The 117,508-nt window shown below is 44.0% G+C and overlaps 2 protein-coding genes across 3 annotated transcripts; one reads left to right on the top strand and one right to left on the bottom strand.

Moving 5' to 3' along the window:
- The first annotated feature begins 21,515 nt into the window (after window positions 1-21,515).
- LOC307224680 (pleckstrin homology-like domain family A member 2) lies at window positions 21,516-25,946 on the top strand. Of its 2 annotated transcripts, none has more exons than XM_079991761.1 (2): window positions 21,516-23,352; window positions 25,504-25,946. In XM_079991761.1, the coding sequence occupies exon 1, from the start codon at window positions 22,876-22,878 to the stop codon at window positions 23,311-23,313; it is 438 nt and encodes a 145-aa protein (XP_079847887.1). In that variant the 5' UTR covers window positions 21,516-22,875; the 3' UTR covers window positions 23,314-23,352; window positions 25,504-25,946. The 2 variants fall into 2 exon arrangements, with proteins under 2 accessions (XP_079847887.1, XP_079847886.1); XM_079991760.1 differs by having other exon boundaries at window positions 21,520-23,352; window positions 25,507-25,946.
- A 2,303-nt stretch (window positions 25,947-28,249) lies between these two features.
- SLC67A1 (solute carrier family 67 member 1) lies at window positions 28,250-106,504 on the bottom strand. The gene is made up of 11 exons (XM_079987405.1): window positions 106,377-106,504; window positions 98,497-98,715; window positions 96,996-97,093; window positions 95,686-95,831; window positions 95,115-95,247; window positions 70,985-71,100; window positions 69,325-69,435; window positions 65,569-65,669; window positions 41,138-41,239; window positions 32,716-32,836; window positions 28,250-28,537 (listed from the first exon to the last, which is right to left on the bottom strand). Exons 2-11 carry the CDS (start codon window positions 98,677-98,679, stop codon window positions 28,350-28,352), a joined length of 1,299 nt encoding a protein of 432 aa, XP_079843531.1. The 5' UTR covers window positions 98,680-98,715; window positions 106,377-106,504; the 3' UTR covers window positions 28,250-28,349.
- Window positions 106,505-117,508: the final 11,004 nt, after the last annotated feature.

A 117,508-nucleotide genomic window follows, 5' to 3' on the forward strand; every position in this document is an offset into this window, starting at 1 on the left:
AACTTCCACTGGGGTTTGTTGTATGCTCACATAAACCATGAAGAGTTGTAGAAGTCTTTTATTCAGCAGCAGTTTTGAATTTTTGTCACACCTGACAAGTGCATTTTAATAAATTCTGTGCTAAAATTTTCTCCCACCTTTTTTTAATATTATTACCACAGTCCATTAATCAATGAGAAAAGTAACTGCATTAAAAAATTATCAAATGAAAAGGTTAATGAAAATCTTATGGGTGGGGTACAATTTCTTTTTGTGTGTGTGGCACTTGCCTTATTTATGAGGTGGCCAAGGGGTGTCGCAGAATTCTGGATAAAGGTTTACTGGAAAGAAAAACACACAGTACCATTGTTACCTTGTGATAAATAAGTTCAAAACCCCTGCACTCATTGAAATTCTAAAAAATTATCAAGTGGTTTGAGACTGAGGCAGAAAAGGCCCGTTCTCAGAGGAAGAAATTTCAGTAAGAAATGTTTCCACCACACTAATTTGAATACTATAGCAAATATTTTCTCTTTTGTTTACATTTTTATTTTATTATCTATCTTTCTATCTATCCTCGTATTCCAATGAAACTGGTTACTGCCATGATGTCTTCCAAACAATCCAGTAAGATTGATGAGTTTAAGAGAATATTTATCACTTACCCCCAACATTTTTCAAACTCCCCAAAATAACTTAAAATAATGACATTTCCAAAATATAACATCCTGCTTTCCACAGTGCTTTTAGGGAAGGCTCCATGCTCCCATTTCAGCCTTTACAAATCTCCATGCAGTCCCCTTTTTAAACACCCCAGGCTTAAAAGGGGAGTGTGTTGAGGCTTGCAAAGCCCTAAACAGGGAGTGGGGCTGGGGATGCTCACCCCGTTTGGCTCATATGTCCAGTCCCGATAGGGTTACTTACTACTGCTGTAAACGCATCGAATGTCTAAAACCAGAGATGCCCAGGTCTTTGCACCATCTTTTAGTGCTAAATGGGGTCATCTGATAGCAGTGGCAGGAGGGCAGGTGCTGGCTCCCTCCCCAGTATAATTCAAGTTCACACACCCTACCTTGCAACTCTCTCCAACCTGTCTCCTTCCAATTAAAGGGTGTGGCTTAATTTTTCCTACTGACCCTGTGCTGTAATTATAGACATCTCTGAACCAGTGCAGCGGGAAAAAATGTTCAGGAGGAAAAGTAAACGCCTAAGTTGTTCTCATAGTAGTAAAGGTAAAGGTACCCCTGCCCGTACGGGCCAGTCTTGACAGACTCTGGGGTTGTGCGCCCATCTCACTTAAGAGGCCAGGGGCCAGCGCTGTCCGGAGACACTTCCGGGTCACGTGGCCAGCGTGACATCGCTGCTCTGGCCAGAGCCAGAGCCAGAGCCGCACACGGAAACGCCGTTTACCTTCCCGCTGGTAAGCGGTCCCTATTTATCTACTTGCACCCGGAGGTGCTTTCGAACTGCTAGGTTGGCAGGCGCTGGGACCGAGCAGCGGGAGCGCACCCCGCCGCAGGGATTCGAACCGCCGACCTTTCGATCGGCAAGTCCTAGGCGCTGAGGCTTTAACCCACAGCGCCACCTGCGTCCCTATAGTAGGGATGTTCAAATGGCACCCCCCCCAAACAGATGAATTGGGTGTTGGGATTGTACCAAGTGTTTTTGATGTTGTGTTTACACCAGCTGCACCTCCTTGCAGCAGTGCATCCAACATGAACAGGAAGGAGTGCTATGAGCACGTCTATGCATGTGTGTAGGGTTCTTATGTGCAAAGAGGAACCTTGGTCAACTTGGGTTCCCTTCTGCACACCTTAGGCATACATGGACCCTTCACCATGATACACAACCTGCAGCTCAGTCAAGGGCAACAATGTGGAGTGGGTGGGATTTGCAGTCCCATGGTCCCCTGTACGCACTGAAGGTACACATGAAGGAGGCTCCAGTGACTGGCCACAGTAGCAAAGACCACAAGTGTCCAGAAGTCAAAATACCTCAAGTTCATTGTATGTACTGTGGGGAGGAAGGGGTCCCATTGGATTTGACGTGGCGCTTTCTAAACAAGTCCCCACTGAAACGAACATGGTTCTTTGTGTTCCTTGTTACTGATTTACTACCAGAGACAGGGCCTTCTTGGTGGTGGTGCCTCAGTTGTGGAACACCTACCAGAAAGGCTTGCCTGGCGCCTACCTTACTGTCATGTTGTCAGAAGGCAAAGTCTTTTATTTTTCTGAGCTGTTTAGATTCAACATTAATCCTACTGACTGTTTCATGCTGCTTTTTATGTAGCTTTTAGTATAATATGTTAACTGTTTTTCTTTTCTTTTTGCAAACTACCCTAGGGATATGACTGAAGCTTGATCTGAAATACCTATAACAAAACAGACTGATTCTGATAAACTAATGTTTTAAAATATTTGACCAATGAATGAAATTTGTTGTTTGTTCATTTCTGTTTGCCATAATTAAAAAGCCCACCCTAATTTACATGTTCATATTTTGCATGCATGTAATGTACTTAACATATTTAAGATTAAGCATATTTCAGATTGATTTAAATTATTTCAAATGAGTTAACCTTTATTAAGTTATTACCTGACTTCTTTTGTAATAATGGATTATAAATGGAAATGAATAAATATATGGTGATACCTATGGAACTGCCATTCAGTTAATATTTTTCCATCAATAATGTATTAAATTCCAGCCTCTCTCTTTAATATATTGGAAACCACATTTGTTACCCTGTAGGTAGACCGCCCATAGGAGGAATACTGATTCTCCTCAACTACTCTAGCAACAAAGTTAGTGCACCCCAAATTTTAAGAGGCTATAGCAAAGGTAGTAAAGTGTGGGTGGTTTTAATATAGGGTGGATAATTGCATCAGACAGACACTATTAAAATTAATACATAATATTCAGCACTTATGTCGTGCCTTTCATTTGCAGTGTGTGAACTCCAAATGCTGCTTATAATCCTTAAAGCAGCCAGAATGCAGTCTAAGATTTTGGCCAAAAACCCTTGACAAATCACCATCACCACACTCCTGGCTCCAGCCAGACCTCAAAACATATTGCAAAGTGCACTGCTTTCTTTGTATAGACTGTAAGGCTTGCATTGAAAAGGTGCCACCCATTGCAAGCATCACCACTAATGGGACAAATTAGCCTAAAATAAAGTCTCATTGCTTTCGGTTGGATGCACAGTGGAATCCTATGCATTTTTAGTCAGAAGTCCCATTGTAAGAAAACACTTCCAAACAGGCCAGCCATCTTTTGGCTGGGTGTTGTCATGCAGGAAGGATTTTTGTTTTTTAAGAAAAAATAAGAAAGAAACCAGTGTCTTTTTCTAGACTGGAAGGCCTGCTCCGAGGAGCTTACATGCTCTGGGGAAAAGGAAAGGAAAAAGAGCATTAAGCAGTGTCTTAAATGTGTAAATGTAGTCTGAGACCAAATCCTCAGAAACCTGTCCTCCTCACGTGAGTAATTAAACAAGAAAAGAAACAGATTGCTTTGGCTGATGACTAGAGTGGGACACACAGGTCTGACCTGAAAAACACAAAAGCAGTTGGGAAGCTCAGCCACAATAATTGTGGCCTGACCACTGACTACCTTTCTGGCTTCCCAACATCCATCACTTGACTAGTGTTGCTGCCAGCAGCAAGGGTGTGGGTGTGTGGCAATGTGGTGGCCAGGTTAATGAATGGAGTGACAGCTGAGCCCAGGGTTGCCCAAGTCTGGGAGAGCAGACAGCCTCGCCCATCATTTCCCACAGTTAGTGGAAGAGCTTGCCTTTGCCATTAGGGTGGAGAGAAAGCGAGAAAAAGAGTCACCCGTCTCCTCCTTAACTTCAACCCAGCTCAACCAGTAGGTTGTGTTCTTTGGGAAAGGAGAAGCCTCCAACCCGTTCCAGAGTGCTTTTAAACTGGGTGTCCAATTTCAGAAGCCAGCATGCATTGAGGAGTTGGATTAAGGGCAAAGGTATGCAGACACCTTTAATTGCCAGGAGCTCTTCTCTCATGTGCTGTTGCTGCTGCCCTCTCTTGTCGGACCCGTGCCAATTTCTCTTTGTGAAGATGCTATTGCAAAATTTCAGGATTTATTTATTTTTTAATGAAAGATAAAGAAGAATCTATGTGTGCAACTTGGACAGGCGGAAGGGATGGTAGCCAAAAGCAGCTGTGCATTCCTTCAAATTCAGGGATGGAGAAGCTATGGCCATCAAGATGTTCTTGGTCTCCAGCTTCCACCAGTCCTAGCTGGAGCGGCCAATGGTCAGCGATGTTGTGAGTTATAGCCCAGTAACATCTGCAGGGCCACAGAGTGCCTGTTCCTGCTCCAGTTTCTACTGTAAGAAGGACCATAGCTCAGTGGTAGAGCATCTGCTTTGCATGCAGAAGGTCCCAGTTTTAATCCTCAGCATCTCCAGGTAGGGCTGGGAGATATTCCTGCCTGCAACCCTGGAGAGCTGCTACTAGTCAATGTAGACAATACTGAACTAGACGGACCATTTGACTGACTTGGTATAAGACAACTTGCCATATTCTCAATATATTCCCTAAGGTGCTTCCTGTGGATTAGAGTGTTCAGTGCTGCTGCTGTAGAAAGGGTGAAATGCTTGAGCCCCAAGGGAGCTGGCTAATGCGCCAAGACTTATGCTCCCACACTCTCCAGTTACATACCAGCAAAACTCTTTGGCCTTCTCATCTCAAGCATTACCACTGCTCCCACTCTCCCTGCTCTGAGCTGTGGGCAGAAGGTTCCTCTGCCCCCTCCGGAACCGATTCCACGTGGGCTCCTCCAGATACCCTGTTCATTGAGCATTCATTCTGAGTTGCTTGTAGAAAGTTTATTTGGAGGGCATACGATGCCTGGTCTTTACTGAACATTTATCCTGCTTTGGTCACAGGGAAGTTATATGCCTATGAACATTTGCCCTGGTGTGCTTGCATGATGGTTATGCAACTTTCTGTTACTTATTCATTCATCCTGCACTTTTCAGTATCTTTCCCTGTCCCTTTCCAAAAAGTACGTAATTAAACACACAAGCACAATGTCCAGCATGTGCTTGAATCCCTCCTGCAAAATAGTGAGAGTCTGGAGAGGGGTCTCCCTGTACTGAACTGTGCAAACTCATGTTCCTGTCTTCTTAGAAGTGTCACACACACACAGTTTAGAAGAAGGGACATTTTCAACATTATGTCATATGAATCTAAGTAATCTTATGTAACTGATACTCTTTGCAATAATCAAACACGGTCTGCCTTATGTAACCTGTACTGTCAGCAGCACTCATTTCACAATGACAAACTAATGCTCCCATTCCCTCCTGTGAATACAAAGGCCCTGCCCCTTTCCATCGCTTCTCTTCTTGCATGTGCAACCATGCTCTCCACCCTTGAAAGAGAGGAATGATGAGAAACCCCCCTTTTTAAACCAGTCAGGTGCATCTCTTGATGCTTGTATCCCCACAACGCCACTGGCTGAAGAGAATTCTGGAAACTCTCTTGTGCCTCATGTGCTGCTCAGTGGTCTTTTTCTCCAGCTACGTTGTTAAAGAAAAAACGCTTTATATGCGTTATATCACTGTGACACCAGATGGCACCGTGGAGTCCCACCTTTCGCCAACCGGATTTCCCTTGATGAAGTTTACAACATGTTTAGCTGAATCGTGTTTTTGGTGAGTCTAGATCCAGCCCAGATCTGGTGTTGCTGATTTATTATTCCATTTCTGCCCTGCCTTTCCCTCCAAGGAGTTCAAGGTGGCATACATGATTCTCCTCCTCCAGTGTTTTTATCCTCACAATGACCCTCTGAGGTAGGCTGAGAGGCAGTGACTGGCCCAAGATCACCCAGTGAGTAGGGATTTGAACCCTGGTCTGCTTCATCCAAGGAAAGTGTTGGGCTTCTTACTGCAGATCAAGTCACCATTAAAAGCAAAGCCACAGAGGCCAGTTGAAAAGTTGGCAGCGTTGTTTTGACACACATTGTGTATAGTGCCAACTTTTCTTTTCTTTTCTCTTCTTTTCCTTTGTCCTCTTCTTATGCCTGGCATCTTGAAATGGAGATGTGCATTAGCAAAAGTTTAACCAGCTAAATGTGCCAAACTGCTTTTAAGGGCAGCGCAGCAAGCCTTGCTGGAAAGAAAAGAAAACAACACTAGCTGCAAGTAAAGACTGGAAGGCTCATTGCCATGGACTGGCTGGATGCAGAGGAGTGGGGCCAGCTGGGGAACCACCAGGGGAAGAAGGCTCAGAGCCAGGGGATGGGTGGTGGGATGACAATGAGTGGTCAGAGGGAGAAGAGGGAGCAGACTGGGAGGAGGTATTGGAAGCTGAAGAGCTAACAGGGTTTAGTGAGCAGGAAGAGGCTGTGGCAGAGGGCAGTCCTGAATCAGAGGCAGGAGCAGAGGCTGGAGAAGAGGTGGGCCGAGAGGTAGGAGGCAGGCTGCTGAAGAAACCAGGGAGTCTCCCCCTCCTGCTCAGATCAGCTCCTCTCTCCCCATGTCTCCCAGAACATGCAGAGAAATGAAAAGGGTGGAGCAATGAGAAACAAGATGATGGAGCCTTAGGCTGCTGCGGAAGGAACCACGGGAGAAAGGGACTTAGAGAGTGGTGGGAAGGTGGGGGCCTTCAATCCTCACAACTGCTTCATTGGGGCAAGATCTACTGGGAAAGGTTGCTGTGACCACTAGGACTGAGCTGTTTTTCCCCTTTGACTAAAGAGTTAACTTCACTGACACCGGGTCCTTTATTGTTTTCTTGCTGCCCTCCGCCTGACTCCTGGTCCTCACACTCATGCACATTGAAATATGGCTTCTTCAACGTGGAGTTAGCACCAGCTGTTCTCAGGCTGACAGACACCTGTACAATGGGATTACCAATTGGCCAGAGGAAAAAAGGAAAGGAAAACACAGCCAAGCCTCCTGTGCCCTTAAAATCAGCCTGATATACAAGAATTAGAAGGTGAAGATTTCACAGTGTGACCATCTGTGCATAGTTGTAATTCAAATGGCTCTTCAAAGGCCCGTCTACGGGGGGGGGGGGCAGTTGAAAAGCTGGCAACTGCATGCAATAAGCCTGCCAGGAAAGGGCCTTGTCTCTTTTGGCAGGCCTTTCCCAAGAAAATTAAGGATTTTATTCATAGCTGTGATGGTCTGGACTTGAACATTGCCAAGGATTTGAGCACCGATAAGGAAAGGCACCCTAATGACATGGAAAAAGCTGATGGGGATGGCATGGAATTGTATGACTAACCAGTCCCAGGGAGAGTATTGCAGCAAACTACTGTACAAATTATGTGATTCATTAAGCATACTCTGTTGTGGGTGTGGTATGTCTCCACGGCAACACAATAGTATTCCTTTCTGGGCTTCCCTGTACTCCACCCAAGTCTTCATGCTTTCCCTCTGTGAGTGGGAAATGCATATGGTTGTATAGAGACTGTGTGAGAAAGAGAATGGGAAGATCAGCACGCACCTTGTCATAGCATGGTCCTGAGGGGGAACTTCACTGGTGCAATGTTGGTCTTCTCTTCCACACTGAGGTGTTACACCTCAGCAGTGTTTTAGCAGCAATGGAACTGCTTTCTGCTGCCACTGCTGTAGAAGCAGGGCCACAATGCAGAAATCAGCATTGTATCCATTAAGATAGACGGGATCTAGTCCAGGTGTAGGGCACCATTGGCCCTCCAGATGTTGCCCCAGGAAGCATGGGTGATAGCCAGGAATGGTAAGAGTTGTAATTCAGAACCATCTTGGGGTGGGAGCAATGTTCCCCCACAGCTGAACTAGTCTAAAAGAGGTAAAGACAACATATTTGCATCTTCTCCTAAAAGCCCGTCAAGGAACACAGCAATAAAGAACTTTGCCATGTAGGGGTTATTATTATTATTATTATTATTATTATTATTATTGGCTTGCAATGTTACCAGTGTGTTGCAGAAAAAAACAACAGTGTCTTATAACACTGTAAAGATGCTACAGAACGCTTTGCTCCCTCATTACTTATGTTTCTCAAGATCCATGGTTCTCTCTGTAACAATAGCTAAAGACTGGAGGAGGATCTCTCCATCACAAGATGCAAAGGCTAGAAATTTGGGTGTGAAACCCATATTTAAATCTCCATTTAGCCCTGAAACTCACTCAGTGTTCTTTGGCCAGCTTTCAGACAAACCCAATTTAGAGGGTAGTTCTGGTGACCCACTGGGTGGCCAGGGCTCCTTGGAGGGAGGCCACGCTCACATTTTTTCAGGATGGACATCTGACTTATTCTACCAAACAGCACTTGACTCCCACCTACTCTGATCATGTCCCTGCTGGAGGGAGAAACGCTCTTGCCTCAGCTGCTCCTGTACCAAGAAGGAATGAGTTGTGAGGGGTTGCATCCACACAGCCTAAGATGTTGTGATTTCTTTTTTCTTCCGTTCAACCCTTGGAGATATCAGGGAGATCCTTCTTAAAGCTCTTTCTAATCTCTGAATAAACTTTCATTCTCTTCCTTCCGAGCTTCCCTGCACTTGGGTAAATCAGTTGGTGTAAAGTCAGACAGGGACTTTTAGCACTTCCAAGTCTTTGTCCATTGAGCGTGAATTGTTGAGGCACCTGCCATGGGCAATGGAATAGGTAGCTGAGATTAAAGTACAATCAAAGCAGAGGAAACAATGACTCATAAGAGATAAGACTAGCATACTGGCTTCTTATCTGACTGACTGCAGGTAGATAAGGTGGGAAGTCCCTTCAGCATTCCAAGCCAATTTGCTCAGTCTGACATCACCTGCTTCTTTTAAATGCCTACCTTCCCTCTCACCCATTTTAATTCTCAGTCTTGGTGACTGAATGGAGCTTGGCAGCCCCCCCCTTCCCTCCCCTGAATATCTAATCATACTGCAAATTGATTCATAAAAGGACTTTGGAGTTAAATAAACTACTCTGCGGCCACATGAAGGCGATTTGGGCGTTGACAGATGATAGCTCTCTTGAAGTAGGGAAACCACATCCAGGAAGGGCAAGACTGGCCGTTCAAAGGAACTTATCTTAACTTTCCAAAGGTCTCAGAGTGTATACTCAGGCGGCACACTAAAGCCCGTTGTGTGCACAGGCAGAGCGCCACACCTGTGCGAGGACCATCTGCTGGCAAGTCTTGCCTTTCACCCATTCTGCCCATTTCATTTCAGTGATTTATTGGTGGTTTTACATCACCAAGGTAGCAGTAACATTTTAAAAAACCCACACCATCTGGTGACTCTATGCACATGCAATCATCTGTAATCTCTGGCACTGAACCTATGGCTAATCCCCCTTCTACACCCACCATCTCAAAAATCCAGGAAAATAGCAGGAGACTTTTCATGTAGCTGGGGACTGTAGACACCCACCTCTTCACATGCTGAGAGCCATTACAAGACTATTGTGTGGCTGGTCTAGTCTTTGGACCCGCCAGTTATGAACTGCACACAGATTTTTATTTTTATTTTAAAAAAATAATATTTATTAAGAATTTAAAGATTACAAAAAAATCCACTCTGAATGTTGAAGAACTGATTGTGCACATGTCACAGTGCAAACCTTTTACAGTTAGTTTCTTAAAAGTGGATTCCTTTCTTCCCAGTCCCATATTTCCGAAATGAATTGACACGTTCATGAAAAGAGACATGAAGCCATGCCCTCACTTCTGAGATCTCTGGTTCCAGGTGTCTGGGTAGAGACTCACTGTGGATCATGCTAAGCAACATCCTGCATTGGGTTCACACAGCAGACAACCGGATGCCTCTGGGTAGGCTACAAGCAGGGCATGAGGGAAATAGCCGTCTCCCACTGTTGTTCCACGGCAACAGCATATTCATATGGCTCATATAGCTCATCCTCCATGAATTTGTCTAACATAGAACACTGGAGGAATTAAAGAACCTTTTAATGAGGGTGAAAGAGGAGAGTGCAAAATATGTTCTGAAGCTCAACATCTAAAAAATGAAGATCATGGCCACTGGTCCCATCACCTCCTGGCAAATAGAAGGGGAAGAAATGGAGGCATTTCTTCCCTTGGGCTCCATGATCACTGCAGATGGTGACAGCAGTCACAAAATTAAAAGATGCCTGTTCCTTGGGAGAAAAGCAATGACAAACCTAGACAGCATCTTAAAAAGCAGATACATCACCTTGCAGACAAAGGTCCATATAGTTAAAGCTATACCGTAGTTTTCCCAGTAGTGATGTATGGAAGTGATAGCTGGACCATAAAGAAGGCTGATCACTGAAGAATTGATGCTTTTGAATTATGGTGCTGGAGGAGACTCTTGAGAGTCCCATGGACTTCAAGAAGATCAAACATATCCATTCTTAAAGAAATCAGCCCTGAGTGCTCACTGGAAGGACAAATCCTGAAGTTGAGGCTCCAATACTTTGGCCACCTCATGAGAAGAAAATACTCCCTGGATGTTGGGATGTTGGGAAAGATGGAGGGCACAAGGAGAAGGGGACGACAGAGGACGAGATGGTTGGACAGTGTTCTTGAAGCTACCAGCATGAGTTTGACCAAACTGCGGGAGGCAGTGGAAGACAGGAGTGCCTGGTGTGCTCTGGTCCAGGGAGTCACGAAGAGTTGGACATGACTAAATGACTAAACAACAACAGCAAAAGTACATTGAACCTAGCTGGAAGCTTCTGTATGCTCCACCATTGAGCTATGATCTCCCTACAAAGGAGCAGAAAGAAGCAAAGACACATTATGGCACATGATAATTATGAAGCTACAGTTTTATGATAAGTTGCTGTCAAGGTTCCCTTATATAAGCATCCTTATATAAGCAATATTGATCACAGGCTACGTATTGTGTTGGGCATAACTTTAGTCTGGAAAGGTGCCCCTTAAGCCACATTTGACTATATATTTATAGAGACAAATATATATAACACTAATAACTATTCAATAGTTTGCAATCTCTGAAATCACAACGCAATCAAGGCAAAGTCCCAGGATTGCATCATGTGATAGCTCAGTTCCACTAATCTACCCTTTCATTTTCTTAATAACTCATTACTGATGAGCAATATTTTTCCTATGAAAGCAACTTTTCCGATCAGCTAAAATATGAGTCAAGTTTTCAGTAAGTTGAGTTTCAGCGTGCCTCAGGCAACAATTCATTGAAGTTTTATCTATAAGAAAAATAGTTGATGATAGCCACCATAGAGTGTGCAATCGTCTTCATTTTTTCTTGGGAGTAAGCCCTACTGAACATAGTGGGACTCCCTTCTAAGGCTTTTCATACACCATACCTTTAAAGCAGATTTGAAACACATTCTGCCCCCGCAAATCCTGGGCTTTGTAGTTTACCCCTTGCAGAACGACAATTGCCAGAAACCCTTAACAAACTACCGTGCCCAAAATTATCTGAGGGGAAGAATATGTTTTGAATGTGCTTCAAAGGTATAGTGCATACACAGCCTAAGTAAACATACACAGGATTGGATGGAATGACTGCTCATATGAACCTAAGTACAGTGGTACCTCAGGTTAAGTACTTAATTCATTCCGGAGGTCTGTTCTCAACCTGAAACTGTTCTTAACCTGAAGCACCACTTTAGCTAATTGGGCCTCCTGCTGCTGCCATGCGATTTCTGTTCTCATCCTGAAGCAAAGTTCTTAACCCGAGGTACTATTTCTGGGTTAGCGGAGTCTGTAACCTGAAGTGTCTGTAACTTGAAGCGTATGTAACCCGAGGTACCACTGTAGATAACATTAGCTGCCGCAGGAGGCATGCTTCACTTTTGTACTTTTCACCCACAAGGTTTGAAAAATAAGCTATAGGGTTTGGCCTGTCCTCCATTTCCAGAGCATCACATTTACTGAAGTCACATGATGATATCCCAGAATTCCTCTAGTTTCTTTTCAACCAAAGAACACAAGAGGAGCCCATCTTGTGCAGCATTTTCCTCTCACAGTGGCCAACCAGATGCCTATGGGAAGTTGATGAGCAGAGCATGAGTGAAATAGCTCTCTCCCACTCCTTATTCTCAGTAACTGGAATTCAGAGGCATGCTGGAGGAAGTAGACAGCCATTGTCCATGAATTTGTCTACTCAAAATATACTCTTGCTGATTCTATATAAAGCATCTGCTTAGAGAAGTCATCACCTGCCACTTTTACATTTGAATTTCGTGTCCTTTTTAACAGACACACCGTCTGCCTTTTTACAGCTCTTTTTTCTTTGTCATTAAAACTTTGCTGCGGCCCACATGCATAGCAGAGTGTTGATGAGGCGCATCCCATGCACACCATTGGGAAAGCGCATAATCTCCTGCTCAGGTGATTGTTAATGCCTTTCCGTTTCTTAAATTACTGAGGAGGCATTACATCAGGGCATTTCAAAACCCTCAACGGAAGGAAGCAAAGTCTGTGACATGCCCCAGAGAAGCTTGTTAGCAAGGCGTGTTCAGAGGATCTGAATACCCGATGGAGGAGAAAGATGAAAAGTGCAACTTGACGAGATTGCTCCACCCACCAATATTGAATTAGCAAACACCAAGGGGCCAAACCTGCTGTGCCATGCTTATCTCATCAACTTGAAAGGAAAAGCAGAGGTACCAACATGGAGCACTTGGGACCCGTAAATGCCTTGTGCTGTCAAGCTATTCTACTTGTTCTGTTCTGGTTTGTTTGGTGAAAATAATAAATTACCCAAACATATGCTTACTGGGGCATCTTTCAGGCAGGAGTGAATCCATAAATCATTAGGCACACCAAGTGGATCAGCCGATGCCTGCATTAGAACAATTTATCATATGTGAGAGGGTGTGTGCAATTTTCAGTCACAAGCATGCATACTAATGTATTTACACTATGCGATTCACACAAGCAGATTTTCAGTCTAGAGAAGGCAAGAGAGAAGGAAGGAAAGGATTCCTTCCATGGAGAAATCCCATAGGAACAATTTCTCCCTTGAACTACCTCCCACCCACTCCTCTTCTTGTATACATACTGCTATAGTGTTGAGGCTGCAGCCTTACAAGCAATTATTTCTAAGGAGCACCTAAATCTCTGGTCATAGCTCAGTGTCGCCAAGCATAGGCTTTGCATGAAAATAGTCCCAGGGTCAAACCTTGCCATCTCTAGCTAAGAGAACCAAAAAGCAGTTGGAGGGAAAGGCATCTTCCTGACACCCTCCCCCCAAAAGAGCTGCTGCCAGAGTAGAGTATATATCAGTAACAGCAGGTGGAGCAGGGAAGAGACACCTTCCTGGCATGGGCATTGCTGTGGCTCACCTGCCCCAGCCCTATCCATGAAAGGGGGTCTGGAGGGAGGGAGCCTTAGTATAAAGCAGTTTCCCATCTTCCTCTCCTGAGTGTCTATTGTAAAATAAATAAGCGAATGGCGTGTACACTAGGCATACAAACCAAAGGTGGAAATAGATTAGCTTTGGGCTGTTTTTTTAAAAAATGGATGACTTGTTGATCTGCGTTGATAGAATAACAAAATAATCACCTCATGTGGTTTTAGAATACACTGGCTTCCTTCCTTCCTTCCTTCCTTCCTTCCTTCCTTCCTTCCTTCCTTCTACAGTTTAAATGTTGAATGTATTCGGCAGCAGGTCTTTTTCAACCATTTGCTCGTTGACATCTGAAATGGTGCCCCTGCTCACATGTTGAAGTGCCTTTCAAAAACTGACCATTGAGAGGCTGCTAGCAAGAGATTAACAGCTTCTGACACAGAGTGGGAGTTAAATCAACGATTGCAATGGAATCTTGGTGGCTTCCCTTGTGGCCACAGCACAACTGAAATCTCTATCCTTAATGTTCCACAAACAACAGATATCTTCCCTTGTTGAAATCTGGAAGGGAAGGAAAGTTCCATTCAATGGACATCATCATCATCATCATCATCATTATTATTATTTTCTGCTTGGGTATTTTGCAACATTGAATTGTACCTTCAGTTGCAATGACCTCATTTGTCTATTCCAGTGAATATACAAATCTGGGGCTGAGGTCCAGCCCTCTCCCACTGACAATCACCCAGCTCCAAGGTAGCCTGAAGTAAACACAATACAGTGGTACCTCAGGTTAAGTACTTAATTCGTTCCGGAGGTCTGTTCTTAACCTGAAACTGTTCTTAACCTGAAGCACCACTTTAGCTAATGGGGCCTCCTGCTGCCACCGTGCCACTGCTGCGCGATTTCTGTTCTCATCCTGAATCATTTCTGGGTTAGCGGAGTCTGTAACCTGAAGCGTCTGTAACCTGAAGCGTATGTAACCCGAGGTACCACTATATACTATATCTATACTGCCATAATAACACATCTGTAAGGCCATGATCTTTCACAGCCATGATACTGTAGCGGTTTGCAGCTTGCATGAATGTGATCCTTAACTTGGTAAACTGAAAGTGGTTTTGCTCATTGAATTTTTCCTTCAGTGGGCTTTGCATCAAACACCAGCGTTTCTTTCTTTGCAAGCAATTTGCTCCCCATATGTGGTGCAGGAGGGTTTCACCAGGGAAAACAGTGTCGTGTTTAAAATAAGGAGAAATTATTCTCTAGCTGCCAGTCATATCACTCTTTGGAAAAGTGAACTGTGTGGAATTGTGCCAAGTGCCAATCATGCAAAGCAGTTTGCAGGAAATGCTGTGAGCTGGTCATGCCATCATAATCAGGAGAGTCCACAGAGCAGGAATTGCACGCCAGCTTGCCAGGAATTTGAAGTCAATGCTAAGAATGTACGTAGTGTGAGAGGGTGTCAAGGATACAGCAGAGCTGAAGCTACAAATGTGCAGTGCTCTTCATGCCCCTAACTATCCTATAGTCTTGGAATATAAACACAGTAGGGTAGGAACTTTCTATTGTTGGTTTTTTGGGGGCGGGGGGAGAGAAATGGTTGTAGTTAAAGTATTTGATTCCCCCACCCCACCCCTAGTCTGGCCTGTGACAGTTGCTATCATTATGTAGATCCGAATGTATTTTTTCTTAGACTTGGAACACGCTGGTTGCCTGCATTTGTAAGTAATCCAGTTCCCAAAGCACCAAACCAGGCAAGCTACATAGAAAGGAATGGAAGTTTTTAATGGTAGTGTCAGGTGGTGACAGTAATTGTCACAATCCCTGGACTCTGGCTCCTCCCTTAATTAGGCGGAAGCAGCTCTGCAAATCCACTCTGCCAATGAGCAAAGTATCATATAAATAGCACAGCCTTCCTGAACCTGGTGTCCTCCAAATGCTGTTGAACTACAATTCCCATCATGCCACCATAACCAGAGGAGTCGGCAGAGCAGGATTTTCCTGCAGCTGACACTCTGGTTTCTGTGTAGCCTACTGTATGAAGATAAGAATCACATTTGTTACTCCACCCACATTTGTCTCTAGTCCCATGCACCTCCTACCCTACTCTTCACTATAGTGTAAACCTTTTAGTACAGCAGCCATTATTTTTATTTTTATTAAATTTATTGGCTGCTTTTTTGCCACAGGCAACTTTTGCCACAGGCAACTTAAAAGAACTTACACACAGAAATCCACCAAAAGAGCTGCAAATCCCAGAATGCACTGTCCCAATCCAGCTCCAGGCTGCGACCTTCTGCCTACTTCCCTGGGAGTAAGCCCTACTGATTCTCTGAGGAGACATGTATAGGACTGCACTGTAGTCGTGCACAGTGATGAATGGCCACAGATGGGAATGGATATCCCCACCCACAGCAAAAGGCACAGGCAGCCACTCCAGGGATGCCTAGATGCATGGGCTGCATACTTGGAAGACAGCTTTTACAGATGCCTTTTCTTTGTCTCTTTTCCAGCATGCCTGAGTCTAGGAGGCACATAGTCTGCTCTGTTAACGGAGAAATCTGAGGGCTGCCTTGGACATAAAAACAAGGACACCATTCAGGAATACCAGGGCAAAACAGCAGCCAGTAGGCTTGGTCTTTATTGAAGACTGTCATGACAGGACTTCCACTTGCCACCAGGTGAAACAAGATGGAAGCCCCCAACAAAAGAGAACCCAAAATTTTATTAGCAGCTAATCCCCATGTTACACCCCCCCCCCCAAACTACATGGTTACATCATGAAAGGGGAGGTCTGCTGGCAGTAATCTGAACATCCTGGACCCTGCCCCATGGTTCCCCTTGCCCTCCACCAACCAAGTGTAACAAAAGAGACATTTACATTTCCCAGCCACGTTAACCACACCATTTTGTCTTCATCTGGGTTTGTTATTTCTGGAATGGCTACCTGCCTGGCACTCAGGTATCAGGATGCCAGGAATTATCACTCAGGCAGAGAGGCTGCTGAGTAGCTGAGCTCACATGTCTATATGAATTTCTGAAGGTTTCCCAGTGAGCCAGTACATAGATACATTTGGTATTGTGCAGCAGAGGCCCTTTGAAAAGATCGGAAGAAACTGTGATGAAGTGTTTTGTGGGGACAAGTCACGAAAGTCACAAAAGTGATTGTGCTGATTTTGGTAGTGGGCTGCATGTGCATGATATCTGCTGGAGGGGCAAACCCCCCTCCCCAACCTATACATAAATTCCTGCAACAGCTCTCTGTATGAACACGGGTCACAGACACACATGCCGTCCTGTTTGCTTTTCTGTATTATACCGGCTTGTCTTTCCAAAAGCCACAGTGGAAGTTCTGCTCCCTCCCCCTCCCCTGTCTCCTCCATGATCTGTGTTGCCAGCTATAAAACAATCTCTTTCTCGTGTCTGTGTGCATATCTCTCTCAATGCCACATTCCTGGCCTGGTGAACTGGGCAATAAATACCTCTCTTTCCGCAGTAATGAAAAACCTGCCATTCAGGATTTGTACTCGCACTTTGGACCTTTATTCCTTTGGCTCAGCAGATAATTCTGAATGGTCGGTCCTTTTAGCCTTTCTTTGCTACTGCCATTAAAACATTTAGATTAAATCTACACTTTGAGAGCGAAAGCGAAACAATCCTCAAGTGCCAATTCGCTTTGCACAGTGAAGTCTATGAACACCTACAGGGAGCCACCAAAATGTCACAAAACAGTGGGCAAGATTAAGGCTGGATTCTTTCTCCAAGAAAGGAGGACTGACCCTTGACACTGGATGTAAAGGAAGGAGCTTTGACCAGGGCAGTGATGGGGGGGAACTATTACGAAACTATGAAAGGGACACCTTTCATCTTTCGTCCTACCAACCAGGGAAGAAGCCTGCGTAACTTGGACTCTCTCATACTGCACTTTTGAATACTGCTTGGTCTTAGCAAAAAGGCAAGCTGGTTAATGATAGGAGATGTTGGTTTCTACTGTCCTAACGAAAACTTAAGTGAATTCACTGACAGGGCTGTGGCAAGACAAGGCAATCCCATGAGCTGGCCCCCTCCCACAGAACTCGCAAAGCACCTGCCGCACCCAAGAACTCCCTGCTGCTGTGAAAACAGTGCTTTGCCAGCCATGTACATGCCTTCGACTCTTTCACTGCTGCAATGCAGAAGCCACATTGGCTCTGTCGAATACAATTGGCCTAGTTACCACTTTCCAGCTGTCTAGCTAGCAGGCAATCGTAGGGTAAGGTCAACGAGAAAGCCACCCTTTAAGAACCAGCCTTTCCCTTGCTTCCAGGGGTGGGTTGGGCAGCAGGCAGATTATCCTGCAGTCAACACACCCCTCTGTGATGGGCAGGGGTAGGGTTCCTCCTTTAACTTCCTGACTTGTTCTGCACTTCACTCATTTATTTGACTCCAAAGGGCCAAAATTTATAAAAAGGTGGGTTGACAGCCATTGTGTGTTATTACCAGAATCTCTTATGGAAACCATCTTTTTAAAAAACCCAGAAACCTAAATAACACCTGGCTCTGTAATTGCGAGCTACACTTGCACCAGAGCAGCCAAGAGCAAGCATGATTTGGAAAAAAAAAATCCAAGGTGAAAATTTGCTGTTTTAAATGTAAAATTGATTTTTTTATAATAGAAACCTGTGTTGTCAAGGCATTTAAGAAGCAGGAAAAGGCAAGATTCCTTCAGCAAAAAGCCTTTCACCCTGTCCAGCATGACATTTGCTCATGCAAGACCTCCCTGCCCCCGCCCCCAGACACACCAAAAAAATGAATACAGCTCCAAGATTCATTTGTTTCAAGGTGTTCAGAGATGCTGCCTGAATTCTAATCTTCTCAATTCCCTTCCCTGTTTTTGAAAAACTTACTTTTTTCAGAATTGATGGGCTCCTTTTTCAACTGGGCATGGATTGAGAAACCAGCCAACTGTTAAAATGTAGGCCAATTCAGCTTTCAAAGCTCATCCAGGTGTACAGGATGGAAGCGACTCCTGCTTCTCTGCATGATAGAATGCCCTTGTGTGAGATAGGCTTTCAACACAGGAGATTCGACATACTCGTATACCAGCAGAAAGGTTGTTCATAATGGAGCTTTTGATTATGGAGCTGGTTTCAGGTTCAGTCGCCCAAACTTTAGAACCTAGACAATTTCTGGCACACCAATTATTGCATTTCCCATTCTCAAGACTCCTCCATTTCTCAATAAGCATGTTGTTGCACGCCATCCCAATCTCCAAGCAATGCAAGACTCAAGGGATTCCAGGTAGCGCTTACCCAGGGTTCGTGTTTCCTTTGGAATGAGATATAGCGGAAACGGTTGCATCTTTATGATATATGGTTCAATTACACATATATACCACCTGAGCCTATGATAGAGGGGTTCACAGTGTTAACACTCCAAGAGAGTTTTGCTTCACCCATAGCCACAGCCTTGGATGTGAGCAGAAATCAGGCATGTCTCTCCTCCACAGGCTTCAGCCTGCTTCTTCCTTCAGCTTCTAGCTCATACACATGCAACTCAACTCTGGTCTTTATCTTTTCTAACTACCTACCAGTGAGTTGAGGGAGGGTGGGCTCCCATTTGTCATCTGGCACATAGCCACATCCTTTGTTACCTTAATGACCCATATTTAGAGGGCCATTATCACACCAGAAAGCTAGCCTGGCTATTCCAGGAATTTGAACCATTGCTTAGATTTTAACACTTGCTGTACCCAAGCATTAGAAGGGTATTGGCATACAGCCTTCCCCACCACCAAACTCATAACAATATCCTCAATGCAATGGATAGGGATGGAGGAGACATTTGATTTTGTTTGCATTTAAATGAGAACCTACCTAATTTGCACTTCTCAATCCAATATGTGAACTGAAACACAGGTATTCTTCAAAATCCACACTTCTCTGAATTTTGCAGTGCAGTTCTCCAACCAAAGAGTACGTGCAAAATGCATATTGGGGTAAATGTGCATAAAACGTGTGTATTAGTGAAAATAACATACAGAATGCAAGATATTAGGAGAACTAGCTTGCAATAATTTGTCTATTAGTCAAAACTGCCTACAAATATATGCTTATTACTATAATTTTGCACTAAAAAGCTGACAAACCTTGATGAGGATTTATGTTTAATTTTAAAATGCTGATTGCTGCAGAAATGTGGAGAACTGAATTTAAGACTCGAAAAATGAGAAACTTAGGCTGTGTACACACCATACCTTTAAAGCACATCTAAAACATGTTCATCCCCACTGCAAGGATCCTGGGAATTGTAGTTTGTTAAGGGTGCTGGGAATTGTAGCTATGTGAGGGGTAAACTACAGTTTCAGGATACTTTTTTGTGAGTTTGTGTGCATGCGCATGCTTTAAGTGTATAATGTGTACACAGCCCTAGAGAACCAAAATGACAGATTTGTCCAGTGAGATACTATTAGTTTATCACCCCAGAAATGCTGCTGCCTCTTGCTTCACAGCTGTGGATCCCCAAACAATTCACCAAACCCCTTATGTAGTCTGCTTTTGTTCAGGACCACCCAACAACAACAAACGCTAGCAAGTGTAGGTAGATGTGTAGGCTGACTGGGGGAACAGCACTCACATCATTTGAATGACCAATATGTGCTAGTATGAATTGGGTGCGGCCTTGGAAAGCAGCACAATACCGAAAGTCAAGAATCCCATAGCAAACGTGTGGTTCCCAGGAAATAAAACCCATTATTTCAAACAGGACATCTGGAGCAGGGCGTGTGCAAACATGTGCCTGCCTGCACACCTGACCTTTGCTCAGCCTTGATCTGGGTTTCATTCATGCCTTCTTTCTGTTGCCTTTCCAAGTGCACAAAGTCAATTCAAAGCCTGTCCAAGGGCTTTGACTGCAATGCAGCCCATTTGTACTAAAGGTAGCTGGATAAAAATATAAAAAGGGGAGGGAGGGAAGTGGAAACGTTGATTTAAAAAATAGTGAAACATTTAGGGACTCTCCTCCGGGTGTGGGCACCATTTAGCAAAGTTCATTGCAATTAAATCCTATAGACAATGGAAAGGGAATGCACTTAGCTGTGTGGCTAATTTTTGCAAGATTGTGTGCCTTCCTTCCCCTTGTTCCTCATTGAGGGAGCCAAGGCTCATGTGCGGCTGCTGATGACTAAAAGCTGTACAAGAGGGGCACTGTGTTCTGCTCTCAGGTCAGAAGGTGATGGACACAAGAGTGGGGAACTGGGCCTGGCCAGCAAGCCAGATGCGTATCTTGACCACCACCTCCAGGTCAGGTATGACACGTGGGTGCAGCCACCCACTTTGTCAGTCACCTGACATCACTATGACACCAGCTGACTCAACTTTACCCACATGTGGGCAAAGGCATGGTGCTTTGCGCTAAGAGTTGGTTGAACCAGTAGGAGAACTGGGTGGCTGCCTAGGGTGGCAAACTTCCAGGGTAGCCAACCTGATGCCAAGTTTCTGTGTTCAGGTTTTTATTAAAAGTTTTTCATGACACAATATAGATATAGAAAAATGATGTAAATTAGAAAACAAAAACAGCTACAAAAAGTAAAAATAAGGTATGATGTCCTCTCTTAAAGGTAGTTCTTAACATTCATAGAAGGTAGTAGCCCCTCCCAGCTCTTATCTGGGATCTTTCCTTTCTCCTTTCAGCCTCTCACCCTGGGAGCATGCAAGAAGTTTCTGGACTACAACTCACATCATCCCTGACCATTGGTTGTGCTGGCAGAGGCTCTTGGGGGTTGTAGTCCATTTTTCTGGAGGGCACCATGTTGGTTACCTCTGCTCTCGCCTATTCCTCACCTCTCCTCCCTCCCTCCCTGGCTTGCCTGCACCTCACAGGATGACTGGCCCCAGGAATGCAGCTGTTGCCTAGCCCACTATCTACGCCTGAGTCAGCTGCAGCCTTGGAACGCCTCCCAGATTTCATTCAGCTGCTGGGCTGGGTCTGGCTCATGGAGGAGGGCTAGGCCTCTTTATCTTAAGTGCCGTTCCTTCAGTTTCCTTTGCTTCAGGAAACCTCTAGACTGAGATAGGCCGCCTCATATGTTCACACGCATAGAGCACAAATTATTTATTCTTTTCCACTCTCTATGAGGAATGTTAATTCCTCAAAAGTAGGATTCACATATGTCCTCTTTTTCCAGGACAGGTCCATTTTTATGGGTAGAGTTGTCATAGCAATCCATAGTTAAAAGTTAAAAATTAAAAGCTCTTCAAAATATGATAACTCTACAAAAGTGGCTCCTGCATTTTACAACTGAGCCCTACCATTAGGCAAGGAAACATAGCTGGCTGCTGATGGGGGAAACAGGGGGTCAGAGCTGGCCCAGCCCTTAGGAAGTGTGAGGTTTCTACCTGGTCTGCTCCCTCTGCCAGTGGCAGAGAAGCAAAGCCACAATCAGCACCAATTTTGGGCAAGATACTCCAGGGATTCCATGCGCTTACCTAAGGTTCTGCTTCCTTGGAAAGAGGGACAGCAGAGACTGTGGAGTCTTTATGATATATGGGTTTCTTACACATATCCTCAACCTGATCCTACAAGGGAGGGGCTCATAGCATTCACATCACAGAAGGTCCTGCATCTCCCATAGTCCTAGCCTTGGATTCAAGCAGAAATCAAGCATGGTTCTCATTCACTAGCTTCTGCCTGCTTCCAGCCCAGCTCACACAGCTCTGCATTTTTGTCTTCTTCACTAGCAGTCAGGTGAGGGTGGGTGGGAGCCCACCAACCATTTTCCCTCTGGCACAGAACAACCTCCTTTGTTATACTATGGACCCATACTTTGGTGGTGATAAGGACCATAGATCAGCAATGGAGTCCTCCATTAGATTTTAACCCTTGCTGGATCCAGGACCCCAGCGATTAGAAGAGACTCAGGCAACCTGCAGGCTAACACAAGCTTTCCCCCCAAAAGTCCTTAAACTCAGCAGCCTAATTTAGGTGTGTGTGTAGATCTCCTTGCTGATCTACTGCAAGCCACGCAAGAGACCTCTCAGCAGATCCTGACCCACTGCCAACGGATGGAACAGGAAACCCCCTCGAAAGCTTTAAGGGGGGCGGGGAATAAGAACAGAAGGCAAGTCCAACACGTCAGCAGATAGGAAACGAGCTGCTCTCTAAGGCTAAGGGAAAGCGACCTGGAGGAGGGAAAGGCAGGGAGGATCTGCTTTGACAGCCGCCGGTGCCAGGCGCTTCCCGGCCCCGAGGGTGGGCTGAGGATCAATCCGCTTCCGCCGGGAGGCCGCAGGAAGGGGGGGCGGCGGCGGCTGGTTGTGCGAAGGGCTGAGCGAGCGAGTGGGCGGCAGGAAGAAGCACCCGAGTCATCCCGGGTCTCCTCGCTAGGGCGGAGGTGCGCCGGCAGGGCGGGGCCTGGGGCGGCCCCAAAGCCATAAAGGGCTCAGCCGGTTCTTCGCCCGCGAGAGCGCGCAGCAGCCCAAGCAGGAGCAGCAGCGGCGTTGCGGAGCCGGAGGCCAGCGTCCCCGTCGGAAGACAGGCAGGCAAGCAAGGCGGGCAGGCGGGCGAGCGAGCGTGGCCTTGGCGCTGGTCCCTCGAGGCGATCTCGGTGCGGCGGTTCTGTTGGCGAGCGCGGGCAGCGGCAGCAGCAGCAGCATGAAGGGCCCGGCCGCCGCGTCGCCGTCGGAGGTGATCCGCGAGGGCGAGCTGGAGAAGCGCAGCGACAGCCTCTTCCAGCTGTGGAAGAAGAAGGCGGTGGTGCTGAGCAAGGACAGCCTGAGCCTCTTCTCGCCCGAGGCCGGCAAGGCCCGGGGCGGCGGCGGCGGCGGCGGGAAGGAGCTGCGCTTCGGCTCCATCCAGAAGGTGGACTGCGTGGAGCGGACGGGCAAGTACGTGTACTTCACCATCGTCACGACGGACCGCAAGGAGATCGACTTTCGGTGCCCGGGCGAGAGCTGCTGGAACGCCTCCATCACCATGGCGCTCATCGACTTCCAGAACAAGCGCGCCATCGAGGACTTCAAGAGCCGCCAGGAGGCCGCCGAGCACGCGGCCGCCGCCACCCGGGACAGGCGCCTCGCGCGCGCCCCCTGAGCCCGACACGCGCGCCCCCGAGCGAGAGAGCGACCTAAGGTGAGCGAGTGCTGCTGTCTTGGTCTCGTTTGCCCCCTGACTTCGCCCCCACCCCGCCTCCCCATCTTCACTCATTGATCCTCTGAGTCGATTAATCTGAATCAAAACTCTAAGACCTGTTCTGCTTGATACGGCCTGCTGGGTCACAACCACTCCGTCGATAACCAGCGCAATTTTGGGAAAGTTGTATGCAATTCAGTGGCCTTCCCCTTCTTACCCCGTACAGAATTTATCGTGGGTTGAGAAAGCGATTCGGTGGAATCTGTTGCGCGTAACCTCCCTCTGGGCAGCAGAGCTTGGTTCTAGATGATGATTTTGCAGATTGACTAACAGTAGATTAGCGTCAGTGAACAGTAACACACTTCAGTGGTACCTTGGTTTAAGAACAGCTTAATTTATGAAAAACTTGGATTAAGAATGCTGCAAACCCAGAAGTGGGTGTTTTGGTTTGTGAAGTTTGCCTTGGAAGCAGACCATGTTCCGCTTCCTGTTGAGTGTGTTCCATTTGTAAATTGAGTCCCCCGCTGCTATGGGAAAGCACACCTTGGTTTAAGAACGCTTTGGTTTAAGAACGGACTTCCGGAACGGATTAAGTTCGTAAACCAAGGTACCGCTGAAGTTAACTGGAGCATTTATCTTAAACCGCCTTAATTCCATCAGCTTAAACTGGGGATGAACTAATCATTTTAAATGAGAATACTTGGATGTGCCTTGGTTTCGTCCCAGATTTAGGATTGGCATAATGTGTGCATCTGCCAAGGAAGCAGAACTCTGAAACTACAGTGGGGCCAGCCAGGCAGCCTGCAAACAAACAAACAAACAAACAAATAAATGCTGCATTTTGACTTTTCGTGTAATTCAGCTGGTGCCATTTAAGGAATAGTGAGAGGCTAGGTGGCTCTAGAAGCCTCCCTGGGCTATGCCCTCCTCAAATAATGGCTCTTTCTGGCTTTGTTAAAGGTAATCCAGAATAAATGGCTAAAGTGAGGGTGACACCCGTGTGCATCTGGGGCTCTTCTTAACGAACTCCCAGACAAAGGCTTTTTCTGTGTGACCAATGTGCTGCTTCAGCACACACCCATATTCCAGGCAGGAATTGCCATTTATTTTTGGGGACTTTCATCCGCTTCCAAGTAAAAGGAGAAAAAAGTTAGGATCAGAGTGTTGGGAGAGAGGAGCTGTTCAAACTTTTAGGAGTTCCTGGGATGAGAAACACTATACCCCTCTAGTTGTTGTTAAGACTCCAGCTCCCATCAAATGTAGCCTGCATGGCTAGTGACCAAGGATGAGGGGATTTTTAGTCCAACATAGCTTGGAGGATACCATGTTCCTTGTCCCTGGTTTCATATTACAAGTCATCTGGATGAGAATTGATATTTGCAGGAGGGTTGGGATGTTGTGAGTTTTGCACTAAGAACTCATTGCAGAGAGTCTCTGCAGTAGAGGTTGGGGGGTGTCTATTTGTGCTATTACACAAATTATTATTTGACCCAAATAACTTAACAGGAGGCAATAATTTGCATAGGAGTAGCTATGTTAGTCTGTTGCAGGAAAACCAGCAGAGAGTCTTGTGGCAGCTTAGAGACTAACGTGTTTATTATAGCAAAGCTAATATGCCATAATAACTTTTGCCAGCCTGGTGTTGAACTACAACTCCTTTTGGCCCCAGCTAGCACAGCTTTCCATGCAAAAGATCCCAGATTCAGTTCCCAGCATTTCCCATTGGAATGGGGGGAAAACTCTCTGCCTGAATCCTAGAGAGCTGTTGCCACGCAGAGTGTAGTGGTCTGACTCTTGTCTAAGGCAGCTTCTTATTTTCTCTGTATATTTGGTAGTAGGATGACGACCTCAGTGGGTTCCTGAGGCTGTAATCCTAACTCCATTCCCTTGGGAATAAGCCCCATGGAATTCAGTAGGATTGCCTTCTGAAGAGACAGTGTTTAGGACTGTGCTGTAAGTAAATGTTCAGAACTACTGAAGTCTAGCCTCAGAAAAGGATGACACTATTAGATGCTTCTTTATAGGATCTTTCTGTATCCCTGAGGTTTTAAAAAGGCAGTCTTGCTATTAGTTTTAGCATTATTATTATTTTTGCTACTAGCTTGCTTGTCCTGCTGCATCACTAATAATTTGCTTTTCTTTTGTTTTCAGCAGACTGTACCTCTGGATGACAAAGAAAATCAGTTGTTTTAGACTGAACCCGGGACATTAGGACACCAATGAAGGAAAGCAAAGGAGAATGGAGTGCCCAGCTTCTTCCCAGGTCTGATGAGGTGGCTGAGCAAAGAGGCCAGGCTGTTCTACGAGAGGCATTTGCAGACCAAAGACTTTTTACATTTTCTTTAAAAAGACTCATAGGGCAAAGCATGGCTGTGTGAGCAGGATGCCTAGCTTTGCAAAAAATGCTATTGTTTTTCTATTTATGAAATGCAAAGAATATTCAGCACCTGCTGATGCAAAACCAGTTTAAATTATTTGTAATATCTATATTTGTATTTATTTTGATAAAATATCCTTAAGCACATGTTTGTCTTAAAATTGTTTCTGGCATTTGAATATGTCCATTCCAAATTAAATGCTTTTTTATTACTGTATATCTGAGGTGAAGTCTTTTATTTATCAGCAGATGTGGAAATGAGGTTCTCTGCTTGCAACCTGACAATGGGGTACTACTATGGAAAGCCCTTGTATTAGCAGAATTGCAAATGTGTCTTTAGGAGTCAAAATCTGCAGATATAAAGAGTGGGGGCTCAGCCTTGCCAGGAATAGGATAGGAATGTATGTAGAGTAGCCCCATTGGCCTGTCTTAAAAGCGCAGCAGCCCAACTGAGTCAGACCAGCGGTCAGTTCACTGAATGCTTTCTCAGGATCATAAAAAGAAATCAAAAGGTTATCCAGACCAAGGCTTTACTGCAAGAAAAACCCGTCAGCCTACCTGGTTCACACTATAGCATGCAGAGAACCAGTGTGGTGCCTTAAGGTGGCTGCAGTTCAAGATCTTCTGATGACATAGCTCAGCGAAGCAACATACAGTCGTACCTCAGGTTACATACGCTTCAGGTTACAGACTCTGCTAACCCAGAAATAGTGCTTCAGGTTAAGAACTTTGCTTCTGGATGAGAACAGAAATCATGCTCCGGCGGCGCGGCAGCAGCAGGAGGCCCCATTAGCTAAAGTGGTGCTTCAGGTTAAGAACAGTTTCAGGTTAAGAACGGACCTCCGGAATGAATTAAGTACTTAACCCGAGGTACCACTGTACTGCGGAGGAAGGCAGTACCTCTTCACTGCTATGGAGAACTAGCTTTCTCAGCTCCATCTGAGCAAGTTCCCTTCTGAGCCATCCAAGTTCTACACCAAGAGCATAGACAAGGGCAATGGAGGGGCACCTTGAGCTTGGAGGGCAGAGGCTATTTTCATGTGTGATTTGCTAACCACTAGGATAGAACAGAATGCTCACCAAGCATTTTCAGTGGGGCCCCAATACCTCCCTAAAAGGTGACTCCCCTCCCCACCCCCGCCGCTGCTCGTGGCAGCCCTGGTTGGCTGCTGCAATGTGTTTCAGACCAGTCTCCTGCATGACACCAGCACTGTTGCTGAGAGGAAGAATTTGAAACTTAAGACATCAGAACAGCGACAGATCAGGGCTGTGGGGAGCAGGTGTTGAAGGAGCACTACATGTTTATTTAGCCATGCAAAATGCCACTTTTTGTACTTGTGGAATATGTCCCACTGTTTCAGCTCACCACGAAACTACACTGACACTGCCTTAGGATTACTGAAGTTACGGTATGCATAGATCTTTGGACACCTACTTACCAGAAGTTTGAAACCTGCCTTCCCCAACCCGGTGCCCTCCTGATGTTTTGGACTACAAGCCCAACGCCTGCACACACAGGCTGAGCCCAAAACATGGCTTTGAAAGCACTTTTGGCTATGCAGAGCAGTTTAACCACTTTCCAGCTGTGTAGCTCGCCAGCTTGGTAAGTGTGAGGTTAACTGAGGCGGCTGCATGATACCTCTGCTGACTTGAGGGAAGTCATGCTCTGTTTGAGAGGATATAGCTTTTCAAGCATTGCTGTCTGTCAGATCTGTAGGCTCAGAAAGGAGTGACTGCCAACTCTGGTCTCTGCCCAGAAGCAGACTCTTCCATCTCTCACGCTCCTTCTGTCTACTTGTTCCAAATGATACAGCCACCCACTCTGGTAAGGAGTGACAATGCCACAGGGCAGAATCAAGGCAACTAATAGAACCTAGCATTTATATAGATCATGTGAGTGTTCAAAGTGCCATGAATGCACAATTTTTTAATCCTTAAAGACAATCTCATAAAGCAGCTCAGTATTCTCTTCATATTACAATGGGTGGGGATTAGTCCAAGAGTGGCTGGCTTATTTAGCTACAGGGGTGCAGCAATAAAACTGCTAGCACAGTTGCAAAGCTAAGTAGGGTTTGGTTTAATTTCAAATTGGATGTTGAGATTCCTTCATTACCTGATGATTCTTGGGGGTCCCTTCCAACTCTACAATTCTAGGAATTGGCAGTGAGCTTCTGGCTGGGGTGAGATGTGGACAAGGGGCTTCATGGATCCTATTCTTAGAGACAAAATTGACATGACACGTGTGACTTGAAATTGTTAGTTTTCTTTTTTCTGTTTTCCCCACCTTGTATTCCAAACTAGGCCTCTTTTTTTACAATAGAAATTCTGTTGAGGCTCTGGCAGAAATACATGTTGCTATCTAAAGAAAGAACATTCCATCTGCAGAGCCTTCAGAGACCCCCAGTGTGATTGCAGTCAAAGGTGCGGAATGCTTTGATAGAGCTTTTAGGCTTTGATAACAGTTCCAACATCAACAGTTACCCAACCATATCTACAGTACATTGCAGTGCATTAAGGGAACTGGTTTAAATTAGTTTATTTCCTGTCAGATAGGGCAATTAAAAGTCCTAAAATAGAGTTATAGCACATCTTCTCATCAGCACACCATCTAAAGACTTAATTACTGTACTTTCCCTTCATTGTGAGGGATCCTCTTCCTCAAGATGTAGAAAAACAGAGGTATATTAACCAGCAGCTGTAAATAACCAAAGGATGAGACCCCAAATCGTCTGTACAAAAATCCTCCTATAGTTGGGCCTATTGTCCTTGTCAATGGTTGAACTGAGGAACTAATTCCCAGCATGGCACCTAGGGAAGAAAAAGTAAAGAAAATTAATTCTGCAGATCAAAATTAATGTCAGTATCTACTCCAACACCACTGTATTAGACCAATGTGTCTTTAGCATTTCTGCAATCAGGGATTTCATATGCCAGTCCTAAACACAGTAATGTGGCAGACCATAAATCTGATTTCACACAATTCACACAACTCTGCAATTGAAATAAGGAACGAAGAGAAGTCCATTTCCAAACATGGAACTTGGTACCTCACCAGCATTACAAGGGATGGGTGTGATGAAGCACTAGTAAATCCCACTGGCCCAGTTTGCATGTCACACTAAGCTAAACCATGGCCAGGGGCGCCAACTATAGGGGGCAGAAGGGGCTTCAGCCCCCTCAATATTTTTGGGTAGGAGGCTGAGCCCTTCCAATATTGAGGCCCCCATCCCCTACTGCCCGCTGATGTCATGCATATGATGTCATACATGTCATGTGACACCGCACCCCTTCAATGTGGGGGGCAAGTCAGTGCCTTTGACCATGGCTTAGCATAAACGTGTGAGTGTGCCAGTTCCCAAGGAGATTGTGACCCTTTTGCTCCTTCCTGCATGTTTCATTGGCAGACTGGGCTGAGCTAAGCCATGGTTTGGCTAAACATGTCTTCTGAACTGTGGCTTGTGGTTTAGTTGTCTCCAGGCTAACCATGAGCTGCAACCAAAGTCTGTACTTGGTTTACAGCTTGCGGTTCATCTGGAGAGTGCAACACCACCAAATTGGGACAAGGCACTAAGTCAAACCAATGCTTAGGTCAGCACGGTGCAGCAGTAAAATGAGGAGCAAAGTAGCCACTATCACCTTCCCAGGAGATCACGCTAAGCCACAGTTTGGTTTAGCATGATGCACAAAAGCAGGCCACCAGTATCAATAGGAAATGTAAGCAAATGTTTAATTCTGTTGCACAGAATTGCATGATGAGCTACACTGGCTGAAATCCCCTTTTCTACACAGCTACTAAAGGAGCCCTGCCCTCTTTTTGGACCTGGTAATCCTACCATGGGTGCTAGCAAGTGACCTTAGCTTGGAACTTTGCCGACCTATTCCCTAACACCCAAACAGCTTGTTCTGGATGCTGAAGGGAAGGGCAGAGTGGCATCCGGCCCAAAGAGAAACCCAGAAGACTGTAGACTGATGGAGGCAGCTGGCACTGCAGCAGAGAGCAGAAAGGGTAGGGCAGGCGAAACAGCAACCCAAGAAGAGTGGACTCTATAGAAGGCTGACATGCTGACAGAATCTGACGAGTGGATGGCTGGAGAAGAGGCCGTTCGAGCAAGCATTGAGCTTCACCTGACTGGAGCACACTGCGTGGTGATTGGCACAGGGTGGCCAGGTGATAAAAAAGGGCAAGGCTGTTGCACCTTGACTGTTTGTGTAGAAGAGGGGATTTTAGCAGGTGCAGTTTGCATGGCAACCAAAGGTGCAGAAATTCTATAGGACCTTGATTTATGTTCCTTAAGGTGTCTAGCAATTCTCCTCACTGGAAAACCTCAGTTTGTTTGACAAGAAAAGCCATGAATGAAATAATTGCAACTGGTGAAGAAACTGTCAAAAAGATCGAGGTTTTTTTAAAAAAATAATAAAATAATTTAAAAGCCACAAATGAAAACATTTCAACTGGCAATGCATGATTGTAAAGCAGGGAGGTGTATTTAAATGAATCGATGGGTGGGTCAGGTAACGTGCAGTTCCACCCACAGCCAGAAATGGGTGTTGAAGCACTTTTAATAGCTGTGCTGCTTTGGGAGTCACCCACACTGCATTAATTGCCAGAAACGGCTTTAATAAGAGCAGTCGAAAGACTTTGCGAAATTTTCTCCAGTGATACATGCTGTCCCTAATGTCCCACTTTGAAGCCCAGCCCCTCTGCACCTCACAGCACTAGCAACTTATTTTCCTCAGCTGAAAGCATATGGTTTTCCGACTGGGATATGCAAGCTGTAGTCTTAAGCTCATGATTGCTACACACTTCAGTACAAACCCAAAACATCCCTTGTTAAATATAGCACAGATTCTAGACATGTCTCTGCCGGTAACCCAGCCCTGATCTACTATGTGCTACTATTATTCTAGTACACACATCTACTTGAATGGAAATACAAAACCGCCACCCCTTATATGCAGCTCCCCCCCCCTTCTCTCTCTCATATTCTCTGGGTCCCAGTCCACTGTTCCCCATACATTTTGCTCCTAGGCTATATTACCAGTATTTTGCTGCTCCCAAGCAGACACTGGCAAATTCTTCTGAACTGTGACCTAATAATCTATGCAAATTAGGTTTGGGATTAGGCCACTGAGGGAGCATTCATATGTGACTGAGGCTACCCCTCTGGGCTCAGGAAGCAAGCAGAACAGGCTCCATTTCCCTTATAACAGCTCTTTTGAGAAGATGCCTGAACCCGTGCCAGCTGCTGCCTTTAAACCTTCCCTCTCAGCTTCTTCATTTCAGAAGCGTAGGATTGCTTCCAGGGTTGACGATATCCACAGCTCATGCTGATCTAGCAACCACAAACGTCACTTTAGTCATGTTTTAATGACACAAAGAGCTGGTGTGGCGGGTTCAAATCCCCACTCAGCCACGAAGCTCGCTAGGCGACCTTGGGCCAGCCCCTGCATTGTTGTGAGGATAAGGTGGTGAGGGGGGGCAGAACCCCACATGCCACACTGCCCATTTATAGGTGGGCTATAAATGCAATAGTAAACAAAGAAATAATAAACTAAACATATGATTCACAAGAAGTGTTCTCAGAATAATCATGGGAAGTGTTCTTAGAATAATCATGGGAAGTGTTCTCAGAATAATCATGGCAGAGTGCATGTGTTATAAGGTTGGAGACATTCCACATTGGCACCAACATTCCACATGGAATAAAATGCCATTGTATCCTTACTACAATCCTGTGAGGTTAGGATGGGCTGAGGGAGATGATTGGCCCAACACCGTCCAGCGAACTTTATAACTAAGTGGGAATTTGAACTTGGCTCTTCCCAATCCGAGTCTGAACACAGGCTGTAAGTGACTTGAGAGGGCCTTTGCTTGCCATTGCACATACATATTCCTTTGATCCTGCTATAATCCGGGATCAATCATAGAATCATAGCATTGTAGAGTTGGAAGCAACCATGAGAGTCATCTGGCCCAACTGCCTGCAATGCAGGAATCTTTTGCTCAATGTGGGGCTTAAACCCACGAACCTGAGATTAAGAGTCTAATGTTTACCAACTGAGCTATCCCAGAAGTCTGTATAAAAACCTGGAAAACCTTTTTCCCCCAGAGCTGAAAGTTAGGTGATTGGCAGGCCCCATTTTCAAACCACCTTCAACTCTCTGGAAAAATAACAACACTATGGCTTGTCTTCTGCTTAGGTAAAGTGATTGTTCCGAGGAGACACTGTGAAGCACCAGGGTACAGCTTGCATATCGCCATCATGGAATTCTTCAGAAGAGTGAAGAATTATGAAGACTCCCATTCATCACTTGTGGTGGCCCTCAAGCAAGCGCCTTGAGAGTGCATGGGCGCCACAGCCAGGCTCCATTCTTGCAGTGACAGTACATGAGCATGGATGCCTCTATAGGTGGGGTTGCTTTAATCAGGCGTACTGCAGTGGTGGACATGCACATAGCCCCGTTGTGGAGGCACCAGTTCACAAACATTGCACCTATGCATGAGCGCTGCTAGGCTGCAAGCCAAGAGGTGGTCCCAAGGAGGCCACATGACACCTAGGTCCTACCTCCAAGCAGAGGGACACTGCACAGGTCTTTCTCAAGGACATTAATCCCAGGAAGCCCTGCAAGATTCTGTCTCTTTCTTCTGCAACCTGCTCATTAAGTCAATATGGGTCACCAGCTTCCTTGCAGGCACCCTTGCAGCTTCCAGCCCTACTGATCCTAACTAGTCTTCGCCGGCTTGGCAAATAAGCAAATTCCACTGAAGGCTACCCTTTGTTTAAAAAAAAAAAAATACATGTGAGATGTGCAGAGACTTTGGAACTGGGCATTCTTCCTGCTGGGCTCTCTGGCAGAGCACAAGACACACATCTGGCAGTGCACAGCATTTTCAGAGAAGTGAACCGGAATCATGCGCCACATCCAGCTGGTTTCATCAAGAAAGAGGGAGAAGGAAATCCATCCGGAGGAGGAGCAGGTCTTACCAGTGTCAGAAGCAGGGACAGACTTGGTCAGGATGATGTCCGAAATGACGGCTATAGTACCAAAGGAGAATATCATGGGGGGCACAATGAGGCAATAATGGAAAATGTTGGTCATCAGGGCCTGGGAGATGGGACAAAGCAGGAAAGCCTGTTAGAATGCCAGCTTTAGAATACAACAAAGGCAGCAGGGTGTGTGTGTGTGTGTGTGTGTGTGTGTGTCAGCATCCAGGAAGACTTGGATAGCCAAACCTTGCCAATACAGAGGAGCAGCTCTGCTCTACACCAGTCATGTTTGGCTGACAAAAAGTGACAGGTTTTTGTTTTTTGTTTTTTAAAGAGCTGAAAGTCAATTGATTGAAGGATGGAACCTTATTAAATAAAAGACAGCCACTAGGTTCCTTAGATCTGAAACAGGCAGCTACTGACTTGATTCTGTAGTTTAGTAGCCATTTTTTGGTAAGGTAGCTTATTGTTAGGTGTTAATAAAATGAACCTATATGTTCTGATTAGTGCCAGTGTCACAACCAAACATCTGAAGGCATTTGGATTTCAGAAAGGAGAGAGGCCACCTGACTTTAAAAAAAGTATTTGTCACAAGTTCACTTAATGAGCCAGCAAAGAAATTCTTTTATCTCCCATCTTAAGCTTTGGTGCGTCATACAGTGATTTCTTACAGAGAAACCTTCGGAAGACACTGCAAAGCAATTTGAAAGGAGAGAGGAACTTCTGTCTGTATCTTTAAGTATTGGAGGGCAGTGGGAAAGTGGTGTGCATGTGTGAGCACTGAACAAGTGGCCGGCTTCACACTGGGTAGTTTCTCTCATAGGTGCAGGCTGCAGATGTCAGCAGGAATGACCATCTACTCAGCAATGGTATCTTTGCAAAGCAATAGGATCCTGCAACACCCACCTGCCAGCTCCTCCATCACCTCCCAGTGCTTAAAGATACTGGCATGAAGTTCCCTTCTCAATCACCACTTAGTGGTTGCTAAAGGTTTCATCCAGTGAACCACCTCAAGAGCTACAGCTGTTTTTAAGATTCTTCCATGATGTGATGTGCAGTTGCAGTGCAGTTTCCCCCAATGGTATACACATGCAAAAGCACAAAAAACAACCACACTCCAAAAGCGGGTTCCCAAGGCTTCAATTGGTTTTTAAACAATGTTGTGGGGAAGAAATATGCCAGCCATGTGTCACATCTAGCTCAGCCTTCGCAGGGGCAATTTAAACAGCAGAGAGAGCTGTAATGTGGTCTCATTCAAGTGCTCATTACTAACCCAAGACTGCCTGCACAATATTTACCAGCAATGTATTAGCACAGATAATTAAAGCCAAACCGTGCTTGTCAAAACAAACGAGCAGCAGTGCATTACAGAGTGCAGAACTGGTGTGTGTGCGCGACCTGTCTGGCCTGCTCACTTGCTAATGAATCAATTGAACGTTTGTCAGCCAGAATGTCTCTCAAGTATAAATGCAAATCAGTGTGCCTAAGAAGTGAATGTAATTATTTTCTTATCGTGCAGCTGCTCAAAGATCCTTCCAGATCTTTATCACCAAAACAAATGCACTGAAGACATGCTTAGGCAGAGACTAAGCACTCATAACCCACCTCCAGAACTGCAGGGACCATCACTCTGTATACTTTGCCTTCCAAAGGTCTCAGATTCAACCCCTGGTTATTAGTACTGGGTTGAAGGCGATTGGATAGACCTCTTATTCCTGAGACACTGGGGAGCTGCTCTGTTCAGGAGATCCATCACTGGACTAGAACAGGCTTCCTCAACCTTGGCCCTCCAGATATTTTTGGCCTACAACTCCCATGATCCCTAGCTAGCAGGACCAGTGGTCAGGGATGATGGGAATTGTAGTCTCAAAACATCTGGAGGGCTGAGGTTGAGGAAGCCTGGGTTAGAAGGACAAATTGCCTGACCATACATTTAAAGCACTCCCCTAAAGAATCTTGGGAAATAAGATGCTGGGAAGTATAACTCTTGTGAAGAGTAAACTACAGTTTCCAGGATTCTTTCAGGTATGAGTATCCTGTACATGTGCTTTAAATGTATGGTGTGGTAGCCAATTGACCTACCTTATTGGTGGTGTGTTTGTTAGGGACTACCCAGCAGGGCCTTTTTCAGAGGTGGCCCCCTGGTGGTAGAATGCCTCCCTAGTGAAGCGTGCCTGTCTCCATCGTTATTAAGTTTCAAGAGGATTTTGAAAACATTCACTTTTATCCAGGCACTTGGTGGCTGAAGAGTACTGTCCCTGGCAACTCCAAGATAATTGGGTGGAACTGCTTTTAGAATATTTTTTTACTGCAATTGTTTTTAGAATCTTTTCTTTCAGATTGTGCGTCTGTGTGCTGCCCTGGTGTCCTTGGGGAGGAAGGGCAGGATATAAATTTGATAAATAAAACCAATAAGTGATAATAAGGCGGCTTCTTACATTCTTTGTTTGGTAGTCAACTTTCGATCTCTCAGGGAGTCTGGAAAGATATAGGTGTGTTTGCCCACACCCAGCTTTTCAAGTAGCTTTGGGAACAACCCTTTAAATCTATACAGTATCTCCTTTCAAAGTGTAGGTGGGTTAGTAGGAGTTTTTACTGTTAGACGCCTTATGCGCAGTAACACACCACTTGCCTTTTCACTTTTTAATATCCAGTGGGGGAGAGGGGGAGGAGCCCCCAAATACTACTGTCACTTCCTGCAGATATTTTGACAAGGTATTGACCATGAGTGGGTGGCCACAACAATTTAGAACCATAGCCATGATAAACTGAAAAAAGAGCACAGGTAAAAGATGTGGTGCCAAAGGCTGAGGAGGACCCTCAAATGGTGGCTCTCAAAGCTCAGGGTTCAAGCTTCACCTGCCCACCTGACCTGATCTGCTGCTGCATCTACCATTTGCCTGTGGCCAGAAGACTTTGTAAATCAATAGGAATTTTTTTTGTAAGCAAAACAAAACTGCTTGCTGCCTTCTTCATTGCAATTGCCCTCACAGCACCTTGAGATCTTGAGATGGGGGGAAATTGCAAGAAGTCCCAAACTGCTTCAAACAAGATTTCTGTGTGACACCTGAGGACAAAAGGCATGCGTAGTGTATCATATCTGAACAGTGCATGGTGGCTCCTTTAACATTTTGACACGGCAGTGAAAACGTTGCCCGGGAGAAATTGAGTCTGACTACAAATATTTTACAGAGATAAGCAGCCCATGAAGTTTAAGGATGACACTTGAGGTTTGCATTTCATATCAAACCTTATACCGTCTCCCTAAACAGATCTGAGGGGGACATTCATTAAGGATATTTAGGTGCAAGATTAAAACTCAAGTCTTTTAAATGATTCTTTAGCTCTTTTTATTGGTTTTTATTGCTGCTTCATTGACTATTGCTGAAATATTTTGGAAGGCTTAATAAAAAGTATTAATAAGGGAAAAGCAATTACTGATGGTGAAATTTAAATTTTTAATTGGGCTGTTCATATATTTGGTCAAATATTTGTCCATCTAGGCCAGCACTGTCTACTCTGACTGGCAGGGTCTCTCCAGGGTCTCAGTCAGAAGTCTTTCCTATTATCTGCAACTCATTCTCTTTACTGGAGATTCCAGGGGTTGAACCTCAGACTTTCTGCATGAACTATGTGGCCTTCCCCAAACCATAGATTCTTCCTAAGGAAGCCATTGGATCTGGGGTGGTTTGGAAGGCAATGAGGCTGAACTCTGGCTGATTTGGAGCACCCTGTTCATTACTGCTCTCTATTTCCCATTATTTTTTCCTTCATCTGCTACCCTAAACCTTTGCTGGGATTCTTTTTAGTGCAGCTGGCCTCTCTGTTAATTTCAGCTCTACATATTTTGGAGGCCACTGAAAGGAAGTGATTAGCTTGGGTGGGGGTTGTAACTGGAGATCTTTGTTAAATGTCCTCCTCATAAAAGAGCTGCAGAGCTCATAAAATTGTTTTTATGTCAGCAGATATATAAACTGCACGCTTAGTTCAGACAGGGATATTCCTGAAGCTCTGGCCAAGTTGCGTCAAGATCGCTTTTTCCCCATGAAGAAACCCAGCACATAAACCACCCCCAGAGATGGGATATTTTCTTGGCAGGTCCTTGATTATAAAGCTTTTTTCCCTTGCAAACAGCGCTGCAGCTGTAGTTTCCTATCAATAGTTGTCATTTCTGGGCCCTTTAAGGCCTCTGTGGCAGTGAGGAGAGCCTTGTGGAAAAAATGATTGTAATCTCTGAACCAAGTTGATAGCAGAGATCCTAGGTGCTGCTGGCAGAAACCGGTTTGGGCTCGGTTTGGGTGCTCCACCATGGAGGTAACATGCTGTGATTAGCATGACCAGTTGAAAAAAAAGGAGAGAGGTCCTGCCCCTTTAAAAGTTGTGCCGAAGGTGTAATTTCAGCAGGTATCACTTGCATGGCAACTGTTAAAAGCGCAGGAGCCCCATCCTCTTTTGCAGCCCAACTCTGTTTCCAAGTTGCGCAGCATGCAAATAGATTGCTGCAATAGCCAAATCGGGTAAGTAAGGGTTAACATCTACTGCCTACCTGCAGTCATGGAACCAAAAAAAAGCATGTTCCTGTTTCCAGTCACTGACCAGAGCAAGGTGGTGGCCTCATGACTTTTCAAACACATGGTTAGTGGTAATATTCAAACCATGATCTGAAGCAGAGTTTGCAACCATAGTTGCCAGGGTAACCAGGGCCGGATTTAGGTTTGATGAGGCCCTAAGCTACTGAAGCTAATGGGGCCCTTTATATGTCCAGCTGTCCTTTGTCAACAAAAAATTGTCGCTCTTTTTTGTGTTGAATGCCCCAATAGAGAATGAGGAGATAGTAGAAATTATAAAACAGATGAAAAAAGGGAAGGCACCAGGACCAGATGGATTTATAGCAACTTATTACAAAGAAATGAGGGACTCCTTGACGGTACCACTTAAAGAAGTTATGAATAATATTTTGAAACAACAGGACATACCAGAAACATGGAAAGAAGCCTTTATAACACTCATACCAAAACAAGACTCTGATCTCACACAAGTGAAGAACTATAGACCGATATCTCTGCTAAACACAGATTATAAGATTTTTTCGGGTATTTTGGCAACAAGATTTAAGAAGATATTGCAACAACATATTCATAAAGATCAAGCAGGTTTCCTTCCTGGCAGACATATGAAGGACAATGTAAGAAATATAATAAATATTCTGGAATATTTGACTGCCAGTAATGAGAGACAAGCTGTTTTAATGTTTGTGGATGCAGAGAAAGCGTTTGATAATGTTTCATGGGAATTCATGTTGAAAAATTTGGAAATGATGGAAGTGGGAGAAGACTTTTATAATGGTATAAAGGCAATATATTCAGAACAGAGAGTTAAATTGATAGTAAATAATGTAATCACAGAGGATGTGAATATAAAGAAAGGTACAAGACAGGGATGCCCTCTCTCACCACTGTTATTCATTACGGTTCTGGAGGTCCTGCTTAGCTCTATTAGGCAAAATGAACTAATAAAGGGGGTAACAGTAGGTCAAAACCAATATAAAGTTAAAGCCTTTGCCGATGATCTGGTAATTACGGTGGAAGATCTGACAAGTAGTCTAAAAGAAGTTATAAAAGAAATTGATCAATTTGGAAGAGTGGCCGGATTTGTATTAAATAAGAGGAAAACTAAACTTATGGTGAAGAATTTGGACCAAAGTGTGATAGAAGAAGTGCAAAGAGAAACAGAGATGGAAGTGGCAAAGAAGGTAAAATATTTAGGAATATGGTTAACCCAAAAAAATTTGACTTATTTCAAAACAATTATGTGACAACTTGGAACACTATTAAGAGAGACCTCGAAGTGTGGAGTAGGATGAAACTATCTTTTTGGGGCAGAATCTCTTCAATCAAGATGAGCGTGCTTCCAAAGATGTTGGTCTTATTTCAAATGATTCCAATAATTAAGGGGACAAAGATCTTCAGAGAGTGGCAAATAATGGTTTCAAAATATATCTGGCAGGGCAAAAAGCCACAAATACAATTTAAGTTACTAACTGATGCGAAAGAAAGAGGTGGCTTCGCCCTGCCGGACCTGAAACTTTATTATGAAGCATCTTGTCTCTGTTGGATAAAGGATTGGATAACACTAAAAGACAATAAGTTATTGGATTTGGAAGGGTTTGACAACAGGTTTGGTTGGCACGCCTACTTATGGTCGGGAAAGAAGAAAGCTCATAAAAGTTTTGCCAACCATATTTTCAGAGGTGCCCTAATAGAAATATGGGATAGGTACCAAAATATTTTGGAACCAAATGTACCTCATTGGTTATCCCCACTGGAGGTCATGAGTGTCAAAAAGACAAACATGAGAGAGGATTGGATGACTTATGGAGACATTGTAATTAAAGAAGGGGGGAAATGGAAATTGAAGCCATATGAACAAGTCAAAAAATATGTATATGATTGGTTGCACTACTTCCAAACAAATGAAATGTTTAAAAAGGATTGCAAAGAGAGGAAATATATTGAAGGAGAGTCTAGATTTCAGAAAGAGATAATAAATAATGATTATAAGGTATTGTCAAAAATGTACAAAATGCTATTGGAATGGCAAACAAAGGACGAAGAAGTTAAATCGGTTATGATACATTGGGCCAGGGACTTTGGTTACAATATACAGTTAGCAGATTGGGAGAAGGTATGGAAGGAAAATATGAAATTCACTGCATGCATGACGATAAAGGAAAACATTATGAAAATGGTATACAGATGGTATATCACTCCCGTTAAATTAGCAAAAATGTATAAGACATGTAACAAATGTTGGAAATGTAAGGAAAGGGAAGGGACATTTTATCATATGTGGTGGGAGTGTAAGAAAGTAAAAGGCTTCTGGGAAATGATATATAATGAGTTGAAAAAGATGTTTAAATATACGTTTGTGAAGAAACCAGAAGCCTTTCTGTTAGGAATTACAGGAAGAGAAATTAATAGAAGTGATTATAAACTTTTTCAATATGCAGTGACTGCGGCAAGAATTTTAATGGCTCAAAAATGGAAACAAGAAGAATTACCAACATTGGAAGAATGGAGACGGAAACTGATGGATTTTGCTGAATTAGATAAACTGACAGGAAAAATTAGATATCAGAAAGATCACAAGTTCACACAGGACTGGAGAAAGTTTACGATTTATCTGGAAAATATTTGTGATGAACAGACAACGCTAGTTGGATTTAAAGAGGCTTTGCGAGGAGAAAGGGTATTGTAAGAGGGAAAAGAGCTGTAAAGATTTACTAACTGGCAATACAATTATAAAGGAAATGTGAACTAAATTTAAAATTATGAGGATTGTGGAGGGAGCGGGGGGAAGTCCAAAAGAATTTTGTATTATAGTGGATACGAATGTGTTATTTAAATTTGTAAAAGAAAATTTTCTTAAAAAATTAATAAAAAAAAGAAAAGAATATATGCTATATGGTAATTTATGGACCTAATAGGTATCTAAAGCCATTTGCACATAACAAAATATGTATTTTATCAAAGTAATTGTTGAACTGAAATACAATTAAGGAGAAGTATATTAAGAGTGAAATACAATTAAGGAGAAGTATATTAATAGTGAAATACAATTAAGAAGAAGTATATTAATAGTGAAATAATTATTAAGCTCTAACTGTATGTAGGTTTTATTTTATTTGTTTCTTATCTTATATTTTGGAAATGTACATCCAGGTTTTTTTTGCCTTTACATTTTTTGGGGGCCCCCAAGAGAGTGGGGCCCTAAGCTATAGCTTGTTTACCTTATACGTAAATCCGGCACTGAGGGTAACCATAATTTTCTGCCACTATTACACCTGGAAATGAAGGGGGAATCTGAAAGGGGAGCTCTTGACTCTGCAGTACATTCCCATCTTCCAAGTGATGGTTTGGAGGATCAACCACATTGAATCTAGTGTGGTTAGATGTATTTTTTGTCCTTCTGGACAATGTAACGCAAACAGCAGAAGTTTGATTACACCTTTTTTTAAAAAAAAAATGTTGGTTTTTATATTTTCTCTCAACCCAGGAGATTCTGGCAAGATTTGGGAAAATCCATTCCAAGCAAAGCATCCTTTAACTTGCAAATATTTTTAAAATTCCAGGAGGAAGTAAAGGCTTAAATCATCCCCCCCTTGTTTGTCCTAGTTGGACCATGATAGGAAGCAGACTGTTGATCTGGAAGCCTGGTAGAGCTTTTGGTCATAACACAAACACACATGGGAGAAAACTGAAAAATGTGTGAATGGACCACCACTAATATAACACAACAGACAAAACTCCCAGATTATGTCAAACACAATACTTTTCATATGTTCACTTGCATAGCATCAAGTGTAGAGTATTCAAAAGCACAGCCTTATCAGGTAATGTATGTGTGTCTGGTACCTTACCATACCAACACCCACTCCACAGAAGACAAGGACGCACAACATGAGCAGAGTCCACTCTGAATAACGACTTGTCAATCTCCCAATTACTAGGCCCTGGACAACCTATGGAAAGAGAGGGCAGAGACATAGACAATGTCAAATTCTCAGATGCTTCTAGCCCAGAGTGAATGTTTGTTTTTGTACACTAACAAGGCCCAGAAACTCAGTGTTGTATCTGTGAGTGTCATCTGTCAGAACAGACTGCTGGACTAGCTGGGGCATTGGCTTGAGGCATCAGGCTTGATCTTCTTAAGTTCATGTGCATGTCTGTGGGCACATGAAACAAGTCTACGCTGCAGATCAACGTGTATGGCCCTGAACACTGCCTGGATAGAGACCACCTGGGATCACTTTGAAGGAAGAGCAAGCTTGCAAACGTAGGAAAAGAGGAAATGAGACGGTGCAACCTAATCCTGAAAATAGTTCTTAAATGCACAGATCTCCTGGGAGGTTCTTCCTCTAGGTGTGCCATTTCACTATATGAGTAATTATAGGGTTTGGGGTTTAATTATATTCCCCCCACCCTGCCCTAAGGGATGGCTCCCAAGTTCCCTAGACATACTTTCTAATAAACTCAGTTCCACGTTGACACTATGCCAATTCAGAGGGGAGAAGTTCTTGTTAATCAAGCCTTATAGCTGGGGCCATGGGAAACTTTCTGGTTTGTGCGGCCACTTGAGCTTTATTGCAGTTGGTACATGGACCTGAGTTGTATGAGTGTCACAGGTCCCCGGAACTCTTTAGTAAGCTCACTCGTGACTGGTGGGAGACGCAGCTCCCATCTTGTCTGCCCGCATCATTCCATGAGTATTCATATTTTTGTCAAATTTCATTAGTTTTCATTAGTTTTGAAATGAAAAATAAATCCTTGCAGGTTGTGCACTCATCTACTACAAAACATCCAGGCTTATCCAATTGATCCTCTTTTAAAACAACCACCACCACATCAAAACTACAGCAAAACTGTAGCAAACCACAGCAGGCCTAGCCACATATGTCGATGCCTCGATATTGAATAATTCTTTGTTGTTGAAAGTGTAACAGCAGGGATCATTCAGTTTGTAACAGAAAGGGTTGATTTTAGTTCCAGTGTCAGTGAACTACCCAAGGGAGGTGGTGATGGTGTTGCTAAGCAATCATTTAGATTGGCATGATCTTCATTGAGGTAACATGTGTGCTAATTGGCTGCGGAGTTCTGAGGGAGCTTTTCTCTGCATGCTTTAGATGGATACTTAACTCTGTTCTTATCAAGGCTTAACCTAAAAGACAAAACCTCACTGTTCTTTTATCCTCAAATTATATATTGTTTTTGTTCAGTTTGGTTAGTAAACTGTTATCGGTACAGTGGTACCTCTGGTTACGAATGGGATCTGTTCCAGAGGCCCAGCTGTATCCTGAAAAATTCGTAACCGGAGGACCGCTTCTGTGCACAGCGCCGCAAAGCGCTTCAGCGCACGCTTGAGCGGCAAACCCACTTCTGCGTTCACAACCCGAAGATTACGTTACCTGAAGATAACATAACCTGAGGGTCCACTGTATTTCTCTTCTCTCTAGCTTCCATCTGTGGTTACCTTGATGCATATATGTGTACATAAATTGTCAGTGGGCTGTGCATTCTTCCTTCTCCTTCCTTTGGTAAGCAAAAGGAAGAACAGGAACAACAACAAAAGAAATGCTCAGTGATGTTCTGTAATTGTATCACGGTTGTATCATAATTACAGACAAGCTGCACAGCTATAGCAAATCAATTCCTCTCCTTCACCAGTCATAACAAGATACTGCACTGAAAAGGAGGGTGCAGAAGTCAAAGGCCTGGAAACGATGCCTTATGAGGAACGACTAAGGGAGCTGGGCATGTTTAGCCTGGAGAAGAGGAGGTTAAGGGGTGATATGATATGATATGATAGCCATGTTCAAATATATAAAAGGATGTCACATAGAGGAGGGAGAAAGGTTGTTTTCTGCTGCTCCAGAGAAGCGGACACGGAGCAATGGTTCCAAACTACAAGAAAGAAGATTCCACCTAAACATTAGGAAGAACTTCCTGACAGTAAGAGCTGTTCGACAGTGGAATTTGCTGCCAAGGAGTGTGGTGGAGTCTCCTTCTTTGGAGGTCTTTAAGCAGAGGCTTGACAACCATATGTCAGGAGTGCTCTGATGGTGTTTCCTGCTTGGCAGGGGGTTGGACTCGATGGCCCTTGTGGTCTCTTCCAACTCTATGATTCTATGATTCTAAGTATCAGTAATAAGAGCTCATGTACAGCTGAACGGCTGAGCAGGAAAGGACTATCCCCAAGAGCAATTCAAACTGCCTGAGGCTGTGCCCCTATGCAAGGAAGAGGAGGAAAGTGCACTAAATGGTCATGTCATGCGCTGAAAATTTTCCTACACAGAGGTAATCTGCTCAATACAAGCTTGCAGAGACAGGAACACTTGTGGGACACTTCAAACAACATTCTTGATCCAACAAAGATATTATCTCCAAGTCCAAAAAAAAAGAGAGAAAATAGTTGATGTGGGAAACAGCCATGGGGCTCTGCTCTGGAGAAATGGGTAGCAAATAAGGAAAATGGAGCGCTGGGCCAGGGACATCATTTCCTAATCATTGCCCAGTCAGGGTGGCTATGGTTATGGGTGGATCAGCTTCAGGCAGTGTGATAGGGGAGAAGAGGCTGTGAAGCAGATATGAGAGCACAGATGATGAAGACCTGTCCTTTTTTTGCTAGTTCTGACCTCAGATCAGGACTGAAGCTCCTGATGAGAGTTAGCTGTGGCAGGGGGGCTTATGGCAGAGTCCAGAGTACATACATGTCCAGAGTGCATACATGGGTATGTCAAATGAGAGTCGTCATAGCGATCCATAGTTAAAAGTAGAGGTCAGCACATGTGTCCTCTTTTGTGCTCCTTAAAATACGGCAACCCTATGTGACCTAACTTATTCCAGAGAAGAATCAAGGTTTCCATTGCTGCACTTCACTTAATTGCATCACAGCTATGATGCATATGTCTGACACATTATAACGGGGGTGGGGGAAGAATGACCTATTAGTGTGTCAGTGCTTAAGTGTCAGTACCACACATGCCTGCCTTTATGACTGTAGCAATGCTCATGGTAAGAGGAAAGTGGGAAAATTCCAAGAAAATTCCAAGAACCTTTTATTTGGGCAGGGTTCTTGTGCCTTTAACAACTGCTCGACAGGCAAGAGATTCAGCAGGTGAAGACATTTACCGTAAACGTCTAATAAGCATATAGCCTACTTTGCTACCACATGGTCCTAAAAGCGGTTTACAAAACTGTAAAATAAATCATAAATACACCCAAACTGAACACATAAAATTCAGTTCCTCGTTGGTGTATCTCATACCAGCAATATACTTGATCCATTGAATTCTGCTTGGTACACCTCTGTTAAAGCCATAGAATCCTGGCCAAAATTAGGTAGCAACACATCTACCACCGACCACGAACAGTCACAGTCTCCTCTTCAGGAAGACAAATGGTGAACTTCCTCGCCCTCCTGTCTAGCCTTCACGTGTGAAAAGGAACTCATTAATCGAAAGGATTGAGCAAACTCCCATTTTCACAACAGCCCAAAGGGAAGTGGGTGCTGAACTCTTAAACAGATTACAGGTTCTTATTCACATCGCTTGACAGTAGCTGGGAAAAGGAAGGGAAAGAGGTGAGAGTGTTACAGAGGACTGCAGAATAATTGCCATGTTAACACCCAAGCTTTGGCCTTTAGCCATTTTAGCTTTAATTCTATGGCATTATATAGGGTGATACAGAATAATGGCCTTTCAGAATCAGGCTGTTCATGTTCTCATGCAACCTCAGGCTTCAAGCCATCATTAGCACAACATTACAAGTAATTTGTGGCTCCTTTCCATGGAGGGTAGATGAGAAGCATCACAGCTTCATGCTATCAAACACCTCCTTAAAAGTGAACCGTCACTAGAATTTTGCACGTTTCCACACCAGAAGGCGAGACCTCAAAGCACTGCTGTGAAGGCCAGCTCCCACTGAAATGAATGAACAAGTCACATGAATCATACCTGCTCATCCGCCAGGTATTGCATGAAGGGGTGGAGGTTACGCCAGGCTCCAAGTGTTTTATGAGCTCGGTGTCACTGACTCAGCAATGGTACATTTCACAGACAGAGGATTAGATATTCTGTGTTACCCAGTCTTTCCTCTGTGATCTGTACGAGGAAGACAACAGTGGAGTCTTTTCGGACTTCAGTGAACCTATCTTTGGGTTAAATGCAGTACGTTTCTGAGCACAATTCAAAGTGTTGGTGCTGACCTTTAAAACCCTAAATGGCCTTGGCGTCTCCACCCCCATCCTTCAGCCCAGACACTGAGGTCCAGCGCTGAGGGCCTTCTGGCGATTCCCTCGCTGTGAAGCCAAGTTACAGGGAACCAGGCAGAGGGGCTTCTCGGTAGTGGTGCCCTCCCTGTGGAACGCCCTTCCATCAGGTGTCAAGGAAATAAACAACTATCGGACTTTTAGAAGACATGTGAAGGCAGCCCTGTTTAGAGAAGTTTTTAATGACTGATGTTTTAATGTATTTTTAATATTTTGTTGGAAGCTGCCAAGAGTGGCTGGGGTATATTATTATTATTATTATTATTATTATTATTATTATTATTATTATTATTATTCCCTGAGCCATAGCTCAATGGTGCAACATCTGCTTTACATCCAGAAGGTACAAGGTGAAATCCCCAGTGTTACTAGACTGCAAACGTCTCCTGTCTGAAACCCTGGAGAGCTGCTGCCAGCAAGTTTAGACAGTGCTGAGCTAGCTGGACCAATGGTCTGATTCAGTAATAAGGCAGCTTTGGGTGTTTATATGGATCATTCCTTTCCTCTCCAGTGCCCCTTTACCCTTTGAAAAGTCTCTCCGGAGGATCATAGAAATATAGAGTTGGAAGGGACCCCAAGGGTCAAGTCCAAGCCAGGATCTGGGGGACCTACCAAACATTGTGGGCTGTATCATATGAGGCCACAGGGGGACACGGGAGGAATTAACCAAACTCAGATAGAAGAAATCTATGCTCTACTGATGCAAGATTCCTCTACCCTGTTTTGGGCAATTCCTTCCACCCATTGCACCCTCATATGACAAAGCTCACAATGTTTGGTAGGGTCCCCAGACTCTCTGGAGAGACTTTTAGGGGGCAGGGGTACATGGGGCTGCAGGGGAAAGGAAAAGAAGGGGAAGATTCATTGTGAGAGCTTGCCTTCTGCTCATACAACCCAAAAGGCTCCCTGGGGACTTAACTGTTGAGATTTTCTGCTAGTGAGCTTTAGCTATTTCCTATTGAGAGATGATGTTGGGAGTTTTCTGTTAGTAATCTTTTGATTTCCTGTTTCATATGGCCCCTTCTTGTTCATTACACTTTGGGGATTGATGTTCTGGAAAAGTAGTATAGAAATGTAACTGGCAAGAAATAACCCTGCAGAAAATAAAAAACCAAAGGCTGCATTCTGATGCATTGACAGAGGAGTGGGTTCAGGTAATGTGGCTCTCTAGGGTGACTTGTTTCCTCCTGCCTTCCCTACTTAAATATCATGCATGCATCCTCTGAACTAAATGCTGAATGCCTCTTCCTCTATGCTTCTGATGGCTTGCCTGTCCAATTTGTGAAACCATCATGCATATTTACTTGATCAAACTTTTATTTAGACCTTAATATAGGGGGAAAGGACCTTAGTGTTGTTGTTTTACAGTAGAAAAATTGTTCTAAGAATGGGGAGGCAATTTTATAATTGACACAAGGACCACCAACTCAGTGGGTTTCCCTCAAGCTCAATGCAGGAGAGAGGACTGTACTTCTGCTCCAAACTTGCCGAGCACTCTTCCATTTGCAGACTTGCTATGAAAATTATGAAAATCTGGATGCGTCCAAAAAGACCTTGCCAAATTGAAAACAGGATCTCACCGGTTTATTGTAAGAGATATTGGCACCTTATGCAGTAATTCATTTTGTTTCTAAGTTGTAAATATCAGCAATAATGAGAGAATATACAAAAGATCTCCTGAGTGGGAAGAGAAAAAAGAAGAAAACTGGGGAATGAAAAATATTGTACCACAAGGGGAGGAAGTATGAAAATTGTGCAGACTCTGGGTGTTCAGAGGAGACTGCGAGCAGTGCTGTGGGGCAGCTACTGCCTATGGGACACCTTAAGGATGGGCAACTTGTGGCCCTCCTAGTGTTGTTGGATTCCAACTCCCAGGAAGCATGGCTAATAGTAAAGGATGATGGGAGTTGTAGTCCAAGGCACCTGGAGAGCATGAGTTTGCAGAAGGCTGGTAAAGATATACATGCTCACTTATTGGGCCCTGTCTTCATTTCTGTCCAAATAAATTTTGCAGAGAAATCTCTGAAGGAGACATTCATGCAAACATTCTCACACTTGTACTTTGCCACCTAAGTAGTGTGTGAACACTGTATCCCAAACAGTATCTTTTCCCATAGTTCTCAACTTTTCCAGGCTCTGGCAAGAGCTGTCATTAACCTCACCTGCTACATGGGACCCACTTTTCACTATTTAGAGTGGATTGTACCAATGAACTTGTCCTGTCCGCACAAGGGCTTCCGCTTACGTGATGGAACATCCCCACCCTCTCTTCTCCCTGTGCCCCTAAATCTGTTTAAGGGTTTTCGCCAATCCTCTGGAGCAAATTTGGACAAGGAGTGTGGAGTGTGTGAGTAAAGGAGAGAGAGAAGGTATGTCACACAAGTAGAAGTTTTTGCAGGAATAGAAAAACTTTGTTGGATACAGCCCAACATAGGCTTTTTCCTCCTTGTATTTATATGTTTGCATGCCCCTCAACAAATCTAATAAAAAACAAGATATAGAACCACAACATCCAAAGCTACAGGAATGCAACAGAAATAAATCTGCACCCCTAACATTCTTTTTCTCTTTCTCTCTCCCTTCAGACCCCCTTTTTCTGCTTAACTATGGATACCATACGTCCATAATTCTCTGAACATATTGCAGCCTCAAAATGGCTTTGCCCCCTCCAAAGAGCTCAACAACGCTCAACAGCTTTTCTGTCTGAATTTTCACTGCTTGAAATATGACAACCCTAGTTTAACCCTCTTTTGCCACCTTTTTTGCTTTTTGTCAAAAGCATAGCTTGTGGGGTCTCAACCTACCAAACGAAGATCAGTAGCATATATGCTGTGTGACTTCTTGACACTCAGCTGAAACTGGTGAAGTGCAACATTAGCTTTGTGAGTGAAATCCACCTGCTTTCCAGGCAAATCCCTTCCTGCAGCTTTGCCTATGCCCACAAGAGTTTCAGGATGGGCAATTGATACAGACAGAGGCTACAGGCAGATACAGAAAGAACTCCACAGGGAAGGGCCCTGAGTGACTCAGCAACAGAGCAGACACTTTACATGCAAATGTTCCCAGGCTCAACTCCCAATATCACCAGCTAGGGCTGCCTGAAATCCTGAACTGCTGCAGCCCAACTATGTAGAGCAAGGTGGAGAACTTCTGGCTTCCCAGATATTGCAGGGCCACAGCTCCCTTTGTTCCCTGATCCTGACCACTGGCCATTGCTGGCTGGGTCACAGGTCCCTCATCCTAGGTGCAGACTGAGCTAGAAGCAGCAGTGGTTTAAGGCAGCTTTTATATGCCTATTTGCATTAGACATCAGCTCAGCTTTGCTTCCCTTACTGCAAATTTGTGGAGACGTGTTTGAAGGATCTTTGGTTTAGGCATGAAGCTCGCCTCCACTTTTCAATCTTCCATATTGATAAGTGTTTCAGTCCCACACAGCACACAGGGGGCTGCCTGGACCTCTTCTCCCCCACCCCATCCGGCCCCATTGTGCTTGCCTTTGAAACATAACCTTCTTTGAAGTTGTGTGTGAACAGAAGGCTCAGTTTACCTTAACAGGAATCTGCTCTGTCATCAATACACAAAAGAGGAAGGAAATAGTTTGCAAGTGACATAACAAGAGCCGCCCATGGCTATGTACACAAGCTGCAGGTGAAACAACTCTGTCTTTGTCCTCTTTCAAAGACAGATAAGGGTCTGAACCGGCAGTGGAAATATTTAATTGGAAACTCCCAGCAAATATGGCCAAACAGTAAAATCTGTCTTTCTTCTCTTCATGCGCCATTAACAATGGTTACCGTGCCAGCTGATCTTTTCAGATCTAAAAGGAGAAAAATACACAGTGGAGATAAAATTTAATCTCCTTTTGGGATAGAAGTCAGCCTTGGGAGGTGTCTTCGATACAATTATTAATACATAATATTCTATCAGCTCTCTCTCTCTCTCTCTCTCTCTCTCTCTCTCTCACACACACACACACACACACACCATAAAAGATATTCATAGAAACTTGAAAGGCATGCAATAGCCTGTATGTTGGAGAGGTTTCTGATGAATATGGAACTCAAAGGCCAGAACTGAAGTAACCAGCTTTCAGCTTCAGTTCCTTCTACTAGTATTTAAAAACATTAGCAGAATTTGTGCAGTGTTAATCCACAAAGCACAGCTAGGAAACCAGAACAGTTGGAGAAGGTTGGGCTCTTGCCCTCAGGCCCCTAACCCTCTCAGGGTATAAGCAGTCAGCATTGCTCTGTAAAAACTCAATGGCCAAGTATGGCAAGCAAGAACATCCATCTGGTTTCAAATCTGTCTGTAAAGAACCCAGTGGCAGTTGTGGCCCATTGGGATTGGTAGGCTAGACAGGAGAGGCCAATGGTACATAGAATCAGAGCCAGAGCCAATCACAGGCAGAGCCACAAGAGGGGTTTTCGCCCTCCCAATGAAATATTTGAGGGGGCACTCCCCAAAATTTGATGGGCATTGCCATTCAAATGGTGTGTGTGCACTGCATCATGTGATTGATTATGCAGGGTAGGGCTTACCTGCTCCCCATATTTTATTCAAGTTGGCACCCCTGGGCAGAGCCAATTACTTCTCATTTTGTCTCCAACCTATGTTATACATTTACAGCATTGCCATACCACTTTAAACAGTAAAGCCTTCCCCCAGTGAATCATGGGAAGTGTATTTTGTTAAGGTTGCTGAGAGTTGCTTGGAGATCCCTCTCCTACTCACAGGGGCTCATTCCCAGAGTTCCCTGAAAAGAAGGATTGACTGAGAACTGTAGCTCTGTGAGGGGAACAGGAAACGCTGAACAACTCTCGGTACCCTTAACAAACTACCCTTCCCAGGATTCTTTGGGGGAAGCCGTGGCTGTTTAAAGTGGTATGATACTCTTTTAAATGTATAGTGCAGGTGGGGCCTGAAATTAAGGAAGAGAAAGCTGACAGTCAGGGTTACCTCCCCCACCCCCTACAGAATGCTTGTAAGTAATAAGATAGGCAGGTTAAGCATAGACTGAAAATTGTGGGGCAGTGCCCCATTTGCCCTTCTAGACCAACCTTTCACTCAAAGAGCAGCTTGACAAGAGATCTCTTTCATGACATACAAGAGCAGATCGCTACAACCAAGGACAACCATTAACAAATCTCAAATGTGGCTTTACAAATAGCACTTCTTCTTTTTAGTGTTAAGAGACTAAAAATAACCTGAAGGGTGTTGACATGCACACACACGTGTGTGTATACAGCAAGGTTTCTTGTCCTAGCCAGATCAAAACCCTGCCCTAGCAAGATCGTGGAAAGAACAAACACAGCTGTTGGCTCTGATTTCACTGATGACTTTTAGGATGTTGATATCCTGCCACTAGAGAACAGATCGCCAGTCCATATTCACTGCACATCTACTGTGCTGTGAGCTGACAAATGGCAGCGTGCTTTTGTCACAAGAACTTAGAGCTGACTCTTTAGAACCACTGGAGGGGTCCTTATATGTGAAGCCCCTGCTCAGTGTAGGAGATCCAGCACTTGAGTGTTCTCAGTAGATGCCTGCCCAGTCTCTGCTTGAAGACTCCAGCGAGGAAGAGCCCAGGTACCGTATTTTTTGCTCTATAAGACTCACTTTTTCCCTCCTAAAAAGGAAGGGGAAATGTGTGTGCGTCTTATGGAGCGAATGCAGGAGCACAGCTATCCCAGAAGCCAGAACAGCAAGAAGGATTGCTGCTTTCACTGCGCAGCGATCCCTCTTGCTGTTCTGGCTTCTGAGATTCAGAATATTTTTTTTCTTGTTTTCCTCCTCCAAAAACTAGGTGCGTCTTGTGGTCTGGTGTGTCTTGTAGAGCGAAAAATACGGTAGTTGGTGCTGTTGCTGAATTGCTTATACAGTTAAGAAGAATATTCTCCTGATACTCAACTGACATCTACCCCACCCCCACCCCCGTTACCTCAAGCCCATTAGTTCTATTCTTGCTCTCTGAGGCAGCAAAGAACAAGCGTTTGCTCTTTGGGGCCACAAACTCACCATGGGATAGCTGGTAGCATTAGGGACACTCAGTAAGGTGGGCACTACCATGCCTACACGTCTAAATGAAAATGCAGAAGAGCAAACTTTCCCCAATGGCTGGAAATTATGGATGACTGGCTCTGCCCTAAGGGAAGGGACCATAGTCCAGTGCTAGAGCATCTAGGCAGGGCTGGAAGAGAGGCCTGCCTGAAATCTTAGAGAGCCACTGCTAGCCTGTGATGACCACACTGAGCTAAATGGCTTGATCTAGAACAGCTTCTTAACACATTTACAGCTGCCCTGTGATGATTTTTTAACTGGGTGCCAAATAGCAGATTGCTTTCTCTATCCACTCTTGATACCTTCACTTCCCTCAGAGGTTTGTGGGCGGCAGATGTGGCAGCACAGGAGAAGGCATTCTCTATGGCAGCCCCTAAGCTGCAGAATTCCCTCCACACAGCCTGGCACTTCCATTATGTAGCTTCTGTCATGTGCTGAAGATGCACTTCTCTGCCCTGGCCTTACGCACCTGAGATACATATTTTTAAGACCCACTCTATTCTTGTGACTGTAACTGGAAACTATTTTTAATATTGCATTTTCAAATTGCTGCAACTTTCCTAGGGAAGGGCTGGTAAGAAACTGAAACAGCCACCACAACAGTTTACACGGCTAGTTTAAGCTCGAGCTCACCAGTGCTTTTCCTGGAAACGGATTTCCATGTCATGGCTCACCCCTGGAATATGTCAAGTCCCAATAACGTGTGACTGAGCAGAACACATTTCTTGCACTCTTCAAGAGTGATCAGCAGTGGCCTCAAAGTGCCTAGGATTAAGGGTGAAATGGCACCCATGTCAGAAACCTTGAGGTGTGGGGCCGCTTTTCCTTAAGAAAACACTAACCAGCTTCTGAAACCTCCTTATCCTGTAACACAAGGCACTAGTTTCAGCTTCAATGACCAGCTGAAGGTACAACTGCTCAGGTAACATCCATGAAATGGCTACGCCAACTCTACACAGCTCCACACACCTGCAAGGGCTATGACCCAGATGGTCTACATGCTTGCAAATAAAAACTTCAGGGTGAAAAGCTCACTGAGCTCCAACACCACCTGTATTATACAGCCACACTGGCTTCCAGTGCATTTCTGGGACAAAGTCGTTTCAATCATTGGACCTGGCCTATTTATTGGACCACCTGCATCTGTGCCATCCTGCCCACACAACGAGGTCTCAATAGGAGGCCTTCTTCTTGTGTCAACCCCTTGGGTCTGTGAGGTGGGTGGAGGGTCTTCGTCATGGTGCTCCCAAAACTTTTGAACTCCCTCCCAGTAGGTTTGTAGCTGGTGTTTACGCTTAAGGGTTTTTAGAAAGTATTAAAGACCTATTTGTTTCAATTGGCCTTCTCTTGGGGAATTTGCTGGATCGAGGCTGGAGTGGATTATGTTACAGAGAATCCGAATGGGTTTTATTCTTTTTTCTATCATATTGATTTTCCACCATTACAATTTTTTTTCGCTATTGTAAGCTGCTCTGGATGGGCTTTGCCTGGAAAGAAAAAGCATAGACTTTTTTTTTTTTTTTAATGAGTGCATGGAGGTCACGCAGCAGCCACAGTGCTTGATGGTTTTGCTCCTTCAGCTTGGAATTAAGTTTGATGTTCAGATGAAAAAGCAGAGAGACTTAATGAGAGTGCACACACTGCACCTTCCTTCCTCTCTGATCCATCCAGTAATAGCTTTTCCCCTCCAGATGTTTTGCTGGAAGCCAGAGCTCTATGGCAAGAAAACAGACGATTGGCTCATATTTAATTAAGCCTCTGGGCCAAATCTCAGTTTTCATTTCATTCAGTTGTGGATTCAAAATAAAAGCTTAGCACCATCTGAGGTTTTAGAGGCTCTAGCTTTCCCAAAGGTTCAAATTGCATCCAGGTGCTGGGATAGGGAGGGTAGGGAATAGCCGTGATTATTTTTGTCCCCTTTCTTTTTACAAAGGCTGGATAGATATCCCTTTCAGCACAGGGGAGGGGGAGCTCATGGTCTCCAAAGAAGTTGAAACCGTGATTAATGAATGTTAGAAAGTTGTTGGACAGAAATTAAGTGGTTACCAGCTGTAATGTAAAAGTGGAGTAATAAGTTAAAATAAGTTATAATAAGTTACAATAAGGATTTGCTGAATTAAGATTTGAACTGGAATACAAAAGGGGGAGGTGAGAGGAGGGCCGAGAAACAAGGTAATAGAAATAAGTATTGGAAATCATATTTGTTTTGTTTTTGTTTTTTTGTTTTTATTGTGTATTTTTGTACTTTTGTTTTTTGTATTAAATTGGAAATTCTAATAAACATTTATTAAAAAAAGAAGAAGTTGAAACCGTGGAGCACTGTGGGTTGTGCTCTTATTCATTAAAATGCAGCTAATGATCACTCCTGCACTGATGTAGTGTCATAGGAGAGCACACAGCTCTGAAAGAATTATATGAAAATTAAAATAATAATAATAATAATAATAATTTTGGTAGGGGGAAATGCAGTCAAAACAGCAATGAATGAATGCTATATTGAAAAACTCTTGAATTTCCCTTAGGTACAGAAATATTGCCATGGGAAATGCCTTGGACATATATTTTTTTTAATGGAAAGGCATTGCATACATGTAACAAATAAATAACAAATCTCTGTATTCAGAGAATTTAGGGTGCATCTACTTATACTGGTACTTGTCCCTGAGAGGGGGCAATGACAATAAAGATATTATTATTATTATTATTATTATTATTATTATTATTATTATTACTACTACTACTTATCGGTATATTGCAGTCTTAAAGCTTATCCACACTTTACCTTTTCCCCTGCTCTTTCCATGCAATGAGCCACACTTTAAAGCTGTGCCTGAGCGCCCCCTTTTCCCCACAAAAACCTGCTCTTTAAAGCCAAATTGGAGCAAACGTCAATATGCGGAAAATCCAAATTGACGTTTGTTCCAATTGAGTGCTAAAGAGTGGGTAAGTGTGGATAAGCCCATATACTGGCTTAAGAAACATCCCCTTTCTATAGGAATACTAGGGTCGCCAACATTTTGGGGCCAAAATTTTTAGGAAATGCCATTGATGCCAATCACAAAATGGCTGTCATGGGGATGCGGCATAACACAACATGATTGCTGTGGGAGCACAATGTATAAAATGGCTGCTGCATCTGAAAGAGCAGAAAAAGATGCAGGACCACAAAGAGACAGGAACCCACCAATGGGAAAAAGGCTCTACATCAGAGCCTCCATCATGCCCACTCACAGTGAGAAGCTCTTTGTACCTCTTCTCTATTCGGAACAGAAGGAAGTGTGGGTGTCTACTCTTGGCATCCAATGAAATGTTTAAGGGGGCTTGCCCAATGTAGGAGAACCCGAGTCAGTGAAAACAGGATATGACCAAATCGTCTCAAATACATTGCTGAAATATGAGAGGATATCTAATGATGAGACCTTTCTTGGATGCCATAGAAAATACTGGTGGGCACTACATGGCGGTCATGGTAGACTCCTGCATCAGGCAATATCAGACAAAGAATGCACAGCAAACTCATCAAACTATAATTCACAGTTTCCCTTGGGGAAATCAGGGCCAGAGACAGTGTTTGGGGGCATAGAGCTCTACAGAGGGACTCCTCCTGTGCCAGCGTCCTTCCGTGGGCTCATCTAACATAGACTCTTCCGATCCACATTTTAATTCTCCACCATGCTCCAGAGTGATGCTATATTGGGAACATTGTGAGAAAATAAAATGGAGTCTGCTTAGTTGCTGAGGGCGGGGTGTGTTTGTAAAGGGAGCCACAGCAAGCATTGCTTGAGGATGCCGTGCAATGCATAAATCCCACACAAGTAAAAGGGTTGCTGAATAATTGTTAAAAAAAAAAAAGGATGCAAAAAGGGGAAGGTATGGGGAAGTCCGAGAAAAGAGGCTTATGAAAATGAGGCTAAGAAAATATGATTTTATGTGTTTGTTTGTATGTTGTTCTTGTTGTGTTTTTTAAAAAATGGAAAACTAATAAAAAATTTATATATATAAAAAAATAAATCCCACACAAGTACATACTGTAGATATACCCTCAATATCCATGCATCATAAGCAAAAAACCAGACACCAATACTATTTTCAGCACATAAAGGTGATTGTGCAGGAAGATTCCCAGCATGGAATTATTTCATCAAAGTTTATCGATGAATGAGCAACATCATCTAAAGAGGGGGCATATGAATTGGATATGGCACACATCTGAGTGACTTGAAGAAAGTAAGTGTGACCTAAGTGTTCTTGATATCACAGATAGTAGGGTTTTGTCTAAGGGCCAAACTAGACGTGATGTTTAATATATCTTTGTATTTCAAAAGAAAAATGCAAATCGAATCAGCTTTTTTTTCTGAGGGCAGGGGATGATAATTCTCAGGATTGTAGATGTGGAGGGGGAAATTAATCCATCCCCCACTCCTGCTGAGAAAATTTTTTCTCCTAAGTGGTTGCCAACAGGGAATTTCCCCAAATGCAAACTGCACCTGCAGGGGAGGGATTTTCCTCTGGATCACAGCAGGGTTAAATCCTCCCTTCCTGCTAATTCTATTTGCAGCTTTAAAAACATGCACATAAAAGGCAAATACAGTGTCATGTCTAGCTGAGCCCTAAGGAGACTTCTAGTCATTGATCTGGAAGATGCCTTTTAAATACACTGTACATCATATGGCTAATTCATTTCTGTAAAACCAAGGTCTCTTGGGAGGCAGAGGGGGGGACTTCAATCCTATTTTATTACCTATTCTTCTTTTGGTGTAGGGAGCTTCCTGCTGGATGTATACTGGCACAGCTCCAAATAATTACACATCATGATGGCTGAACATTTTCCTTATTAGATTCTGCTTCTGGATTCCTTCCATGAGACTGCCTACGCCACTGTCATTTATTGGTATGCCTTGAGCAATTCCAACTTTGGTCATGTTCCATATTCTGAATGTCAGCTTCAAGTCAGAACACTTTTAAGAATTATCCTTTTAAAGGAAAACAATGTGCTCCACAAGTCTCTTATTGTACTTCTTTAATCTTATTCATGGCCCTAAATCTTGTCTCCTCTCGCCCCTTCATCCTTTTTCACCTGGTAATCAAGCCCCAGAAGCCTTGCCAAATATTGTATGAAAAAGAAGAAAAGGAAACACTCATGGATGAGAACAAAGATAGAAAGGTTATCCAAACAAAAGAAATGAAAAGAAAATGTTGCTCCACTAAAAAAGGAACCCAAAAACCAAAGATGATTCTGAAACCAAACGGTACATGTTTATTCGGTACCCTGGGAAGGACGACAATTATCCCGTCGTCACCAGCTACTCGCAGCTCACCCTGGGACAATCTGTTAAGGCAGAGAATAGAAGATGCTTCAAAGATATAATCAACTCTACACTATTGTACAAACCTGCTTAATGTTTGACTTAATCATTTACACTGTATATGCATGGAATTTATTTGGGGGGGGGGGGGTGTTAGAATCATAGAATCATAGAATCATAGAGTTGGAAGAGACCACAAGGGCCATCGAGTCCAACTCCCTGCCAAGCAGGAAACACCATCAGAGCACTCCTGACATATGGTTGTCAAGCCTCTGCTTAAAGACCTCCAAAGAAGGAGACTCCACCACACTCCTTGGCAGCAAATTCCACTGTCAAACAGCTCTTACTGTCAGGAAGTTCTTCCTAATGTTTAGGTGGAATCTTCTTTCTTGTAGTTTGGATCCATTGCTCCGTGTCCGCTTCTCTGGAGCAGCAGAAAACAACCTTTCTCCCTCCTCTATGTGACATCCTTTTATATATTTGAACATGGCTATCATATCACCCCATAATCTCCTCTTCTCCAGGCTAAACATGCCCAGCTCCCTTAGCCGTTCCTCATAAGGCATCACCATTTTGGTTGCCCTCCTCTGGACATGTTCCAGTTTGTCAGTGTCCTTCTTGAACTGTGGTGCCCAGAACTGGACACAGTACTCCAGGTGAGGTCTGACCAGAGCAGAATACAGTGGCACTATTACTTCCCTTGATCTAGATGCAATACTCCTATTGATGCAGCCCAGAATTGCATTGGCTTTTTTAGCTGCCGCATCACACTGTTGGCTCATGTCAAGTTTGTGGTCAACCAAGACTCCTAGATCCTTTTCACATGTACTGCTCTCAAGCCAGGTGTCACCCATCTTGTATTTGTGCCTCTCATTTTTTTTGCCCAAGTGCAATACTTTACATTTCTCCCTGTTAAAATTCATCTTGTTTGTTTTGGCCCAGTTCTCTAATCTGTCAAGGTCGTTTTGAAGTGTGATCCTGTCCTCTGGGGTGTTAGCCACCCCTCCCAGTTTGGTGTCATCTGCAAATTTGATCAGGATGCCCTTGAGTCCATCATCCAAGTCGGTGATAAAGATGTTGAATAAGACCGGGCCCAAGACAAAACCCTGTGGCACCCCATTAGTCACTCTTTTCCAGGATGAAGAGGAACCATTGATGAGCACCCTTTGGGTTCGGTCAGTCATAGAATCATAGAATCATAGAATCATAGAATCATAGAATCATAGAATCATAGAGTTGGAAGAGACCACAAGGGTCATCGAGTCCAACCCCCTGCCAAGCAGGAAACACCATCAGAGCACTCCTGACATGGCTATCATATCACCCCTTAACCTCCTCTTCTCCAGGCTAAACATGCCCAGCTCCCTTAGCCGTTCTTCATAAGGCATCGTTTCCAGGCCTTTGACCATTTTGGTTGCCCTCCTCTGGACACGTTCCAGTTTGTCAGTGTCCTTCTTGAACTGTGGTGCCCAGAACTGGACACAGTACTCCAGGTGAGGTCTGACCAGAGCAGAATACAGTGGCACTATTACTTCCCTTGATCTAGATGCAATACTCCTATTGATGCAGCCCAGAATTGCATTGGCTTTTTTAGCTGCCGCGTCACACTGTTGGCTCATGTCAAGTTTGTGGTCAACCAAGACTCCTAGATCCTTTTCACATGTACTGCTCTCAAGCCAGGTGTCACCCATCTTGTATTTGTGCCTCTCATTTTTTTTGCCCAAGTGCAATACTTTGCATTTCTCCCTATTAAAATTCATCTTGTTTGTTTTGGCCCAGTCAGCCAGTTACAAATCCACTGAGTGGTAGCATAGTCAAGACCGCATTTTACCAGCTTCTTTACAAGAATATCATGGGGCACCTTGTCAAATGCCTTGCTGAAATCAAGGTAGGCTACATCCACTGCGTTCCCTTCATCTACCAGGCTTGTAATTCTGTCAAAAAACGAGATCAGGTTAGTCTGACATGACTTATTTTTCAGAAATCCATGCTGACTATTGGTGATCACAGCATTCCTTTGTAGGTGCTCACAGACTGTTTGCTTAATGATCTGCTCCAGAATCTTCCCTGGTATTGATGTCAGACTGACTGGGCGGTAATTATTTGGGTCCTCTCTTTTCCCCTTTTTGAAAATAGGGACAACATTTGCCCTCCTCCAGTCTGCCGGGACTTCGCCTGTTCTCCAGGAATTCTCAAAGATGACTGCCAGTGGTTCTGAGATCACATCTGCCAGTTCTTTTAATACTCTTGGATGCAGTTCATCTGGCCCTGGAGACTTGAATACATCTAGACTAGCCAAGTATTCTTGTACTATCTCCTTAGTTATTCTGGGCTGTGTTTCCTCTGCTGAATCATTTGCTCCAAATTCTTCAGGTCGGGCATTGTTTTCTTTATCGGAGAAGACTGAGGCAAAGAAGGCATTGAGGAGTTCAGCCCTTTCTGTGTCCCCTGTTTGCATTTCACCATCTTCTCTTCTGAGTGACCCCACTGTTTCTTTGTTCTTCCTTTTGCTACGAACATACCCATAAAAGCCTTTTTTGTTGCTTTTAACCTCTCTAGCAAGCCTGAGTTCATTCTGTGCTTCAGCTTTTCTGACTTTGTGTCTACACGTGCTGGCTATTTGTTTGAATTCCTCTTTGGTGGTTTCCCCCCTTTTCCATTTTTTGTATACATCCTTTTTTAATCTTAACTCAGTTAAAAGTTCTTTAGATAGCCACTCTGGCTTCTTTAGGCACTTCCATGTTTCCGTCTCATTGGTATTGCCTGAAGTTGTGCTTTTACTATCTCCCTCTTAACAAACTCCCAGCCATCATGAACTCCCTTTCCTTTTAGTATTACTGTCCATGGGATCTCACCCAGCACTTCCCTAAGTTTTATGAAGTTGGCTATCTTAAAGTCAAGAAATTGAGTCCTAGTATGCTTGGCTGCTCCTTTCTGCTGTATAGTAAACTTCAGAAGAGCATGATCACTCGCGCCTAATGATCCTTCCACTTCTACCCCACTAACCACGTCATCAACATTGGTTAGGACCAGATCTAAATGGCTGTTCCTCTTGTTGCTTCTCCCACTTTCTGGACAATGAAGTTGTCTGCAAGGCCAGTGTTATATAGGGATTGTTTAAGTACTTCCCTAAGAATAAAGTTTAAAAAAATAAAAGAATAAAGAATGCATTGAGCTCAGGTGTAGAGCATGCTCTTTGCATGCAGGAGGTCACAGGTTTAATTCCTGGTACTTCCAGCTACAGCTTCTTGTTTGACACCCAGTGACAACAACACCAAACTAGGTGGATCAACAGTCTGACATGGGATATGGGAATTTCCTGTTTTTCTAAGATTGTGCAGCTGTATGAATCCTTCATGGTGGATAAGGCTAGCAGGGGCTACCAGCTATGATGACTATGTTCTACATCTACAGTTTGAGACAGTGCAGTGCTGAACACCCATCACTGGGAACTGCAGGTGGGGAGAGTGCTGTTGTGTTCAGGTTCTTCTTGTGAGCTTCCCCAGAGCATCTGTCAAGCCACTTTGAGAACACAATGCTGGGCTAGGTCTCCTTTGGCCTGATCCAGCAGGCTCTTATGTTCTCATGAACCAAGAGAGAGAAATAATAGAAACCTTAGCCTCCTCCTTGTTGGGGTGTTGTACATTTATTATCCAAATCCTGGCTGACACCCTGGCCTATGGACTAGATTTTGCATTTACTGTCATTTAATTAGAACTGGGAGGAGTCCAGGAAAGTGAGTGACATATGATTAACTCTTGTGTTACAAGCTAGTCCAGGGAGAAAGGTGGCTATACTTTTGCTGGATATTCTTATGTACATGAATGTAGATGAGTTACACACTTAAGAATGTACACGGATGCAGAAGAGTTTCCCACACTAAGCAGTAGAGACTGGCAGGGTTGTGCGGATAGGGTTGCATTGCTTTTCTTCCTGCCCCACACTGCGCAAGAGGGAGCAGCAGGGAGTTGGGCACTTTATGGATGCCATGTCAGAAGGGTAGGATTGGCTCTGCTGCTGTGCCTACGCCATGCTGAGCTCCCCACCGCCCTCCCCCTCCCCCTCTCAGTAACAGGCGACATAGGGCATTGGAAACTCAGAACAGTGCAGCCCCACTGGCTGCTACAGGCATTATGCATAGGCAACACAGACTTCTCCCCAGACATGTGAAGTTTGTGCAATTCTCTGACACAAAGAATCTCAGCATCTATTTTTTATTTTAAGTTTCCAGCCCTTATAGTTGCAAAACTATTTCTGGAAGATATAATGCCATGTCACGTACACCCCCCCCCCGACTTGGGCCCCAGGTTTTGGGTGCCCAGCATGAGCAACATGACATCACGTTGCAGCATGACATCATGATGTCACGTGCCCCGCGGAAGTCAGATCCCGAGGTCTTGCAAGGCCTTGGACAGCATCTCCAAGGCCTCGGACGTGACTTCTGGTGCTTCACGAGGTACCAGAAGTTGCATCGGGGGCCCTGTGGTGGGAGTGCCGAGCACCCACAACAAAAATTTTGTGGGTGCTCAGGGCCCCCTAAAGATGGTGCCCCTGCACACATATATATGAAGAGATTTCAGTGGTTGTCTCGAGTTCCTGCCACCCCGCCCCACTTGTGTCCAATAGGAACACAGAACATAGGAAGCTGCCTTGTATTGAGTCAGTCCATTGGTTCATCTAGCCCAGCATTGTCTACGCTGACTGGCAGCAGCTTTCTGGAATTCTAGGCAGGAGGTGCCAGACATTGAACTTAGGACCTTTGGCCTTCAAACAGGAGTTAAACCACTGAACTATGACTTCTGGTGCTTCCCTCAAATAATGGCTTCACCATAAAAAAAGAAATAGTAGAATAAAGTGTTTGTCACCTCTCCTTTGGCATTCGCCAGGGCTGGGGAAATGATATGAAAATTATGTTATAATTGCATGTAGCCATGTATGGAAATAACTGGCAGCTCTCCAGTTTGTATTTCTGATGTGGTTCCTAGTCATGAACAAATCACCCACCACTGAAGCCAAGTTGTTTCCTCAGCATGTGTACATAATAAGTGTGGCAGTGCTAGATCTTGATCGGCATAATTTGCCCACAGTTCCTTCCTTTAGGAAACGGTGAACCTCTTTCAAATCCAAAGGGGCTGCTCATAAAAACTAAACGCTGGCAAACACATTAAAACACATGTTTTGAATAGACAAACAAGCTTCTCATGACCATAAAATCAGAATGGCAGTAGAGTGAAGGGGCAATGTTCTTAGGTGGGAAGGAAGATGAACAGAGAAGAAATGGCTTAAAATTTGATCTGCAGATCAGCCATCCCTGCTTTAGAAGATCACTTATTTTATGAACAGCAGCAAAAAACAATACAAAAACCACACAAAAACAAACCTTTGATGCATTGAAGAGGCACTGGCTCTGGATTGGGGAATTTTCTTCTGCAGGAGCATAACCCGTTTCCCCCACCCACCGGATCCGTACCCCTCCCAATCTTGTTCTTAATGTGGAATGTATGCTATGAGTACACATAAACAAATGGTCTTCTCTTCCCACTACAGCAGATGCCTCACTGTTTCTGAAACACAATGGGTGTGTGTCTGTTTGAGTTTTCATATAACCAAGCCATTCTTTTCTGAATGTACACACAAACACACAGGAAGATTTAAAGCAAACAGGATACTGATAGAATTGCCTCCTTCCTTTCGGTGATAAGATCAGCCACTTTTCCTTCCCGAAGCTTTAAAAGAAAGTAATTCACACATTTGTGTATTTCAAAGAGGTTTCTCCTGTGAGGCCTGCTATCTTTCAATCTAAGCAAAACTGTAGGACTGACATTTGCTGGACAACAAAATAAAAGGCATACACAATGGGATTTAATGAATGAGTCCCGTCAGCAGAAGCCCTGTGCAAAGACGTCTGCTTGAGCAATGGGGTTCTCCCCTTTCTCTCCCCCATATGCCTCCTGTACCCCTGAAACTGGCTTCAGGGCGGGGGTCAGGAGAAGCCCAGAAGCACTGAAAGGGGAAAGGAGAGGGGGGTGGGGAAAATGTTTCCACTGATGGAATGAGCAGAGGAGCATGATGTTGAATTCCTTCCAAAATCACATGTATTGCTATATAGTCCATAAACAATCAGAGCTGTACATGTTTACGGGCATCCCCACATGCATCCAGTTGGCCACTGTGTGAACAGAATACTGATCTAGGATAAGTCAGTCATGGGGACCTTCATCACACAACCCAAATGACTCCTGGCAGAGCTCATAATTTGGCTTGCAAGGCCATTTGGCCCCAGCCAAGCTGACCTGTCACTCAACATCAGATGTGGGGCAAGTAAAGTGAATGTTGCAAAGGAACAATTCAGAGCCTTAAAGTGCCCTCCTGATGGTTGCTCTGCAGTGGGAGTGACATCTGGTGCTGTTTAAATTTAGTGCCAAATACAAGTCCTGCTATTTTGGAATAAATCCACTCTGCTATGCTGCTCTCAGTTGGGAGTTTCCATGTGCAACCATTTTCAGTGGATTTGCATTTGGCACAGAATTTAAAAAGCACCAAGTGCAAGCCCCACTGCACAGGCACAACCAGGAGTGCACAGCTTCAGAGTGATCATTTGCAACAGAGCTGGCTTTCGGCAATATTTAAATTCAGTGCTCCAAGCAAGGGCTGCTTTTGTCTGGCAGCCTTTCTCAACCTGTGGGTCCCCAGATGTTGTTGAACTACAACTCCCATTACCCCTAGCTAGCAAGGCCAGAGCTCAGGGATGATGGGAGTTGTAGTCCAACAACATCTGGGGACCCACAGGTTGAGAACCGCCGGGAGGGTTTGGATCCACATGTGATCACAGGAAGGTGAACCCACCCACCTGTCAAAATGGCAGGGGGATGGCCTAGATGACTCTTGGGGCACCTTCCAAAACTACAACTCAATGATTCTATGGAAAAGTGGCTCATAGAGGGGTGGGGAGCTTACTGATCCTCTCCACTAGATGAAAGTGGTCCCCCCCCACCCCCAAGATCAACCTTTGCTCTTTTATTTCTTTTTCTTCTTTCCATTGAAATGAAAATTACATTGTGCTTATGTTCATAATTTATATGATTGAGACTGTCTTAAAGTCTACTAATTAGCACTCTATTATTTTAATTAACTGTCTATAAAATCTGCTAAACAGCAACCATCCAATTATAGTCAGATGAAATTCACCGACTTGTTAACTTCCATAACCCTCAACACAATGGAGAAGAAAATGGAGCTATATAATCCAAAGCCAAAAAATGGCTGCTTCCTGTAAATGAATTCAGCAGAAATGACAATTATCACAGCGTCTGCATCAGATACCTTTAGACAGTTTTAAATACAGACTTGGCTTGAAGGCTGATCTGATAAACCTCATGACTCTTTTTGTAAGCCATGTGTCTTATGCCCTTTTAAAATGTGGGGGTTTTTTTGGAGGGGTTTTATTGTTATTTTTATTTTTATTATATAGTTTGTAGTTTTATATTTTGATTTTATTCTGTGAACTGCCCTGAGACCTCCAGGTGTTGGGTGGCATATAAATTCAACAACAACAACAACAATAATAAAAGGCACAATAAAAATATTATAATAACTCAGCCTAAAAAGAAGAACTTTCTAGCACTCATGGGCTGCATCCCAGAGAGCGATACTTTAGATAGGCCTAAGGATTTGCATGTATTACAGGAGGATATTTGACCTTTTTCTGGGAACAGCGAACACCCATGAAATATCACAAACCTTCAAATATCACAAAAGTATTTGAAAGCCCCCTTGCTTTCCCATGTGATATGGGAGGCTGCCGTTGGAGAAACACAAGTCCAAAGCATATTAGGGCAACTGCCTCTTGGGATTCATTCTAACAAACCTTTTATGTTAGAAATGTGCCATAAATATTTGGAACGCACTACTACCATCAACATCCCCCACCAACATATTGCAAAGAGAGTACACAGAGAGGATTGTATTGGAGAACAAAATCCTTTGGAGGGAAACAGAGAGGTGACCAATAGGCCTAAGAAGCCCTTTTCAGGCATTCTCCCCTCAGGGGACAACAATTGCACAAGGGGAAGTGTGGTGTCACACTTGCTGCCCCTACTCTCACCACTGCTTTCCTTCCAGCCCCTCTCCCCACCATGAGGGAGAAGATTTGAAATGGGGAGTCTGCTACATGTGTGTAGCAGAACCCTGAAGGCTGATATACAGGTGAGGTGGCCTAGGAGAGACGGCCTGTGCTGCTGCAGCTTTCCCACAGCACCTAGAAATTCTCTGTTCAATCTGGTCCTGGCCATTCCCCATAAACTCTGTTTTTCTTAGCCGCAATAACATATGCATTTTTGCTTCCTCAAAAATGTCCCAGTCCAACAGTGGCGCATCCCTTTTCACCACCAGCCACCCCACCACCTCCACTGGAGAAGTGGCCCCAGTGGTGGGCAGGGCACCCACAGAGGTGGTGGCTTCACCCTGGCTAATGGGTGGTTCAGACCCAGTCAGTCCTCACCACAGCAAAAATCCCCCCCTCCATTGAGTCATCGTTATTGAAACATAGTGTATCTTCAGGCTAGAGGCACCCAAATCCCTGGCTGGACCTTCTCAAAAGGTTTCTGATAAAAGACTTTGGGAGACAAGAGATCACGACAGCTCTCATTGCCAACCTCCTTACCATTTGAAGGATTCCACAATATGCCATCACGTACCCAGACGCCGCTGCTTCCAGACCAAAGAAATCGATAGATACGATAGAAAACATGATCAGGAACACACCTAAGGTTAAGGAAAAGACAAGCTCTTTTTAGAAGGCAGGTGGCAGTGCTCAGCGCTGTTAACTAGAGATATCAAGAACTGAGCATGGGACAGAAGCCATGTAAACTATGTATCTGTAGTGGCCTGCAAAGGTGCAGTGTTGCTGTTCTCCTGGGTCTCAAACGCAGCGTGTTGCTGGTGCCTACCTGTGAGAGAAGGGGAGTGGTGAAGTGAAGCGGGCTTTGAGCTTTGCGATGTGGCAAAGCCAACCTGAGGCTCTCGCCCTTAGGCTCCTGCACAACCCTCCAGCTCCCCAGGCCTCAGCCGTCCTCCTGCTGTAAGCACCAGCAACACACCATGTGTGGAAGCCAGGAGAACATTGGTGCTTCATTTTTGCCACCACACAGGCTGCTACTATGTGCTTTATCGCCACTGAACTATACTTTCCCCCCTTAAATGCGGTATCTTTTAAAACTCAATCATTTGGCATGTCTAAAATTGCAATGCCACATACTTTTTCTTGCTCTCTTTCACCCAAAGACGTCTGAAGCACAGTGTAGTGGTTGGGGTGTTGGGAAAGGACTGGGAAGGCCCAGGCTTCAAATCCCCACACAGTCACAAGTTTCACTTGTGTGACCTTGTGACACACTTCCTTAGCACAGCAACAGGGTTGTTGAAAGAACAAAATGGAGGACAGCGGACTATGTATGCTACCCTGAGCTCCTTGCCCCAAAGGCAGGATATAGATAGATAGATGATAGACGGATGATAGATGATAGATAGATGATAGATAGATAGATAGATAGATAGATGGATAGATAGATAGATGATAGATAGATGATAGATAGATAAATAGATGATAGATAGATAGATGGATAGATGATATAGATAGACGTGCATATATATACATGCAGTCAGTAAGTAAATGCTTATCTGCACTAAAACATATACCTCTCACTTGTAGAAAAATAAGTATCAATTTATGTTCTTGGACAGCTAACCTATGGAGTTAAGCAGTGAACACTAGATCATGGTTAAGTCTAGCACAGATGAAGTCCACATCTACATCGCATGTGCAGGGTAGCCAATCCACAAGCGCTTTAAAGTAAGTCTTACTGAGTCCAATGGGGCTTACTCTCAGGAAAAGTGTGCACGGGACTGTAATGTTCAGCAGCGGCATGCTTTCCAAAGTGAGTTTGTTTGGAGAATACCATAATTAAGTGGAATGTGTTAGTGCTTTGTCAGTTTCTCAAAAGTTTTCTTGCTTTGAAAAAGAGGCTTCCATTTCTCTGCATTAGCTCTCAGGGAATGTTAAGATTTCTTTAGAACTTTGGTGGGTGTGGGATTTTGAGCTTGCCTCATCATTAAATGGTGGCCAAGGGGGTGTGTTCTTCTTTTCAGTAAGCATTTCCACAGCAATCTGCAGCCTCCCTGGCTGCAATTCCTGCTGTAAAAAACCCCACAAGAAGGTGATATCTTACCCTGGCCTTTAATTGAAGCAGAGGATGCCAGAAAGGCTGCAGAGTGCAGCCCACTAGTGAGGTGATGTGTAGGACAAAAGACAAGATATCTCCAAATACTCATCAGTCACCTCAGAAGTAAAGCAAGTGTGACAAACCCCTTGGGAAGATTACTGAAATTTTTACTCTGCTTTGATATTTTTCAAATGCAATTTCTTTTCTTTTCTCTAATAGACGGAGAACAGGGCAGATGGACACCTGTGGAATTGTCAGCACAGCACTAACCTGTGTACATCACAGCTTTGCTTATAATATAAATACAGGCAACACTATAATTTGGGCTCTACATATGTGTACATTACTAAAAATAATTATATGGTTGGAGCAACGAGATGAAAATAAATGAGAACTTTTATTGGAAGGTTATCCCTCTAGCATTGAGGTATGTATAAGTGGATAACAGCCAAATCTCCTTAAGATGTAATCTCAGCCCTTCTCAGGGTCTCAGCAGGTTGGATCAGCAGCCGCAGAGGACAGAGATAGGCTCAGAAAGAGCATCAGAGCACTGGGCAACCCAACCCTGTGCATCTTTATTCAGAAGAAAGTCCCACCAAGTTCAGTGGAGATTAAGGACTGCAGAGGAGTGAAGCTTAAAAAAAAGCAGTGGTGGTGCTCCCACAATTTAATTGTAAAAATTGTGGGATGTGAGATAGGATTAGACCCTGTCTCCTTCTTATTCAATTATATAGATGGCTTGATGAAAAAAGAACACACAAGACCTTGTTTCGTAGGTGTTGACAGCAGCAAAAATACTATACGCAAGTAAATGGAGATTACAGGTTATGCCAACTCTAAATGAATGGATTGATAAAATCTGGAAACCCATGTTAATGGCAAGATTGACGCATTATATGGGGACAAAAGAACCCATTCAGTTTAATGTGCACAGGATCAGATTGAAAAGGGAAGATACAGGACTGAGATAACAGCTGGAGCCAGAAAATTTGCCCACATGTAGCTTACAAACCCAAATTCTTTTTCGTTCAGTCTTTCAAATGTAATCTCTTCAAACAATGGCAGAGTATCTTGGGGGGGGGGATAGGAGCCCACTTATTGAATATTGTAAGAAAAACATTCCATGCTATACCTGCAATTTAAAGGGTGTTTTGTATTGTATTGAATTCTGAGAATTTCTCCTTTATTTAAGAAGTGACGCAATGGTATATAAAGCACAGAGATGTTGAGTTTAAGATACTGAGGTATATGTAAGTGGTACAAAAGCTGCTTGCCTAGTGGGGAGAAGCTTCAGGAATAGTTTGCTGTGAGGGGTGTCACTGACACAGTGAGGCAGGGGTTACGTGTGAGCACTGGCAGAGCCAAGCCAAGCAGCCCTGACCTCACCCCTCCTACTAAGCAGCAAAAGGCTACTGATTTAGGTCCACCCCACTGAGCAAGTCACTTCTGAAGTGGCATGCAGCATCTCTAATAGCATAAGGGTATGTTTGTGTAACTGTATAGAAGTTACAATAATGAGTTTTAAATATAGACAAAAACTGGACATTACGTTGATGGTGTGTTTAACTCCTGTGCTAAGGATTCCCCAGGTCCTTTTTTACACAAAAAGCTACACCTGTTGAAATTCCCTCTTCTGAACAAGTATTAAAGCAGTAAGAGCCCTGGCCTCATTTTAATTTGGCCACTTGCTAATGGCCTCAGGTGCTGAAGGCCAGCAGGACATGGAGTGGTAGGCCAGAGGCACTTACCTGACCTCCAAGCAGGTGAGTCACTGCTGTTTAAGTGGAGTGGGAAGATCAAGAGGGTGGCTAGGTCAGTGTGGTGTAAACGTACCAGCAGAGTCAATCCAGTGCTCCTGGCAGTGTGTTTGCACCACATCACCCTTATCTCTACCCCACCACTCCATCTGTTACAGGTGGAGGCTAAAAAAACCAACCCCCCCCAAAATAATTTCTGCAGCAATGATTCTGGTAGTAGCCCAATACACTCTTAGACTGACCACATGCTGGCTGCCATCAGGTGTAAACCGACCTAGCTCATGAGTTATACTGGAGTATGCAACACTAAGTATTATATGATTTGCAGCTAAAGGAATACTTTTTTCTGCTGAGACAGAAACACAAAAGATGCCAATAATCCCTGAGCAACAATCATATCTGACTGGAGATCTTATTTTAAAAAAACAAACTCACAGCACTCACCTGAAGGAAATCCGGAAAGTACCTTGATTAAAAAAACATCCATTACTCCTGGAAGTTTCATTAGGCGAACAGTTTCTTTGAGACTAAATATACTAGTGGACTGGGACACACCTAGAAAAATTTAAAAAGTAGGTTAAAGTCTGGGAAACCAGGTGGGCACCAGAAAGCAAGGAAGTCATATGATATCTGAGCACAATGGTTTCTTTCTTTAGGAACACTTTCTATGCTCTTCTCTCTAGCATAGGTGCCTTTCCTATGGAACATGACTGCATTGAACATGCAATAGACATGCACTCCAGAATTTTATCTTTGACAGTAGTATCATCCTATGCACAACTTTTCAAAAGTAAGTCCCATTAAATTCATAGGTGCTAATCCCAAGAAATTCCAGTGTAAAGTATAGCAGTTATGTGCCTAGATTCTATAAGAACTTTTATCCATTACTTTCTTAAAGCTGGAGCAAGCTGCAGTCAAGGTCTTAATTTCTTGAATAGCTGTTATCGCTGATTATTGTTATTTGCATTTATTAGTTGCTTTTCACAAAGGGAAACATACATCCAGGCCAAATATAAAAACCAGAATAAAATCAAAACGTTAAAGCCCATCTATAATATGATAAAGAAGAGATCTAATTCATCTCTAAAAAACAGTTAACCTTATGTTAACCTAAAGAAGAATACATGTACTGTGAAATCTTGTACAGTGGTGCCTCGCAAGACGAAATTAATCCGTTCCGTGAGGCTCTTCGTATAGCAGTTTTTTCGTCTTGCGAAGCAAGCCCATTGACAGCTTAGCGGATTAGCGCTATTAGCGGTTTAGCGGCTTTTAGCGGATCAGCTGATAAGTGGCTTATCAGCGGATCAGCTGATAAGCGGCTTAGGGCTTAGGAAAAGGGGGGGGGGGAGGGAAAAAACCCCACAGGAACTCGCAAGACATTTTCGTCTTGCGAAGCAAGCCCATAGGGAAATTTGTTTTGCGAAGCGCCTCCAAAATGGAAAACCCTTTTGTCTAGCGGGTTTTCCGTCTTGCGAGGCGTTCGTCTTGCGGGGCACCACTGTATTCACTGCTGAGAATGCTGGTTAGTATTAATAAATGTTTCATTCGATAGAACCCCTGGTTCTTGTTATAATGGACCAACACAGAGGCCTGATACTGATTAACCTCACTTCTATGGCAGCCCCTAAGTTGTGGAATTCCTTCCCCACAGAGGTGTGCCTGGTACCTTTGTTATGGAGTTTCCATCGCACGCCGAAGACACACCTCTTTACTCTGCCCTTTGACTATACATAAAGAGATGATATATATTTAGGACCCACCCTGTTCTTTTGATTGCATTTGCTTTACATTGATTTCAATATTGTATTTTTAAATTGCTATAAGCTGCCCTGGGACCTGCCCTGGTAAAGGACGGGTAATAATAATAATAATAATAATAATAATAATAATAATAATACATCAGGGAGGGTGACCAATCTGTGACCCTCCAGATGCTGTTGGACTTTGGGTCCCATTAGCCCTAGCTGGTACAGCCAATGGCCAGGGATAATGGGAGATGGAAAAGTTGCTCGTGTTTGGCTTACAAACCTAAATCCTTTTTAGCTTAGTCTTTAAAGCGTAATCGGTTAGGGTTAGGGAAAGGTCAGAAATGGTAAGCACTCACTCTGGTGTGCAGCATCTCCTTTCAACTGTGGCTTTGTCTGCGCAGGGAAAAAAACGAGGATGGTCAAAGCACATGCGAGGCATCCTGTTAGTGCAACATAGCAAGGAAAGTAGACGCTGTCGATGGAAAACAAACAAACAAAAATGGTAAAAGTAGCTATTATGAATGTCAAGCTATGGGGATAATATGGGGAATGCCAAGCTATGGGGAAGCCATCCATTGCCTCAAAATCTTATATTTATAACATTCCTTTATTTAAATTTTACATAATACCCTCTTAATTCAGCAGCATATATAGGCATTCAAATATAGATCCCCCCAGTCTTCCAAGCCCTGCCTCCCAAGATGAAGGGCACTTTGGGATCATCTCATCACCCCCTAGTATTTTACATGATTCACAAAGCAGTCTGAATTTTCCCTGTACCCCACCTGAGGGTGGGAGGTTGGAGTAGGCAAAGGTGTCCTTCCAGCCAGCCCTGCTGGCCTATGCCAACCTGCCTGCAGCTGCCACTTTCTCTCCACTGGTGTGGAGCTCCCTCTTGCAACCTGCAGCCACTTCTTGAAGGCAGCAAAGTGGGGTTTTCTAGGGGCATGCAGCGAGTGGGGTTGAGCTAGCCTGGGATTTATTGGAGCCTCATCCAGCCCCACTGGCATCATGTGATGATGTCCACTGGCAAGCAATCTGCCTGTTCCTGCCTCTTGCACCCTGGCTGCTGCGTGCAGCAGGGCTACAGATGCAGCGCTGGCCCTGCTATATCGCAGAGCCCCATCAGGCTGTGGGGCAGGAATGGGGAGTTAGGGTTGCTCCCTCAGGCTACAGCTCTTCACCTGTTTATCTGGCAAAAGTCCCATTGAACTCTATGGGACATACTTCTGGGTGGATATGTACAGGGTTTCTCTGTAGGCGACCAATACTTGTAGCAAACACGCACCTGACTTCCTCATAACAGACAGTGGCGTTGACGATGAAAACTTCAGGAAAGAAGCAAACACATTTTTCATTTCATGTTATCCCAGTCAGCACAAAGCAAACTATGAAATGGCAAACAAGAATGATAAAGAGGAGGGAGGGAGTGGAGTCTACAGGGCTCGAAAGAGGCTCTGCTGCTGAAACTTAAACAAGAGGCCATGGGAAACCACGGTCTCCTTTGTGGTGGCCTCGTGTCACATATACCAAATCACCTTCTCTCCATGGAAAGATAATTGTGTTCTCTTCTTTATTCACTGAGGTTTATTACTATTCTCCTTCAAATGCAGATTAAAGCTGTATAAAAAACAAAGGTCTGAGTAAGGCTGTGGGTACAATGATTGCCCACATCTTATGGGCAATGTTTCTGTTAATGTAACTGTGCATGGCAAGTTAGGGAACCTTTTTTTCAGTAGTGGGACGTGGTCCCTGGTTGGGGGGGGGTAATCTCTTGGGGGTCACATGCTGGCAGGGAGGCAGAGTCCATGGTGGGCAAGGCACTCTCTCTCTCTCTCTCATTCTGTTACCACCCTTTTCTCCGTCGGCCACCCAGTTTCCTCTCAATTACTCCTCTCCTTGCCATCCACATGAAATTGGGCGGAGGGCTGGTTCCCACCCCAGCTGCAAGGGAATTTGCCTTGGAGGTGAGAGGCAAAGTGTGGCACATTATTCACATGTATTTGCACTGCTGTTCACCATATCCTTTAGGAGATTTTTAGGAGACTCAGATGTTTTCTCAGAACAGATGGAGGAGCTGTTGAATAGCAGCAAGATGCATCATGGTGCCATTTATCGCTAAAACTCAAAAGCAAGAGTCAAGTTTCTCAGTCTGTGCAACAGAAGAACTTCAAAGGGCAAAATATACATAAGCACTGCTGGAGATAGGAATTTGAACAGTCCACAGCAAATTTCTGATTATTTGAGAATAAGATCAGCCTCCTGAAAACCACCTCAAGCAAACAGAGACATTTCAACAAATTGCAATCTTCTTGGGTGGCTCAGCCAAAGCAAGTGTTATCTTAAACCACAAAATTAATCCATTTACTCAGTCACAACACTTTAAGACCTGAACAGATTTTTATCAGCTTCAGTAGCTGCTTCTGCTTGTAGGATCCAAAATTGCATGGGTGGGGTAGTCAACTACAATTCAAGCTTTTCATTTTCATATATACTGTGTATATATATATATATATATTGCGGATTTTATCCCTGGGATTTCCTAGAGCTGCCAATCTGAAATTATAGGGTGAGCACAACCACCCGCATCACTGAAAGGCACTGAAAGGCTTTAAACTACCGAACTCTCAAGCAGGGATAGTGAGACCCATTTCGCTGCTTCAAGCTAACCAGGAAGTGCCACCTTACCTTGCTGCCGCTCTCCCACCACCACATACTTGCTCCTGCTGCTGCCTGCTCATTTGCCACTACACTCCTTGCTGCAACTGCCAATGGAGAACCAGCATCACCATCGGTGCCTATTCCAAGCAAGATGCTGCTGATTTGGTGTGAGGCATGGGCTTGCCCAATATTGGTGGTGAAGCAAGCAGGGCACCCAAAGGCATACTGCCTGAGGCAGCTGCCTCACCCTGCCTAATGGCTGGGCCGGGCCAGCTTTCCTCTGAAGGATCACACATGGGCTGCAATGCTGAAAAGGTCTTCCAGGCTAACCCAGGTCTGCATGAGGGCCATTCTTCATTCCTTATCAAGCACAAGCAGATGGAGCAAGGGGAACTACATGACACTGGAACCAGATAACCCTGGGGTGGCTGGTTCCTGGTTGGGTCAGAAATCAATCCCTCTTCACAAAACACTCAGCTTCTAGAATTCTTTGGGAGGGAAGCCATGACTGTTTAACATGGTTTCATGGTGCTTTCAATATATGGTGTGAATGTGGCCTAGGACTGACTAAAATTCTCTATGGAACAGCAAAACAAAAACAAAAAACCAGCCAAATTACTTTATTGGGTTATTCCCTTTTTCTGAATTTCTTTTGGGTGTTTAGTAGGAGTTGGCTGGCGAGTTCCTGTCTGCACTGAAGCTTCTAACATTCCATCCACTTGATAACAAAGACAAAATGGTCTCATGTTGACACATATTTTATTGTGTATATTCAGGGAAAGTTAATATTGACAGCTTTTCAGAGCTTCCCAAGTTACCTGGACCAGCTTTCATACCACTGGCAGATTCCATTCTCTGTCAGCTGTGCAGGGAAACCAACCATGATAACAGATTACAGTGTTTGCAGTCTTGTGATGATTTTTCTAGGGATTATGTAGGTAAAGATAGAAAAGCTTTAAGTGCAACAGAACTGCTTAGAGACATACCAGGGACTCGCCTTATTTCTGAAAACTTGGCACACCACACAGCCTCATGGTCCTCTTCCCATATGTGTGTGCATGGCACACAGAGACTGGTCTATTCATGGTGGTATTGGGACAGTCACATGCTATTCTGCTTTCAATGGTGTTGGTTCCTGCAAAAGTACTGGGGCAGTCACACTGCTTCATTTCCAATCTCTGCATATATTGTACCTTCCTGTTGAAATCCTGTAACTTTTTATACCACAAATGTCCTGGGTTTGTGCCTTTTTTTGTCCTACTTCTGATGCGCTATAGCCCCTCTGGATGTCTGAGAGAGATTAAATGTTTTGATTCTGGTGGTTTACTCTAGGCAAGAGGATTTGCAGCTTGAGAGACAGCGATGCCTGTCTCTCTATGCCATAGTTCTCTCAAAAACTACAAGTTCCAGAGTTCCTTAGTTCCTGCTAGCATTTTCTATGCAAAGGTGGAAGAAGGTATCAGGGTGTGGAGATCAACCAGGGGACCACCACCCTAATAAACAGGGACCTTGAGATCCCAGGGACAACATGGGGCAGTGTTTCTGTTGGGATATACAAGCCCCAGAAATATATGTTAACTAAATGAGGGATGGCTTTAAGGGCCATGCATGTCTCTTCAGATGTAAGCCCTACAGAGTTCAAGGGGGTTTCCTCCCACGTAATTGTGTATAGCCTTGGTAGTGAGATGTTGTGGGCTACACCTCCCATAAACTCCAGCCACTTGTCAATAGGCAGGGATGGTGGGAGCTGCAGTTCAAAACATCTGGAGTAGGACTGCTGCTTAAGCTTGTCAAATTTCCAAAACTGCAGGAGGAGTCACTCCGTTTCTGCCTCTAGCAACAGGCCTCAACCCACTTGAGTCTAGATCTGCAGCCTGCCTCCCCAATGGCCTGTTAATCTGCTGGAATGTTGTGTGTTTAGGGGCACTGTCTGCTTATGGCTAAATGTCTTCCTGTTTATGTATCCCTTGGGTGAAATCCTGCCTCACAATACAGACGGACATCTTTGAAGCCCTCTCCAAGGATAAACTGTGTTTTCTGAGTCACAAGCGTTTATACGTAAAACTGGACATGGTGTGTAAAGGCTTCAACCAAGGAAAGGGTTGACTGGAATGGAAGTACCTTGAAGGAGGCACGTACAATTCAACAGTCTGCCATAAACATTTATACTGCAGAATTGGTTTTGCACTCTGCAGCTATTCATGGTTTATCACCTGTCAGGGACAACACTATTTAATGCTTCCTTGGTGAATCTCAAACCAACCCAAACACAGAAATGGTAGCTGCATTTGTATAGTAATCACTGTAAAGAGATAAAATGAAAACTGTTGCTGGATGGAGTGTGCTTATTTTCCAGGCAATATCAAAGCCACATCTACAAACATTCTCAAATGTTTATGGATCTTAAAAATGTTTAGTACATCTTAAAATAGAAAACTGAGTTTTCTAGGAATTGCAGACTGGACAGCAATGGCGTCATTGAAGCATGACCAGCACCATCGTTTTGGGGTTTAGACACCAGTTGAAGATCCATATATTTGATTTGACAAAGGTGCACAGGAAATGGATATGTGTCCAGCTCGTATTGTTGTAAGCTGACATTAAACTGTTGGATTGAATGTTTGTGTTTTCAGTGTTTTGGTGACTGTGTCGCAAGCCATCCTCAGATCACAAATGATGAAAGGTGGTTCAGAACGTGAATAAATAAAATAAAATTTGAAAAACTATTAGATGAGGTTAGCTGCTTATTCCTGCTTCCTATTCTCAATGCAAATCAAATTGAATATGGTACTTCCCATATGTCCATGGAAGTTTTTTCCCCTTGCTGTCTTTCTGGCCCTTCCAACTCACTTTCTTCCAATCAGCTCCCCAAGTCATCATTATGTTTTTCCTGCCTCTTTCTCATGCGTCCATCACTGCATCAGGCAAAATGGGACCAATCTAGTCCAGCATCCTGTTCTCATAGGGGCCAGCCAAATGCCTATGGGAAGCCCTGAGTGCAACATCACTCTCTTCACCAGTGATTCCCAGCACCTGGTATTTGGAAACATACTGCACTGAGCAGTATGCATACTGATGTCACACTTCTCAATATACTTTTAGTCTTGGGTTCCCCGTTTGTGTTTGATGGGATTACTATTATCCTATAGAAATATGATGACAGTAAGAGTCTACACATGTGGTGAATGTGCCCATGATGAAGGCTGCACCAATTCTTAGATGAGAGGGATCTTGCAACCCTCATCTTGTAACTTTGTGGAATGAGTATTCCACATTCCACATACTGCAACATGGTCCACTCTATGGAGGACTCCACTTGAAGTTAATTCAGAAGCTTCACCTGGTGCAAAATGTTGGTATTGAACTGAATATTATTCAGAGAGACCTGTTGAAATTAATGGACCTAACTTGGTTACATTCATTAATTTCAATGGTTCTACTCTGAGTCAAACTTAGTTGAATGCCACCCAAAAAAAATTCATTGTTGGACAGTTCCTGTTGGTCCTATTCATATTCGTGAAACAGGACGTTTTTCTCCCTTTAACAAATCTGAATCATTCTTTGCTTATTTCCATTTCCCCCTTCAATAAGGTCGCAGCTGAGATCTAAGAACGTACAAACTGAATTTCAATGATTCATGCCTACTTCAAAACTAAGCAACATAAAGCCTTCATTCATGGCAATTTCAGCTACTTTCAAGTACCGCTTTTGACTATGTGTCTAACTACATGAGAGCTGTAGGTGTATGAGGCTCGAAGCTCAGTGTTGCTCCATCTAATCAAAGAAACATAGATTGCTGAACAACACAGCAAGGAATCGTTGCATGTTTCACAAGCACAAAGATGTTACAAGACATCTTTGGTCAGCCAGCTACAAATCTCAGACTTTTGTCTCCTCCTTCACTGGCTACGTTTCAAACACCACAGTCATATACTATGGGCAGAACACACCAAAGGCAGAAATTCCTCAGCACCCTACAGGTATAGTAGGCATAGCCAACATTCCAGATTGGTCATCAGGTACAAAGGAAGCTGTCCTATACCATGGCCACTGGCCTATCTGGCTCAATATTATCTGCCTGGAAGAAGCTCTCCAAGGTTTCAGACAGAGACCTTTCCCAGCCTTGCTTGGAGATGCCTGAGATTGACCTTTTGCATGCAAACCAAGTTCCCTGCTACTGAGCAACATTTTCTGTTGTTGAAGTCCCATTCAGCAAGCATCACCCTATACAAAAGCCTAAAGAAACAGTCATATTGTCCAGTTGACATACAACAAAACCCTTCCCGTCCCATGCCTCCACTGTCTGCTAGAAATTCACATGGGAGCCAAATCACAAGCCTGGGTGGAATTGTCAAAATAGGTGTGGTGATGCTATCAATGCAACCCTGAGCTACAGCCAGATTTTTCTATCGTTGCTACACCTTGCAGCAGGAAATCCTGCTTAGGGGGGTGTTCTGCTTCAAGATACTAATGAATTAAGAGGCCAAGGCCTATGTGCTTTGAGACATTACATAAGTAAAAACAGCCTGCGTGAACTCAGGAAGGGCTGACTACGTCAAACTTAGCCAGCAATGAAGTAGCGAGCCCTTTTCCAGAGAGGAAACTAAGACAATGGGAAGCTGTCTAGCTAAATGCTCTCTTCAGTAAAATCAGCCCAAACATAACACATCCCCTATTAAATGAATGAAATATTTTTGGCATGCTTTGGAGAACTATTTCCCAAGGCAGTGGGGAGCAACATGACGTTGCTAGCCAATTTCACTGCGGGAACTGAGAGCAGCAATTTTCTAAAAAACTCTGGTTTAATTACAGGAAGAGAAGCAGATCAGTTATGCTTGACCACAATGTGGGAGGATTTGCACATTTCATCCATAACAGCTCAGCATCATTAAATCTGGAGTGTCAATTACTTTCATATGCATTGAGCAGGAAAAATGCAGAGTTCAAAAATATCTTTGCTAATGTAAACCAGGTTGCCTACTTTCTCCTGGCAGGTGGACCTTGGGACTCTTCTTTTTAAAAATGCAATAACACAATTTTATGTTGGCAGTATTTAATGGATTTTTCATCCAGGTGACTGACAAACAGGCTTTGCTTCAAGTGTGTCACGGTCTTAAGATGGTGATTCAGGAAGTTCTTTGCAGCCCACTTAGGTTAAGTGTGTCTTCAAATGAGCTCTATTACCAATTCTCCTATGCAATCCTGGTCTAGTTGTGGACTTCAAAACACTTGAAAATGCAGGGAAGGGAACCATTATTCCATGCCTTCACTACTCAGTACAGTAGTAAAAATTCATTCTTGGGGAATTTTGAGTTTGTAAAACACAACAGACTTTTTCTGGAAGAGTCATTTCAATTTTAATTGATTAATTAATTAATTAATTATACCCCACCCATCTGGCTGGGTTTCCCCAGTCACTCTGAGCGGCTTCCAACAAAATATTAAAAATACATTAAAACATCAGTAATTAAAAACTTCCCTAAACAGGGCTGCCTTCAGTTGTCTTCTAAACGTCAGATAGTTGTTTATTTCTTTGACATCTGAGGGCATTCCACAGGGTGGGCGCCACTACCGAGAAGGCCCTCTGCCTGGTTCACTGTAACTTCGCTTCTTGCAGTGAGGGAGCCGCCAGAAGGCCCTTGGTGCTGGACCTCAATGTCCAGGCTGAACGATGGGGGTGGAGACGCTCCTTCAGGTATACTGGACAAGGCCATTTAGGGCTTTAAAGGTCAGCATTACATTGATCTAGATAATGTGGTTTCTGGGACAAAGTTCCTTGGCTCTTATGCCTCATAGCCATAGTATTATATTTATTGATGTTTGTAACATACCCTGAAGTCCACAGATGCTATAGAAATATAGCAGCTAAAGATATATCACACCTACCCACATGATTCCCCCGCTCTGTTTGCAAACAGATGTTATCAGCTTCACAATAAGTGTACAGTCTGCGGGGGGAGATAACATACAAAGAATCCTGCTGGATCAGATTGAAGGCCTGTCTCCTGTCTCCCACAGTGGCCAAACTGATGCCTTAGAGGGGAAGCCTACAAACAGGACATTCCACACGGCAGTTTCTACAAATGAAGCAGAATCAGGGATGTGGGAAGTATGAGAAATATCCTGTGAAAAAGTTAGTGTGTTTTCTGAAAAGGACATCCCCAAAGTGCATGTGGGAAGCCAGCTATATGTACTAAACAGCTTGAGCTGGTCATGTGCTAGAGCCTATCAGCCACATGGACCACTTTGATCTGGAATGCTCAACACTGTAGATTCAGAACCCCCTGAGAGAGTGACTCCATCAGAAGAAAGGGAACTTGAGATTCAGGATGTCAGTTCAGAGGCACCTTAGTCATTTGTATACCTGGTGTTGTGAAAAAGCAGTCAGAAACCAACCACAGCATGCAGAACTTTCACATCATCTGATGTGAACACAAATGCAACACTTTTCAATGGAGACAGTTGTAGTCAGCTAAGAATAATCAAGTCCTTGCTTGTACTTCTTGTATGGTCCCTTGATATACCTTCATCCAAGGAAGTGATATTATCTGTTAAGCAGATATATTTCCTGAAACAGTAGTTCTTGAAGCTAGCAGTATGAATCACATCATTTAAACCGGGCAGAAGCTGAAGCCCTTAATTAAGGCTTGTAAGGTCTGCCTGAATGGACAGGCCCTTTTGTTATAGTCATTAGGAGGAATCTTCTGTTACTATTTTTACAACACCTCCAATTAGTTGCTTTCTCTGATGCTGCACATACTACAATTGCCTTATGTCAAGGAAATCAAAGCAATACAAAACTTGTGTGCAGTTATCGTGTTACATCTGAGATGGGGAGCCTCTGGCCTCCCAAATGTTTCTGGATCACAATATCCATCACCTCTGGCCATTGGCCATATTGGATGGGGCTGATGGGAGTTGAAGCCTCAAACATCAGGAGGTTTTCCTAGTTTTATATGGCTTACAGGCTGCGTCCAAGGAGGCTTGCCCAGTTATGAGGCAGAAAAAGGGGGAGAAGCTCAACTCAATATGTAGGATTGCCGAAGGGATTGGTCATTGCTTTAAAGCATAGCTGTCAACCTTCCCCTTTTTTGCGGGAAATTCCCTTATTCCAGCGCCGTTTCCCGCTGCTTCCCGCTACTATCCTGGATTGTTAGATATCCCGCAGACTGTCCCCGGGACAGGTGAGGCTGCTAATCCCTTATTTTCAAATCTGAAAGTTGACAGCTATGCTTCAAAGGCTGTCTGTGCTAGCTAGATGGGCACAAAGAGTGGTAAATCTAGTGAGGAAATTCTCCTCACCATTGGCAGGATGATACAGGCAATTTAAGCTGCAATCCTCACCACACTTACATGGGAATAAGCACCACTGAATTCAACAGGACTTAATCACGAGGTTAGAATTGCACTGTTAGGCCACATTCAAACGGTTTTGAATAACATAGTTTGAACACGGATTAAAAACCCAGCAGTGGAAATGCAGAGAGTGCACAATAAATGGGAGCATGAACACAGCATAAGTTAGGTATCATCCAGATGACCTTTTTTACTGAGCATTTATCCTGATCTGCTCACACAAAGCTTAGAGGTTAGACTACACCTGGTCTTTACTGAGCACTCAATCTGATTTATTAGTGGGAAAGTTATACGATCGACCCTGCATCATGATTCAGATGTCTTCCCATTCATCATTCACTCATCCCTTGCTTTTCAGCACATTCCCCCTGTCACTTTCCTAACAGCAAAAAGTCTGGTTTGATTGTTTGTTTGTTTAATGTAATGAATTTGTTGCTCCAGGGCTATAGAGAACTTAGATGCACTTTATTTGAGCAAACATAAATTTCTGGTACATTCCTGAACCCCGTGTGCAAAATAGTGACATTCTGGAGGCACCCTAGAGCAAACCAGCACTAATTTTGTGGCTCTTTTGGTTTCCACAGGGTAGCAAAGTAGGTCACCTTGTTCTGGGGGCCATCCACTCTCTCAGGATTATAAAGAAAGGAACAAATTGTCTCTGTGACAGGGAATGGTTTCAAGCAGTCATTACTGACATAGGATCCCCTATCCCACTAAAAATTCCTGTCATTGTTGGGTCTTGGTGGGGAGGGGGGCCTATCAGTGACAGATTCCTCTCCAAACAAATCAGGACAGGGCTGAATAAAGCAAGCCTGGACATGTCCAGCTTCCTTTTTGCAGTCAGCCTAAATTGCACAGCAACAGGACAATCACATCCTCATTCCTCTCCATCTGAGATAAAGTTCAGAGTCAATGAAAGCCTTATGCCACATGGCAATTACATTTGAAATGGTTCCAAATGATAAAGTGGGGAAGAAATGTGAATGAGGCCCACAGCTATTCATTACTCATGTCATGTATTTATTTGGGATTTATTTGATAAAAGGTGTCCTTAATTATGAGGTATATCTACCCCATAGCTCTCCATTAGTCTTACAATACTGGCTGCATAGTATGCACTATGCATTTAAATTATGTTCCCCCCCTCAAAGAATCCTGGGAAATGTAGTTTAACTCTCAGAGTAACAAATCCCAGGGCACTTAACAAATTACCAATTCCCAGGATTCTTGGGTAGGGGGCTGTTATTTAAATATGATTTAAATGTACAGTGTGTACACAGCCTATAGCTTCTTCTAAAAGTCATATTATCAGCTTTCAGTGTCAGCAAGAAAAGATTCTAGAAATCTTTAAAGGTCTTTTCTTGGATATAAAAACTCACTGTCCCTGTGGTCACCTAAAGGCCTTCCTCTCCTGAAAGGTCTGGTATTAACGAATAATTCAACCCACAGGGAGTCAACCCACTCCTAAGAAAAGTGCTGGCAATGTCCTTGATTCAAATAAAGTTCAACGTAACAAACCCACCTCTCATCATTTTCGTATTACAACAGGGTCTGCATCTTCTGTTTAGAACAGGGTCTCAGGAGAAAGACCTGCTGTTTCTAATGCCAATCAGATACTTCAACTGGTACAATGTTTACCATGGTGGTAAGACGTTTTTATGATAAGCAACACATTTTTACAAGAGGTCTTCTTCATATGTTTTGTTCTTCTGAAGCCACATCCACACTATACATTTAAAGCACTCTTACACCACTTTAACAGTCACGACTTCCCACGAAGAATCCTGGGAACTTTAGTTTGTTATGGGTGCTAGGGAATTGTAACGCTGTAAGGGGCTTCCTAACTCTCAGCACCTTTAACAAAAGCATGGTGTGGCTGTGTGACTCAAGTCCTAGTCCTCTACATAGGGGAAGCTTACTTGCCCTTCCTCTTCCCCACTTAGCTCATCAGCCACAACATGCAGCTCCTGCATCACAGTAGACCCCAGGAATGAAATAAACCACATCATTTCCTGCTCTGGAATGAACCCATGAACTCTGACGTGAAATTTCCGGGGAAATGGGACAGCTGTCCTTGCCTGTGGCCAACGGAATAACAGTTTGGCAGTTGCTGGAACATATTGTCTGGATGAAACATTCGCCTTATGTTCTTTGGGGCTTTGTTTTGCTTTCGCAATGCTGTAGAAATCCTCTTGTTCATTGGCAGCTAGGCCATGTCCGTGTAGATCAAAGAGCTGCTAGTCATGAACATCGGAGAGAGAATATTCCGGAACGAGTCAGGGATGTGAAAGGCTTTTCTTCTGTGCCCTTCCATGGGGGCTGGCATTTGCATCACTGAGCGGTGACATAAGGAACAGGGCAAACAAAAAAACCTTTATATTCCTAAATCTCTCAAGGCTGGTTCTTTTGCATAGCTATAAGAGTCAGCTGCTGGAGGAGGAAGTCAAAATGCCATTTATTAGCTTTCACTTTTAAAAATACCAACAGCTAAGGCACATCAAAGCATGATGCACCATCAAGGTAGCAGTTAATTTACAGGGATTTTAGCTTCATTTTGAGCAGACCTGCACTGGAGTGGGAAACAAAACCCAGACTCCAACTTCTGTTCCATTAAACTGGCTATCCTACCTCAGGTCAAAGGGCTGATCACAGCCTGTCCAATTCTATGCATGTTTACTAGAAGTAAATCCCACTGTACTCAGAGTGGGGCTCACCCTCAGGTAATAGTGAACAAGACTGCAGTCTAAAATAATCCAACAGAAGCAGCTCAAATATTCTGCCAAAGACAACTAGGTTGGCAACTGAATCTTAGGTCTCATTCACACCACACATTTGAAACACATTTATATCACTTTAACAGTCATGGCTTCTTCTAAAGTATTCTGACAATGGTAGTTTACCCCTCACAGAACTACAATTCACAGCACCCTTAAACCAATGCAGTTCCTTGGATTCTTGGGGGGAAGTGAAGTGCTTTAAATGTATGGTGTGGATGGGACCTCACTTCAACAGTGATTTGGGGACAATATCCTCCACAATGCCTAAAGGAATCAGGCTATCTTATGAGGTGGAGACTACCTTAGGAGACTCAAGGGGTATCTGCCACCCTGAGTATTTGCTGTGTGAGGCAGTTGCCTCAATCAGCTTAATGAAATGGCTGGCCCTGACTACAACTTCCATCAGACCCCATCCAGCATAGCCAATTGTTGAGGATGATGGGAGTTGTCCACAAAATCGGGAACACACCATGTTGGTTACCCCCAGCCATAAGAAGATCATACTGTATCTGAGAAGAAAATTATCTGGTAACTTCTGATGACAAGGAATGAGCAGAGGTATGAAAGAGGAGGCTTGTTTCCCAAGCCTCCTTTTGGTTCAATTTTCCTACTATAATATTAATAATAATAACAACAAGAATTTATTATTTATACCCCGCCCATCTGGCTGGGTTTCCCAAGGGTTTAACCCAAGGCAGAGTTTGATTTGCCATGTGGAAATGATACATCACACCACCTTTTCCTACCCTGTTGCTGCAACACCTCATTGCTCAGGTAAAAGCAAGTTTGGACATGATTCGCGTTTCTCCCTGGTGAGCATGGAGACAGCGATTCATAAACCAGGCTAGGTCTCAGCTGTAAAGGAAATATTCAGAATGTGGATGCTTCACATACCTTGGCATACTCAGACTCAAAAGCTGGCATGGTAATTGATGGGAATTTTACATAAGAGAATTGTGGTGAAACTGACACCTGCATTTAGCCACAGAAACAGTGTACATTTGATATTTGGACCACAGAGATCTGATTGGTTTTTTTTTTTAAATGTTGTGGTTTTAACACGGCAAGAGGAGTTGCTGAGGGGCAGAGTGTCAGGAAGCATTGGACTGGGGTGGAATGAGACAGGGTTTGTTTGGTAGGATTTGTAAACAAACAAAACTGATGGGGTTTTTAAAAAAAGAAGCAACAGCATGAACTGCTTTATTATTTAAAAGGGAAAAAACAGAAGAAAGCTCAAAACTCAGTTTAACTTTGTAAAGAATGTAGACAAGACAGTAAAACATAGCAGTAAAACATAATAAGCACACAATAAATGGCATTCTCTACCTAAAGAAGTAAAGGAAGTAGGAAATTATTATAAACCCTGCTATGGCCTGAGAAACAAAAGCCTTCAGAGGCTCTAAGGCAGGGGTTGCCTACATGGGCTCACTCAAGTAAATATGGATAGATAGTACTGCAGCCTGAGTGTTTTATATATGAACATTGAATAACAATTACAGTATACCTGAAAAATATATTTTGAAGGAAAGTTAAAATTCAGAAATATTATGTTATAACCTCCTGCTTTGCACAGGAGGTTATGGCTCAGGGCAAGTATTGAGACCCTCCAGATGCGTTTGGACTCCAACTCCCATCAGCCCGGCTCATGGTGAGGGATGATGGGATTTGGAGTCCAACCACATCTGGAGAGCCACAGGCTCCCTACCCATCACTCAGAGGGTTAACGCAGAGGATGGCAGACAGAATCCTAGATATTTAGCTTGAGCACTGATCAGGACTCAGGGAAGAAGAATAAGATGTGCCGGCACATTTATGTTGCATGGTCTTTTATGGACTAAAGTCAGATAAGTCTGGTGAAGTGGACTTTAATCTGTTAAGTCAGGGGTACATAACAAAAGACCCGGGGGCGGGATGTGGCCCATTTGCCTCCTCAATCCGGCCCATGGACGGTCCAGGGATCATTGTGTTTTTACATGAGTAGAATGTGTCCTTTTATTTAAAATGCATCTCTGGGTTATTTGTGGGGCCTGCCTGGTGTTTTCACATGAGTAGAATGTGTGCTTTTATTTAAAATGCATCTCTGGGTTATTTGTGGGGCATAGGAATTCATCCATCCCCCCCCCCCCCATATAGTCCAGCCTACCACAAAGTCTGAGAGACAGTGGACCGGCCCACGGCTGAAAAAGGTTGCTGACCCCTGTGTTAAGTCTTCCAGGGGCCACCAGATCCTTTGTTACTTTTTTTTTCACTCAGCTACTCCTCAGGATGTTCTTAGCTGGGAAAAGGAGAAAGCGGTGTGCCCTTGTGTGACAGCACATTCCTCCAGGGAAATTGCCGGGTGAGGTATGTGTGCTCTGTCAGAACCTAAACAAACAGCTCTCTCTTGCAATGAGAGGTGGGACCAGGGAACGGAATGTTTTGCTGAAACTGAGAAAAGCATCCAGGACCTGTGGTTTCAAGTGCTCTGACCCTACTAAATCCCAGAGAGCAAGTCAAACAGAAAAATGCAAATCCATTCCTTTTACAGATCCGGTTCAAGGCAGCCCTTAGGGCAGGTGATGGAAACTTCTGACCCTCCTGATGTTGCTACAGTTCTCATCAGAATAATAATACAATTTATCACTTACATCCCGCCCTTCTGACTGGGTTGCCCCAGCCACTCTGAGCAGCCAATGGTCAGGGGTGATGGGAGTTGTAGTTCAACAATATCTGGAGGACAAAAGACTCCCCACATGCAGGCTGCTTCTTTCTTTCTTCTTCATTTGGCCAATCTCAACGTCATGAGTCTGAGTCCCAGGTTGGGCAAAAGATTTCTGCATTGCAGGGGGCTGGACTAGATTACCCTCGTGGTCCCTTCCAACTCTATAATTCTATAATTATTTTATCAGTTGTTATTGGTGGGGTTTATGGTTTGACGGTTTTCTTATCAGATACTTGTATTAAGTATTTTGGTTTGATTTGATTGTAACCTGCTCTGTGGTTGCTTTAGTAAGGAAGAGTAGGCTAGTAATGTTTTAAGTGCTGTTGCACTCAGGTTCTGCTTGTGGGCTACCCAGAGGCATCTGCTTGGCCACTGTGAGAACAGAGGGCTGGATTAAATGGGCCTGATCCACCAGGTACTCTCTGTCTCTGTCTCTATGATGTTGAAACAAAAAAAAAATTCCTTCCAGTAGCACCTTAAAGACCAACTAAGTTAGTTCTTGGTATGAGCTTTCGTGTGCATGCACACTTTCATGCACACGAAAGCTCATACCAAGAACTAACTTAGTTGGTCTTTAAGGTGCTACTGGAAGGAATTTTTTTTTTGTTTTGACTATGGCAGACCAACACGGCTACCTATCTGTAACTGGATCTATGATGTTGAGTTTGGGGAGGGATGTGCTCACCATAAGCTCTAGAGTCAGTAAAGAGATAAAATTTGAGCACACTCATAAATTCATGAAACAAGCAAAGCTTGGTCCATTAACAACTAGGCCAAGGGCTCTTCCATTCCACTTAGGATCACAAGCCCAGGCTAGCTCACATGGCTAGCTGGGGATAAGCCAAGCTGTTAATATAACAAAAGATGATGGCCCATCTAAGAGGAATCCTTGGGCCTGGGAAGACAGGAGGTTCCCAAAGGTGGTGGGGTGTGTGAGAGAGGTGACAGGGAAAGAGTGTCTTTAATAAGGTGTGCAGAGAACAAGGGGGAGAAAAAAAGACAAGAGTTCCATCTTTGGTCAGGCTGGATGAAGGGAAGCTGGGAAAGATGCCCTTGAGTAGAGTGCTGAATTGCCGCTGTGAACAAGCCACTCTTGAGATGACCATGCTGTAAGATCTGGACTCCCTCCATCTAAATTCAGATGTAAATATGTGAATAAATCATATTTCTTAAAGCTATGACGGCCTCTGCCGTGTCTTCAGTTCGCCAAAGGAACACAGACCCTGGGTGAGCACTTGGAACCCTGAAATCTTGCCACAGCTCGGCAGAGATTGGGGGTAGAACACAACTACACACACACACACAAACACACACACACACACACACACAGAGAGAGAGAGACAGAGAGAGAGAGAGAGAGAGAGAGAGAGAGAGAGAGAGAGAGAGAGATTGAGAGAGATAGACAGGGTCCAGGTAGGCCTTCTGGGATAAATGATCCGGAGAAGGATGTAATCTTCAGCAGGCAACAGTCATCTACCAAAATTCCACTACAGTTTAAGAACATTCTGCCCCCATCCCATGGGAACCAGAGCTTCCAAAATGCCTTGTCATCAAGAACAAAGGATTTTTTGTGTCCTGGGTCACCCATGCAAACTGCTTGGCTAATCAGCATAACCATTCTAGGCTGAGAAATACCAGCATTTCTACAGTAACACAGAGAAAGAGAGATTTCTCAAGCCAGAATGGGTAAATTGTCTAGAAGCAGAGCAGAGAGCTCTAGCCTTTTGCCCTGTTCCAGCCGTGGTCCAAGCTTAACCCCTTTAAACACCCACAGATTTTCCATTCTACCAACGTGATGGAGAAAGAAGGAATTTCGTGATAATTCTCTGGAGCCGATACTGCTAAGTTACAAGCAATAAACATGGAGAAAGAACGGTCTTTTGTAAGCAAGTAAGAATGGCACCCCATTTCATCTAATTAATAACCAGTATCACACTGCACTGATAGGGTGGAAAACCTCTTAAACCTATTGTCCGAGCCAGTATGGTGGTACAGAACATCCCAGCTGCTTAGGGATCAAAGCTGCCAGCAATAGAAGCCTCCAAGTCTAGCACCCATCCGTACCTAGATAGTTGTCAGTTTGGCTGGGATTCAAACCTCTTATGGGTACCATGGAAGAAGCACCTGTGTGGGGCAGGCTAAGGACACTTTACTTTGTCATTTGTTGCCCACCTATTAATCTTCACAGGGATGTGGGTGGCGCGTGGGTTAAACCACTGAGCCTAGGGCTTGCTGAGCAGAAGATTGGCACTTCGATTCCCCGCGACAAGGTGAGCTCCCGTTGCTCGGTCCCTGCTCCTGCCAACCTAGCAGTTCGAAAGCATGTCAAAGTGCAAGTAGATAAATAGGTACCACTCTGGCGGGAAGGTAAACGGCGTTTCCGTGCGCTGCTCTGGTTCGCCAGAAGCGGCTTAGTCATGCTGGCCACATGACTGTACGCCGGCTCCCTCGGCCAATAAAGCGAGATGAGCGCCAGAACCCCAGAGTCGGTCACGACTGGATCTAATGGTCAGCGGTCCCTTTAGCTTTTTATTAATCTTCACACATCTCCCATAAATACATGCTTGATGTTACATGGGTGAGGCAGAGGAGGAATGAACGAGAGTGCAGAAGTGGGTGCTGAGGATGTGCCCAGAGGTTTGGGAGGTGATGATCTAGATGTCAGGGAGGGGTTGAATGGGTTATCAGAGGAGAGGTCTGCCTGACTTGCCTCCACCGCCTCTGGAGAGGCACCTGAGGCTAAAATGAACAGTGAGCTGGCTGTGTCAACTCCACCTCCATTGCTAAGGATACTGTGCTGGCATCAGCAGACCTTGCAGACCCAGTCTACTTGTAGGACTGCCTGCTTGGTTGCCCAGTCCTGTGACTTGGGGAAACAACCACACAAATTCCTGTGCCTGCCCCATTCTTCAAAAAGGGGGCCTAGGAGGCGTATCAAGTGTTGGGACAATGACTTAGCTTCTGCCTAGTTATGCATCTTAGACCTCTGCTGTCTCTTCTGAATCATGTAACCTGTAACCTGATCTAAGTTTGGGCACTGGGTGTGGGTTGGGGGAAGCAACAAGGACTTCTCTTAAGACAAAAGTGAGTGCACCACTCTCAGGTGCTCGGCAGCCAGCCTCCCTCGCTAGCCCTCTTCAAAGCATTTAGAATTTAGTGCAAGTGCCATGAACGTCAGCCACAAAATGGCTGCCATGGGGTGAGTGGCAGGGTGCAAAATGAATACGGGAGTGGCGCAACACAAAATGGCTGCCACATCTAAGAGAGCAGAAAAAGGAACAGGAATACAAAATGGTGTGCGCATGCCACCCACTCTGGGGTGAGCATGGATTTCTGAGGGGATATTTACTGAGACGTTTTGCAGGTGCCGTAGTACTGGTGAGTGAAGTGGCACGAGAAACGTTAAATGGGAAGAGAAACACCCACACGCCACTCACGGGCACCTTGTCACAACAAAGTCAGCTCAACCCTCTACCCACCAATATTCTAAAGGGATTTGAGGGAGTCCTCAGAAAGAGGCAGAGAAATGGAAGCTTATTTCGCAGGCCGAAATATGCTTCAAGAAATTAGAAGACAGGTTTTGCCAGTGCAGACTGTCCTAAAATTCACTACTGCTGTAGGACCAAGGACATAGGTCCAAGAGCCAAACAAAAATTTTATCCTCTTCTGCATTTAAAGCACGAGTATGTCAATGCCACACACACTTGAATAATAGTGACAAGAAAACGCAAAGTGGGCAGAAAACCCGAGGGACATTCTTTCCCTATGGCATCACAGCAAACAAACAGAAAAACCATTCCAGGACAGTAAAGCATGAATGCATAACAGAAAGCTGGTGGGACTTTATAGGAAATTATGCAACAATTAACACAAATGGGCCATTTTTAAAACAAAACTTTGGAATGTGTTAAGAGGAGGGCACAAAGTTTGGCCAATCCCGTGGTTTCGTTCGCAGGAACTCCAGTCTCCTCCGCCAGAGCCCTGCCAACAGCAAGACCATCCCCATTTGCATGTGTGGATGGATCTGCTCTCCCCGCCCCCAACAAAATGGGACAGTCTGCACATTAAATAACTCCGCATGCACATTGGAGCACTCAGAGAGCTTATTCAGAAGACATTGCAGACCTGCCCTTAAGATAAAAAATGCAGGACTTCAAATGACTAGCTACCTTTGGCGAAGCAAGGCTGCAATCCTATGCATTCTTCCTGGGAGGAAGCCCCATTCAATACAATGAGATTTATATCTGGCTGAGCATGTAGAGGACCGCAGTGTAACAGAACACTGTCACAAGAGAGGGTAGTCTAGGAAGAACATGTATTCGCAAGCTCCCATTTTTAAAGGCCACAAACGCCATTCATAAAGTCCTTTTCAAGGCAATTTGCTTTTATGCAGTCAGTGGCACATTCACACCATATATTCAAAGCACTGTGATACCACTTTAACTTACCCCAAAGAGACCTGGGAACTGTAGTTTGCTCAGGGTGCTGAGAGGTGTTAGGAGTTCCCCTCGCAGAGCTGCAATTCCCAGAGTTCCCTGTGAAGCGGGAATGATAGGAGACCCGGAAAGAGTGGTTTAGCTAACATCTCTCAGCGCCCTTAAACAACTACAGCTCCCAAGATTCTTTGGGAGAAGCCATGACTGTTAAATTAGGGCTGCCAGATTTTCCCAGACATTACTGGGATTTCAAAGGTGTCATTTATGTCTGGGGGGAATTTTTGAAAGGTGGTGCTTTGTCCTATGTATTAGGCAATTGAAAAATTGTGGGGTTTGTCTAAAAAAAAGCTTTCGGGGTGTCCTGGTTTTTACTTTTTGATATGTGGTAACCTTAGTTAAATGTTCTGCATTTTTCTTATTGTTTTGCTTTGCTTTGTTTTGTCTTGCTTATGATTGTATGTCATCTATTCGCTGCAGAAAGGACACAATATACTTTTGGGGAGTGAGAAGCATCTCCCACCCTGATTCTGCCCATCTTTCTCTCTTCTTTTCAACCCTACATAAAACCAGTTCTTTTTTCTAAAAAAAAAAATGTTCAGGGGTACTTTCATTTTGACTCAAGAAAACCACCATTTTATAGTTCAAATCAGGAAAAACAAATACAGTAAACGGACAAAAGTACAAAGATTCACAAAATGTTTAGGAGTATGTGTACCCCTGCATCCCTCCAGAAAAAAGCACTGCATAAAACCATGGTTCTTCTATGGAACACAGCCAAAGTAACAGCATTTGCACGCGTGTCCTTTTTTATTCTCATTACTGTGTAAAATACCACTGATTCTGTGTGCGTGTGCCACAGACTTTCAGAACTTTTTGTGCTCTTCCCCACCACCACTGACAAATCTCTACAACAAGCCTTGATGGCAAAAGAAAGTATGGTTCCTCTCCTTCTTCCCAAGACATTTGCACCATCTAGTGGACATTAAAGCAAAGCATCCTGAATGGCATTTTGGTTGGTCCTCAGCTGTGGCTGTTTCTTGACAGTGAGAGTGGTGGCTAGATGAAAAGGGAGATGGGGCTCTTTCTTGCTCCTTTAAAAGTTGTGTGAAAGAGGGGATTTTAGCAGATTTGGTTGGGAGAAGAGTTGCAGGGCAGTGGGCAGAACACCTGCTTTGTATGCACAAAGTCCCAGGTTCAATCCCTAATGTCTCCAGGTAGGGCTGGAAGAAGTTCCTGCCTGACACCCTGGGGAGCTGCTGCCAGTCAGTTTAGACAGGGCTGAGCCGGATGAAGCAGCAGCCCTACTCACAAAGAGGCAGCTTCCTATGTTCCTGTCTAAATCCCTATAGAGGGAATTGCAGCTGCAAGAAGAGTAGTGGAGGTGATCTGTTTTGAAGCAGAATGACTGAAAACCTGTGTGCTGTTTATTTTTATTATTATTATTATTATTATTATTATTATTATTATTATTATTCATTAAATTGTTATACTGCCCTAAGCCCCGTGTATCTCAGGGCGGTTCACAATATAAAATTACTATATATATATATTTGTTGTTGTTGTTTTGTCGTTTAGTCGGGTCCGACTCTTCATGACCCCATGGACCAGAGCACGCCAGGCACTTCTGTCTTCCACTGCCTCCCACAGTTTGATCAAACTCATGCTGGTAGCTTCAAGGACACCATTCAACCATCTTGTCCTCTGTCGTCCCCTTCTCCTTGTGCCCTCCATCTTTCCCAACATCAGGGAGTCTTCTCTTCTCATGAGGTGGCCAAAGTATTGGAGCCTCAGCTTCACGATCTGTCCTTCGAGTGAGCACTCAGGGCTGATTTCCTTAAGAATGGGTAGGTTTGATCTTCTTGCAGTCCATGGGACTCTCAAGAGTCTCCTCCAGCACCATAATTCAAAAGCATCAATTCTTCAGCCATCAGCCTTCTTTATGGTCCAGCTCTCACTTCCATACATCACTACTGGGAAAACCATAACTTTAACTATACAGACCTTTGTCGGCAAGGTGATGTCTCTGCTTTTTAAGATGCTGTCTAGGTTTGTCATTGCTTTTCTCCCAAGAAGCAGGCGTCTTTTAATTTCGTGACTGCTGTCACCATCTGCAGTGATCATGGAGCCCAAGAAAGTAAAATTTCTTACTGCCTCCATTTCTTCCCCTTCTATTTGCCAGGAGGTGATGGGACCAGTGGCCATGATCTTCGTTTTTTTGATGTTGAGCTTCAGACCATATTTTGTGCTCTCCTCTTTCACCCTCAATAAAAGGTTCTTTAATTCCTCCTCACTTTCTGCCATCAAGGTTGTGTCATCTGCATATCTGAGGTTGTTGATATTTCTTCCAGCAATCTTAATTCCGGCTTCGGATTCATCCAGCCCAGCCTTTCGCATGATGAATTCTGCATATAAGTTAAATAAGCAGGGAGACAATATACAGCCTTGTCGTACTCCTTTCCCAAATTTGAACCAATAAGTTGTTCCATATCCAGTTCTAACTGTAGCTTCTTGTCCCACATAGAGATTTCTCAGGAGACAGATGAGGTGATCAGGCACTCCCATTTCTTTAAGAACTTGCCATAGTTTGCTGTGGTAGACACAGTCAAAGGCTTTTGCACAGTCAATGAAGCAGAAGTAGATGTCTTTCTGGAACTCTCTAGCTTTCTCCATAATCCAGCGCATGTTTGCTATTTGGTCTCTGGTTCCTCTGCCTCTTCTAAATCCAGCTTGCACTTCTGGGAGTTCTCGGTCCACATACTGCTTGAGCCTTCCTTGTAGAATTTTAAGCATAACCTTGCTAGCGTATGAAATGAGTGAAATTGTGCGGTAGTTGGAGCATTCTTTGGCACTGCCCTTCTTTGGGATTGGGATGTAGACTGATCTTCTCCAATCCTCTGGCCATTGCTGAGTTTTCCAAACTTGCTGGCATATTGAGTGTAGCACCTTAACAGCATCATCTTTTAAAATTTTAAATAGTTCAGCTGGAATACCATCACTTCCACTGGCTATATATATATATAAGAAAATACATAATAAAAGCAAGACCAAAGACAGCCCAATAATTATAAAAGGGCACTATTTCTTTCCCACTACCATGTAATTTGCTGTAAGGTAAAGGACCCCTGGATGGTTTAGTTCAGTCAAAGGTGAATATGAGGTTGTGGCACTCATCTCGCTTTTCAGGCCAAGGGAGCCAGCATTTGGCCATAGAAAGCTTTCCGGGTCATGTGGCCAGCATTACTAAACCGCTTCTGGTGCAATGGAACACCGTGATGGAAGCCAGAGAGCACAGAAATGCCTTTTACCTTCCTGTCACAGTGGTACCTATTTATCTACTTGCACTGGTGTGCTTCGAACTGCTAGGTTGGCAGGAGCTGGGACAGAGCAACAGGAGCTCACCCCATCGTGGGGATTCGAACCACCGATCTTCTGATCAGCAAACCCAAGAAGCTCAGTGGTTTAGACCACAGCGCCACCTGCACATGGAAGGGTAGCAGTTTGAACCTCTCGTCCTTTTTAAAAGGAAAGGTGCACATCCTGTCACAGGGAAGAAGGAACACACAGTCTTCACACATCTTTTTTTAAATTAAAGACACAAACAAACCTAAATGCCCAAGAAACAGGACAGTGAGGTATTTTCCATTTCCAGCCCCCTAAAAAATATAAGATGGATGCTAGCTGAAGCATCACTGATGCACAGCCAAAGAACACAAAACCAACAAGGGGGGAAATTATAGCTGTGAAACAGTGCCATCTAATGGACAAATATGTTCACACTTTGCCACCAGAGATTTAATGCCAGATGAGCCCCATTTTGCCTGCTATGGACTTGGATTTAAATTATTCCAAGTTTTCTATTTCCAGATTCTCCATATACAGCAATATCTCTTTGTCTACACTTATTTCAAATCAAAATTATTTTGCCATAAATTATACACATAGTCCAACAATATAAAATTATACATGCAATTCTGCTTTTCAATTAATATTTGCAATGAGAGCGCATAGTTGTAATGTGTGTTGGGGTGAAATAAGTTTGCTCAGCTGCCTTACACACTACAGTGGTACATTGGTTTATGAACTTAATCCGTTCCTGAAGTCTGTTCTTAAACCAAATCCTTTCTTAAACTGAGGTGCGCTTTCCCTAATGAGGCCTCCCGCCGCCGGTGCCCTTCCACTGTTCAGCTTCCATTCTTAGACTGAGGTAAAGTTCACAAACTGGGACACTACTTCTGGTTTTGCGGAGTTTGTAAACCGAATAGTCCGTAAACAGGGCTGTTCTTAAACTGAGGTACCACTGTATTGGATTATAATGGGCACCAACCACATACACCTTAAATCTGTAGTATAGAAAACCATCATGAGATATACAGAAATCTATGATAATAATAGCCCTGCCATTGCACGCTTACTCAGAAGTAAGTTCCACTGGCTTTGTGCATACTGCTACGTGAGATTACCTCAGAACCTCAATTTTTGGCAATTCAAAGGAGAACAGTACATCCCTTTAAAAGTAGGACATTGCGGTTAACTGAAACAAGACATGACCACTCACCCAAATTTTGAGGTTAAGGTGCCACCCAAGGAAGCGCCAACGATCATTCCTACCCCAAAACATAGTCCAAGCTTTCCTAAAGCATCAACACGTTCATCAGCGGTGGTCAAATCTGTTATCGCCATTTGAGCACCTATTTAAAAAATGGAGGGGAAACCCAGGTTAATCATGTACCATCTAAAGTCTTTGCTCTTCCTTTTAAAAATATGATAATGAGCATATCAGGGGCAGAGTTCTTGGGTGAATATCATGATGAACCATGGATTTGTTACACCCCCAAATCTATAGCTTGACAAGTTTTATGAATGTGGGTGCTTTAGCTCATGAGGGAGGTGCTGCAAGAAGATTGGTACGTGGCCATTTCGTAAAATGGCTTCTTACCACAGACGTATGCCAACCTGCCCGAGAAGTGAAAAACTTCTTCTCATCCCCTCCAGATTGCTCCCAGTATTGACCGGACCTTAACTCACATCACCCACATGTGCACGAGCAGCAGTTTCTTAGTTTGACTCTGGGAGCCAAAGCCCTTGAGTCGACCCATGCTAATGTTTGCATCATCTAATAACATCACCTGGTAGTCCATGCATGAAGATGGAGGGGACCCTGGACAGAAAAAGCAGAGGGACACTGGTGGACACAGACAGGAGCAAGAAGAACAGAGATCCAGCCACGTATGAGATGGCCAAGGCAGTCTTGGCTCCAAACTGGTCAGCAAACCTGGCATAGAAAGAGATGCAGCATCTTCAGAAACAGAACAGGGTGTGCAGCAATAAAAGCAAACCTCCACTAAACTGTAGAAGTTCTTCCAGCGTTTTAAGGTAAACACAGATCCTAGGGAAGGTGGGCTGTTCAATAGGGCTGATGAGGAGTGCCTGGGTGGGGCTGGGCCAAGTCACACTGTGTGGATCCTCCACTGCCTTCAACTCTCCCTCCCTCCCACCTCTGCTGCCTTGCCTTCACGGCAATGGTGGCAGCAGTGCCCCCTCCTCCTCCTCCCTCCTGGTTTCCTTTTTTTTAGGGGGGTGTTCTGCTGTAGAGGCAGGAGAAACCTCCCCCCAACCCAGGTTCCATTTCCCCCTTTTGCTGATGCTTTAGTGGCAGCACTGCCAGTGGAGCCTCATTCGATTGGCAGAAGTGAGCAGGTCCAGCCAGGAAGTGGGGCTGCTGGCTGGGGCCACTGGTGCCAGCACAAGGGACCCGAAAGCACTGGGGAGGTCACCCCTATTTGCTCACTTCCCAGGAAAAGCTCTGCCAATTAGCATCCACTCAAGGTAAGCTATCAGTTCCATAGGCATCCAGGCCGCTGCCTCTGCAATGCAGGAATATGCAGCTGTCCCATATGGAGATCGAACCTGCAACTTTGGTGTTATCAGCACCACACTCTAACCAGCTGAGCTATCCAGGCTCCAAATGATAATCCTGCTAATCTGACATCATAGATATCCTCCTTGTCCACGGATTGATGTATTTTGAAAGACAAGGTTTGCAATCGTCAGCATTCAAATCTATGACTTCTTACCTACCCACATTCAACATCCAATTAAAAATACAAAAGAAATGGAAATGAATGCTGGCCTTGTTGTGCAGCTTCCTCCCTCCCTTTTCTATCATTAGCAGCTACTTGTGTGCATACAGCTTATTAACAGTTCCTGCATTGGCTAATATCCAGTGGCAATCAGAACATTAAAAAAAGGGGGGAGGAATATAGAGTTGGTTAGTATACAATACAGTAGTAAAAGAGCCTTTCATTCCCCTGCTGCCAGTATGGGAAATCCAGATGGCTATTTAAATTATTTCCCTGAGCTAAAAATAAAATGGTGTTATTAACTCCAAACAATTCTGACATTCCACAGGGTTCCCAAGAATGGTTGTTATATTTACCTCCCAAAAATGGGACCTCCCAGAAGCTGAAGAACACCAAAGACTGTTTGCAAGTAGCCAAATTCAACAGCATCCATACCCAGGCTGGTTGCCAGATACTGAAAGGGGGTGAAGTCAAAGAGAAAGGTGTATGTTATACTGTATTTCTGAATGAAATGGAAACTAATACTTAATCATAAAATGTTGTCGAGGCCATGGCGCAATCTCTTAAATTCGCATGAGCAGGACTTGTAAGGTCACCCTTCAAGCCAAAATAATGTCCTCTTAAGCCCCAAAGCAGAGGACCTCCTTTGGCCTCCTTCACTGGCTCAAAACATGCTGTCACCTAACAGAATTGCCCCCTACAGCACAGAACCACATCATGTCTTCAGTCTCACAAGCTGCTGTTCCAGCCATCAGCTTTGCTGAGTCAAGCAATTATGCTGTCCTACGAGTTTGTCCTCCAAAGAGCACTAAAACAGCACAGGACACCTGGGAGAAGTATTTGAGGGACTCTTTGGGGGTGGGCAGTTTTAATCACAACCTGCCTGCAGCAATACATGACCCACAATGAATATATGCCCATACTATAGATGGCCTTCTCTGGGGGTACTTCTGGTGCAACTTCATTTAGATTGGCTCCTGATCCAGTTGAAGACCAAGGTCAGGCTTCCTCAACCTCAGCCCTCCAAATGTTTTTTGCCTACAACTCCCATGATCCCTAGCTAGCAGGACCAGTGGTCAGGGATGATGGGAATTGTAGTCTCAAAAACATCTGGAGGGCTGAGGTTGAGGAAGCCTGACCAAGGTTGTATGAAATGCAGATACCACAAACATAATCTGTTAAAGGCTCAGCTTAGGTGTTCATTACAAGTAATTCGTGAAAAGCACCAGTGCTTTCCTTGATCACCAGTTCCCATTAGCTACTTGGCATTCTCGCACACATTTTGAGGCTACTGCTGGTTATATAATGTAGTGTGGAAGTTGCACCACTCAGGCAAAATTAAAAATAAATAAATGAGTGCTATCCAATTAAGCCACACTGAAGAATAAATCTGCTGAAATGAATTAAGTGCATTGATTTCGACAGGTCTACTCTAACGTATTTTAGAATATCCCTCTCACGCCTTGGAATGCAAAGTTTATGTCAGTAGATCAACTGAATTAAATCAAGGAACCATCATCAAACTAAACACTCTTCCTGCACAAATCCTCTTCTGTGGTAGATTCTGAAGTTAAGCATTTGATATATGTATGTCCTGCCTTTTCTCCAGTGTGTTTAAGGTAGTGCACATGGTTCTCTCCCCAATCCCTTTTACCCTCGCAACAACCTCGTGAGGGCTGAGAAACAAGGACAGACACAGAGGTTCATGTCCATGTGGGGATTTTAATCGGGTTCACTTACACTTGCTTATACTGCATCAGGGAGCTGGTGTTAGATCAGGAAGTTGCTAAAGCATTTTTCCTTTAGAAAAGAAAGTAATGGGTGGAGCTAGTAAATATCTATACTCCATATACTCACTGGAACAATCCCAAACTGCATGAACATGCAGGCCACTTCCACAACTGTAATCAGATAAATGAGCTGAATCAGCCTTTGCTTTGAGGTCATATTTATTCTGCTGTTGTCATCCTTCTCCAAGGGCTCATCTCTCAATTTCCGTCTCTGTTGTTGCTCTCTCTCTGAAGGGATTTCTAGGTTCATGCTGCACTGGGTAAACCGTCAGGCACACACCTTAGTCTGGAGGAATACAAAAGAGAATGACCTTTCAGCTGGGAAGGAACACAAGCTCATTAACAGAGAAGGTACAAAGGGCATGCTTTTCAGTGGAGGTGGAGGGTGACAGTCAAGTCGGGGAGCATTCCTCCTGATAGGTTTACAGCACAGAGGTGACTCAACATTGCCAGCTAGTGGCTGTGATCTAGCACTTTCCAGTGCAATTTTCTGACACTTATCAGACTTTTCGTAGTTAGGAAAGTGATAGGACAATTGCACTAAGAAGTGCGGGGTAACAACCAGTTTTGTGTGCGAATAAGCCAGTCGTCTGGAACGACTGTCACATTCTTCCACTTGCCTGTTATGACGTTCAGGATAGGTCACTGTCAAGCTGGCCTCTTTGACAGGGTCTGCTTTAGTAAAAAGAAGAAGAAAGAACTACAATTGAAACGACAGTGTGATTCTGTGCAAGGAAGTAAGTCCCTCTGCATTCTGTGGGGTTTGTTAATCTGGCTCTGCCAAGCCCAAGGAATCACTGGATTCTGCAAGTCCCAGAGCAACCATGATGGACTAAAACAGATGGCAGCAGTGTAATGTTCAGACACTGAGCAAGCCCTGAGAACCACAAAAAAACAAAACAAAAACCTGCTTGTGGGTCAAATTGACTTTCTGCTGGAGTGACCTTGGTACCCATCGATAAGCAGACTGCTTTGCTGAGAGGCGGAGGAACATCCATGGTGTGGAGATAAAAAGAGATGTCCAGCAGAGAGAGCTGGTAGGCACTCCTCTATTTATCTTTTATTTTCTATTGTTTTGTTTTCCTTTCCCCCCTCCTTGTTTCCTCCTTTCTATCTGCAGCTGTTGTGGCTCTGCTGGAGATAAAGGATGCTTGGACCTGCCTACCCACTGCACTGGATTGCTAGCTCTGGACTTGATGCTAAATGCTTTGCAGCTCAGAATGGATAAGAAACTTAAAATGGCTTAGGAAGCTTCAAAGTCAATTGGCTGGAAGGTGTTTTAGTACAGAGATGGAGTGTATATGTCGGTCACAGGGCTTCACTTCATTCCTATTCAAGTTGCTTCATTAGTTGTTCCGTCCATAATGATAATAATGTCCATTTAAAAATGGTTTCTGTTTTTTTTTTTTTTAAATATTTTTATTAAGTTTTCACATTTTATAAAGACAAACATACACACACAAAGACAAAGACAACACGTATAAAATTTCATAACCTTACTTTCCTAACCCCAGTTCTTGACCTCCCCCCACCCACCCTTCATACATCCTAGTTCAATTACATTAACTCAGCAAATTCAAATCTCTCATCCTTTGCATGTTATTATTATATATATATATATATATATGTTTTTTTTTTAAAAAAAACCATTTACTTGGCCAGATTTTACTTATCCAATTTTCTTATAAAACATTAAAGCCTTTTCTAAGGTCGACTCGAGTTCCTTCCACGAATTTCCCTTTAATCTTAAAAATAGGTCATAATAATCAAACACAAAAGTCATAAAGATTTAAAAACAAGTTCTCCTCCCCCCCCCCCCCCCAGCCCCGGTTACTGTCCCTTCCAAATGTCCCCACCTCCATAACAACAATTTTTAGCCTGGGTTCCTCACATCTGAGGCCTTTAAGTCCTTGTCAGTCCCTCTTTGCCGATCTTGTTGGTAACCCTCCTCATTGGTCCTCAGGTTTCGGGGAAATTTCAGCTCAGTCTCATCAGAATTTCTTCCATCCAAAGTACTTGACACCAGCTGCTGCAGAAGATCAACCAGTCCATACTCAAATAGGAAGCCCCAGTCATATTTCTTATTTCTTTTAAAATCAGGTATTCCAGATGTTCCAGGGGCTTCCTCCCTCCTCTTTCGCATCTTTCACAGATTTGTAATCCAAGGGTCTTCCTCTTTGTATTCTAACAATGTAGGCTTGTGGTTGGTAGTCTCCATCTGTACTAGCCCTTGCTCACTCTCCCCCTGTTCCAAAGCTATCTCTTCTGATTCAGCTGCAGATTTTTCCCCAGTCAAATCCATTGTACCTTCAGCAGAGTCATTTATTTTAGAGTTCAAGGTTGTGAGTTGTTTACTCATGACCGTAGTCTGCTCCTCCAGTTTTCCCACAAGAAAAAACATTCTTTCTAGCTCTGCCTGTAGTTTTCCATCTGCAGCCATTGCAATGTTTCAATGTTTCCCCTAGGGGGATTCTAGTTACTTAATAGTCTTTTCCAATAGTCCTTTACTTTGTTATTTCCCTACTTTATTTCCAACCACTTTAGTTCAAATGTAACAAATTAAGTCCAAAAAGTGTTAAATAATAGAGTTTTTAACTTTCGCTGCCCGTTTGACAGCTCCTTTGACAGCTGTCAAACTCCTCGTTCCTTATTCTCCAGCTCACATAAAGGACACCCCCGGGTCTGGGGGGGTTCAAACAAAAACTTCTAAAAAAAAAAACCACTCTTACTCTCCAGCACACATCTTCTTCTGTCAAATTCATGCAAATATTATCTTTTACAGAACACCAAGGAAAGAACTCTCCACCTTAGTTCTCCGATCTTTGCTTTAAATTTTCTGTAGGCAGGGGGGTGCGGACTTCCCTTTAGCACATCCCCCGATCGTGCCGAATTCAAGGATAAGCTTTTTAAAGTCCAAATTCCAATCTACTCACGGATTAATTAAAGTCCAAATTTCAGGGAAGAAAGTCAGCGGTCTCCGGCCATGGCTCGCGGCTTCGCTCCACTGCAGTAGCGGTCTACTCACAGCACCACGCCACTCCCCGTACCCTCTCCGCAGCCTTTAAAAAGGCTCTTCGTGGGTCGGGGGGGCGCTTTAGGTGCCCGCCGAGTCACCAGGTCCGCAGGCTTCCGCGCCTGCGGTTTCTAAGGGTCCCCGCGTCGCCGTCGCGGTAAGACCCGTCTGCAATGGAGCCGATTCCCTCCGGAGCTCGGAGGGAATCCGCCATTACTTGGATCGCGCTAACCCGGAAGTGTAAAAATGGTTTCTGCGGGGAAAGTTCTGGGCTAGAAAACAACAACAACGCTTGGACTTGAGCTTTAAAGGATGGACCTGTGCCTGGAAAAAGCAGAGCAAATCGTAGTTGTGGATAAACCCTAACTCTCTCTGACCCTCCTGATTTCTCTGTCCTTTTTCTGCTGAGTCACTTCTGGGCAGCTGTTCCTTTTACCTGCACCTTCCCCCTGTGTCTCTCTAAGTTTCTCTCCTCGACTGCTTTCCTCTCCCTCTTACTTAGTTCCACATATAACTGATACATCTTTCTTTCATAACTTTAAGTAAACAATTATTACAGTTAACTACCGGTATATAGTTTCAAAAGTCCATATGTCCCCTTGAATTTAGACATAGTCTTTTAGGCAATGGGGTTATCTGTTTTACTTCAGGAGTTATAATTCTTTCTAGGTGGCAACCAAATAATGTGGTATCCAAGCAGGATTGAGATGAGTGTGAGCTGGGTTGTCTCTCATTTACTTGTGCAAGAGGAGGTGGGTATTCTCTACAGGCAGTGGACCAACAACTGTACTGGCATCTTTTGGCTCCTGAAGTCGCCTCTCTTCTGTCTGTCCTGCTAGTCTGAGTGTACAGGTTGGTTGCTGCGCCACAATTGCCTTTGATTCCTTCTCAAAACTTGGTCCTCTTGAGTTACCATCTCAAACGAGTGTGTGTCCAGTTGACTTTGGACCTCAGTTTTCTTCCTCTCCTTATTGTGTCACTCCACTGGCTGTATCCAAATTTGCTCACTCACATGTAGTTTGAATAGGTCTTTAGTTGACTTGTCACAGTAGTATGCCTGTCTTAATTTCTGTTCTGCAATCAGCTCAGCTCATCCGTTGAAGCTCTCTGGCTGTAGTAAGCCACACCCATTGGTAACAAGGCATTTGTCCTTCAACCCATCATTCCCTGTGATGGACTCCCATCCAAACCTTATGAAGATGTGTTCTGGTGGTCCAGGATATCTAGATATGCACCAGTCCTTGCTTTTCTGGTTTTGATCAAAATTCTCTGAGCCATTTTGACAGCTGATTCAGCGGTTCTATTGCTCTGGGGATGTCTGATGATCAAATTCCCACTGCTTTTGGAATGTTCTGAAACTGTGGTCCATTGTCAGCGCATATAATATCTGCTATTCCATAGTGGGCAAAATGGCACTTTAGTTTATAATTGTCTCAGATATAATATCTGCCAGTGGATTTCTCCCCCCCAAGGTTGTAGCAGTAGTTTACCATGATGACATAATCTTTCTGTTCCACCCTTCACCCGTAGATCTCAGGGTGGTTCACAACATGTGCTGAAGCCTGTTTGGGGCACTCAATGATGGCCACGGCATGATGGTTTCCAGTGGCTTATGGTCCAATTGTGCATGTACTCTCTGGCCAAATGTAAGTTGATGGAAGCATTTCATGCCAAACACTACAGCCAACAGTTCTTTTTTTTCAATCTGTGCAGTTTCTGATAGTGCTCTACTGGCAAATGCAACTGGCTGCTGTTTCTGTAACAGCACAGCTCTTGGCCCTGTCTCAGATGCATCACATTGTGTAACACTAACTACTCCCCTGGATTGTAATACCTTCATAGAGGACTCCTGGCTATGGCATCCTTTATCTTCTCAAATGACTTTCTGACCATTCCCATTCTACCTATTTGTGTGTTAGCTATCAGAGTGGCTCACACTAATCTGCTAGCCAGGTAGTTTGCCATTCCCAAAAAATCTTTGCATCCTTAAGTCTTGGTAACACCTGGATTGCTCTTACTTTTGCTGGGTCCACTTTCAGACCCTCTGCTGTCAACAGGTGGCCAATGTATGGCACTTCCTTCAGTTGTAACCTGACTTTATTTGGGTTTTGTATTTCTTTCTCTGCACCTCTCCAAAAACAGGCTAAATTTTTTGTCACAATCTCTTGCTGCTTCCTTTCCAGTATCAGTTTCTTCCAGTGCCCTGGAACATTCTCTACTTTTTGATTCAGTTGATGCTGAAATACTTCACAGGCAGGGCCCGCAGCATCCACAGCCAAACATACCTGCCAAAAGGAGTTGCAAAAGTGGCAAGACAGCTTGACTCTGAGCTGAGTTCTGTATGTCAGAATCCATTTTTTCACTTCAAACATAGAGGAAACCTTGGCTCGGGGTAGGTCACTTCCTACACCATCAATGGATGTTAGTGAGTAATGGCTGCATTTTAATGCTCTGTTCAAAGGTTTAGGATCAATACAAATATGCAGCCTTCCTGAGGGTTTGCAGAAAATAATTAAGACTGCTGATCCATGCTGTACTATCATTTACTGCAGCAACCATGCCTTTAGCTTGTAGGCTGGTCAGTTCCTGCTTCAGCAGTTCTGCCAGTGCTATTGGTACCCTTCTTTAGGGAGTTCTCAATGGATCTGCATTCTACTTCCCTGCTGGATGTCCTGCTCCCTGAAAAACACCACCAAACATCTGCAATATATTCACCATTGTCCAGGCAGCTGGTTGGCTCTCTTCACTGGTCCGTGGCACATATACTCTATTCTGATGTTGTACCTGAATCAGTTGCATGGCTTGCACTGCTTTGCTCCCTATCGATGGTCTCTCCATTCACAATAACAAATTCTAAGCAATGAAACTTATTGTTGCAAATCTTAACTCTGCACTTGCCCACAGATTTCAGGATACTCTGGTGACATGGTTCAATGCCTGTCTTTTCATTAACCATTGTCACTGGCAGCGCATTGCAGCTTGCTTCACAATCCAGCAGAGAGCAAACCATTTTTTTTTGTTCAACAGCATATAAGAAAAGTGTAGTACGGTAGGTATCAGTCCCCTCCCCCAGTATTTCCCACGATGTAAACATCCAGATATGGTGATCCCAAAGTCAATCTTAGGATATCCTGACAGCGTTCAGACTCATCACTGTCTTCCTGCACTGTTTTCACTGTCTCGGAGGTTTCTTCACCCTCCTGCACAGGCTTTGAAAATGGTTGGGCTTGCCATGTGCTTTGCACCAGTGGCACAGCATATGCCCATGCCACCTGAGGAGGACGGGATCCAGAGGCCGCCCTCCACGCAGCACAGTCCAGGTGAGGAGAGGGGTAGAGTAGCTGCCACCAACTCTCCTCCTGCTCTCCACCCCTGGGTCAAACTTGACTTGGGAGCACAGCTGTGGCCAGGCGCAAGCCCCACAGCCAGAAGAGTGGGCAGCAATGTTACCACCCACTGTCCTCTCTCTGCCCCTGGGACAGACTTGACCTGGGGGTGGAGCTGCCATGGCTGGGCGCAAAGCACACCTCAGCTGAGGAGGGTGGGCAGCGGGCATTGCCACTGACTCTCTTGCTCTCCACCTACGGGTCAGACCTGACCAAGGAACAGAGCTGCAGCCAGGCATGAGTGCCACAGCCCAGACACAGCTCCTTCATGTGTCAGAGCCAGAATCCTATGAAGGAGCTTCTTGTGAAGGCACCTGGTGACACCCCCTTAAAAAATTGCACCCGGGACCAAGTCCCTCCCCAGTCCCCCCACTGCACCACTGCTGTCCACATATGCTAGGTATTTTTATTTATTTATTACTCTTTACATGTTGTTTCCCACAATACAGGCATTGCATTCTGGGTGTCCCTTCACTAGGTTGCATACCCCAGTGTCCTGCATCTGTGTCTCTTCTGTGCCTGCTAATGGTTTAATTCTTGCTTCAAAAGTTCTGCTGCCCTGCCTATCTCCAGGCAGTGATGCAGCAACAAACAGAAAACCTCTCAGACCCATGCCTGGAAAGCATAGGGCAAAGTGTGGATGAACCCTAAGAGTCAAGCGGGAGTATCACAAAACAAATAACTTTATTTAAACAAGCTTTCTTTCAACTCCGAACACTCTCTGACCCTCCTGCTCTCTCGCTATACTTTTTGTGCTGATTCACTTCTGGGTTATTCACTTCTTAACCCGTTTCTCTCCCTGACTGCTGTCCTACCTCTGACTGTTTCACATACAGTGGTACCTCGAGTTACAGACGCTTCAGGTTACAGACTCCACTAACCCAGAAATAGTACCTCGGGTTAAGAACTTTCTTCAGGATGAGAACAGAAATTGCATGGCAGCAGCGGGAGGCCCCATTAGCTAAAGTGGTAACTCAGGTTAAGAACTGACCTCCAAAACGAATTAAGTTCTTAACCCGAGGTACCACTGTATTTTGATACAACCTCCTCCTCCTCCTCCATCCCCTTTCCCCCTCTTCCCTTCCCACCCACTATCTCAGCCCTTGCCTTGCCCACCCACTGCCAACAAAATGGGATCCTTCCTCAGAGTGAAGCATTGTGGGTGAACTTGCCCAGACCATAACTTGGCCTCAACAGCAGCCAAGTACTATTTAAAACTATATAACAACTTTTGAATAGGAGTTTACCGCCACCACAAGCCCCCATTCTTCCTATGCTTCTATGATGGTTTGGAAAATAAATGCAGAGTGATTTTCAGTGCATATCTGATCACATTCTGGTTATTGTTTCCTTTTTCCTTCAAAAGATGTAGCCTGCAAGGCAAAAACAGACTTTGTAGTTGGTAAACTCTCGTTGCTCTAGCCCCAATGGCACCTAATAACATTTCTAGCAATTCAATTTGTGCAAAAAGAATTACAAAATGAGTGAATGAAAACAAAACTCTAGTTGATGACCATATTTGTTATTGAATAAAATAAGAATACTTACAGACTAACAACAGGTCAACTCAACTGCAACATTCAGTTCAACTGAGCATAAACAGCCCTTCTCAGCTTTCATTTACTACCAAGTTACACAAGTGAAGAAAGAAAGCCTGACTTCCTGGTTTATACCTAATAGGGACTGTGTAAAAACTATCAACAGGGAGCAGAGCAGTAAAGCTATGAAAGGCTCCAGCAATGATGCAACAGCTACTCTTTTGCTATTGAAAGAGCCTACAGTATATTCTATGCCAGGGTGATCCAATGTCTGCCACAAGGGCAATAAAACTTTCTGCAAATTAGAGACTGTCCTCTGATCACAGAACATTGGCATCCTCCTCTCACCATTGGTGTGCTTGTTCTCTGAGGGTAGCTTGCTGCTCTGCTGTTCCAAGGTTAACAGTGAAAGAGAGGTGGGACATTGGTGACTCTGTGACTGCCCAGAAAGCCATTCTGTTGTGCAGTAAACACACAGAACTGTTACTCCATTGCTTCATGGGATCTAAATATCTCTTCCTTCACTCTAGCAGATCCACTGAAGGGGAACTGTGCTTTTTCCATATTGGCACAGTTGCTTAAAGTCAGCAATTCTTCCTTTGCAACTGCAGCATGGATTTGACCGTGTTTCTTTTTTTATTTGGTGCCTTTTTCATATTCAAAAAGTGCCAAATACAAGCCATGTTTGCACACTACCAAGGCAGTACTTCAGTCTCTCTGCTGTCTCACCTAGATGACTGAGTTGTGTCCAAGACCATAGAGAGTGAAAAATTAATATGATTATTGAAAATTGAAAATTGAGGATTTCCATCCCTCTCCTCCCATTCCTCGCAGTCTCCTCCACTTCCCAGGTGGTGAACAGATCCAAGGCAGATTCACAGGATCACCTTTCTTTTGCTATGGTCTGTTTTATTTCTACATCACTTTTGGCACAAAGGCCCCCAAAGGAGTGAACGACATTAATGCGAATTACAAAAGAAATAGGCAACAAAAGTATGATACTTATAGCGGGTCAATTGAAACAATGTAAAACAGCATCTTTTGGAGGAGAAAGCTCTAGAGATTTGTAATGGGGACATGTTTTGCAATGTCTGTTCACAAATGTTCAAGTTGAAACAGGTAGCAGGCAAGCTGGCAGGAAGACAAGGAGTTCTGTTCCCAAAGAAAAAGAAAACCCCACTATTTGTTCTTTTCTGCCTGCCAGCTCCCCAAATTAAAAAAATTTCTGCCTTTCTCTGGTGAAATTCAAACTGCACATGCCGTTCCTTTCAGCTCCACTCTAGGCAATTGGCTACGATACATTTCAGCAACTTAGATATCTACTGTATACTAGATCCTACGTTTTAGGCTATATACAACCTGAGAGAGCAGAAAGTTTAATAACAAAACAACATACTAGAATATTATAAAATAGGGACTTCCGGGTTAGCGCCAACATCTAATGGCAGATTCCCTCCGATCTCCGGAGGGAATCGGCTCAGTAGGGATCGGGTTCTGCCGCGAAGGCGACGCGGGGACCCTAAAAAACCACATGTGCGGATGCCTGTGGACGTGGTGACTCGGCGGGCACCATTAGCGCCCCCCCGACCCGCAAAGTAGCCTTTTTAAAGGTTGCGGAACGGAGGCGGGGAGCGGCGCGGTGCTGAGAGCCCTCTGCTTCCCCTGCTGAGCGAAGCCGCATGCCATGGATGGAGAGCGCTGACTTTTTCCTTCAATATTCGGACTAAAAGCAACAACCCGTGAGTAATATGGAAATTGGACTTAAAAGGGAAATTCTTTCTTAAAATTCGGCACGATCGGGGGAAGTGTAAAAAGGAAGTCCGCCCCCCCCCCGCCTTGTAGATAATCTAGAGCAAGGACCAGCCAACTAAAGTTGGGAGAAAAAGTTGCCTTTTTGGAAGAAAAATTACTATCTTCGCGATTGGACAGTATATTTGATTTTGCTGGAGGATAAGTATTGGTTTAAATTAAAGTGCAACCCCCCGGGACCTGGGTGCGATCTGTGAAAGAGCCTGCTGGAAAGATACGGACTTTGACAGCTGTCAAACTAGCTGTCAAAGTTGGGAAATAAAAGGAAACGTTGCTTTTGGTGATTCTGCTGGCTAGATTTTCTCAGATTTGGATTTAATTGTCGGAAGCAAAGGCAAATAAGTTACATTTTGGTCTACTGGATTGAGATTTTAAAGACACTAAGTAAACAGAATCCCCCTAGAGGGGAGTTTTGGAATACTGCAAGAAATGGCTGTAAGTGGAAAAATACTCGCTGAGCTGAACAGGACTTTTTATCTCCTGGGAAAGTTCCAGGAGCAGAGCAACATCTTAACAACAAGGGCAACAGCACTGAATGATACAGTAAACAATCTTGTGGGAACAGGAAGAGACTTGACACAAGTTTTCGTCTCTGAACCAATAGCCCTTGAAGTTGAAACAGAAACTGCAGCAGCTGGGGAAACGAAGTTTGAAAAATCCCAAGAGACATATGAGGACTTGCTGGAAATTAAAGATGAAGCCACAATGTTGCAGAAGACACAGCTGGACCAGAGGCCTGGTAGCATAAATTTGATTGAGATGGAAATTGGAGCTTTGGGGACATATAGATTTAAAAGACTTAAGAAACAAAATTTGAGCTCCATTTTTGAATATAGAGGCCTGCTGGGAAGAAAAATGGACATTATTGGGACAGAGCTTCTTCGAGAGTTGGTGTTGGAAACAAAGGACTGTCAAAAAGACCGGCAGATAGAAATTGAGAGAGGTTTAAAAGCCTCAGGTGTTTGGGATCCAGGCTGAGAAATGGACGCATTTATGGACACTGGTTTGGGGATCAAAACCGGGAAAGGGAGGGTGGAAATTGAAAATCCGAAGGGTGATATAATCTGCTTAGATCTTGTTTATATGTTTATTTCTTTATTTATAACTTTTAGGGAATGTGGAAAAATCGTGGAAGGGAAATTTGGGCCGACTTGAGGAAAAAGGTTTAAGATTAAGTTAAAATTGGGTTTTTTTAAATTTAAATAGATATAAGGTTTTAAAAATAAATTGAGGAATGAAAGAAAGAAGAAAAGGAAAATAATAGCATGACATAACAAATTGTTAAGTTTAGGTTGAGAAATAAGATAAGAACTTGTTGAGTGGATAGTAATGAAATTATAATACAGAAGGGGGAGGTGTGAGGAGGTCGAGGAAATAAGGCTTAAGAGAAAAAAAGGATTGAAATTATACTTGTATTTTGTCTGTTTGTGTTTGTGTATTTTTGTGTTTTAATGGAAACTTCAATAAATATCATTTTTTTAAAAAAAGAATATTATAAAATAAAACTTCCTTTCAAGCGTCTGATCACATTCAGATCACATAAATCAAATATAGATGCACATTTTTCTGACTTTGATTTGGCTGCATAACTTATACATCCAAACTCTCAGTAATTCCCGGGCCCCAGGGAAATTAGACTGGCCTCGACTAGAGCCAGGGCCTTTTCGACCGTGGCCCCGGCCTGGTGGAACGCTCTCCCACAAGAGACCAGGGCCCTGCAGGACTTGACATCTTTCTGCAGGGCCTGCAAGACGGAGGTGTCCTGCCAGGCCTTTGGGCAGGATGCAGTTTTACTTACTTTCCTTTGTATAAAACAAGCCCGAAGGAGGCCCCCAACCCGCTCACAGGCCCTTGTATGATCAGTGGAAACAGCTGGTCCTGGCAAGTATTAACCACTCTGAATTCCAATCTGATAATTGCCACCTGCCCAGATTTTAACTTGTTTGAATTAATTTTAAGACGTATTTTAATTATTTGATGTCTGTTTTTATGCATATTGTGTGGTTTTTATAATGTTAGCCGCTCTGAGCCCAGCCTTGGCCAGGGAGGGCAGGTTACAAATTATTATTATTATTATTATTATTATTATTATTATTATTATTATTATTTTACAAGAGGAGACCTTCCATTCATGGAAGAGACACTCTGGGTCTAAGCACCTAGATTTATCAGGTTATTAAAACTGATTGGACCTGAGTTGTGTAGAAATTATCCATTTGGTGTTGGACTGGAGGAGATATCTGAGGTCTTATCAAGGGAGCAGCATGGTAAGAGGCAGGAAGTCGCTCAAGCAAGTGTATTCATTTATAAACGCCTAATTATTATTATTTAAATACAAGGCCAGGGAATCAAGGGCTAGAAAGACTTGTGGTGGCAGGTTGCAATTATGGAGGCATCCTGCCAATACACAGAAGCACTCTCATTAGTACTGTTAGGTTCAGAAGCCTGGGACACAGAACTTAGATGCAGACTCCATTTGCTAAACAAAGAGCATTTACTGCAGAGCACTTTCCTTGCTGGGTTGCATACAGACTGGAGTTCTTGCTTCCAGAACTCCCAAAAGTCCTGGGGTGGACTAAGCTTGCTTAGGCCAGAGCATTCTGGAATGCTGGTCTGGATCACTGACTGGATCCGCTCAGTCCTTACAAGTACAGTGGTACCTCGGGTTACATACGCTTCAGGTTACACACTCCGCTAACCCAGAAATAGTGCTTCAGGTTAAGAACTTTGCTTCAGGATAAGAACAGAAATCGGGCTCCGGCAGCACAGTGGCAGCAGGAGGCCCCATTAGCTAAAGTGGTGCTTCAGGTTAAGAACAGTTTCAGGTTAAGTACGGACCTCCGGAATGAGTTAAGTACTTAACCCGAGGTACCACTGTATAGCATTGAATGAGAGTCAGAAGGTCAGATACCAGACACAGCAGATGCTGTTGCTACCAAAGGAGAACTCATAGCCATTGCAGTCAAGCCTTCCTGTCCAAGTAGAGACAATGGACATCCTGGGAGGATAGGAGGACTTCACTGTCCTGGGTGCATCCCATTCTGTAGCCCAGAAGAGGCTCAAGCCCTCCTGCAACCCTCTCTCAAAACTCTCTTGCTGTTTGCAAAATGTAGCGTGCACTGAGAAAATTGACAGCGTTCCTCTGGCAAACCACAAGAGGCTTTTGAGAACCCTGCCTCGTTCCAGTATCTTCCTAACGTCTTGGATGTTAATGAAATGATAGCCAGCTTTTGCATTCCCAGCATTGCAACGATTCCAGAAATGAGCCACCAGAGTTTGAATTCAGTATTTATATTTCTAAATGAAGGATTAAGTGGTTTTATAGAAGGATTTAATCTGCAGATGTAGAGATAGCATGATTTATGTCCTAATCAGAGTTATTTGGAGGGGGAGGGCCCCAGTCATTTCAACAGAATTTATTTCCAATGAAGTATATTTAGGATTGAAGTTGGGATTGTGTACTTAAAGGACCCGATCCATCAGGAAGTTTGCCTGTGCAACCCTTCCCCCCCCCCAATTGAAATGAATGGGAGCTGTCTTAAGAGTACCACCTTGCTCTTGCACGGTGCCTGCTCATTTCAAAGGAGCTGTATGTGTGTGTGCCTTTCACATTTTGCATTGTGTCACACTGAAATCTGAACACAACATGACAGGAACAAGTCTTTGGGGTGATGCTTTGAGGAGGAAATTGTCTATTATATGCTGCCCTGACTTATGCCAGCCTGTCACATTAGAATCTCATTCTCCATTCCCCCCAAATGAAGAAGTCACATATCCTCTTGAATGCAAAATACACAAAAATGATTATCAAGCAACACATTGATACTGACAAGTCCTATCCAACCCACGAAAGGATTTCTCTGCAGGATGAATGTCTTTTTTTGACAGGTATATTGGGAGGGCTTCTTAGAGGGAGAATTTCTCCAAGAGTGTTTCCCCCCCCCCTTCAAAGTGCTGAAGCAGCAGCAGCACCAGGAAGAAGTTGTACTTCTACACAACTTTAAAAAGTAGTGGAGCCTCTCTGTCTTTCAGGCCTTTTTCACCTGGCTTGGGAGGGCAGGGCCCTGACTGACTCTAGCTACAAAAGGTGAGGCTGCTGAACAGACTCTCAGGCTGGGGTTTATGGAATTTTGTTGTGGGTTTTCTTTTTTGTTGTTGTTGCCGTTGGGGTTTTTTTGTACCTTTATTTTAGATCTTGCTGTGATTTGTGTGGAAATTGTTCCGTTCCGTTGTGTGTTTTTTTAAAAATGTTTTATTTATTGTTTACGACTACTTTTACGCTTTAGTTGATGGGGTTTTTTTCCATGCTGTAAGCCGCCTTGAAAGGTGGAATAGAGATAAAATTATGTCTCTCTGTGTGTTTTGCTTTTCACATTGGCAGTTAGTACTGAATGTTGATTTTCATGGCTTTTTGAACATTAGAGGGCACTAAAGAACCACAAATAGTCACTTAGAGCCAGAGGCTACTGTTAGCTAAGTACATTTCTCTTGAAATCTCTGCACAAAGATTGAAGCATAAAATCATAGAAATGTAGAGCTGGAAGGGGATCACAAGGATGTGACACGAACATAAAGACTTGCCATGACCGGATCATAATCCATCAAATGACCAGAAGAAGAGGAAAATCTCAACCCAGCAGGGAAAAGATGTCACTGATGGCATCAGGTGCGTCTCACTTAGGAGACCATTCCACAGACAGGGGAGGGGGGAGGGGCACAAAGGCAATTTGCAATGCCTTATGCACACATACCTGAGAGATTTAAGCTTGTTGGTGTCTCTGGTATGTCTCTCTCTTTCATTAAGGGTGTTTGCTTGTGCTGTGGATGTTTATTCTGTATTGTTTTGTTGATACTGTTGCTGCAGTTTTGTCATGGCATTTAGAACAATAAACCTAGGAACTAGAACATATATACCCGAGAGTTTCATTGAACTCAATGGTGCTTACTTATGAGTAAACGTAAGATGGTGCTTCTAATTATTCATTCATAGATTCAGTGTTGGTGTATGTTAGCTCGAGATATGGCTAATTCTGGAACTCAGAAAATTCTGAATGCAAATCATTTGAAATTTAACAAGAGCGAGGTTTCTTTCTTCAGCAAGAATAAAAGGAGGAAAGTGTCTCAGAGAATGACCAGAGGAGACCAAAAGGAGATATCTCTCTCTCTCTCTCTATCTGTTGTATGGAAAGAAGGGATTTCAAAAGCAACATATAATTTTTCAACACTTTAAAGTATTGTGACATGAGAAACTTTGCCTACCTCTCATTTTTCCAATCTTAAGCTCAGTCCTCCAATTTTCCACACGTTTGTGATTTTTTTTAATTAAAAAAGTCCTCATGAGACTCCATTAGCATTTTAATATGAATTTCTTATAATATGCCAAATTTTCTATGCAATTTTGCCTAATATACACATTTTTGGAAAGCAATTTCCCTGAATGCATCTTTGTACATTATTTTTGCTTATAGGTACATTTTTATGCACAATTTGTTCTGGTGTCTGCATTTTTGTAAACATTACTTGGCTGTAGAGCTGCCTTTCAAAACTCCACTACATGAATCTGGAAGGAGGACTACGTTTGGATATGTGTAATGTTGCGGATAGTGTGACTGAAGTAGGTTAATCTTTAAATGAGAAGTGAATCAAATTTCTTCCCCATCCCAACCTACCACCAACCCCGCTTTTTATATAACTAATAAAGCTACACCAAATTGTCTTCTGTTGCAATTAGTCATATAACAAAATATACACTGGCTACTTAAACCATGTACTCATAGCAAAAGAAGGAGGAGGAGGAGGAGGAGGACACACCAAAAAACCAATTATTCCACATTTAAACTGGTACAATATATGTGTATTTGCATTAGTGAAGTGATAATGCCCCCTAAATCCCACACACGCATTTCAAGGGGACACTTTGGGGGATATTTCTGAGATTGGAGGGATGGTGAAAATATTAACCGATTTTGGAAAATGGAAATTTTATGAGGTACAACAGTGCTTTGTGATGTAGTAGCAAATCTTGAAGTGCAGGAGCTCATCATGACAGCCCTCATGAGTCCAACAAATGCATGCAGCTGTGTTGATCTATTGACACACACACAAAGAGTGCTGGTATGTAGGATAAAACCCTATTTATTAAGATTATCAGCGGACAGTGATCGAATTGTAAGCTGGTAAAAGGGGGCATAATGTTGGAATTTGGCTAGGGAAACATGGGGTCATGTCCCAGATCAGTCGACCATGTGGACTGCACTCCTATGCATCGTCTCCTGGGACTGGCAGTACAGTGGTACCTCGGGTTACAGACGCTTCAGGTTACAGACTACGCTAACCCAGAAATAGTACCTCGGGTTAAGAACTTTGCTTCAGGATGAGAACAGAAATCACGCAGCAGTGGCACGGCGGCAGCGGAAGGCCCCATTAGCTAAAGTGGTGCTTCAGGTTAAGAACAGTTTCAGGTTAAGAACAGACCTCCAGAACAAATTAAGTTCTTAACCCGAGGTACCACTGTAAGCTCAACGGTGCATAGGTTCAAGACCACATTAGAGCTTCCACCAAAAAATATTCAGCTTCCTGAAAGGCATCCTTTAAGCTTTTGATTAGAAATGCAAAGAATCTCGCAAGGAGGCATTATAATTTAAACTGATAGCATGAAATAGGCAAGAAGCATTGAGCCTTTGTTTATTTTCCTCCTTCCTCCATGCTAATCTGCCACAAACAAGAGTAACTCTTGAAAGCCTCATTATCACCTCACTTGCCGCAGCAAGGAGAATCCATCAGTTACCCCAGTTCTCCAGCAGATGACACCCTCAAGCCTGCTCTGAAAAACATCCCAGAGCTGTACTCCTTTCCTCCTCGCTCAGCTCATGTTCCATAATAAGACAGGCAGGGATAGCAGCCTCTTCCTCCTCCATTCCCTAAACACTTTGCTTGCGGGGGTGGAACTCCTTTCCACAGGCCTTTCTGATGGCTGGTATTCCCCACCACCACCACAAAATTAGGCCACATCTTAATATAGTATAATTCTGGGAGCATTATACAGGGGAGAGGGGTGGCTGCCAGCAGGGGCTGTCTCTGCAATCCACAATGCCTTTGAAATAGCATGGCATGTACTGATTTGGTGTTGTTCCAAGGGAGCATTGTAAGTTGTGGGAGAATGGAAACACAGAGGAGTTCCACCGCTACAGCCAAAAGTATGGTTATGGAAAGACGGGGTGGGGTTGGGGCAGGGGGTTCTCTGTTTTTATTCCAAGTCAGTCTCCACCCCAAAAGCTTTGCTAATTTAAAGGTAAAGGTACCCCTGACCGTTAAGTCCAGTCACGGACGACTCTGGGGTTGTGGCAGTGGCGTAGCATGGGTTGTCAGCACCCGGGGCAAGGCAAGTAATTTGCACCCCCTAACCCGTGGATTTGCGCCCCCTAACCCTAACCCCCAGATGTTGCGCCCGGTGCGGCCGGCCCCCCCTGCACCCCCCACGCTACGCCACTGGGTTGTGGCACTCATCTTGCTCTATAGGCCGAGGGAGCCGGCGTTTGTCCACAGACAGCTTCTGGGTCATGTGGCCAGCATGACTAAGCCGCTCCTGGCGAACCAGAGCAGCACACGGAAACGCCGGTTACCTTCCTGCTGGAGCGGTACCTATTTATCTACTTGCACTTGATGTGCTTTTGAACTGCTAGGTTGGCAGGAGCTGGGACCAAGCAATGGGAGCTCACCCCATCACAGGGATTGGAACAGAGGACCTTCTGATTGGCAAGCCCTAGGCTCTGTGGTTTAGACCAAGCACCACCCACGTCCCTCCTTTTGATAATTTCGCTTCCCTCAAATAACTCTGAATTTCACCCCCACTCCAATCTGAAAATTAAATTCTCACTTAAGAACTTCTGGCTCTATATGGAGATAATGTCAAGTGCAGAAAACACAGTAATCTGGAATGGGCCTAAGAGGGTGGAGGCCAAGAATGTAACCATTATTATTATTATTATTATTATTATTATTATTGCATTTCACCCTGTGTGCAAATAGAGACAGCCTCAAGAAGCAGACACAATACTGACCACCTAAATGTGGCTTTCACAGAATGCAAAGACATTTTAAAGGGGAATATATATATATATATATATATATATATATATATATATCCTAAAGGTGCTATTTATACTGGACCCCACTTTTAGTGGGCAACTACCTTTCCTGAGGAGGGTAGAAAAAATATCTCCAAGAGCGCACTTCAGGCCATATTGAGGCTGTACTTGGGGGCCAGTACTTAGGGGCTAGTCGCTCGGCTACCTCTCCAATTCTCTTGACAGAATCACAGACTTGTAGCATTGGAAGGGGCCACAAGAGTCATCTAGTCCAACCCTCTGCAATGCAGAAATCTTTCTCCCAACATGGGGCTCAAACCCACAACCCTGAGATCAAGGGCCTCATGTTCTACCGACTGAGCTTTAAAACGCAAACCTGTGCCTAGAAAAGCAGAGCAAAGGTAAGTGTGGACAAGCCCTCAGTCTGAGTTTTCCACTTATTGGAGCAACATTCAAACCTGCCCTGTCTGGAGTCCAGTTGGAGCTCTCCAGGGTGCTGCCCACCTTCCTTGTCTGCCTTTTATTTTTACTTAGACTGACCCTGCTTACCCTATGCTACTTAAAATGCAGACATGGGACCATGTGGCCAGGGGCTTGCTGTGTACAATAAAAATGTTCCGAAAACTGTGGGCAAGCACACACTTAAGATTTGCAGCCCTCAGAACAATAGGTGTTATAGCTTCTAAATTATAATTGTGGAAGGGGTGACCAATAGATCACTTCTGGAGCAAAGCATTTCAAGCCATACAACTGATTTGTGTGCAGTAAGAGGATATATTGAATGCAGAACAGAGCAGTGAGCCAGAACTTCCTACCTGAATGAAGGAAAAGATGCTGAAAATTTTCAGGGTTTGTTTGTTTGGTTTTTTAAAGGAGAACTGGCAGGAAAAAGGAAATTTGGGATAGAGTGTGGGACCAATGAAGACTCCCAAAAGTAGGAGGCCTGTAGGACTGACAGAACCATTAAAGCAGGAACCATCTTGCCTATAAGCCAAAGGCATAACTGTTAACCAGAGGGTTGGTGCAACATTGTCTTGTAAGTACCAGCTTTGTACTCGGAGATAAATAGGGCTATTTTATCCAGCCCACAGCTTTATGGGCTTTTCAGTGGAGGTGGTTCAAAGTTGATTTAAGTAGCTTTGAAAGCGGGGGGAGGTTTAAAAGTTCACCCGACAGCTCCCAGAGTCTTTTACTGATAAAAGTTGGCAGATATTTTCATAGTTTGAGCCTTTTTATCAGGGTAATT

The sequence above is a fragment of the Podarcis cretensis genome, assembly GCF_951804945.1.
Source record: "Podarcis cretensis genome assembly, chromosome: 1".
Classification (NCBI taxonomy): Eukaryota; Metazoa; Chordata; class Lepidosauria; order Squamata; family Lacertidae; genus Podarcis; species Podarcis cretensis.

What these genes read in the sequence shown, in the direction of transcription:
- LOC307224680 (XM_079991761.1), top strand. Translation starts at nt 22,876, where the DNA reads ATGAAGGGCCCGGCCGCCGCGTCGCCGTCGGAGGTGATCCGCGAGGGC.
- SLC67A1 (XM_079987405.1), bottom strand. Translation starts at nt 98,679, where the DNA reads ATGAACCTAGAAATCCCTTCAGAGAGAGAGCAACAACAGAGACGGAAA. An exon ending in ACCTTAACCTCAAAATTTGG is followed by an intron (nt 71,101 to 95,114) that starts GTGAGTGGTCAT and finishes TTCCATCGACAG; the next exon opens with CGTCTACTTTCCTTGCTATG. An exon ending in GTGGAGTGGGTGTTGGTATG is followed by an intron (nt 32,837 to 41,137) that starts GTAAGGTACCAG and finishes CCCATCTCCCAG; the next exon opens with GCCCTGATGACCAACATTTT.